This window comes from Oncorhynchus gorbuscha, linkage group LG14 (assembly GCF_021184085.1).
Source record: "Oncorhynchus gorbuscha isolate QuinsamMale2020 ecotype Even-year linkage group LG14, OgorEven_v1.0, whole genome shotgun sequence".
Taxonomy (NCBI): domain Eukaryota; kingdom Metazoa; phylum Chordata; class Actinopteri; order Salmoniformes; family Salmonidae; genus Oncorhynchus; species Oncorhynchus gorbuscha.
The window spans coordinates 59,031,292-59,175,470 of NC_060186.1; the positions used below are offsets into that span (position 1 = coordinate 59,031,292).

A 144,179-nucleotide genomic window follows, 5' to 3' on the forward strand; every position below is an offset into this window, starting at 1 on the left:
TTTAGTCTGCCTCTCCTAGCCTCTCTCTTCCCTGTCTGTCTTCCTTAAACTCTTTCTCTGTCTACCTGCCTCTCCTCAGCCTCTTTTAGTCTGCCTCTCCTAGCCTCTCTCTTCCCTGTCTGTCTTCCTTAAACTCTTTCTCCGTCTACCTGCCTCTCCTCAGCCTCTTTTAGTCTGCCTCTCCTAGCCATTCTCTTCCCTGTCGGTCTTCCTTAAACTCTTTCTCTGTCTACCTGCCTCTCCTCAGCCTCTTTTAGTCTGCCTCTCCTAGCCTCTCTCTTCCCTGTCTGTCTTCCTTAAACTCTTTCTCTGTCTACCTGCCTCTCCTCAGCCTCTTTTAGTCTGCCTCTCCTAGCCTCTCTCTTCCCTGTCTGTCTTCCTTAAACTCTTTGTCTGCCTCTCCTCTGCCTCAGCCTCTCTTCCCTGCCTCTCTCTACTGTGCCTCTCTTCCCTGCCTTTCTCCCTCTCTTCTAGCTCACGAGGTCACCTACCAGCTGCTTTGCTTTGCAAATTTGCATGTGGCAGCCTCCCCTGAGAATGCAAACACAAAAACAAAACCCAAGCCTTGTATAGTACAGTTGGTTCAGGTCAGTGAGGACAGTTGTGCTGAAATGTACTGGGTGTTTGATAAACAGGAACTCCTCCGTGGAAGGAGTAGTAGCAGTTGCATTACACCAGGCTGTGATGTACTGGATGTGGAGTTCCAGAGCAGACTGTCTGCTGGACCTGGAGGTACTGTGTGTCGAAAGCATCCTGGTGATAAGCGGTATAGGAACTGAGCTGGCTAGAGGATGATGTAGTGGAGGCAGCCAAGATGATGTGAAAAAAATTAAGCTACATATGTAGAAACACATTTAAGAGCATGCATACACACTTAGTCATGTACAACAAATAATACATATGGCTGTACTTTTCCTACTTTGAAAAACGTCCCTGATCTTAGTAAGTTTTAAACATTTTGTTTTTGGATGTGAGCTTTACTATACAGCAAAACAGTGAGATCTGGTACCATCTGTTTTAATACTCCCAAGACTGTAGTCAGTCCTATTCTATTCTGCCATTTGGGCCTTGGTAAAAGCATGGGGTCTGTCTATTAGACACACGGAGCACAGTCAGAGAAGAAAACAAACTCCAACAATCAAACAGGCATGAACTCATAGTTGAAAAACAAAATTCCCCACCCACCTCCTCTTATTAGTTTAGTTGTCCTTTCATCTAACTCAACTTGTACTGTAGTTGTGGAACAATCTGAACAACTCTTAAATTGGATGTTTTGGTGCCTAGGACAATTCAGACTCCTGATTGAGGACCTTATTGATGATGAATGTGTTTGTTATTTATGAACTTGCTCAGTTTCTGCTTGCATTTCGTGTTTTGTGTGTATAGTTTTGTTATTTTCTGTAATTCAAGGCTCTTCAGTAAAAGAGACCTTGGTCTCAGAATGACTCTCTGGTAAAAAATAATAATAATACATTCACATATCCCAAAAACCCTCACATAATCCCAAATACATGTATCATCATCATCCTCAGTCATACAGTGAGCTCCAAAAGTATTGGGACAGTGGCACATTTTTGTTGTTGTTTTGGTTCTGTACTCCAGCACTTTGGATTGGAAATTATACAAGGACTATGAGGTTAAAGTGCAGACTGTCAGCTTTAATTTGAGGGTATTTTCATCCATATCGGATGAACCGTATAGGAAGTACAGCCCTTTTTGTTCATAGTCCCCCCATTTTAGGGGACCAAAAGTAAGTGTATGAAAGTGACAAAAAGTATTTGGTCCCATATTCATAGCAAGCAATGACAACATCAAGTTTGTGACTACAAATTTGTTGGATCCATTTGCTTTTTGTTTTGGTTGTGTTTCAGATTATTTTGTGCCCAATTGAAATTAAATGTATATAATGTATAGTGTCATTTTGGAGTCACTTGTATTGTAAATAATAATATAATAGGTTTCTAAACACTTCTACATTAACGTGGATGCTACCATGATTACAGATAATCATGAATGGATCGTGAATAATGATGAGTGAGAAAGTTACAAATATCATAATCCCCCCCCCCCCCCAAAATGCTTACCTCTCACCATTACAATAAGGTTAGTCTTTTTTGGGGGGGTATGATATTTGCGCAATATGGATGAAAACACCCTCAAATTAAAGCTGTCAGTCTGCACTTTAACCTCATAGTCATTGTATCATTTCAAATCCAAGGTGCTGGAGTACAGACCCAAACAACAACAAATGTGTCACTGTCCCAATACTTTTGGAGCTCACTCTCTGTATTTCAGCTCTTCCGTCTCCCCTGCTGCACACTCTTTCAGAGGGGTTGGGTTAAAAGCCGAGATCAAATTTCAGTTGGAACTTGTAATTGACCAATAAAGTCATCTTTAATGATCTTCTCTTAGGGGTTTTGAGAAATGGCTGTGTTCTGTGGTAACGCTGTGAAGCAGTAAATCACAGGGCTTGCGTTTCTCTCGATGAACAGCCGTGTGTGTGTGCGTGTGTTAGCAAACCGCTAACAGCCACGGATAGACAGTCTACAGGTTCTCCTGACGTTATCCCAGCCCATGCAAGATATCATTATGTTATTACAGGGGGAACAGAGGAGACGGAAATACAGATGGACTGAGAGTGAGAGATATTGAAACTGATAGTACTCTGAGCATTACATTTCTGAATGATAGTTTATTTTACATCTTGAACTGTGTATTTTCTTCTTTGGGAAGAGAATAAGAGAATCGTTGAGGAAGGGAGGCTAGACAGTGAGGTAAATAGGAGAGATACATAGAGGAAAGTACAGTCGTGGGTCTTTATGCTTAAAGTCTATCAGAAAAGGAGTTATGATCTAGGATCTGTTTAGCCTTTTTGATCCTAATGAATAAGATTATATGAACAGGGGCAGTTCAACTCTGAGACACTATGAATACAGGCCCTGATGTGCCATATTGGTGTGTACTCCTGTAGATGGTGTGTAAACAGCAGTGTTGATTGTGTGAGAAGTGAAGGTTGGCTGTAGAGGATGACAAACCTGTCCTATACTTCAGCCCCAAAATGAGAGGGCACTAACCACGACCTTGGGATTCCACAACACTTTGTAAGATTATTTCTCTCCCTCTTTAGACTCTGTCCAATGTATGTGACTGAACAGAGATAAGTACACTATATACACAAGAGTGAGTGGATTTGGCTATTTTAGCCACACCCGTTGCTGACAGGTGTACAAAATTGAGCACACAGCCATGCAATCTCCATAGACAAACGTTGGCAGTAGAATGGCCTTACTGAAGAGCTCAGTGACTTTCAACGTGACACTTTCATTGGTTGCAACACACTACCGAGTTCCAAACTGCCCCTGGAAGCAGCGTCAAGAACTGTTCATCGGGAGCTTCATGAAGTGGGTTTCAATGGCTGAGGAGCCGAACACAAACCTAAGATTTCCCCCTTCTGATGACCAGGTGGCAAATCGCATCTCTGCATGTCTAGCAGACATATCAGTGTGGATGACGGATCACCATCTCAAGCTGAACTTCGGCAAGACGGAGCTGCTCTTCCTCCCGGGGAAGGACTGCCCGTTCCATGATCTCGCCATCACGGTTGACAACTCCATTGTGTCCTCCTCCCAGAGCGCTAAGAACCTTGGCGTGATCCTGGACAACACCCTGTCGTTCTCAACTAACATCAAGGCGGTGGCCCGTTCCTGTAGGTTCATGCTCTACAACATCCGCAGAGTACGACCTTGCCTCACACAGGAAGCGGCGCAGGTCCTAATCCAGGCACTTGTCATCTCCCGTCTGGATTACTGCAACTCGCTGTTGGCTGGGCTCCCTGCCTGTGCCATTAAACCCCTACAACTCATCCAGAACGCCGCAGCCCGTCTAGTGTTCAACCTTCCCAAGTTCTCTCACGTCACCCCGCTCCTCCGCTCTCTCCACTGGCTTCCAGTTGAAGCTCGCATCCGCTACAAGACCATGGTGCTTGCCTACGGAGCTGTGAGGGGAACGGCACCTCAGTACCTCCAGGCTCTGATCAGGCCCTACACCCAAATAAGGGCACTGCGTTCATCCACCTCTGGCCTGCTCGTCTCCCTACCACTGAGGAAGTACAGTTCCCGCTCAGCCCAGTCAAAACTGTTCGCTGCTCTGGCTCCCCAATGGTGGAACAAACTCCCTCACGACGCCAGGACAGCGGAGTCAATCACCACCTTCCGGAGACACCTGAAACCCCACCTCTTTAAGGAATACTTAGGATAGGATAAAGTAATCCTTCTCACCCCCTCCCCCCTTAAAATATTTAGATGCACTATTGTAAAGTGGCTGTTCCACTGGATGTCATAAGGTGAATGCACCAATTTGTAAGTCGCTCTGGATAAGAGCGTCTGCTAAATGACTTAAATGTAAATGTAAGATCACCATGCGCAATTCCAAGCTTTGGCTGGAGTGATGTAAAGCTTGCCACCATTGGACTCTGGAGCAGTGGACACGTGATCTCTGGAGTGATGAATTCACCATTTTCCAGTTTGATGGACAAATCTTGGTTTGGCAGATGCCAGGAGAACACCACCTGCCCCAATGCATAGTGCCAACTGTAAAGTTTGGTGTATGAGGAATAATGGTCTGGGGCTGTTTTCATGGTTAAGGCCCCTTAGTTCCAGTAAAAGGACATTTTAACACTATAGCATACAATGGCATTCTAGACGATTCTGTGCTTCCAACTTTGTGGTAAGTTTGGGGAAGGCCCTTTCCTGTTTCAGCATGATAATGCCTCTGTGTACAAAATGAGGTGTGAACTTGAATGGCCTGCACAGAGCCCTGACCTCAACCCCATCAAAAACCTTTGGGATGAATTGGAATGCGAGCCAGACCGTATCGCCCAACATCAGTGCCCCGACCTCAATAATGCTTTTGTGGCTGAATGGAATCAAGTCCCCGCAGCAATGTTCCAACATCTAGTGGAAAGTCTTACCAGAAGAGTGGAGACTTTTATAGCAGCAAAGGGGGGGACCAACTCCATATTAATGCCCATGACTTTGGAATCAAATCAAATGTATTTATATAGCCCTTCATACATCAGCTGATATCTCAAAGTGCTGTACAGAAACCCAGCCTAAAACCCCAAACAATACAGGTGTAGAAGCACGGTGGCCAGGAAAAACTCCCTAGAAAGGCCAAAACCTAGGAAGAAACCTAGAGAGGAACCAGGCTATGTGGGGTGGCCAGTCCTCTTCTGGCTGTGCCGGGTGGAGATTATAACAGAACATGGCCAAGATGTTCAAATGTTCATAAATGACCAGCATGGTCGAATAATAATCACAGGCAGAAAAGTTGAAACTGGAGCAGCAGCACGGCCAGGTGGACTGGGGAGAGCAAGGAGTCATCATGCCAGGTAGTCCTGAGGCATGGTCCTAGGGCTCAGGTCCTCCGAGAGAAAGAGAGAATTAGAGAGAGCATACTTAAATTCACACAGGACACCAGATAGGACAGGAGAAGTACTCCAGATATAACAAACTGACCCCTAGCCCCCCGACACAAACTACTGCAGCATAAATACTGGAGGCTGAGACAAGAGGGGTCAGGAGACACTGTGGCCCCGTCCGATGATACCCCCAGACAGGGCCAAACAGGAAGGATATAACCCCACCCACTTTGCCAAAGCACAGCCCCCACACCACTAGAGGGATATGTTCAACCACCAACTTACCATCCTGAGACAAGGCCGAGTATAGCCCACAAAGATCTCCGCCACGGCACAACCCAAGGGGGGCGGCGCCTTGTTCGATGAGCCGATGTCCACATACTTTTGGTCATGTAGTGTATGTCAACTTTCTGACCTGATGCTTTTCTTATTAACCATACAAGAGCTGATCTTCACACACACACACACACACACACACACACACACACACACACACACACACACACACACACACACACACACACACACACACACACACACACACACACACACACACACACACACACACACACACACACACACACACACACACACACACACACACACGAGCCAAATCTGACTGTGGAAGAAAGAAAATACATCAATTCAACAAGACAACATTCAGAATCCTTTCAGTGAGAAAATAAGTCCACATCTGGCTAACAGAAACTGTGCGGTTGCTCTCCAGAGAACACATCCTTGGAGAGAATACAGTATTTACACTGGACTGATGGTGAGGGTCTTGGTCCTGGGCCACAGGGTGGCTGTGTTGTTAAAGGACTGTCATTGGACGACGTTCACCATGCCCACAGGAGGAACTTATGATGTCATTGAAAATATGGGGAGGCTTGAGGAGGATGGGTGATGGTGGGGGAGGAGGGGGAATGTCATTCAAGTGTAAGTTTTTACCGAAGATGTCGAGGTCAAGGCTAATGAGACACCAACCAACTGCTGGCTGTTGCTCTAAGAAGGGCATCTCACACAAGCATGTACGCACACACTTACGTGCATACAGCCAAGACAACAAGCATCAATACCGGGCTCCTCTCCAAAGACATCTCGTCTATCATAATACAAAATAACTTACTTGGCAATGAACAATAGGCATGTGTGTTCAGCCTCACCCTGCTGACTAGCACTCAGCACCCTGCTACCCAGTCACAGGAGGGGGGTGAATGGGCCAGGACAGGGGAAGGTAGAGAGGGTGAGTGGGCATCAACAGGGGATGATAAAGGTGAATGGGATTGGACAGGGGGGAGAAAGGGGTGATATGGTTAGGACAAGGGAGAGCGAGGCACTGAGTGGACAGAAGCATGGGAGGAAAGAGGGGGTCAGTGAACTAAGACAGGGGGACGAGAGGTGGAAAGTGGGCTGGGAGAACAGAAGGGGGGTATGTTGGTAGACAGGGAAGATGGGGGTGAGTGTGTTTGGCCAGGGTAGGTAAAGGGGGTAGCTAGAATGTGTTGTGGGGAAGAATGTAGTGAGCTTCTAATGACAATTTAGAGTGAACTTTTGTTTTACACTGGTGGGTGTGAGAGTGGTGGTGACTCTAGCCTGTTTCTGACTGAGCCAGTTAGAGCTAGCTAAGGAACGTAGCCTGCTGTATGGGATGGGTACAGCAGGGATGCCACGTACACAACTTCATGGGGCAAAACACACCCTAATTGGCCCAGGTGATCCTGTCATTAGGCTGTAAGGGCAGTGGAAAACCAGGACAAACCTATGTAAAGCAAACATGGGTCAAATAGGCTACAGTTTGTCAGATAGTTAAGCTTCTTGATCCACACACACACCTGTAAGTAGTACTGATCCTTAAGGATACATTAAGAAATATGTAGGACCTGTCCTTGGTACTAAAATTAAACTGAAACTAAACACGGAATACTCAGTCATAGCGCAGTATCTACCTGTATGTAACTCGGGAGAAGTTGTTTTATTTGATCACATAAATGACAAGTTATCGCAATCAAATTGGACAGACTCAGGATTAACACTATGCATAAACAAACCCAATTTGACAAGACTCAGACTAACCAGTGCAATTTAATCCTATGACAGAGATGGATTATGATTTAAAGCTCTTGAATTTGTCATCACCCCAAAACAAAGAGGTTAAGTCCAGCATTACATGTACTTATGCACACACACACACACACACACACACACACAATTACAGCCCCCTCAGTATGAATGAGTGCATTATTTCCCCTCTGACAGTGGAACACACACACACACACTGTACTTCGAGAAACCCCAGAGAACAGAGGCAATAACAGACCTAGCAGGTGTGGCATGCCAGCTACGACAAAAGCACACATGTACACAGGAACCACGTAGCAACACAAACATCAGATCCTGACATTCTCGGGACCTGTGAGGGGGCCGGCTCTGAGGCCTGGATTTCAGGACCATCGAGGGCTAAACTCTAAATATGTGTGAGTAAATTTGTTGTTATGCATTCTGGTATTGTTGTGCTTGATTGTTTCCACATGTCTAGGTTCATGTGCATGTATTAGTGAGTATACTTGACTGTGCGCGTGATTGAGTGAGTGTATTCAGCTGTTCTGCATATGTACATTTTTAACCCAGACCAAAAATAGCCATTGTGCTTGCTTTGGAGGCTCTCCTGACAGAGCCCTGCGATAACAGGAAGAGGTCTGTGTCCAAACAGCAGATGGAATGTTCTCTGCTCACCTGATGGGTGTGAACAAGACAAGAATGCAAATAAGACAACAGAACTGTAGAGTAAATAAAATAGTTTATTTTAAAAAGGCACAGTTGTTATATGGTAGAAAACCATGGTTTTCCATAATCCATCTAATTAAACAGCATTAAGTAGAAGTAGAGCGTCAGCTAGTAACCAAACTGTGTAACAGCCACCCTGTGACATTTAGCAGGATGTGGTGGATTAAGAAATGTTAGACGAGGCTAGATAACCACATTTAAAACAACTTGTGCGTACAACATGAATTTAGTGCATAAATACATGAGCACTTGTACTGCATTACACTAAATAAAAGCATATTAAGCCACATTAAGAATGAAATGAAAACAATAAAACCAGCACCATGACATGAGATATTATAGTAGTTCATCTCAGTAAACAAATTTAAAAAGTAACAAAATCTTTTCCCTAATTTTTAAGGGGTTACAGTTAACAGAAATACAGCATGGTTAGGCCTTATTTGGTTTAATATCGTTGATGTGCAAAAGAGTGACCCCAGCCTTTGCAGTGGCGTTGTGGAACCCTGTAGAGGTAGGAAGTGCCATTAGAAGGGTTAAGCATCTTCCATGGAGGGTGTAGGGCTCTTCCTCCTCGCCATGCTCCCTACAGGGCAAGAGGGTCTTTCACAGAGCCTGAGGAGAGAAAATCAGAACGTTGGAGAAGAGAGTGACTGAGTGCATCTCTAAATCTAGGGTCATAGCCTTGGTGCTGAGTGAATAAGGAATAACACTGAGTGAAAATATCCAGAGGAGTACTGTGTATTGACGCTGAGGCAATATTTAACACACACACACACACCGTCTAGACCAAGTGAGCCACTCAGAGGAAGGACAATGAGTGTATGAGTGCTACACATGAATTACGTTAAATAATCATCAGGTTCCTACCCTACACGGCACCTTTCTCTACAACAACACATTGATTCAGTTTCATAGACATCATCAGGTTCCTACCCTACACGGCACCTTTCTCTACAACAACACATTGATTCAGTTTCATAGACATCATCAGGTTCCTACCCTACACGGCACCTTTCTCTACAACAACACATTGATTCAGTTTCATAGACATCATCAGGTTCCTACCCTACACGGCACCTTTCTCTACAACAACACATTGATTCAGTTTCATAGACATCATCAGGTTCCTACCCTACACGGCACCTTTCTCTACAACAACACATTGATTCAGTTTCATAGACATCATCAGGTTCCTACCCTACATGGTATGTGGCAGATAGACTACATAAGCATTTACAAACTGGTTCACTACTGACTGAATTTACAGGGAAAATGTAGCAGTGTTGTCTGACGGGATATAACGAGACTGTTGCTTACCGTGGCAGTGTTGTCTGACGGGATATAACGAGACTGTTGCTTACCGTGGCAGTGTTGTCTGACGGGATATAACGAGACTGTTGCTTACCGTGGCAGTGTTGTCTGACGGGATATAACGAGACTGTTGCTTACTGTGGCAGTATTGTCTGACGGGATATAACGAGACTGTTGCTTACCGTGGCAGTGTTGTCTGACGGGATATAACGAGACTGTTGCTTACCGTGGCAGTGTTGTCTGACGGGATATAACGAGACTGTTGCTTACTGTGGCAGTATTGTCTGACGGGATATAACGAGACTGTTGCTTATCGTGGCAGTGTTGTCTAACAGGATATGAGACTGTTGCTTACCGTGGCAGTGTTGTCTGACGGGATATAACGAGACTGTTGCTTACCGTGGCAGTGTTGTCTGACGGGATATAACGAGACTGTTGCTTACCGTGGCAGTGTTGTCTGACGGGATATAACGAGACTTGCTTACCGTGGCAGTGTTGTCTGACGGGATATAACGAGACTGTTGCTTACCGTGGCAGTGTTGTCTGACGGGATATAACGAGACTGTTGCTTACTGTGGCAGTGTTGTCTGACGGGATATAACGAGACTGTTGCTTACCGTGGCAGTGTTGTCTGACGGGATATAACGAGACTGTTGCTTACCGTGGCAGTGTTGTCTGACGGGATATAACGAGACTGTTGCTTACCGTGGCAGTGTTGTCTGACGGGATATAACGAGACTGTTGCTTACCGTGGCAGTGTTGTCTGACGGGATATAACGAGACTGTTGCTTACTGTGGCAGTATTGTCTGACGGGATATAACGAGACTGTTGCTTACCGTGGCAGTGTTGTCTGACGGGATATAACGAGACTGTTGCTTACTGTGGCATTGCAAACAACACAGATACACAGGCTGATTCATATGTAGCTAAGATAATAATTTCTCCATCTGGCTTACTAGAACTGTAAAGACATTGTTTGCGACAGCCACAGCCCTTAACCTTGGCAACAGCTACACCTCATTTCAGTAAAAGTGTTTTAAGCACCATTGGGTAAAATCTAAATGCCAACAATAACGTTGCTTAAACTCATCAGAATAAGATGAATGGCGTGCTATACAGCAACATCTATATCTGGGACTTGTCCAAAACGTGTGATCGATTTAGATCGACCAGCATTTTCAGCTACATATAATATGGAAATAAAAATGGGGTCATAATGGTTTGAATGGAATACTATTTTACCTGGGTGATTGTTCTGAAGCATGCTCAGAAGAGCCCAGTGATCTCCTCTGTAACTGGGTCGAGGTCGATGTCATAGAAACAGGGTCGCGTGGGCAGGCCTGGCATTGTACTCATCTGAGGGGGAGAGGGAGGGGGAAGAGAAAGAGCAAGTTAGTCATCTGTTCATTGCATTGAGCAATCACTTGTGAAAGCAGGTACAATTACTTGCTTTCCTTTTGAGTTGATTCAATTTGAATTCAGTTCCCAATTGAGTATTCGATTCATGAGTTTACATACATTTTATACATTAAATGATTGAAAATAACAGGAAATATTCAAAAGTTTAACAGCAATTTACAAACACTAAGCAGAGCAGCCTCTGGTCTTTACTGTAGTGTATTCTTCTAGCTCAGAGAGCTGCATTTCTAATAACTTAACCAGCAGTGACGCATGAGAGCCAATAACATTTTAATGTAATTTTGACAGGAGATTAAGAAAAATAACTAAACTAAATCAAATTTAATGGGAGACTAAGGTCAGACGGGGCGGGGCTCAGTGAGAGAAAAAAGGAGTTGATTGGACAACGACCATAGCCGTGGCCAACAGGGACAGCCAGCTGACTTGACCAATTCAAGCGACCAAAGCACTATTGATTGGGAGTAGGCTTGCAAAATTCTGGGACCATTCAATACATTCCCCAATATTCCCGAAATCCCAGTTGGATGATTCCTGTAATCAGGAGGGAAACAGCAGGAAATCCAGAATCCACCAAACAGGATTTCTGGAAAACCAAGGAATTTATTGAAAGTTCCCAGGGATTTTGCAACCCTATTTGGGAGTCATGCATGTGTCATTAGAACTCTGTTGAGATGCTATGGATCAGGTCATGTGTGTTGGGATGACAGTTATTGATGAGTAGAATGGAGAGGAAGACAAGGGAGAGGTTGTTGGCAAGGAGGATAAACTAGAATGATTAGTCCAGACTTGATCTTTACAGTCCAGATTAACTATGTGAACAGCCATTTTCCCGGAATTGCTTGTAGATTCTCAACAAATAACAGGACTACTGTTTTACTGTCTGTGATCCCCTACAGTCAAAGTACAGATAGTCCTATCTCAGGACGATCTGATTAACCTATTCCAGTAGCTATCGCAGCTTTCTCTTCATAGAAGACTCATACATTCATCTGTAGCGATGGACAAAACTCAGAAAATCTTTCATCTGCAGTTTCACACTGAAGTTACGTGGTGAAACAAACTAGACTTCAACAAATTCACTTAAACAGGTCAAGTCAAATTAACAAGAGCCTTAAACGACACTAAATATACAACTTAGCCCCAAATGACATTCCTACGTAACTATTACTGACTATCTAAGTTGGCCCTACAGTTGAGCCTAGAGTTAGGCTAGGACGTGACAACACCGGAAGTATTTTTCATTCAGCCAATCATCTTTCAGCTCCAAGAGATGACCCCAGTAAGACAAGCTGTCACCATTGGCGTCGGTTAACAAAGACATGGATGTTGATTAAGGTAGCCCTCCGCACCTCTCTGATTCAGAGGGGTTGGGTTAAATGCGGAAGACACATTTCAGCTAAATGCATTCAGTTGTACAACTGACTAGGTATCCCCCTTTCCCTAATGAGATCCTAATAAATCCAATCAAGAGGAAAAGTTACAGACCTATATGGTCATTGGTATTTAGCACACATAGAATTTTAAATAAAACCTCTCCCAGACCAACCATAACAACTCTAGCTGCTGTAAATGACAAGATTGTGTGTTAACTGCATAATGCTTCTGCATATTCATAACACCACAACACAGTTGCCCAATGGTAACTCATGAAGAGTGGGATATAAGGTTTGGAAAATATTTTCTATAATGAAATAACTGATCTGATGTTGAATTACTATAATCCAAACTCATTTAATTCAGTCTGCTGGAGATCAAATCACGATGAAGGTAGGGGCTTCCCTATTACTTCTACACTCCCATCTATGTGACTCAGAGAGTGATTGCCAAATGGGTTGACCACCCATCATAAGGACTGTGGTCTTTCCAGCGGTCAATGGTTCTGTTCTTTGTCCCGATGTGAGCGTCGAAAAAAATCACATTAAAATTCCAAGTAAACCAACCAAACTAGACCAGCCTGAAAAATAGAGGAGGGAAAGGTGGGAGATCATGGTCCCGGCACAAAATGTCTACAGTTACAAAGCTGACACAAGGTTTCCACCAAATCTGGTCAAAATCCTCTGGCAACGAAACACCCTTTCCCTAGGAAACTGTAGAACTGCACTGCAAATAGTTCATTCTAAGCCAGCCTAATAATCTTAATTGAGTGATAATTCCTAGTTTTTTTCCGTACCCCAAAAAAGGCAGATAATTTTTCCCTTCTTATTTTTAACCTAAAAAAGGCTTAATACAAGTAATTTAATCGTCGTAATAAGGTAAATTGTCTTGAAAAAATGTCTTGAAATAAGATAAATTACATGTACTAAGGCTTTTTTAGGTAAAAAATAAGAAAAATATCTGCCAATGACGTTAGATAATTCAGCTTGCTACAAAATATAATTCATTATCAACTGGGTGGTTCAAGCCCTGAATGCTGATTGGCTGACAGCCGTGGTATATCAGACCATATACCAAAAATATATATTTACTGCTCTAATTACATTGGTAACCAGTTTATAGTAGCAAATGAGGCACCTCGGGTGTTTGTGGTATATGGCCAATATACTACGGCTCAGGGCTGTATCCAGGCACTCCACGTTGTGTCCTGTATAAGAATATCCCTTAGCTGTGGTATATTGGCCATATACCACACCCCCTTGTGCCTTTTGCTTAAATAATGCACGGTATAATTCAACGGCAATGAAGTACATTTTTACATGTTCTATATCTGAGCTGCTTTTTAAAGCAAAAGTCGAATTGAAAACATTATTGGCATAGTTGAATTTGATTTTCATAACAGCACGCTACTGTGGGAGGACTGATGGTTTGGTTAGCTAAGCTAGCAAGTCTGTTTGGTTACCACGGCAACTATTGTAGCTACCTAGTAAACTTGATAGCTACTTCAGTGGATGTTGAACACATTTCTGACGTCAAATGAACACATTTCTTAGCCACAAATATAGCATTGGTATAGGCGGGATAATCAACTTGGGAACTTTATGCGTTTTCTGGAAGATTATGCAACGCCGTGGAAGGTTAATGCCACACCTTCCACATTATTTTCCATAGAACGCATTGCCCCTTGATTATTCCTTAACATTACAGTATCTAGGTTGTCTACATAGTGGAAGGACACAAAATCAGAGATCTACCCTGGGACCCTCAAGGAAAGAGTCAAAATGAGGGTATGACTGGGAGTATGAGACAGGCGAGGAGAAGACAACAAACTGCCCAGTAGAACAGAGCGTTCCTCTCACTAACGGAAGAGAATACACTCCTTCTGCAATAACATGTGCGGCTCCATTCCAAACAAAAACCTGTCTTCTCTCTACACTTTTTGACACGGAATTACAGAAACTAAGGGACTGAGCATCTAGTTCAATCGGACCTCAGAAGGTGAGTCATTAGGGCAAACGGGCACTGAAGCAGTTTTGGATTGGAGCAGCTAGTGTCACAGAGGACTAAGAACTTTAAACAGCTCAATTTGACTGGGGGTGGGGCTTAACAGAGAGAAGATTGAGAGCCTAGGAGGATATCCTGAGGTAGAGTAAATTAAAATCAACTGACTGCTTAAATGTTATTCTGGCGTGAGGCAGGGGAATTACGCATAATGAAATCATGGACATGAAGAGGAGGACATGTGAAAAGACAGTCACGAGTCTGCCTATGGTCAATAGGACTTGCTCTGAAAACACCCCGGAAAGAATGATCATCTCTCCAATATGGAGAATGGTTTATTTATCCAAAACAACCAATTTGTTACAATTTTGGACTTGGGAGACACTTGTCCTCTTATTTTGCATCTACATGTGTAATGCACCTGTGACTACCACTGTAATTTAGTAGTGCCTAGTGACTACCACTGTAATTTAGTAGTGCCTAGTGACTACCACTGTAATTTAGTAGTGCCTAGTGACTACCACTGTAATTTAGTAGTGCCTAGTGACTACCACTGTAATTTAGTAGTGCCTAGTGACTACCACTGTAATTTAGTAGTGCCTAGTGACTACCACTGTAATTTAGTAGTGCCTAGTGACTACCACTGTAATTTAGTAGTGCCTAGTGACTACCACTGTAATTTAGTAGTGCCTAGTGACTACTCGGTATTAAAAACCTCTTAAGGATCCGTAGGATCGGTGTCCCTATACCGGGATGGTTGTTGCTAACATATGCTAATGTGACTAGAATGACATTGTAAGTAACAGCAAGCTTTCCAAGACATAGACATGTCTTATATCATTAGAAAGCTTAAATTATTGTTAATCTAACTGCACTCCCCAATTTACTGTAGCTGTTACAGTGGAAAAATACCATGCTATTGTTAGAGGAGAGTGCAACAACAACAAACATTTTTTATCACAGCAACTGGTTTGATACATTAATCTCTGAAGGTAAATAATGTACTTACAGTCAGTAATCTTGCCTTGATTTGTCATCCTGAGGGTCCCAGAGATAAAATGTAGCATAGTTTTGTTTGATAAAATCAATTTTTATATTCAAATGTAGGAACTGGTTTCTACAGTTTGAACCTCTGTTTGTATTATATTTTATCAGATTTAATGTGTTATATCATCCCCAGTTAACAATTGGTTCATTCTTCCCCCCTCCTCTCCCCTGTAACTAGTTCCCAGGTTGTTACTGTAAATGAGAATGTGTTCAGTTAACTTACCTGGTAAAATAAGGGTAAAATAAAAATAAATTCTCCTACATTAATTTCACATTTCCACAAACTTCAAAGTGTTTGCTTTCAAATGGTATCAAGAATATGCATATCCTTGCTTCAGGGACTAAGCTACAGGCAGTTCGATTTGGGAATGTCATTTTAGGAGAAAATTGAAAAGGATCAGATCCTTAATTAACACTTCATAGTAAAAAAAAACTATGATAACACTTAATGTGAACCTGCATCATAGTGGCTACAGAACACTGCCATTACAAATGACAGAAGAGGTCATAAACAGTCCTGTCAGCAGAGTTAAAGCAGGACTAAAATAATGAACTCTCAGAGAGGAGGGAAGGTAGAAGAGGTTGATGGAGAAGATATGGTTCAGGTAGTGACAATAGGTGTGCTGTTCTCCTTTGGTCCCATACTCCTGAGGCAGCCGGGGAACTTGTCGGAACACGCAAAACACGGACGCTCTGTGGCTAAAGATGGAATCCTGGCTCTGCCAAGAAATTCCCTCCATTATTTCCAAACAATGCGCCATTGTCCGGGAAAACCTTGGGGCCGACAATGTAGCACTTATTCTATCACTGCGTAACACCCCTCCACTGCACTGGAGAGGAGTTGGGGGCTCTTAACTCAGAATACTACGAAATACCACAAAAACCCACAATTGATTTTACTCTTCCTACCACAGTGACTAATCTTGACACGGCTTCTCTCTCATCTCTAAATGAACCAAGTCCATGACTCTGGCTGGCCTCAGCCAGTCATATCTACTTTTCCTTGCAGAGACTGGTGATAATTCATCATGGTGGAGACAGTGTCCACCCATAATGGCTAATATGATTTGGAGGTGAAACAAATGTTACTCTGTCTGTCTGTGTGAGTGTGGATCGACATCTGAATGACTCAGAGATGCTATGTAAACAGATAGGCCAGCGGGTGTTAGTGCTCTTCTGACTGACGGGCCTAACTTCAAGTGAAGAATGGGAGTCCGCCTGATGAACCAAACTACTCAGTAATCTCCTCCACATTGCCTAACTCTCACACACTCACATTTAAACAAAACAAATATATATATTTTTGTGATTACTGATCAAATTAATTTATACTTAGCAGGTTTTTGTTATGTTTTAACAAACCTTTTTTATTTTTGTACTTATGTATTGTATATAGTTATTTTGTGGTGTGGTTTTCATATCAGCCCTTGAGCTTCCAACCTGCAACACTGTTATTTTGTGGTGTGGTTTTCATATCAGCCCTTGAGCTACCAACCTGCAACACTGTTATTTTGTTTGAATGAGTTTTTATGTGTATTGTTGTCTATCACTTGTTTTCTTTGGAGCAAATAAATAAAGAGATGAGGGGGGCAGCTTTGAACTCTGACCTGTGTGTGTCACACCCTGACCATAGTTTGCTTTGTATGTTTCTATGTTTTGGTTGGTCAGGGTGTGAGCTGAGTGGGCATTCTGTTACATGTCTAGTTTGTCTAGTTCTATGTTTGGCCTGATATGGTTCTCAATCAGAGGCAGGTGTTCGTCATTGTCTCTGATTGGGAACCATATTTAGGTAGCCTGTTTGGTGTTGGGTTTTGTGGGTGATTGTCCTTGTTACGGTCTCTGTGTTACTTTGCACCAGTATTAGGCTGTTTTGGTTTTCGTGTTACGTTTATTGTTTTTGATTCGTGTTTACTTTGTTTCATTAAACATGGATCGCAATAGCCACGCTGCATTTTGGTCTGACTCTACTTCACCTAAAGAGAACCGTTACAGTGTGAGTGTGTGCTTCCTTAACTGAGAAGTTCAGTGGTAAGTATGACCTGTCGCACCACATCCTGCTGCAAGTAGGGGTCTCTTTAAGGAGCTAAGGGGCGAATAGCACAACTTAACTGCAACATTTATTTAACTAGGCAAGTTAGTTAAGAACACATTTTATTTACAATGACGGCCTTCACTGGCCAAACCCGGAAGACACTGGGCCAATTGCGTGCCGCCCTATGGGACTCCCAATCACGGCTGGGTTGTGGTACAGCCTGGAATCGAACCAGGATGTCTGTAGTGACGCCTCAAGCACTGAGATGCTGCGCCACTCGGGAGACCAAAAAAGTCCATTCTGACCTCAGCCAGGGAAGTGCTACAGGAGTTTTGACAACTCACAGACGCACTGCCTTTCTCATGGGGGAATTGTAACATAAAGCTTCAATTATAAGATGTGAGGCTTTAGGCTGGTGTGTATATTAGTTTATGGTGTACTCAACAGTTTTACATTTGATTGGGATGTCACCGCGAGTGCATTGGGAGTTCACAGACAGAACCTGTAGATTAGAAACCTATATATTTCATGGATTACACTCCTTTGACATCTCTACAATATTGGAATTGTCAGGACTACACAAATCAAAACAGAGCTTGGAATTCCTGGTCAAAAGTTGTGTGTTGCGTATAGCTACTTTCAACTCTCTCTAAATATAACCTCTAGGTGACAGAGGCACAGCTGGACAAGTGATCAGGATCTATAAACTCCAGCTATTCTGTGCTTGATAAAGAGGAGACCTTCATGTCTTAAAGTAATGATGGACTGTAATTTATCTTTATTTAAGCTGTTCTTGCCATACATAACATGGACATGGTCTTTTACCAAATAGGGCCATCTTCTGTACACCACCCCTACCATGTCACAACACAACTGATTGGCTCAAACACATTAATGAAAGACATTCCACAAATGAACTTTTAAAAAGGCACACCTGTTAATTGAAATGCATTCCAGGTGACTACCTGGAAGCTGGTTGAGAGAATGCCAAGAGTGTGCAAAGCTGTCAAGGCAAAGGGTGGCTACTTTGAAGAATCAAATAGATTTGGATTTGTTTAACACTTTTTTTGCTTATTTAATAGTTTTGATGTCTTTACTATTATTTTAGAATGTAGAAAACAGTAACAAATTAAGAAAAACCTTTGAATGAGTAGGTGTGTCCAAACTTTTGACTGGTACTGTATGTATTAAAAGTCCCTGGTTGGACACCTCTGCTCTAATGGGATATGGATTCCACAGAGACCTATTGTTTTCCCTATGACCCCTCCCTCACATATCTGGGAAATGACATCAGCCCCTTCCTGGTTCCTCACCCAACTAAGGCCTTCACCTGCCCCTCCCCCTCCCCCTCTTTACTCCCGCGGGGCCTTCAGTTGGTCAAATCTCTCCACCTGCGAGAGAGAGCGAGATGACCCTGAGGTCAGGGTGACACAAAACTGACATGACAACCACAACAGTGCTAATTAAACTGGGTGCCATCCCTGCTTCACTGCTTACATTAGGTCTCGTGCTCACAAAGGCAGGTGCAGCGAAAGCAACCCGTCTCCCAGACAAAACATTCTCTCAAGTAACTAGCTAATACACAAGCATATTGTACAAACAAACATCAAAAACACTCACGTGTCAGATCAACACTCTGGCACGTGTTAAGAAAACCTACAGGATACACACCCAAATATATAGATGGCTGCCGTAACGCTCACTTGCCTTACACAGTAGTCTAAAGCTACTTATTGGGATCAAAGCACTTCAATTAATTCAGACATCAATTTAATAAAATGAATAAAAGGTCAAGTTCACCAAACTAAAAGACAGTACATTACAGGAACTAATCTGCTAGCCCTTTAGACATGGATCTAATCAGACGCCAGGAGGAGACTATGGGCCAGACGAAAAAGTTCAAGGAGCTGCTAGTAAATTCCCTCCGAGGTCAGGAGTCATAGTTCAAGGTTCGTGATGGCTACACAGGCCCTAGCAGATCAAAGCGGTGGAGGCGGGTGGCTGGATAGACGTCCTACCGACCGGCGGCCGCCCCTACCCAGCATGCCGGGGAAACAGTGGGGGACCAACTTCCTGTACGACCAACAACTGCCAACATCCAGCCAAGCCCATCATGCCCAACCCAGCACAGGGGCTATCTGTAAGGTCTGGGGTTAAGTCCAGTTCAGAAGAGGAACATCCAAAGGAGAGTAGAGGATAATAGATAGACACACACGGAAACCCAGTGTGTCTGCGTATGCGATAAGACTTTCAGTGGGCAGCTAAGGAAGTCTAGCAACTTCCTTAATGACAGAGAGTGTTCAGGGTCGAAAGGAATGAGGTTTAAAGCAGAGCTTCGGATGAAAGATTTAACTGACTAATGTATATATTTCTTTCTTCTTTTGACCCCCTTTTCTCCCCAATTTCGTGAAATCCAATTGGTAGTTACATCGCTGAAACTCCCGTACAGACTCGGGAGGTGTGAAGGTCGAGAGCCATGCGTCCTCCGAAAAAAAGACCCTGCCAAGTCGCACTGCTTCTCGACACATTGCTTGCTAGCCAGCCGCACCAATGTGTCGGAGGAAACACCATACAACTGAAGACCGAAGTCAGTGTGCATGCGACCGGCCCGCCACAAGGAGTCGCTAGAGCGCGATGAGACAAGGACATCCCGGCCAGCCAAACCCTCCCCTAAATCGGATGACGCTGGGCTAATTGTGCGCTGCCTCATTAGTCTCCCGGTTGCAACACAGCCTGGGATCGAACCCAGGTCTGTAGTGACGCCGCATCGCAGTGCTTTAGACTGCTGCACCACTCGGGAGGCCCCTAACTGACCAAAGTTTGAACTGAGAACTGTACAAGAGGGAATTACATATTTATTTATTTCTAAGCGTATGTTCTTGAATTCCTCAGAGCAGCAATGTAAGAGTAAGTCACACACACACATTGTTAAGAGAAATTCCTGGCATTTCTGGCGCCAGAACTCTGGTTAGAAGGACTACACCTCTGGAGGCACAGCTGGGCAGGGTCAAAAACACACAAGGGACACTAAAGAAAACCACACACAAACACAAAAGAATAGTCACAGACATATTCACTTCATACACAATGCGACTCTCTCCCGTCTCTACCACATGAGACACATTGAGAACCAAAAGTGGGTCACTGAGACCGTGTTCATGTGAAAAATGGCTTATCCCGACCTTAAATCCCTATGGGATTTGTGCTTCCAGAATCCAGACCACTCACCGTTCCCACCAATGGGTAGATGAATCCTGCCCCAATGCTGGCGCGGATGTCTCTGATTGGCAGGGTGAAGCCAGTGGGCGTGCCCTTCTTCTCAGGCAAGTGTGACAGGGACAGGTGGGTCTTGGCCATGCAGATTGGAAGCTTCCCGTAACCCTGCGGGCAGGAGCACATGAACATAATTAGACAACTGAATGAATTCAGTGTGTGTGCGTGTTGGTGCATGAGAAAGTGACTATGTAAAAGCTTCAATAGATCATGTGTAGTATGGTATGGTGACCTCACCTGCTGGTTGTAATAGTCTATCTTGGCCTGGGCCTCTGGAGACAGCTCGATGTCATCAGCCCCGTACACCTTCTGGGCTATCATCCTAATCTTCTCCACTATGGGGGTCTGGGAGGACAGAAGACATAGGACAGTATTCAGCCGGGACCTATGGGAAACAGACGTTTAGTCTCAAAAGGAACTAAAACCTTAAGGACTTTGCTCTCACACAGTGTCTACGCATGTGTACAGGTTCGCTTAACACTGTTACAGCGTGGTAGCCAGGGCACCAAACCAGCAGAGAAGAAGTTGAGCCTCACTCTTCAAAGCTCTTAGTTGTTGCGGAAATTGACCCACTATGCAGTTTACTTTCTGCATATACGTCATATCGCTGAATCTACCTTAAAAAAGGTATTTTTCTGTCACATTTAAAAATCAGTAGATAAATGCTAGGAGAGTAACAACTAAAAACAACCTAGGGAATACAGTATGTATTGTTCTTCCTGAGAAGGCCTTAGCAAGCCTAGGGTCGTAAACCCTTCTACTGCCAGTCATCTAAGGAAACAGAACTCCACTACATGATGCTAGCGCTAATCAGAGAGACAAGAAATGGCTCCATGGACCTACACACACACACCCGCAAATGCACGTGAGCCCACAAACACAGGCATAAAGACACACACGCAAACACAACCCTGCATGGTCTCTATAACAGGATCAGTTAAACAAAGTCACATTCCAAACTCACTAACTCAAACCAGCTGATGTTTTTTCCTCCGATTTTGGATGGGCTCCCAAAGACATGAACTCAAACATGGGACATTAAGGCATGGGGGCGTTTCACGCACGTAGCACAGATACACATACAGTGGGGCAAAAAAGTATTTAGTCAGACACCAATTGTGCAAGTTCTCCCACTTAAAAAGATGAGATGCCTGGAATTGTCATCATAGGTACACTTCAACTATGACAGACAAAATGGAGAAAAAAAATCCAGAAAATCACATTGTAGGATTTTTTATGAATTTATTTGTAAATTATGGTGGAAAAAAAGTATTTGGTCACCAACAAACAAGATTTCTGGCTCTCACAGACCTGTAACTTCTTCTTTAAGAGGCTCCTCTGTCCTCCACTCGTTACCTGTATTAATGGCACCTGTTTGAACTTATTATCAATATAAAAGACACCTGTCCACAACCTCAAACAGTCACACTCCAAACTCCACTATGGCCAAGACCAAAGAGCTGTCAAAGGACACCAGAAACAAAATTGTAGACCTGCACCAGGCTGGGAAGACTGAATCTGCAATAGGTAATCAGCTTGTTTTGAAGAAATCAACTGTGTGAGCAATTATTAGGAAATGGAAGACATACAAGACCACTGATAATCTCCCTCGATCTGGGGCTCCACGCAAGATCTCACCCCGAGGGGTCAAAATGACCACAAGAACGGTGAGCAAAAATCCCAGAACCACACGGGGGGGATCTAGTGAATGTCCTGCAGAGAGCTGGGACCAAAGTAACAAAGCCTACCATCAGTAACACACTACGCCGCCAGGGACTCAAATCCTGCAGTGCCAAACGTGTCCCCCTTCTTAAGCCAGTACATGTCCAGGCCCGTCTGAAGTTTGCTAGAGAGCATTTGGATGATCCAGAAGAAGATTGGGAGAATGTCATATGGTCATATGAAACCAAAATATAACTTTTTGGTAAAAACTCAACTCGTCCTGTTTGGAGGACAAAGAATGCCGAGTTGCATCCAAAGAACACCGTACCTACTGTGAAGCATGGGGGTGGAAACATCATGCTTTGGTGCTGTTTTTCTGCAAAGGGACCAGGACGACTGATCCGTGTAAAGGAAAGAATGAATGGGGCCATGCATCGTGAGATTTTGAGTGAAAACCTCCTTCCATCAGCAAGCGCATTGAAGATGAAACGTGGCTGGGTCTTTCAGCATGACAATGATCCCAAACACACCGCCCGGGCAATGAAGGAGTGGCTTCGTAAGAAGCATTTCAAGGTCCTGGAGTGGCCTAGTCAGTCTCCAGATCTCAACCCCATAGAACATTTTTGGAGGGAGTTGAAAGTCTGTGTTGCCCAGCAACAGCCCCAAAACATCACTGCTCTAGATGAGATCTGCATGGAGGAATGGGCCAATATACCAGCAACAGTGTGTGAAAACCTTGTGAAGACTTACAGAAACCTTTGACCTCTGTCATTGCCAACAAAGGGTTTATAAAAAAGTATTGAGATAAACTTTTGTTATTGACCAAATACTTATTTTCCACCATAATTTGCAAATAAATGAATTTAAAATCCTATAATGTGATTTTCTGAATTTTGTTTTTCTCATTTTGTCTGTCATAGTTGAAGTGTACCTATGATGAAAATTACAGGCCTCTCATCTTTTTAAGTGGGAAAACTTGCACAATTGGTGGCTGACCAAATACTTATTTTCCACCATTATTTGCAAATAAATTAATTTAAAATCCTATAATGTGATTTCCTGAATTTTGTTTTTCTCATTTTGTCTGTCATAGTTGAAGTGTACCTATGATGACAATTACAGGCCTCATCTTTTTTAAGTGGGAAAACTTGCACAATTGGTGGCTGACTAAATACTTTTTTTTGCCCCACTGTATGAAACAAACATACACATTGACCTTGCTCACTCCTACACATCCCTTCTTGAGGGTTATTTTGGAATTGTGAGACGTTTTGGGCATTACAGTCTAACATAAGGAGTGAGAACATCTAGATATACACACACTACTGTTCAAAAGTTTGGGGTCACTTAGAAATGTCCTTGTTTTTTTTAAAGAAAAGCTAATTTTTTGTCCATTAAAATATCAAATTGATCAGAAATACAGTGTCGACATTGTTAATGTTGTAAATGCCTATTGTAGCTGGAAACCATTTTTAAATATGGAATATCTACATAGGCCCATTATCAGCAACCATCACTCCTGTGTTCCAATGGTACATTGTGTTAGCTAATCCAAGTTTATTATTTTAAAAAGGTTAATTCATCATTAGAAAACCCTTTTGCAATTATGTTAGCAGAGCTGAAATCTGTTGACCTGATTAAAGAAGCAGTAAAACTGGCCTTAAGACTAGTTGAGTATCTGGAGCATTAGGATTTGTGGGTTCGATTACAGGCTCAAAATGGCTAAAAACAAAGGACTTTCTTCTGAAACTCGTCAGTCTATTCTTGTTGTGAGAAATTAAGGCTATTCCATGCGAGAAATTGCCAAGAAACTGAAGATCTCGTACATCTCTGTGTACTAGTCCCTTCACAGAACAGGGCAAACTGTCTCTAACCAAACTGTCTAACGTGATAAATTCAGAAACAACAAGAGAGTTTGTGGTCAAGTCAAAATGTACCACATGCAATTTAAGGAGGGACAGAAATAGTGCAGTGAAAGATACTCTGTTTTTTTATTTTGGAATTAGATTACCTGACTAACAGTCAACTCTTGCCCTCCAAAACAGATAAAGACAATTATGTGCCTATCTTCTCTCCACCTCCAGTTAGGTGGAGGAGGAATAATGGTCCAGGGCTGTTTTTCATGGTTCAGACTAGGCCCCTTAGTTCCAGTTAAGGGAAATCTGAACGCTACAGCCGACAATGAAATTATAGACGATTCTGTGCTTCCAACTTTGTGGCAACAGTTTGGGGAAGGCCCTTTCCTGTTTTAGCATGATAATGCCTCCTTGCACAAATCAAGGTCCATACAGAAATGGTTTGTTGAAATCGATGTGAAAGAACTTGACTGGCCTGCACAGAACTCTGACCGCAACCCCATCGAACACCTTTAGGAAGAATTGGAATGCAGACTGCAAGCCAGACCTAACTGCCCAACATCAGTGCTCTACCTGGCTAATGCTTTTGTGGCTGAATGGAAGCAAGTCCCAGCAGCAATGTTCCAACATCTAGTGGAAAGTTTTCCCAGAAGGGTGGAGGCTGTTATAGCAACAAAAGTGAGGACCAACTTCATATTAATGCCCAAGATTTTGGAATGAAATGTTTGACGAGCAAGTGTCCACATACTTTTGGTAATGCTGTGTACAAATCTGGGGGGCGTGTTCGACTGTACGCACCACATATCTGAGTGTCAGATCCAACACTGATCTATATTTGGTTTTAATGCAGACAAGCACTGGATCCAGCTTCACACAGATATGAGCTGGCGAAGGGCAGTCTACCATGACCTTTATGGTACTTTCAAGACAACTGGGAACTGGAAAATAGGTCGTCAAGTTATGACGTCAGTGATCTTTAGATTGGAAAGTCAGAAAGAGGCCAGAGTTCCCGATTTGGAATTCAGAGTTGGATAACAGTTAAACACTTATTTCAGATTTCCCAGTTGTCTGCAGTCGGAAGTCAGAAGTTTCCGAGTTCCCAGTTGTTTTAAAATCGGCATTAATGCTCAAAGGGATAGAGCAGAGTATTCCCTTCGAGTCAGGAACCAAAACTCCTCAGTGACCCGTGAATACATTGTCATTCGGGCACATGACAGCTCGATCAGCTGTTCGATTTCCCTTACCAGCATGTCAACTGAGCCAGGACCACAGTCCAACGGATTGGGAAGTAAGTCCCAAAGTGCCCTTCCAAGCATTGGAGGTGAGCGGTCATCACTCATGTGGGACACTTACTGATGCTGTTTTCTGTTATTTTCCTGACACAGAAAGTCAACCAAGTCAGTTGTTTTTTTAACCCATTGTGAATGACACAGTTCCGCTCTTAATGTGAAAAATCTTTCCAACACTCCCCCTCGATAACCACCAAGCCTCAGTGTGAAATAGAACATTTTCATGCTCTGATCCCATATCTCCACATAGTTTTGTGAACAGTGGCTGTGGTTTGATGTAGTTATCTGCTGGGGTATATCTCAGTTCTGTGCTCAGCTCTTTTGCCTCCAGTTGCTCTCAGTGTATCATATAAATGTGTCCATATGGCAGAGGGAGACACATTCATAACTAGAGTCCCGCCATAGAGTCCCATCTGGTCAAAAAGCATCTCGATCCTCACAGCTAACAGCCATTTGATGAGAATAAGCTGGGGAGTTTGAGTCGTTCAGTCAAGAGTTTCTTTTCCTCTTGATTGCTAGCAATAGCATAAACTCTTTGTTTAACAGTGTTATCCAACAACGATATTAATGTGAGTTTCTGTGCCTCGGCCTCCCCACACATTGTTTTCACCATATCAGCTGGGTTCGGTAATATCAAAGTCTTTGCAATAGTGTGTGGTTTCATAGCGTAGCAGGCCTTGCCATTAACTGTGGGAATGATTCAATTGCATACCTTTCCATGATCTAAGGGTGCTCCCTGGTTGAATTCTATCTTTTAGATTTGAATCGTTTTGATTTTTTAAGGTTAACCACATTACAATGATTCTGAGAAACAAAGACGATATTATAATATACACTGAGTGTACAAAACATTAGGAACACCTGCTCTTTCCATGACAAAACTGACTAGGTGAATCCAGGTGAAAGCTATGATCCCTTAATGATATCCCCTGTTAAATCCACTTCAATCAGTGTAGATGAAGGGGAGGAGACAGGTTAAAGAAGGATTTCTAAGCCTGGAGACAATTGAGACATGGATTGTGTATCTGTGCCATTCAGAGGGTGAATGGGCAAGAAAAAATATTAAAGTGCCTTTGAAATGGGGTATGGTAGTAGGTGACAGGCGCACTGGTTTGAGTGTGTCAAGAACTGATAGTCCAATACAACACTGGTGCCCAAAGACCCATAAAAGAACGCACAACTCGTCGTACCTTAGCACGAATGTGTTATGGCAGCCGAAGACCTTACATAATTCCACTTCTTTCAGCAAAAAACTGTGGTTGCAGGGGGCTAAGGAAGAAAAACCCTGGGAAATTGGAAAAACATTGCCTGTTCTGATGAATCCCGGTTGATGGGAGTACTAGGGTATGGAGAAAACCCATGAGTACATTTTTTTTTTTTTACCTTTATTTAACCAGGCAAGTCAGTTAAGAACATATTCTTATTTTCAATGACGACCTGGGAACAGTGGGTTAACTGCCTGTTCAGGGGCAGAACGACAGATTTGTACCTTGTCAGCTCGGGGGTTTGAACTCGCAACCTTCCGGTTATTAGTCCAACGCTCTAACCACTAGGCTACGCTTCCGCCCCATACATCCATCATGCCGTGGGTCAACATTGCAGTCTGGAGGTGGTGTGATGGTGTGGGGTGTGTTTTCATGACACACATTGGGCCCCTTGATAAAAGTGGAGCAACATTTGAATGCCACAGGATATCTGAATATCACTGCCAATCAGGTGCATCCCTTCATGGCAGCAGTATATCCATATGCAAATGTATTTTTCCAGCAGGATAATGCCCCATGCACAAAGCTAGGATTGTCCAGGAATTCAGCTGACTGCAGTGGCCTGTCCAGTCACCAGATCTCAATCCAATTGAGCATCTATGGGATGAGATTCCTCACAATCAAACTTTATTTGACTCTATGTAAACTGGAAACCACATATCCTGAGGCTGCATTCATTGTATCTGGGGATTTTAACAAGGCTAATCTGAAAACAAGACTCCATAAATTCTATCAGCATATCGATTGTGCTACCAGGGCTGGTAAAACCCTGGATCATTGTTATTCTAACTTCCGCGATGCATATAAGGCCCTCCCCTGCCCTCTTTTCAGAAAAGCTGACCATGACTCCATTTTGTTGCTTCCAGCCTACAGACAGAAACTAAAACAAGAAGCTCCCGTGCTCAGGTCTGTTCAACACTGGTCCGACCAATCTGATTCCACGCTTCATGACTGCTTCAATCACAAGGATTGGGATATGTTCCGCATTGCGTCCAACAACGAATACGCTGATTCGGTGGGCGAGTTCATTAGAAAGTGCATCGGCGATGTTATACCCACAGCAACGATTAAAACAGACCCAGACACCGTGTATTGATGGCAGCATTCGTGCGAAACTGAAAGCACGAACCAATGCTTTTAACCAGGGCAAGGTGACCGGAAATATAGCCGAATACAAACAGTGTAGCTATTCCTTCCGCAAGGCAATTGAACAAGCTAAGTGTCAGTATAGAGACAAAGTAGAGTCGCAATTCAACGGCTCAGACACAAGAGGTATGTGGCAGGGTCTACAGTCAATCACGGATTACAAAAAGAAAACCAGCCCCGTCTCGGACCAGGAAGTCTTGCTCCCAGTCAGACTAAATCACCTTTTTGCTCGCTTCTCTATCCACTGGATGTGTACCAAACTCACTAAAAGTGGCAGTAATAAAGCCTCTCTTGAAAAAGCCAAACCTTGACCCAGAAAATATAAAAAACTATCGGCCTATATCGAATCTTCCATTCCTCTCAAAGATTTTAGAGAAGGCTGTTGCGCAGCAACTCACTGCCTTCCTGAAGACAAACAATGTATACGAAATGCTTCAGTCTGGTTTTAGACCCCATCATAGCACTGAGACGGCACTTGTGAAGGTGGTAAATGACATTTTGATGGCATCGGACCGAGGCTCTGCATCTGTCCTCGTGCTCCTAGACCTTAGTGCTGCTTTTGATACCATCGATCACCACATTCTTTTGGAGAGATTGGAAACCCAAATTGGTCTACACGGACATGTTCTGGCCTGGTTTAGGTCTTATCTGTCGGAAAGATATCAGTTTGTCTCTGTGAATGGTTTGTCCTCTGACAAATCAACTGTACATTTCGGTGTTCCTCAAGGTTCTGTTTTAGGACCACTATTGTTTTCACTATATATTTTACCTCTTGGGGATGTTATTCGAAAACATAATGTAAACTTTCACTGCTATGCGGATGACACACAGCTGTACATTTCAATGAAACATGGTGAAGCACCAAAATTGCCCTCGCTAGAAGCATGTGTTTCAGACATAAGGAAGTGGATGGCTGCAAACTTTCTACTATTAAACTCGGACAAAACAGAGATGCTTGTTCTAGGTCCCAAGAAACAAAGAGATCTTCTGTTGAATCTGACAATTAATCTTAATGGTTGTACAGTCGTCTCAAATAAAACTGTGAAGGACCTCGGCGTTACTCTGGACCCTGATCTCTTTTGAAGAACATATCAAGACCATTTCAAGGACAGCTTTTTTCCATCTACGTAACATTGCAAAAATCAGAAACTTTCTGTCCAAAAATGATGCAGAAAAATTAATCCATGCTTTTGTCACTTCTAGGTTAGACTACTGCAATGCTCTATTTTCCGGCTACCCGGATAAAGCACTAAATAAACTTCAGTTAGTGCTAAATACGGCTGCTAGAATCCTGACTAGAACCAAAAAATTTGATCATATTACTCCAGTGCTAGCCTCTCTACACTGGCTTCCTGTCAAAGCAAGGGCTGATTTCAAGGTTTTACTGCTAACCTACAAAGCATTACATGGGCTTGCTCCTACCTACCTCTCTGATTTGGTCCTGCCGTACATACCTATACGTACGCTACGGTCACAAGACGCAGGCCTCCTAATTGTCCCTAGAATTTCTAAGCAAACAGCTGGAGGCAGGGCTTTCTCCTATAGAGCTCCATTTTTATGGAACGGTCTGCCTACCCATGTCAGAGACGCAAACTCGGTCTCAACCTTTAAGTCTTTACTGAAGACTCATCTCTTCAGTGGGTCATATGATTGAGTGTAGTCTGGCCCAGGAGTGGGAAGGTGAACGGAAAGGCTCTGGAGCAACGAACCGCCCTTGCTGTCTCTGCCTGGCCGGTTCCCCTTTTCCACTGGGATTCTCTGCCTCTAACCCTGTTACGGGGGCTGAGTCACTGGCTTGCTGGGGCTCTCTCGTGCTGTCCCTGGGGGGGGTGCGTCACCTGGGTGGGTTGATTCACTGTTGTGGTCGGCCTGTCTGGGTCCCGTCCCCCCCCCCCCCCCCTGGGTTGTACCGTGTCGGAGGTCTTTGTGGGCTATACTCGGCCTTGTCTCAGGATGGTAAGTTAGTGGTTGAAGATTTCCCTCTAGTGGTGTGGGGGCTGTGCTTTGGCAAAGTGGGTGGGGTTATATCCTTCCTGTTTGGCCCTGTCCGGGGTGTCCTCGGATGGGGCCACAGTGTCTCCTGACCCCTCCTGTCTCAGCCTCCAGTATTTATGCTGCAGTAGTTTATGTGTCGGGGGGCTAGGGTCAGTTTGTTTATCTGGAGTACTTCTCCTGTCCTATTCGGTGTCCTGTGTAAATCTAAGTGTGCGTTCTCTAATTCTCTCCTTCTCTCTTTCTTTCTCTCTCTCGGAGGACCTGAGCCCTAGAACCATGCCCCAGGACTACCTGACATGATGACTCCTTGCTGTCCCCAGTCCACCTGGCCATGCTGCTGCTCCAGTTTCAACTGGCCTGGGCCCTAGGACCATGTCCCAGGACTACCTGACATGAGGACTCCTTGCTGTCCCCAGTCCACCTGGCCATGCTCCTGCTCCAGTTTCAACTGTTCTGCCTTACTATTATTCAACCATGCTGGTCATTTATGAACATTTGAACATCTTGGCCACGTTCTGTTATAATCTCCACCCGGCACAGCCAGAAGAGGACTGGCCACCCCACATATGCTCTCTCTAATTCTCTCTTTCTTTCTCTCTCTCGGAGGACCTGAGCCCTAGGACCGTGCCCCAGGACTACCTGACATGATGGCTCCTTGCTGTCCCCAGTCCACCTGACTGTGCTGCTGCTCCAGTTTCAACTGTTCTGCCTTATTATTATTTGACCATGCTGGTCATTTATGAACATTTTGGTCATGTTCTGTTATAATCTCTACCCGGCACAGCCAGAAGAGGACTGGCCACCCCACATAGCCCGGTTCCTCTCTAGGTTTCTTCCTAGGTTTTGGCCTTTCTAGGGAGTTTTTCCTAGCCACCGTGCTTTTACACCTGCATTGTTTGCCGTTTGGGGTTTTAGGCTGGGTTTCTGTACAGCACTTTGAGATATCAGCTGATGTACGAAGGGCTATATAAATAAATTTGATTTGATTTGAGGACAATACAGTGCCACTGACACGGCCCACTACCAAAACCTGCGGACTCTCCTTCACTGCAGCCGACATGTGTAAAACATTTAAAAGTGTTAACCCTCGCAAGGATGCAGGCCCAGACGGCATCCCCAGCAGCGTCCTCAGAGCATGCGCAGACCAGCTGGCTGGTGTGTTTATGGACATATCTGCTATTTGAGCAGCTAACCGATCGCTGCAGCTGTACATAGTCTATCGGTAAATAGCCCACCCAATTTACCTACCTCATCCCCATACTGTTTATATTTACTTTTCTGCTCTTTTGCACACCAGTATCTCTTCCTGTACATGACCATCTGATCATTTATCACTCCAGTGTTAATCTGCAAAATTTTAATTATTTGCCTACCTCCTCATGCCTTTTGCACAGAATGTATATAGACTCTCTTTTTTTCTACTGTGTTATTGACTTGTTAATAGTTTACTCCATGTGTAACTCTGTGTTGTCTGTTCACACTGCTATGCTTTATCTTGGCCAGGTCGCAGTTGTAAATGAGAACTTGTTCTCAACTAGCCTACCTGGTTAAATAAAGGTGAAAAAAAAAAAAAAAAAATATTCAATCAACCCTTATCCCAGTCTGCTGTTCCCACATGCTTTAAGAGGGCCACCATTGTTCCTGTACCCAAGAAAGCCAAGGTAACTGAGCTAAACGGCTACCACGCCATAGCACTCACTTCTGTCATCATGAAGTGCTTTGAGAGACTAGCCAAGGACCATATCACCTCCACCCTACCTGACACCCTAGACCCTAGCCCCAATAGGTCCACAGGCGACGCAACCGCAACCACACTGCCCTAACCCATCTGGACAAGAGGATACCTATGTGAGAATGCTGTTCATCGACGACAGCTCAGCATTTAACACCATAGTACCCTCCAAACTCGTCATCAAGCTCGAGACCCTGGGTCTCAACCCCGCCCTGTGCAACTGGGTACTGGACTTCCTGACGTGCCGCCCCCAGGTGGTGAGGGTAGGTAACAACATCTCCACCCCGCTGATCCTCAACACTGGGGCCCCACAAGGGTGCATTCTGAGCCCTCTCCTGTACTCCCTGTTCACCCACGACTGCGTGGCCATGCACGCCTCCAACTCAATCATCAAGTTTGCGGACGACACTACAGTGGTAGGCTTGATTACCAACAACGACGAGATGGCCTACAGGGAGGAGGTGATGGCCCTCGGAGTGTGGTGTCAGGACAATAACCTCACACTCAACGTCAACAAAACAAAGGAGATGATTGTGGACTTCAGGAAACAGCAGAGGGAGCACCCCTCTATGCACATCGACGGGACAGCAGTGGAGAGGGTAGTAAGTTTTAAGTTCCTTGGCGTACACATCACAGACAAACTGAGTCATGATTAGGTGACTGACTAGGGGAGCTCAAGTATTCAGGTCTCAAGCAAGGTTACTCATCACGCAGGGGCACACTGGGACCAGAAGCCAGCCCTGGTATTTCTAAAACACCGGCCCATTTTTCCCCTTGAGGCCCCCATTAGCAGCCAGAATGATAATTTTGCGCATAAAACCCAAGTCAGACAGGCCCACTGGGCTATAAATGGACCAGCCCATCTGGCATTTGCCTGAAATGGCAGATGGCCAGTCCGCCTCTTTCATCATGTGAGTAACCACCTGGTATGGTTTGGCCAAAGCAGACCCGTTCTTGGCAAGTCTTCTCTTCACACCTCCTCTGTGAGGCATAGCAGGGATATTGCCCTGGGTCGGAGGAAAGGCCACTTGGACCTACTCCGCCACATGCAACAGGCTTTATGTATAAGGGTTGTTCATAGGGTCACAGGGAGGAACTGGATGGGATACAGTAGCACAGTACAGTAACACACGCCCCTATGCCCCTGGCCCTGACCACAGCATTCTCACAGGGCTCAGAGGAATGACAGTGTGTCAAGACCCTTTAACAAGCCCCAAACAATTAATATCACAGGTCAGTGCTGCACCACGCTAATACTAACCACCACCCAGTGCTTACACATATACAAGCTAGCAGTGTGTCTCTTTGCCATAGCTTCACAGTGAACTAGAGATGGGGTTTATTCCACTAATTCAATTCCAACTCTGTAAATTCCATTTAGTTCAATTCAAAGTCCATCCGTCAGTCCATCTCTGAATTCTGAGATAATTAAATTCCTCTCAAGTCCAACGTTCCAATAATTCCATTCCCAATTCAATATTATGCCCAACAATTCCACAAATTCTAAATCCACAGGGGTTCAGGCTGATCATGTCACTCAGTTCAGACAGCATAGCTATACTGGAAATATACAAATACATTTTTGTGCTGCATGGTTTGAACTCCATGTGCATGAATTCCAAGATTGATGAAATTAAAATTGAATTCAACGTAAATTATTCACTTCATGAGTTAATTCAATAATTGAATTGGAATTTCAAATCTAAATTGAGCCCAACCCTGCATAGCTCCCCATGTACTGTAAAGCTAACATTACTGGTGAAATAAATGTGACCCGACCTTGCAGGCTCAACAAAAGCTCAGTGTCAGTTAAGTGTTGTAGGTCTGCAGAAACATGACAAGTTTGTCTATTTAGCTTACTTACTTTCCAGTACTTCCAGATTAGTGCTTAGAAGTGTAAACTATAGGCTAGATGTCGTAGTGCAATGGGGCGTCTGTCTCTCACCTCTTGGCTGTAGAGGAACTGGAAGTGGCTGGGCTGACTGCCGGCCTGCTTCACTGCCTGGGCCAGCTCCACCGAGCCACGGCCACCCCGCGCCCAGTGATGACACGGCACGGCATCCGACGCCCCAGACTCCTTGGCCATCTGGCACACCAGGTCGATCTCAGCCTGCGTGTCGGTCCTGTGGAGTAGCCAAGGAGACGGTAACCATAGAGGAAACCAGGGAAACAACTGTAGGGATTGGAGCAATGAATGGTGTGACTGACAGTTGTTGGGACACATAACAAGGTGTTGAAATGAGATGGCAACTTCGAAGTGTTTAAGTTTGGCTTAACAAGACCGTTATCCTTATGTTTTTGCAGTGTGTGTGGCGTGGCCATGTGACAGCCCATTTAGTCTAAATGAGGCCTGAAGGCCAAAGCCACATACTAATAGCTTCCGACATGCCACAGTTGCTGTGTAAACACCTCAGTCACACTGACAGACTAACACTATGTAAAACACACCAAGTCATCTAACCACAGACCTCAACAACACCAGTCATGACATGGGCCACTTACTGTGTCTTCACAGTCCTCACAAGGATAGTCCTCACAAGGATAGTCCTCACAAGGATAGTCCTCACAAGGATAGTCCTCACAAGGATAGTCCTCACAAGGATAGTCCTCACAAGGATAGTCCTCACAAGGATAGTCCTCACAAGGATAGTCCTCACAAGGATAGTCCTCACAAGGATAGTCCTCACAAGGATAGTCCTCACAAGGATAGTCCTCACAAGGATAGTCCTCACAAGGATAGTAAAACAAGGAACATTCACATTTCCCCACAAATAAATACATCCATTTTAGGTTTAGGGGTTAGGGTTAGAATTAGGGGTTAAAGGGATATTTAGGGTTAAAGGGATAGCATGCTAGCAGATACCCGAGCTAATGCTAGTTAGCATTAGCTCGCAAAACTACTTTCCTTCATACTGGACACAGAGACATAATCCCTAAGCATCTCTTTAATGTTACGGTTAGGGACAATAGGATTTAGAATGGGAAGCAATTGTTTTGTCCCCATAAGGATAGTAAAACAAATGTGTGTGTCACTGGCAGGTTGACATTTATTGTCATGAGTCTTGTCCTGGAAGGAGAACGGAGGGATTTCCCCTAAGATGGGCCAGCTGCAAAATCTAAATAGTTTATATTTTTAAAAATGCATGGAAACAGTGTGGTTAAGGTTTAAAATCAGACGTTATGTCTTTATGGCCGTGCCGGCTAGTGACCACTCTGCAGAGCTGAGTGTCACTGACCCTCATATGTGTTTGCATATTTTTGTAACAAACTGATAAGGATTCTAAAGCTAAACATGTTTTTGTCTGCATTCGTCTGTGCATTCACATGCCTGTCCACGATATGGGGTCTGACAGAGAGAGAAGAGAGGCCCAGGCCAGCTAAGGACACAGCTGATCAGCTGCTCAGACTGTTACAGACTGGAAGTCTTACTTGAAGACGTTGAGAGCCACGACCACGGGGACTCCAAACAGGTGGGCTATCTGGATCTGTTTCCTCAGGTTACTGCTGCAGCCCTTCACCACCAGACTCAGGTTCTAAAATTACAGAGGGACAGAGAGAGTGAGATGGGAGGGAGGGAGAGATTCATTCCAATCTAATGGAAACATAGTCAACCTCAAAGTGAAACTCAGCCAGGTCAGAATTACAGTGGCGTTAGATGTGAGGCAGAGAGAGTGGCAGGTATTCATCTCTTTCATTTCCACAAGTGTGAATGTTAAATGCTAACTACCGAAACAGGATATCACCGTTTACGAGAAGCTTGGTCAATGACTCAGGAGTTCTCGCTCATATGACACAGTCTGTGAGAAAGACAGAATGCGCAAAAGACTGAGAAAGAGCGAAAGAGCAAGAGAGAGTGAGAGAAGAGATAAAAAGCAAGAGTGGGCGTAAATAGAGGATGTTATAATTGCATGGTAAGAGCCAGGTCTTTTACAGAGTCAGGAGAATTGGAAGGTCGAACCTATTGGCATCCCTCTACCCCACTCTGCTACAGTCCCCTCTGGTAGTTCAGTCGCCTAGAGCAACACTGGCTCGTCTTCAACAGTTTAGACTTGGGGGGGTGAGGCAATACTCACTAAGGAGCTCAAATCCTGTTTTACAGCAACATTAATACTCTCTGGGGAAGGAACAATCCCAACTGTATGACATCCCATATGAAAAACACACAGGTTGATTTGTCAGAGTGGGTGTGCGTGCACGTGGTGACTGCGCGTGACAGGCAATACTCCCAGAGATAATTAAACTCTGTCTGTTTAGCACCAAAGTTGTCATATTCCAGGATCCACCGACTGGCCTATCCAGAACCCAGTCCTTAGTCGTCTCCAGGCCCTAAAGTTACTCTGCTGTGCCTGGCTCTGTGCCTGGCTCTTCTCTCTCAAGCCCTTCTGCTTCTCGTTACAGCCCTCACAATTAACTTAGCTAACACCCCTTCATTATTTGCTCAGCTGAGGAGCCTTTGAGAGAGGAGTGATTTAAACCAGGCATGGGGTTTGAACATACAGACCCCCCACCTCCATCTCTATTAAGACCCGTCCCTGCCCGGAGACCCAAGCCAAGGGTCTATTTGCCCTGCTAATCAAATAATTACCTCAAATCATGTTGAAGAGAGAGCGAGAGAGAGAGCGATGCATGTCTGTATGTGAGGAATAGAAAGAGGAATGAGGACCAAAGGGGGTGGCTGGAGGCTAGGGCAGAACTTGGAAATGTCAGATACTCTTTTTAGTCCTTCCTTCGTTCTCCTCTTCCCTCCTACCCATGTGTATAGTGTGACATTGCATCATCCCCTAAAACCATAAACCTCATCTGAACTTATGAAATCTGCCTGGTTATAGGTGTGTTCTGTATTACCAGAGACATTCATATCCAGGTGCTAAGTCCCACTGTTCTGCTGGCTGATTGATTGATTAAATGATATTCCACTCACTTGTCACTTGCATCCCAGATCTAAATCAGTCCCTTATTAGAGGGGAAGTACTGTATGCGAACTGGCAGTTAGTGTTGGACTTGTAACTGAAAGGTTGCAAGATCAAATCCTCGAGCTGACAAGGTAAAAATCTGTCGTTCTGCCCCTAAACAAGGCAGTTAATCCAATGTTCCTAGGCCGTCATTGAAAATAAGAATTTGTTCTTAACTGACCTGCCTAGTTAAAAAAAAAAAAAAATGTATGCAGAACATCAAGGCCTGGATTTAAAAACTCTTGTACACGCCCTTCCTCAAGTCCACGCCTGTAATGTTAACAGGGCGCAATGTTGCCACCTATGGACAGGGATATGTATGGCCTTCCATTTTATCAAACCCACAAACAAACAAACAAAGGCTTGATTTGTTGATTGTGGTGGCAAATGTGAAAGGAAATGTTGTGTTGCACAACATGGTAATAGGTCTTACATGAGCAAATGACTTCCTAACTGTATCTAATAGTACCAAGGCTATCCTGACCTTAGACAAAATCAGGTTATGTTAATGATCATAACCCAGTGATTAGATCGAACCACAACCCCCCTACCCCTCCACCTCTCAATAAAGCCACTGACATGTTTATTTCATTTCCCTAATCAATTTCTATCCCTGCATCATCACCAAGTCAGGGAACCAACAGGAGGCATGCAAATCAAATGTTGGTCAGGAGGACATCATGTTCATGTCAGGTACAGTAGCTCAACTCCCAGCTCTTTCATGCACAAAGTGTCTGTCTGCTGACTTTGGTTAATACTTTTTTCACTGGTATTTTTTAAAACTTGGGGAACAAGGGAGTCAACTCTTAATAAGCTCACATTGCCACGGGCAACAAAAATAGTTGTACTACCCTGTTTCAAACCATGTAAAGTGCTCTCTCTCCAATATCTTACCTCATCTATGTACTCTCTTGGTAGAGGTGAGCCAGCTGAGACCTGCAGGAACAGTCATTTTAGCACATATTCAAACAAAAATATAGCACCATCAAATACTGTATTTCACAGTTAGTTTTGTGTATTATGGTCAACTCGGGTACAGTAAATTCCAGGAAACTGAAATGAACGGTCCAGGTGCTAGTGCAGATAAGCAACTCTTGGACTTGGGTTATCTAATACAGGCTAGAAACAAGCATTTCTTCCAGGGACGTATGCAACACACAAATCACTGAGTTTATGGATACGGCAATGAACACATAAGCCAGAGCACTATAATCACAGAATGTCTCGTCCTTAGACATGTACAACAGTGGGCCATTTACTGATGTACATGGTAACCGCTCTATCCTAGAATTGCAGAGATCCTATAACGTTAGCCAGTAGAGAACAATAAAGTTCTCTTGCTATATTAGTATTATAGAATGCAGTGGTGGAAAAAGTACTCGAAAGTCACCATAATAGAAAATCACTCAAGTAAAAGTCACCCAGTAAAATACTGTATAAATCTTTTCAAATTCTTTATATTTAGCAAACCAGACAGCAACTCTGAAGCGTTGGTGTTTAGTGAGCCCACCGGATCAGTCTGTAGGGATGTACTCTTTAAAAAAAACGACGCACAATTGACGCTAGGCCAATCGTGCGTTGCCCCACGGACCTCCCGGTCACGGCCGGTTACGACAGCGCCCTTAGCCACTGCGCCACCCGGGAGGCCCCCGGATGTACTCTTGATAAGTGTGTGAATTGGACCATTTTCCTGTCCTGCTAAGCATTAAAATGTAACGAGTACTTTTGGGTGTCAGGGAGAATGTATGCAGTAAAAAAGTACATTATTTTCTTTAGGAATCTAGTGAAGTAAAAGTTGTCAAAAATATATATGGTGAAGTACTGACACCACAAAAAACTACTTAAGTAGTACTTTAAAGTATTTTTACTTAAGTACTTTACACCACTGATAGAATGGATGGATGACTCACATTGGGACCGCCACCATGCATTTTCAATGCTCTGACCGTGGCGACCAGGACGACAACGTTTGGCCTCAGCCCCGAGGCCCTGCACTTGATGTTGAAGAACTTCTCCATCCCGATGTCTGCCCCGAAACCAGCCTCAGTCACTGTAGAGAGGAAAGAAGGGGGTAGGAGTCAACACCAGAGTTAGACAGAAAGTGAGATAAGTCCAAAGCATAGGCAGATCAGCCCTGTGTATGTTTTCACTTTCTGTAACTTAGTTCTACAATACATGGACATTACACGTGACCAAGTCCTCAGTTTAGTCGGATACATCTTCAGAGCACTGCAGCGAAGACAAGCCATGTTATGATCACTTTCTACCTCCCCCTCTACCCATCTCTCTATCCCTCCCATCTCTGTGGGAGTAAATCTGGAGTGAATGGCTGGTTCAGTTGGAGGTCTGCCAGGGCCTCTGATACTACAGCCCTGGGCCTCTTGAACACACTCCAACACAAGCAAATAGTCTACCTGCAATGACAGCTCTGTTAAGATACAGCTTCCTGGAGGGCCACCATTGTATGAGTCACAAGGAGAAAGCGGACAGATATTCATTACCAGATAGCACAGCTATGCTGAATGTGGCTCAAGATGGCACCGACAGAAATGGCAGCTCTGCTTCAAGCTCCTAAGCAACATTTCAGTATTTTGTTTTGTGTGCTATGTCTTACGTTATTAGCCCAGAAGCATTTTTGTGTTACTACATACTCCTGGAAATAACTTTCGGATATCAGAGTGGCGTTAACTCACCAGCATTACGACTTGAATTGGATCCTTGTTCGTACCCCCTAGGGCAATGAAATGGATCCTTTGTTTGTACCCCATAGGGCAATGAAATGGATCCTTGTTCGTACCCCATAGGGCAATGAAATGGATCCTTTGTTCGTACCCCCTAGGGCAATGAAATGGATCCTTTTCGTACCCCCTAGGGCAATGAAATGGATCCTTTGTTCGTACCCCCTAGGGCAATGAAATGGATCCTTTGTTTGTACCCCCTAGGGCAATGAAATGGATCCTTGTTCATACCCCATAGGGCAATGAAATGGATCCTTGTTCATACCCCATAGGGCAATGAAATGGATCCTTTGTTCGTACCCCCCAGGGCAATGAAATGGATCCTTGTTCGTACCCCATAGGGCAATGAAATGGATCCTTTGTTCGTGCCCCCTAGGGCAATGAAATGGATCCTTTGTTTGTACCCCCCAGGGCAATGAAATGGATCCTTTGTTTGTACCCCCAGGGCAATGAAATGGATCCTTGTTCACCCCCAGGGCAATGAAATGGATCCTTGTTCGATGAAATGGATCCTTGTTCGTACCCCCTAGGGCAATGAAATGGATCCTTGTTCGTACCCCATAGGGCAATGAAATGGATCCTTTGTTCGTGCCCCCTAGGGCAATGAAATGGATCCTTTGTTTGTACCCCCCAGGGCAATGAAATGGATCCTTGTTCGTACCCCCAGGGCAATGAAATGGATCCTTGTTCGTACCCCCTAGGGCAATGAAATGGATCCTTGTTCGTACCCCATAGGGCAATGAAATGGATCCTTTGTTTGTACCCCCCAGGGCAATGAAATGGATCCTTTGTTTCTACCCCCTATAGGGCAATGAAATGGATCCTTTGTTTGTACCCCCCAGGGCAATGAAATGGATCCTTGTTCATACCCCCCAGGGCAATGAAATGGATCCTTTGTTTCTACCCCCTATAGGGCAATGAAATGGATCCTTTGTTTGTACCCCCAGGGCAATGAAATGATCCTTGTTCGTATCCAATGAAATGGATCCTTTGTTCGTACCCCTAGAGCAATGAAATGGATCCTTTGTTTGTACCCGCAGGGCAATGAAATGGATCCTTGTTCATACCCCATAGGGCAATGAAATGGATCCTTGTTCATACCCCATAGGGCAATGAAATGGATCCTTTGTTTGTACCCCCCAGGGCAATGAAATGGATCCTTTGTTTGTACCCCCCAGGGCAATGAAATGGATCCTTGTTCGTACCCCCAGGGCAATGAAATGGATCCTTGTTCGTACCCCCTAGGGCAATGAAATGGATCCTTGTTCGTACCCCATAGGGCAATGAAATGGATCCTTTGTTCGTGCCCCCTAGGGCAATGAAATGGATCCTTTGTTTGTACCCCCAGGGCAATGAAATGGATCCTTGTTCGTATAGGGCAATGAAATGGATCCTTGTTCGTACCCCCTAGGGCAATGAAATGGATCCTTGTTCGTACCCCATAGGGCAATGAAATGGATCCTTTGTTTGTACCCCCCAGGGCAATGAAATGGATCCTTTGTTTCTACCCCCTATAGGGCAATGAAATGGATCCTTTGTTTCTACCCCCTATAGGGCAATGAAATGGATCCTTTGTTTGTACCCCCCAGGGCAATGAAATCGATCCTTGTTCGTACCCCATAGGGCAATGAAATGGATCCTTTGTTCGTACCCCCTAGAGCAATGAAATGGATCCTTTGTTTGTACCCCGCAGGGCAATGAAATGGATCCTTGTTCATACCCCATAGGGCAATGAAATGGATCCTTTGTTTGTACCCCCCAGGGCAATGAAATGGATCCTTTGTTTGTACCCCCAGGCCAATGAAATGGATCCTTTGTTTGTACCCCCAGGGCAATGAAATGGATCCTTGTTCGTACCCCCTAGGGCAATGAAATGGATCCTTTGTTTGTACACCCAGGCCAATGAAATGGATCCTTGTTCGTACCCCCTAGGGCAATGAAATGGATCCTTGTTCGTACCCCCTAGGGCAATGAAATGGATCCTTGTTCGTACCCCCTAGGGCAATGAAATGGATCCTTTGTTTGTACCCCCTAGGGCAATGAAATGGATCCTTTGTTTGTACCCCCAGGGCAATGAAATGGATCCTTGTTCGTACCCCCTAGGGCAATGAAATGGATCCTTGTTCGTACCCCCTAGGGCAATGAAATGGATCATTGTTCGTACCCCATAGGGCAATGAAATGGATCCTTTGTTCGTACCCCCTAGGGCAATGAAATGGATCCTTTGTTTGTACCCCCTAGGGCAATGAAATGGATCCTTGTTCATACCTCATAGGGCAATGAAATGGATCATTGTTCATACCCCATAGGGCAATGAAATGGATCCTTTGTTTGTACCCCCCAGGGCAATGAAATGGATCCTTTGTTTCTACCCCCTATAGGGCAATGAAATTGATCCTTTGTTTGTACCCCCCAGGGCAATGAAATCGATCCTTGTTCGTACTCCATAGGGCAATGAAATGGATCCTTTGTTCATACCCCCTAGAGCAATGAAATGGATCCTTTGTTTGTACCCCGCAGGACAATGAAATGGATCCATGTTCATACCCCATAGGGCAATGAAATGGATCCTTGTTCATTCCCCATAGGGCAATGAAATGGATCCTTGTTCATACCCCATAGGGCAATGAAATGGATCATTGTTCATACCCCATAGGGCAATGAAATGGATCCTTTGTTTGTACCCCCCAGGGCAATGAAATGGATCCTTTGTTTGTACCCCCAGGGCAATGAAATGGATACTCTGTTTGTACCCCCCAGGGCAATGAAATGGATCCTTTGTTTGTACCCCCAGGGCAATGAAATGGATCCTTGTTCGTACCCCCTAGGGCAATGAAATGGATCCTTGTTCGTACCCCATAGGGCAATGAAATGGATCCTTTGTTTGTACCCCCCAGGGCAATGAAATGGATCCTTTGTTTCTACCCCCTATAGGGCAATGAAATGGATCCTTTGTTTGTACCCCCCAGGGCAATGAAATGGATCCTTGTTCTTACCCCATAGGGCAATGAAATGGATCCTTTGTTCGTACCCCCTAGAGCAATGAAATGGATCCTTTGTTTGTACCCCGCAGGGCAATGAAATGGATCCTTGTTCATACCCCATAGGGCAATGAAATGGATCCTTGTTCATACCCCATAGGGCAATGAAATGGATCCTTGTTCATACCCCATAGGGCAATGAAATGGATCCTTGTTCATACCCCATAGGGCAATGAAATGGATCCTGTTTGTTTGTACCCCCCAGGGCAATGAAATGGATCCTTTGCTTGTACCCCCCAGGGAAATGAAATGGATCCTTTGCTTGTACCCCCAGGGCAATTGAACTTATCCCAGAGGCTGCTGTAAGATTCGGAGTGGATTTCTACTCTGATTCAGGAGACGTGCACTCCATCCACCGCTTCCGAGTATATAACTCGCTAATGTTCAGTCTCTGGACAATAAAATAGACAAACTCAGGGCAAGGATCTCCTTCCAGAGAGACATCAGGGACTGTAACATACTCTGCTTCACGAAATCATGGCTCTCTTCGGATATACTGTCCCCATCCATACAGCCAGCTGGGTTCTCGGTACATTGCGCAGACAGGAATAAAGAACTCTCAGGAAGAAGAAAGGTGGTGGTGTAAGTGTGATGCTTAACTACTCATGGTGTGATTGTGATAACGTACAGAAACTCAAGTCCTTCTGCTCACCAGACCTATAGTCACAGCCGTGTATATTCCCCCTCAAGCCGAAACTATGACGGCCCTCAAAGAACTACACTGGACTTTATGCAAGCTGCAAACCACACATCCCGAGGCCGCATTTATTGTAGCTGGGGATTTTAACAAAGCAAATTTAAGGAAAATGCTACCGAAGTTCTATCAACACATTGACTGTAGTACCTTCACTGGAAAAAGCGCAAACCACCGTATTTAACCCTGGCAAGGTGACTGGGAATATGGTAGAATACAAACATTGTAGTTATTCCCTCTGTAAGGCAATAAAACAGGCAAAATGTCAGCACAGAGACAAAGTGGAGTCGCAATTCAACAGCTCAGACACTAGACGTATGTGTCAGGGTCTACAGACAATCACAGATTACAATGGGAAAACCAGCCACATCGCGGAAACCGAAGTCTTGCTCCCAGACAAGCTAAACACCTTCTTCCCCCGCTTTGACAACAATACAGTGCCACCGACATGGCTCGCTCCCAAGGACTGTGGGCTCTTGTTCTCCGTGACCAATGTGAGTAAGACATTTTAGTGTGTTAACCCTCGCAAGGCTGCCGGCCCAGACTGCATCCCTAGCCGCATCCTCAGAGCATGTGCAGACCAGTTGGCTGGAGTGTTTATGAACATATTCAAGCTCTTCCTATCCCAGTCTGCTGGCCCCACTTGCTTCAAGATGTCCACCATTGTTCCTGTACCCATGAAAGCAAAGGTTACTGAACTAAATGACTATCGCCCCGTAGCACTCACTGCTGTCATCATGAAGTGCTTTGAGAGGCTAGTTAAGGATCATATCACCACTATCTTAACGGATACCCTAGACCCATTTCAATTTGCTTACCGCCCCAATAGATCCACAGACGATGCAATTGCCATCGCACAGCATACTGCCCTATCCCTTCTGGACAAGTGTCTGTCTGTGTAAGAATGCTGTTCATTGACCATAGCTCAGCCTTCAACACCATAGGAAACACCACCTCCTGATCCTCTGATCCTCAACATAGGGGCCCCACAAGGGTGCGTGCTCAGCCCCCTTCTGTACTCCCTGCTCACCCATGACTGCGTGGCCACGCACCCCTCCAAATCAATCAAGTTTGCAGATGTCACAACAGTAGGCCTGATTACAAACAATGACGAGACAGCCTACAGGGAGAAGGTGACGGTCCTGATGGAGTGGTGCCATGAAAATAACCTCTCCCTTAAAGTCAACAAAGCTGATCGTGGACTTCAGGAAAACGGCAGAGGGATAACACCCTTATCCACATCGACGGGACCGCAGTGGAGAAGGAGAAAAGCTTGAAGTTTCTCAGCATACACATCGCTGAAAATCTGAAATGGTCCACCCACACAGACAGTGTGGTGAGGAAGGCGTAACAGCACCTCTTCAACCTCAGGAGGCTGAAGAAATTCAGCTTGGCCCCTAAGACCCTCACAAACTTTAACAGATGCACAATTGAGAGCATCCTGTCGGGCTGCATCCCCGCCTGGTACGGCAACTGCAACACCTGCAATCACAGGGCTCTCTAGAGGGTGATGCGGTCTGCCCAACGCGTCACCGGGGGCACACTGTCTGCCCTCCAGGACACCTACAGCACCCAATGTCACAGGAAGGCCAAAAAATATCATCAAGGACATCAACCACCCGAGCCACAGCCTGTTCACCCCCTATCATCCAGAAGGCGAGGGCAGTACAGGTGCAAAGCTGGGACCGAGAGACTGAAAAACAGCTTCCATCTCAAGGCCATCAGACTGTTAAATAGCCATCACTAGCCGGCCTCCACCCATTATCCTGACCTGAACGTAGTCACTGTTAGTAGCCAGTTACCACACGGTTACTCAACCCTGCACCTTAGAGGCTGCTGCCCTATGTACATAGACATGGAATCACTGGTCCCTTTAATAATGTTTACATACTGTTTTACTCATTTCATATGTATATACTGTACTTGATTTTAGTCAATGCGACTCCGACATTGCTCGTCCTACAATGTATATATTTCTTAATTCAATTATTTTACTTTTAGATGTGTGTGTATTGTTTTGAATTGTTAGATATTACTGCACTGTTGGAGCTAGGAACACAAGCATTTTGCTACGCCCAGAATAACATCTGTAAATATGTGTATGTGACCAACAACATTTGATTCGATTAGATGACAGCTAACACCATTAACACTGTTAGGGCTACAGGTTTACATTTCATCACACTGAAACTGTCAGCAAAGAGATAACACAGGGCTAATGACAACATAGACAACCAGCCTTGTGACCGCTTCCTGTTGTTTACACAGGAATCTCAGTCCTGGATGTTTCCAGTAGGGACCCCTGGTCCACTGGCCCTGCCCCAGTAAGCTGTGCCCCCCCCCCACCAGGGCTCCTCCAGGCTCCAGGCCATGACAGCCAGCTCCTCCCAGACTACACCCCCTCTCAGTGGGCTTCCTGTGCCACTTCCCTGGGAGGTCAGGGGAAGTTACTGTTTCCACTGGTGAAAGGTGGCATTCCAAACAGAGGTGTGTGTGTGTGATTGTCATGTTAGTGCATGCATGTGTGTGTGTTGAACTGTAGAAAACCCTAGGCCAGTTAAATCCTGGATTATCCCAAATAAAGGGATGTAGATTAAAAGGATTTAATAAATATTTGGACCTACAGTAATTAAGGGAATCACCTGCAATTGTGTGTGTTTTAGAAGTCAAGTGTGTAGATTCTCCATTTAACATCTGACATGATGTCTAACTGACCACGGACACAGGCCACCATACTGTTCCTTCTAGCTATTCAGAGCACTCCAAAAAGTCAGGCCCAGAATTTCACAGTCCACAATATAAACGGAGGTTAACAAGTGATGAAAATGTGTTTATCCATAAAACTCTACTCATCTGGAAATGCATATGGGAAAATGAACAGAAACAGAGATTGAAACAGTGTATTTAAGCTATTTGACCACAGAGGAGATTAGTGTATTGAGAGTGTGGTTAGGAAGAGACGTCCTCGGACCCAAAATGTTACAGACTGACAAACGATAAAATACAATCCCTCGGTTGTGGTGACTATTTTCTGGAGGGGGTGAGTTTCCATGAGAAAATGAAAGGTGTGTATTATGGCTACACTGTTATACGGGCTAATCAACAGAGAGAGGGATAGAGAGAGAGGGATAGAGAGAGAGGGGGGGGGGGGGAGTCTGCTCTGCTTAACCTCAATTTCATTAAGCCATCCGTCAGAGATGCGGTAGTTTTTGGGGCCTAAAAAACACATTCTGCATTTCAACTGGTGGCCTTTCCATTTGTTAAAATCAACATCGCATGGCCAAATCTTAGCCAAAGGATTTAGCAAGATGTTTGGTGAACTACGGAGAGCAGACTGTTTTCTTGCATTTTTACAGGGGTAGGAATGGTTTTTGTGTTTATCCTGGCTGTGACAACATGGTATTACTGTCAAGTCCTGGCAATGAATTGATCACCAGAGAAAAAGCTTATTTTGGTCTCATTTTGAAACCTGGGTAATGGATTAATGATGATCCTTTCACAAGTTCAACCACACACACAGTCACCGCCGCCGCGTACGAGAGAGAGAAAGACAGAAACAACAACACGGTAACACAGAGGATGTCTAAAGGAAGCCCCTGTGAGTTTCCTGGTCTGTGTGGTGACCTCAAACTAGTGAGGATTGTTGTGAAAATCTGTGGGGCTACAGAGGACAGAGCAGGGGAGTAGTGAGGCTTGTTCAGGGTTACTACCAGTCACAGATCTGGAGCAGCAGCAGCCCAGCCTCAGCGTGCACACACACACACACACACACACACACACACACACACACACACACACACACACACACACACACACACACACACACACACACACACACACACACACACACACACACACACACACACACACACACACACACACACACACACACACACACACACACACACACACACAGGCCTGAAAAGTAAGCCAGGTCAGCGCTAGTTTCTCCACCCCCCCAAAAAATACTCACATTTTCCCCCAATATGAATGAAAATGCAGATTTGAGATACGATCACTGATAATACCTATTCCGAACAAGTTTTATTCCATTCTTTACATTATTCTCTCAGGTTCCAATCCTGACTAAATGTGTGTTATTCACCTGAATTAGCCTATGCATTAATGTCATTGGGAGGTCTCCACAAAAGTTGTCAAATTTGTGTTCAGCTCAACATTTCAACAAGTTTGGATGTGTCTAGTTATTCAAATGGATCCACATTTCTTCATCTGTGTGTTTTGTACAAAGGGGAAAACCCAGTGTCCCTGTTGTTAGAGGTTATTTGAGTGCCATCTCCTCCACACCAGACCAGACCACTAAGGATGCAGGAATAGCAGGAATCTGACATGTGGAATGCATTTCAAAATGGGAGTCTGTCTGGGACTAGCCTCCACCCAGGGTGCATTCGATCTCTCTCTTATCTAAACTACAATCAGTGCAAGACTGAAGGCTGAAACTGACTTGAAAACTACCACAACTAAAACATATGAGAAGGATAGTATTACATTGTCACCTTCAACTTACTGTAATAAGTAATAACCACACGATTCTGGTGTTTTGTTCTTGGCAAGAGGGAGGGGAGGCAGGTAGGGGAGGGGAAGCAGAGTGGAGGAAGAGGGGAGGAAAGGGGGAGAGGGCATCACAGCTGTCTGAGGAGACTCAGAGGGGAGGATAAGTTCCTAACATACCTGAGTGTCTGGTAACAAACAGAGACAGCAGAGAGGGAGAGTGAAGGGAGCAGGAGAGGGACTACGAACACAGGGAGCAGGAGAGGGACTACGAACACAGGGAGCAGGAGAGGGACTGCGAACACAGGGAGCAGGAGAGGGACTGCGAACACAGGGAGCAGGAGAGGGACTGCGAACACAGGGAGCAGGAGAGGGTCTGCGAACACAGGGAGCAGGAGAGGGTCTGCGAACACAGGGAGCAGGAGAGGGACTGCGAACACAGGGAGCAGGAGAGGGACTGCGAACACAGGGAGCAGGAGAGGGACTGCGAACACAGGGAGCAGGAGAGGGACTGCGAACACAGGGAGCAGGAGAGGGACTGCGAACACAGGGAGCAGGAGAGGGACTGCGAACACAGGGAGCAGGAGAGGGACTACGAACACAGGGAGCAGGAGAGGGACTGCGAACACAGGGAGCAGGAGAGGGACTACGAACACAGGGAGCAGGAGAGGGACTACGAACACAGGGAGCAGGAGAGGGACTACGAACACAGGGAGCAGGAGAGGGACTGCGAACACAGGGAGCAGGAGAGGGACTACGAACACAGGGAGCAGGAGAGGGACTACGAACACAGGGAGCAGGAGAGGGACTACGAACACAGGGAGCAGGAGAGGGACTACAAACACAGGGAGCAGGAGAGGGACTACGAACACAGGGAGCAGGAGAGGGACTACGAACACAGGGAGCAGGAGAGGGACTACGAACACAGGGAGCAGGAGAGGGACTACAAACACAGGGAGTAGGAGAGGGACTACAAACACAGGGAGTAGGAGAGGGACTACGAACACAGGGAGCAGGAGAGGGACTACGAACACAGGGAGCAGGAGAGGGACTACGAACACAGGGAGCAGGAGAGGGACTACGAACACAGGGAGCAGGAGAGGGACTACGAACACAGGAGAGATAGAGGTTAAGAGAGAGCGAGGAAGGAAAAAGAGGAAGGGATAAGATGGCCCCTTCCACACTTCTCTCCTCCTGACTGTGTTGTGAAACTCTACACTGGGAGCGTATTGCCTACGCATTCCTTCAGGTCAGTAGCGTGACAGTAACTACCTGAGCATGAAGGTGGCCACACACAAACACTGTAACTAGGTGGTAAGTAGTAGTACTGTGGGTTTAGCTAGGACTAAACACACCGGGCATGCCCTTAAAGACAGTTCACTACCACTCTGTGTCCACAGGCAAAAACACACACATTACCATTATTCTTTCACAGAGAGACTGAGAATGGAGTTTTTTTTAAAGAGTGCGAGGAGATGAGAGGAGTGTAAAACAGGGAGGGGAGGATGGATAGAGAAATATAGAAAGAGTCAGGTATGCTTTGACATTGATGGATTAGGCTGATTTACGCCAATGCATTCCACAGGGACTTACGATTACAAATCTGCTTCCTCCTCTAACAGAACTTTTCCACAGTTCCTAGAAAGCTTCGGAACCCTAGTCTGGAGCGTGGACTCCTCCAAGCAGCAACCCTAAGGTACCAGGGACAGAGACTAGAGGCAGGACCAAGGCCAGAGGCTTGAGCCAGGACCAGGGCAGGACTCCACCAGTGCCAGGACCAGGACTCAGGAGTAAGTGGGCTAAAGGGACTGGAAGCTAAGAACTAAGCTAAAGTTCAACCCTGGAGTTGTAACTTATATTTTGAGCCCACCCTTCCCAGGTAACCCGGGGTTTGAATTCCTCGCCAAAGTGTGCATGCGCGCTTCAGCCCAGAATGTACAGTTGAAAAAGAGCTGGCCGGCATTTTTTTTAGTTACTGTGTCTGAGTGTGTTACTCGCACATCACACTCTTAGAATTAAGGGGGACCCCGGAGTTCCTCAGGGAACCATTGGTAGTCAATGTCAGCTGTACATAGTCCATCGGTAAATAGCCCACCCAATTTACCTACCTCATCCCCATACTGTTTTTATTTATTTACTTTTCTGCTCTTTTGCACACCAGTATCTCTACCTGCACATGACCATCTGATCATTTATCACAGTGTTAATCTGCTAAATTGTCATTATTCGCCAAACTCCTCATGCCTTTTGCACACAATGTAAGTGACTGTTCCACTGGATGTCATAAGGTGAATGCACCAATTTGTAAGTCGCTCTGGATAAGAGCGTCTGCTAAATGACTTAAATGTAATGTAAATGTAATGTACAATGTATATAGACTCTTTTTTTTCTTTTTTTCCCCCTACTGTGTTATTGACTTGTTTATTGTTTACTCCATGTGTAACCATGTGTAGTTGTCTGTTCACACTGCTATGCTTGATCTTGGCCAGGTCGCAGTTGTAAATGAGAACTTGTTCTCAACTAGCCTACCTGGTTAAATAAAGGTTAAAAAAAATTGGTTCATATTTGCACCTTTTGTTAGTTGAGCGGTACTGGGAAGAATCTTTCATCCTTCAATGCAGCAAAGGCTTCCTGTAGAAAAGTGTATATATTGTAGCTATATCTCCTAGCGGTGGCAGCTGATCGGAAGATTTGTGGCTTATTTGGGGCTTGGCTTTCAAAAAGTTATTTTTGGCCACTCATGAGAGTAATTGTCATTGCTGTTCATGTGTTCAGTTGCAGAGTCAATAATAGAGCCTGACTGATAAAATCGGTTGACCAATATAAACAAATGTAATCAAATATTTGTATCAGTCTTTATTCCAAAGATAAAGCACAGATATTATAGACATCGAAGAAACAAATACATCTGCTCATTAGCAGTCTTTTTTATGCCCGAAGAGGGCGCTCTACGAGCTGATCATTGAACTTAATTCAGCCTTAGGTCACAACGTGAGAGATGGTAGGTATGGTGGTTTGACAGTGTGTAGCTTGCCACAGCCAGCGTATTTGAATAAGTAAATAATCAAAAGTACAATTCTCCAAGCAAGCAGCACTGTCATCACATTCTCACTTAGTTAAAGTTAGCTGGTTTGCTAGCCAGCAGGGTAGTTAGTACATAAGTAACAGAGATTGAGCTAACACTGGAATGGCGCCAAAGTGAACACTCATCCTTGATACAAAAATGACACCATTACGGTCTTGGCCTATTATGTTAGCGAGTGGGGGATTATTTAGTCAATGTTCCAAAATAAACAAACAATCTGCAAAATGCAAGTCAGTTGGATACATATCTACAGTGGCTTGCGAAATTATTCACCCCCGTGGCATTTTTCCTATTTTGTTGCCTTGATTTTTGGGGGGTTTGTATCATTTGATTTACACAACACGTCATCCACATTGAAGATACAAACAAGAAATAAGACAAAAAAACTGAAAACTTGAGCGTGCGTAACTAGCCGCCTTTTGCAGCAATTACAGCTGAAAGTCTCTTGGAGTATGTCTCTATAAGTTTGGCACATTTAGCCACTAGGGTTTTGACCATTCTTCAAAGCAAAACTGCTCCAGCTCCTTCAAGTTGGATGGGTTCCGCTTGTGTACAGCAATCTAAGACATACCACAGATTCTCAATTGGATTGAGGTCTGGGCTTTGAATAGGCCATTCCAAGACATTTAAATGTTTCCCCTTCAACCACTCGAGTGTTGCTTTAGCAGTATGCTTTGGGTCATTGTCCTGCTGGAAGGTGTGCCTCCTTCCCAGTCTCAAATCTCTGGAAGACTGAAACAGGTTTCCCTCAAGAATTTCCCTGTATTTAGCACCATCCATCATTCCTTCAATCCTGACCAGTTTCCCAGTCCCTGCCGATGAAAACATCCCCACCGCATGATGCTTCCACCACCATGCTTCAATGTGGGGATGGTGTTCTCAGGGTGATGGGAGGTGTTGGGTTTGCCCCAGACATAGCTTTTTTCCTTGATGGCCAAAAAGATCAATTTTAATCTAATCTGACCAGAGTACCTTCTTCCAAATGTTTGGGGAGTCTCCCACATGCATTTTGGCGAACACCAAAAGCGTTTGCATTTTTTTTTTCTTTAAGCAATGTCTTTTTTCTGACCACTCCTCCATGAAGCCCAGCTATGTGGAGTGCACGGCTTAAAGTGGTCCTATGGACAGATACTCCAATCTCAGCTGTGAAGCTTTGCAGTTCCTTCAGGGTTATCTTTGGTCTCTTTGTTGCCTCTCTGATTAATGCCCTCCTTGCCTGGTCTGCGAGTTTTGGTGGGCAGCCCTCTCTTGGCAGGTTTGTTGTGGTGCCATATTCTTTCCATTTTTTATAATGGATTTAACGGTGTTCCGTGGGATGTTCAAAGTTTCTGATATTTTTTTTATAACCCAACCCTGACCTGTACTTCTCCACAACTTTGTCCCTGACCTGTTTGGGGAGCTCCTTGGTCTTCTTGGTGCCGCTTGCTTGGTGGTGTCCCTTGCTTAGTGGTGTTGCAGACTCTGGGACCTTTCCCAGAGTGTATATAACAGGTGTATATAAACACTGAGATCTTGTGACACTTAAATAAAGTCCACCTGTGTGCAATCTAACTAATTATGTGACTTCTGAAGGTAATTGTGTGACTTCTGAAGGTAATTGGGCTGAATACATATGCACACACCATTTTATGAATACATATGCACTGAATACATATGCACGCACCATAATTTTTTTCATATCAGTTTCCATATTTGGACTATTTTATGCATGTCCATTACATGAAATCCAAATCTATTTAAATTACAGGTTTTAATGCACCAAAATAAGAAAAATGCCAAGGGGGATGAATACTTTAGCAAGGCACTGTATCACTCTGGCCATGTGATTGCATTCATGAGATAAGTAGCTAACGTTAGCTAGCTAGCTAAATTAGAACACGTGACTAAAACCAGTGAGGCAAGCATGTCTGCATAAACGTTTTCAGTCATCAGTGCATGCCATTTGCAGATGGAATGTATAGCGAATACAATTTTGTATTAAATAGCAGAGTAATGTACATACAGTACTTTCAGAAAGTAATCACACCCCTTAAATTTTTCACATTTTGTTATGTTGTAGAGTGGGATTAAAATGGAATTAATTGTATTTTTTGGTCAATGATCTACACAAAATATTGTGATGTCAAAGTGGAAGAAAAATTATAATATTTGCGAAACATTTATGAAGAATAAAGTATCTTGATTAGATAAGTATTCAACACCTGAGTCAATAGATGTTAGAATCATCTTTGGCAGTGATTACAGCAGTGAGTCTTTCTGGGTAAGTCTCTAAGAGCTTTCCACACCTGGATTGTGCAACATTTGGCCATTATTCTTTTAATAAATTCTTCAAGCTCTGTCGAATTGGTTATTGATCATGGCTAGACAAACATTTTCAGGTCTTGCCATAGATTATCAAGCAGATTTAAGTCAAAACTGTAACTAGGCCACTCAGGAACATTCACTGTCTTCTTGGTTAGCAACTCCAGTGTAGATTTGGCCTTGTGTTTTAGGTTATTGTCCTGCTGAAAGGTGAATTAATCTCCCAGTGTCTGGTGAACCAAGTTTTCCTCTAGAATTTAGCTTGTGCTTAGCTACATTCAGTAAAAAAAAATATCCTGAAAAACTCCTCAGTCCTTAATGCGAACAAGCATACCCATAACATGATGCAGCCACCACTATGCTTGAAAATGTGTAGCGTCATCCTCCATAATATGTTGTATTGGATTTACCCCAAACATAACACTTTGTATTCAGGACAAATAATTAATTGCTTTGCGACAATCTTTGCACTATTACTTTAGTTCCTTGTTGCAAACAAGATAAATGTTTTGGAATATTTTTATTCTGTACAGGCTTCCTTATTTTCACTCTGTCAAATAGGTTAGTATTGTGGATTAACTGCAATGTTGTTGATCCATCCTCAGTTTTCTCCTATCAGAGGCATTACACTCCAACTGTTTTAAAGTCACCATTGGCATCATGGTAAAATCCCTCAGTGGTTTCCTTCCTCTCCTCCAACTGAGTTAGGAAGGATCACCTGTATCTTTGTAGTGACTGGGTGTATTGATAAACCATCCAAAGTGTAATTAATAACTTCTCCATGCTCAAAGGGATATTCAAATGTCTGCTTTTTAAAATTTCTACCCATACAACTTGTGACTTGTTAAAGACTCCAATAAACTCCTAGACTTAAATTACACTGACCATAGTAAAGGGGTTGAAAACTTATTGACCCTAGACTTTTCAGCTTTTCATTTCATTTGTAAAAACTGACATTATGGGGTATATTGTGTGTAGGGAAAAAGTCAAGGGGTGTGTATACCTTCTGAAGATATGTATGTATGGTTACTAGAAGAAAACATTGTTGTAATGAACAGCTAACTTGTTCTTGTCATAGGTTGCCATAAAGTGTTTGTTTATATGACCTTTGACTATTGTTAACACTGCGTAAATCTACTCAGGACAAATGCTAACGCTGACACAGTGGTGGCATGACAAACGACATGTTACTGCATTTAAATGCTTATTTGTGAACAGTGCCGTTTCCGATTTACTTGAGACAAAGTTTAATTCATTCAGCGAGCCACCCCCTGTGTTGGTTTAGGACAAATACTTTTACATACTTCTTATCCACTTCCATTGATAGACCCCCTTAAGTCATACCTAAGAAAGTAAACTAAACAAGTTTTGTATTTACTGTCTTATTTAGAAGATATACACTGTGTACAAAACATTAGGAACACCTTCCTGATGTTGCACTGCACTTCCTTTTGTCCTCAGAACAGCCTCAATTCATTGGGCATGGCCTTTACAAGGTGTCTAAAGCATTCCACAGGCATGCTGGCCCATGTTGACTCCAATGCTTCCCACAGTTGTGTTAAATTAGCTGGATGTCCTTTGGGTGGTGGACCATTCTTAATGGGACACTATTGAGCGTGAAAAAGCCAGCAGCATTTGCAGTTCTTGACACAACCCGGTGCGCCTGGTGCCAACTACCAATCCCCGTTCAAAGGCACTTCCAATCTTTTGTCCTGCCCATTCACCCTCTGAATGGCGCAAGAGCACACACACAATCCATGTCTCAATTGTCACAAGGCTTGAAATCCTTATTTATCATGTCTCCTCTCCTTCATCTACACTGATTGAAGTCTACTTAAAAAGTGACATCAATAAGGGATCATTGACCAAGTGAAGGCTGTCTATGTCATGGAAAGAGCAAGTGTTCATAATGTTTTGTTCACTCATTGTAGTTGCTTTTTGGTAGATATCATGTAAACCACAAATAAAATGTTCTTAAATAATGCACATTTTATAATTTGTTAAGAAATCATCATTTAGAGTACCTGTTAATAATTTACAGCACAATGTGTGTACAAAAAGGTCAATTTTTCATTCCACCTCAAAAACACAACATCGGCAGATATATCGGTAATCTGTGACTTTTGCCTCCCTAATATCAATATCATATTGGACCCAAAAATAACATAGCGGTCAGGTTCTAGTCAATGGTTACGCCTGTACACTGCTAGTTCTGCCGCCTTTTTTAAAGGCGGACATAAGTGCATGTGACACTGAAGAGCCAAGTACAGTTGAAGTCGTAAGTTTACATGAACTTAGGTTGGTGTCAATAAAACTTGTTTCTCAACCACTCCACAAATGTCTTGTGAAACAAACTATAGTTTTAGCAAGTCGGTTAGGGCATCTACTTTGTGCATGACACAATACATTTTTCCAACAATTGTTAACAGACAGATTATTTCCCTTATCATTCACTGTATGACAATTCCAGTGGGTCAGAAGTTTACATACACCAAGATGACTGTGCCTTTAAACAGCTTGGAAAATTCCAGAAAATTATGTCATGGCTTTAGAAGCTTCTAATAGGCTAATTGACATAATTTGAGTCAATTGGTGGTGTACCTGTGGATGTATTTCAAGGCCTACCTTCAAACTCAGTGCCTCTTTGCTTGACATCATGGGGAAATCAAAAGAAATCAGCCAAGTCCTCAGATTTTTTTTTGTAGACCTCCACAAGTCTGGTTCATCCTTGGGAGCAATTTCCAAACGCCTGAAGGTACCATGTTCATCTGTACAAACAGTACGCAAGAATAAACACCATGGGACCACACAGCCGTTATACCACTCAGGAAGCAGACCTGTTCCGTCTCTTAGAGATGAACGTACTGTGGTGCAAAAAGTGAAAATTAATCCCACAACAACAGCAAAGGACCTTGTGAAGATGCTGGAGGAAACAGGTACAATGTACCTATATCCACAGTAAAACGAGTCCTATATCAACATAACCTGAAAGGCTGCTCATCAAGGAAGCCACTGCTCCAAAACCGTCATAAAAAAGCCAGACTACGGTTTGCAACTACACATGAGTACTTTTTGGAGAAATGTCCTCTGGTCTGATGAAACAAAAATACAACTGTTTGACCATAATGACCATCGTTATGTTTGGAGGACAAAGGGGGAGGCTTGCAAGATGGAGAACACCATCCCAACTGTGAAGCACGGGGGTGGCAGCATCATGTTGTGGGGGTGCTTTGCTGCAGGAGGGACTGGTGCACATCACAAAATAGATGGCATCATGAGGGAAGGAAAATTACGTGGATATATTGAAGCAACATCTCAAGACATCAGTCAGGAAGTTAAAGCTTGGTCGCAAATGAGTCTTCCAAATGGACAAGCATACTTCCAAAGTTGTGACAAAATGGCTTAAGGACAACAAAGTCACGGTATTGGAGTGGTCATCACAAAGCCCTGACCTCAGAAAATGTGTGGGCAGAGCTGAAAAAGCGTGTGCGAGCAAGGAGGTCTACAAACATGACTCTGTTACATCAGCTCCGTCAGGAGGAATGGGCCAAAATTCACCCAATTTATTGTGGGAACCTTGTGGAAGGCTACCCGAAACGTTTGACCCAAGTTAAACTATTTAAAGGCAATGCTACCAAATACTGTGTTTGTAAACTTCTGACCCACTGGGAATGTGATGAAAGAACTCAAAGCTGAAATAAAATCATTCTCTCTGTCACGCCTTGGTCATTGTATTTTGTGTTTTTGTTATATGTTTGGTTAGGCCAGGGTGTGACATGGGTTTATATGTTGTTTTTCGTATTGGGGTTTGTAGTATTTGGGATCGCGGCTGATTAGGGGTGTTGTATAGGCTTGGCTGCCTGAGGCGATTCTCAATCAGAGTCAGGTGATTCTCGTTGTCTCTGATTGGGAACCGTATTTAGGTAGCCTGAGTTTCGCTTTGTATTTCGTGGGTGATTGTTCCTGTCTCTGTGTAGTGTTCACCAGATAGGCTGTAATAGGTTTCATGTTTCGTTTGTTGTTTTTGTATTGAGTTATTTCATGTATCGTTCCGTTTTCATTCATTAAAGATCATGAGTAACAAACACGCTGCATTTCGGTCCGACTCCCTTCAACAGACGAACGCCGTTACACTCTCTACTATTATTCCGACATTTCACATTCTTAAAATAAAGTGGTGAATCTTACTGACCTAAAACAGAGAATTTTTACTTGGATTAAATGTCAGGAATTGTGAAAAACAAAGTTTAAATGTATTTGGCTAAGGTATATGTAAACTTCCGACTTCAACTGTAGCATTCCATTGTTACAATCGTCACCGTTTTGTTACAATATTGAAACACTAATATAATACATTTACTATAATCATTTTTTATTTATTTTTATTTCACCTTTATTTAACCAGGTAGGCTAGTTGAGAACAAGTTCTCATTTGCAACTGCGACCTGGCCAAGATAAAGCGTAGTAATTCGACACATACAACAACACAGAGTTACACATGGAATAAACAAAACATAGTCAATAATACAGTAGAACAAAAGAAAACAAAAAGTCTATATACAGTGAGTGCAAATGAGGTAAGTTAAGGAAATAAATAGGCCATGGTGGCGAAGTAATTACAATATAGCAATTAAACACTGGAATGGTAGATCGGCAGAAGATGAATGTGCAGGTAGAGATACTGGGGTGCAAAGGAGCAAAATAAATAAATAAATACCAGTATGGGGATGAGGTAGGTAGATAGATGGACTGTTTACAGATAGGCTAAGTACAGGTGCAGTGATCTGTAAAATGCTCTGACAGCTTGTGCTTAAAGCTAGTGAGGGAGATGTGAGTCTCCAGCTTCAGAGATTTTTGCAATTCGTTCCAGTCATGGGCAGCAGAGAACTGGAAGGAAAGACGACCAAAGGAGGAATTGGCTTTGGGGGTGACCAGTGAGATATATCTGCTGGAGCGCGTGCTACGAGGGGGTGCTGCTATGGTGACCAGTGAGCTGAGATAAGGTGGGGCTTTACCTACTATAATAATAATAAATCATGTCACTTACATTTCTATTATTAAAAAAGGTTCAACATGTAACCCCTGCCCTCACAAAAAGGTATCCGGTTGAACCTTTACAAATGAACTGAAAGGGTTCCCCCACACTGGCAATCAATTTGAGAAACAAAAAGGTTCCTCGAGGCTCCTTTAATTCGAAGAGTGTGCACTGAGGACACTTACCTACAAATCCGTTCTCTCCGACCAGCTTCAATGCAAGCTTGTCTGCCAGCACCGAGGAGTTGCCATGGGCGATGTTGGCAAATGGCCCTGCGTGGACAAACACTGGAGAGCCCTAGAACAACAGAAGGGCACACCATTTTTATTACCCAAATTGACTTACTAAGCAAACCCAGTACAAACATGGAAGAAGTACCTCTACATTCATTTGCATTCTACAACTACATCATTGAATTTCAGGACTGCATATGTGTCTAAACATTATTTGTCTACACAGCAGCTGCAGGTCAAGAGGTGGGAGGCACTAGTAGTGCAACGTGCCAGTGTTAATACACAGAACAACCCCATTCAGCCATTGGACTATGTCTATAACAATATACATGTTCAACTACAACTTTTGAGGAAGAAAATTGCTAACACCTCAGTCAAAATAGTGGGAGAGGGGAAAAGCTTGGAGGGAGAAAGCTGGGATAGGGGGAAACTGGAAGGTGAGTGAAAACGCTTTAGCCATTGTTTTGCCATGTGACAGGGCAGAGACAAATACCTCCAGTCCCACAGAGCTCTAAATCACTTGTTTAATGTGCCTCTTACACATGCTTTATAAAGCATCTACTTAAAATCGGAGAGAGAAAACAGAAAAGAGCACAGTGGGAGAGAATGAATGTGAGTGTGTGTGATTGTATTGAGAAAAAGCAACTCTAGAGATAAATCAGATGAAGCAGATGAAAAAAAGCCCATTTGAATAGGTATCCTGTTGCTGTTACCACCCTTTCCATTGTGCACTCTTTCTCTGACCCTGTAGGAAAGCTAGCATACGTCACATAAAAGGTGAATCTCTGTGTGTGATGACAACCCCTGAACTCTGATTGGATGTTGTGTCATTCCCTCCAGGAAAAACATTCAGGAAATATAACCACCAGCTCTCACAAATGAAATGGGAAATAAATACAATAAAAAAAGGCAATTGTGTCAGTTCTCCAGTCGGTGGAAAATAAAAGAGGAAGAGAGGATTAAACACACCCAGGGGAAAGGGATGGATATAAAAACAGGAAGGAGGAGATCGTTTCATCCTTTCTTCACCTCTCTCTCCAATACACCATCAGCATCACACACAAAAGGGCAAAAGGTTAGACTGGGGTCAATCAGGTGTCAAAACTAAGACTGATTGGTCCATTTAATCATGATCCACTCATGTAGACTGCAAACCCAGATGCCTGTACCAATCCTACATACAGTATTACATATTACTCCCACTGTCACTGTTTTGTACTCTGAGGAACAAGTGGAGGATGAGAGGAGACATATCTGAGAGAAAACCATAGCAGAGGAATACAAGGTCTGACTTCATCGGTATGTGTGTGTTGTGGATGGAGCATTACGCTTTCATCATTTGCGGTCACATCTGTGTAAACAACTCTGAACTGTCCTTAACAGGCCATAATTATCCGTGCCAAGCTGAAGACATCACTCCTAGAATGTGTCTGTATCTACAGGGCCTTCAGAAAGTATTCACATCTCTTTACTTTCTCCACATTTTGTTGTGTTACAGTCTAAATTTAAAATAGATTCAATTGAGATTTCTGGTCACTGGGGAATTTTTTTTAATTACATTTTTTTTTAAACACATTTATTAAAAACATTAAAAGCTTAAATGTTATGAGTCAATAACCCCTTTGTTATGGCAAGTCTAAATAAGTTCAGGACTAAAAATGGCTTAACAAGTCACCTAAGTTACATGGACTCACTGTGTACAATAAAAGTGCTTAATATGATTTTTAAATAACAACCTCATCTCTGTACCCCACACATACAGATAATTGTAAGGTCTCTCAGTCGAGCAGGGAATTTAAAACACAGATTTAACCAAAGACCAATGAAGTTTTCCAATACCTTGCAAAGAAGGGCACCTATTGGTAGATGGGTAAAACATTTTTAAAAAGCACACATTGAATATTCCTCTGAGCATGGTGAAGTTATTAATTACACGTTGGATGGTGTATCAATACAATCAGTCACTACAAAGATACAGGCGATCCTTCCTAACTCAGTTGGAGGAGAGGAAGGAAACCACTCAGGGATTTTACCATGATGCCAATGGTGACTTTAAAAAAGTTACAGAGCCTCTGATAGGAGAAAACTGAGGATGGATCAACAACATTGTTGTTACTCCACAATACCAACACAATTGACAGAGTGAAAAGGAGGAAGTCTATACATAATAAAAATATTCTAAAACATGCATCCTGCTTGCAACAGGGCACTAAGTAACGCTGCAAAAAATGCGGCAAAGCAATTCACTTTTTGTCCTGAATACAAAGTGTTGATTGGATTTGCCCTAAGCATTACTGAGTACCATTCTCCATATTTTCAAGCATAGTGGCGGCTGCATCATGTTATGCTATGCTTGTTCTTGGTAAGGACTGGGGACTTTTTCAGGATCAAAAAACAAACTGAATATAGCTAAGCACAAGCAAAATCCTAGAGGAAAACCTGGTTCACCAGACACTGGGAGATGAATTCACCTTCCAGCAGGACAATAACCTAAAACACAAGGCAAAATCTACACAGGAGTTGCTAACCAAAAAGACAGTGAATGTTCCTGAGTGGCTGAGTTACAGTTTTGACTTATATCTGTGGCAAGACCTCAAAATGGTTGTCTAAACATGATCAACAACCAATTTGACAAGACCTTGAAGAATTTTGGAAATAATAAAATGGTCTGATGTTGCACAATCCAGTTGTGGATAGCTCTTATCGATATTTACCCAGAAAGACAGACAGATGTAATCGTTGACAAATTGTAACATGTATTGACTCAGGGGGTTGAATACTTAACTAATCAAGTTTTTTCCCTCTCGTTTTCTTTCCCCTCCCCAAAAAGTTAGAATTTCTCTTCCACTTTGAGTATTTTGAATAGATTATTGAATAACTTTTTTAACAGTGAAATCCATTTTAATCCCACTTTGTAACAAAATGAGAAAAAGTAAAAAATGTGTCACGTCCTGACCATAGAGAGCCTTTATTTTCTATGGTGGAGTAGGTCAGGGTGTGACTGGGGGGTTAGTCTAGTTTATATTTTCTATGTGGGGTTCTAGGTTGTTTTTTCTATGTTGGGGTTTTGGTATGATTCCCAATTAGAGGCAGCTGGCTATCGTTGTCTCTAACTGGGGATCATACTTAAGGAGCATTTTTTTCCACCTGTGGGTTATGGGATATTGTTTATGTTTTGAGTTAGTGTTGTAGTCAAGGTTTGTTGTTTGTTAGCTTGTTTAGTCTTTGCTAAAGTTGAAATTCTTTAATAAATTATGTGGAACTCAACGTACGCTGCGCCTTGGTCCAACATTCATTCTAACGAACGCGACAAAATTATTGGGACAGTGATACATTTTCTGTTGTTTTGGCTCAGAACTCCAACCCTTTGGATTTTAAATTATACAATGACTCTACAAACTTGTTGGATGCTGTCACGCCCTGGCCTTAGTATTCTGTGTTTTCTTTATTATTTTGGTTAGGCCAGGGACATGGGTGATTATGTGTTTGTCTTGTCTAGGGGTTGTGTAGATTGATGGGGTTGTGTTTAGTATAGTATTCTAGGTAAGTCTATGGTTGCCTAGAGTGGTTCTCAATCAGAGGCAGGTGTTTATCGTTGTCTCTGATTGGGAACCATATTTAGGCAGCCATATTCTTTGAGTGAGTATTTCGTGGGTGATTGTGTCCTGTCTTTGTTGCACCAGATAGGGCTGTTTCGGTTTTTCACGTTTCTTGTTTTGTAAATTGTTCGTATTTTTCATCTTTCATTAAAGATGTATAAAGATAACCACGCTGCATTTTGGTCCTCCTCTCTCACCAGAAGAAAACCGTAACAGATGCATTTGCTGTTTGTTTTGCTTGTGTTTCAGATTATTGTGTGGCCAAAAGAAATGAGTGTGTCATTTTGGAGTCACTTATTCTAAATAAGAAAATAATAAACTCAGCAAAAAAAGAAATGTCCTCTCACTGTCAACTGCGTTTATTTTCAGCAAACATGTGTAGATACAGTGCCTTGCGAAAGTATTCGGCCCCCTTGAACTTTGCGACCTTTTGCCACATTTCAGGCTTCAAACAAAGATATAAAACTATTATTTTGTGAAGAATCAACAAGTGGGACACAATCATGAAGTGGAACGACATTTATTGGATATTTCAAACTTTTTTAACAAATCAAAAAACTGAAATTGGGCGTGCAAAATTATTCAGCCCCCTTAAGTTAATACTTTGTAGCGCCACCTTTTGCTGCGATTACAGCTGTAAGTCGCTTGGGAGATGTCTATCAGTTTTGCACATCGAGAGACTGAAATTTTTTCCCATTCCTCCTTGCAAAACAGCTCGAGCTCAGTGAGATTGGACGGAGAGCATTTGTGAACAGCAGTTTTCAGTTCTTTCCACAGATCCTCGATTGGATTCAGGTCTGGACTTTGACTTGGCCATTCTAACACCTGGATATGTTTATTTTTGAACCATTCCATTGTAGATTTTGCTTTATGTTTTGGATCATTGTCTTGTTGTAAGACAAATCTCCGTCCCAGTCTCAGGTCTTTTGCAGACTCCATCAGGTTTTCTTCCAGAATAGTCCTGTATTTGGCTCCATCTATCTTCCCATCAATTTGAACCATCTTCCCTGTCCCTGCTGAAGAAAAGCAGGCCCAAACCATGATGCTGCCACCACCATGTTTGACCATGTTTGAGCTGTGTTGCTTTTACGCCAAACATAACGTTTTGCATTGTTGCCAAAAAGTTACATTTTGGTTTCATCTGACCAGAGCACCTTCTACCACATGTTTGGTGTGTCTCCCAGGTGGCTTGTGGCAAATGTTAAACACCACTTTTTATGGATATCTTTAAGAAATGGCTTTCTTCTTGCCACTCTTCCATAAAGGCCAGATTTGTGCAATATACGACTGATTGTTGTCCTATGGACAGAGTCTCCCACCTCAGCTGTAGATCTCTGCAGTTCATCCAGAGTGATCATGGGCCTCTTGGCTGCGTCTCTGATCAGTCTTCTCCTTGTATGAGCTGAAAATTTAGCGGGACGGCCAGGTCTTGGTAGATTTGCAGTGGTCTGATACCTCTTCCATTTCAATATTATCGCTTGCACAGTGCTCCTTGGGATGTTTAAAGCTTGGGAAATCTTTTTGTATCCAAATCCGGCTTTAAACTTCTTCACAACAGTATATCGGACCTGCCTGGTGTGTTCCTTGTTCTTCATGATGCTCTCTGCGCTTTTAACGGACCTCTGAGACTATCATAGTGCAGGTGCATTTATACGGAGACTTGATTACACACAGGTGGATTGTATTTATCATCAGTCATTTAGGTCAACATTGGATCATTCAGAGATCCTCACTGAACTTATGGAGAGAGTTTGCTGCACTGAAAGTAAAGGGGCTGAATAATTTTGCACGCCCAATTTTTCAGTTTTTGATTTGTTAAAAAAGTTTGAAATATCCAATAAATGTCGTTCCACTTGTTGTTGATTCTTCACAAAAAAAACAGTTTTATATCTTTATGTTTGAAGCCTGAAATGTGGCAAAAGGTCGCAAAGTTCAAGGGGGCCGAATACTTTCGCAAGGCACTGTATGTGTATGAACATAACAAGATTCAACAACTGAGACATAAGCTGAATAAGTTCCAGAGACATGTGACTGACAGAATTGGAATAATGTGTCCCTGAACAAAGGAGGGGTCTCTTTTGGATTGAGATCCGGGCTCTTTGCTGGCAATGGCAGAACACTGACCTTCCTGTCTTGCAGGAAATCACACACAGAACGAGCAGTATGTTTGGTGACATTGTCATGCTGGAGAGTCATGTCAGGATGAGCCTGCAGGAAGGGTACCATATGAGGGAGGAGGATGTCTTCCCTGTAAAGCAAAGTGTTGAGATTGCCTGCAATGACAACAAGCTCAGTCTGATGATGCTGTGACACACCGCCCCAGACCATGACGGACCCCCCACCTCGATCCCACTCCAGAGGACCCTGGGCATCTTTCTTTTGGTGTTTTTCACAGTCAGTAGAAAGGCCTCTGACCTTAATTGTGACCTTAATTGCCTACCGTCTGTAAGCTGTTAAGTGTCTTAACGATTGTTCCACAGGTGCATGTTCATTAATTGTTTATGGTTCATTGAACAAGCATGGGAAACAGTGGTCAAACCCTTTACAATGAAGATCTGTGAAGTTATTTGGATTTTTACTAATTATCTTTGAAAGACGTTTCTTTTTTTGCTGAGTTTATGTTTCTAAACAATTATCATGATTACAGATAGATCTGAATGAATTGTGAATTAGATTCATTGCTGTCCAAAGGACTGTGTGTGTGTGTGTTTTATTTGCGAGGCAGAGAGCATAATTTACAAAGCCCCAGAGAGTAGGAACCCAGCACAGCAGGACCTGCACTGGGTCAGAGCAGACCACCTTTGGTTGACTTTGAACAGGCATGTTTGTGTGCATGGTGTTTGTACTGTATGTATACAGTAGATTAGAGGCAGTATGGGTGTGCGTGTTTCAGTCAGTCCCACTTAGAGTAAATTGGCCGTTTTAGAACACACGTACAGTAATCCTGGCCCTCTCGACTACAGATACAGGGCAGGCAACTATTACTTTCTTCCTATCTCTTTACAGACCCTGCTCCATCTGTGAAAACATACATATACACGCACGCACACACACAAGGGCACAGAGGGCCTAACTAAACTGAAAATTCCCACGGACCCTTTAGGCCTGGTCCATCCCGATATGCATCCCCCCTTCAGAAACACAGGAAACACAGACAGGAAAGGTTCCACAAAACAGGACTCCAACGTTTCCTCCCAAAACATAAAACCACTCTCTGCAACACCACTTTCCCCCCCTGCTCCCCAAAACAAAAAACTAATCCCTACTCAAACCCACACCCTAAAAACATAAAACCACCTCCCAAAACAAAAAAGTAGCCAGCCAACAACTAACATTTCCTAGTTTCTAACCCCTTCAATGTTTGCATACATATGCTGTCAATTATTGAACATTCTAATTGATGACATTACAACGGGCTGTTAAATCTTCATTGAACTAACATTTAAGCAATAATTTCTGAGGAGGGCATTGTTGCTGATATTGCCAACATATTTATAAAATACTGATAACATTTTTTAAAGTAAATCATATTTTAACGAGTAAAGTTGCTGCCCATGCGGTCTGGTTGTTAGTTATTTTCTCGTGTTTTGTCCCAGTCGTCAATTAATCATTTGACTTTGCTATGCTAAAAAAAAAATAATAGGAATTTAGCTAGCTAGCTAGCAGAGATTCAATGATGATGATGATGAGAGACAAGAACTTCAATAAATAATGATTTAATAAATATCCAATAGGCCTACATAGGTCGCACTGCGTACATTCATTCTTGGGCTAGCTAGGCTATTGGTGCTGAAGAGATCGCATTTGTAAAATGACACATTATTGCACAGGTCATAAGGCAGATATGTAGGTTTATACAACCACCAACTTTTGTAAACCAAATAGTAGCATTGAAAAATAATGTGTTGATGATTTTCTCCCCTGAGAGTTAATGCATTTCCTGCCTGGGCTGCAGGACAGTGAAATTACGACATTAACACGTCATGGTACATTGAAGGAGTCCCAAAACTCCCGCATATCAACCAATCAGTATCCAGGATCCAAATAACCAGTTTTATAATTCAGAATAACCCTTTGAGTGAGTTGGACTGATTTTATCCAGTATTTGAGTTTCCATTGTGTGGTCATTGTAAATAATAATTCATGTTTCAATCATTAAATTGCAATTAATCCTACAGTTCTCCTTGTAGTGTAATCAATTAGAATCATTCAATTAGAGTGTACAACAATGGAAGGCATAATGACATTGCTCTGGAGACTGTTCCAGAGGCTCTCCCTGAGGGCAGGTCCACTACAGACACACCAGCCCCAGCAGTCAGAGGGGGCCAGATCAAGATGTAATCCAGCTCTTTATCAGTTTAATCATTCAGTCCATCAGCCCAAATCTCCATCTCCCTCCATCTCTATTCCTCCATCGCCTCAAGAGAGAATCGGGTATGGGCGTTTCCACTAGCATGGGCCAGTCAGAGGTCACACGTGTGTGTGTGTGTGTGTGTGTGTGTGTGTGTGTGTGTGTGTGTGTGTGTGTGTGTGTGTGTGTGTGTGTGTGTGTGTGTGTGTGTGTGTGTGTGTGTGTGTGTGTGTGTGTGTGTGTGTGTGTGTGTGTGAACGTACACGGTCATGTCTCAGAGAACAATGAGATGCAGATGTACGGAGAGGCAGGGTAAACGTCTGGACCATCACACCCAACCTCAACTGATTGCTCTTCAGTTCAATACTAAACAACTGCTCTTAGCTCACAGTTACACTCATTTCCCAGTCTCTAGGAACTTGGAATGTATGAATCTAAGAGGATTGGATAGGTGTTAATAAAATGGCAAAAGTTCAGAAAAAATTGCTCTGATAGCCTATGTGGAATTTTCGGGATATTCCTGAACAACAGTGCAGTCATCACCCTGTCTATGACAACATCGTTGTCCTCTCTCTATAATGTTCTTCATCTCATGCTTGGATAGCAACGAGTATGTGTGGTTAGAGACTCACTTCTAGGGTCTGCATAAGGGTAGGCTTGATGGCATCCTTCATGAGCACCGCAAGTGCTCCACTCACACCCTGAGAGAGAGAGAGAAAGAGAAGTTGTTAGTGCTGAAATTCGTGAAGGGATTTTACAGTATCCTACCAATAAAATAACCAGTAAGCATGCAAACCACACAATAAAACGGCTGTTAAAGCAATTCAAAACCAAAACCCATATTTCCATACACATATCTATGACACACACACGGCCCATCCCTACTTATCATCATTTCCAAACTCCAGTCTGGCCTGGTTGTGTGTTTTCCAGTCAATGCGGCATTCCTGATTATCCATAACAGAATATGGGATCCTCCTCAGTGAGCCAGGCCTATATGGCGCAACAACACCACCACCACCACATCCAGTTGGGGGGGGGGGGGGGGGGGGGGGACCTGGGCCAACATGGCTCCACAGTGGAGCTAATAGTTATGGGTTTCAAGGGCAGCTGGAGGCCATTTTGGGTCAAACGAGATCCATGTTGCGTGCTCAAGCTCCTCTGTCTCCTGAGAGGCCCAGCAACCACCCTGCCTAGTCTCCATAATGGCAGGGACATGATAGTGGAGGGTCACTAGGGGTTAAATCCCTATAAAACCTGGTGGGGAAGCTACTTTTAGCCTATAATAACACCATAAACTTAACCTCTTCGAGCAAAGGTTCAACCATTTTGAATGTTATACTGACTCGATTCCCTGAGTCATTTCCTGTCTTCATTTGTATCCGAGTTAGTGGCGTTCAAGCAGGCAGAAATCCGGCCAGTATGACGTAACACTGTGATAACAAAAGACTGCTGGTCTCACGGTAATTGACCGTTTAGCATTTCCAGGCTTCCACACATACAGTGGGGCAAAAAAGTATTTATTCAGCTACCAATTGTGCAAGTTCTACCACTTAAAAAGTTGAGAGGCCTGTAATTTTCATCATAGGTACACTTCAACTATAACAGACAAAATTAGAAGAAAAAAAAATCCAGACAATCACATTGTAGGATTTTTAATGAATTTATTTGCAAATTATGGTGGAAAACAAGTATTTGGTCAATAACAAAAGTTTTAGTCAAGTCTAAAGAAACATGATATGAAGAAAATGTATTTCAGAAGAACAGAATATGAGTTGGCTTACTGTATGTCTGGCTATGCTCCATGCCATAGGCTTGTTCATTTAAGTGAAAATATATGGTTATAAGTACCATTATTTTATATGATTTTATATTAAGAAGAATATCATTTACCTTAGCTGGGGAAAAACATTTATTATGGAGCAAGAGTGCATATGAAGTGGATATTAATTAAGAGTAAAAGTGATCACGTGAAAAAGGTCCTAAATGCCAGATTTAGAGTTATTTGGCAAATTTAGTTGTGAATGAAACAAACCTTAGAAATCAGAGCATATATGGGCTGCATGGAGCGACTATCTGCTATTGATTTGAGAAAGAACCTTGCCTCAGGCTGCACAGCTGTCAAATCAATTTACATTTAGAATGGTCCATGATTAAATGGTTAGGAACAGGGGGAGGGGAAAAAAGACATCTGTCTGTACTCCAATAGAGAATGGAGGACTCTGGCTTTCCCACCGGTCTGTTTGGTAGGCTACTTCAGTTTTATAGCGGAGCATAATATGACCAGCTGAGAAATAAACACCACTTATTTCACTGCACTCAACCACTGTCTGAGGAGTATGCTCTCGCTGCCAGAAAGGTGATGTTCCGCCCAAACTCTATGCCATGGGCTCGCCAACCTTGTTCCTGCAGCTACCCAGTTCTTAATTTGGGAAAAGTGAAAATCTGTTTGGGAACATCGATATTAACATGTTTTTGCAACTAAACACATTTAACTTAACTGTTGACAGCCAGTCTGCGTGCTCTAGAAAGGAAGAGGAGGAAGACATGGAAACAAACGCATGGTGGTGAGATTCTGTATAGCTAAAGGTAATGTCAGCCAAACAAGAAAATACATGTTTAAATTTAAAACAACAATCCCTATTACTAGGCTGTTCAAAATCAAATACTAATTCACAAATTGTAGACTAACTGTAAGCCGCCCTGCACAATCAATGAATCAACAGCATGGTCTAAGGCTATACGTTCTGTCCAGACTCATGGATATACATGTTGGAGCGTAGTGTAAGGTAACCAGTCCATCTAATGTGCATAATAATACAGTCCACACTCAATTATGTATGAAAGAAATGGTAATATGCAGTAGACTATGTACTGTAGAACGGTACAAGCATCATTTTAATTCAGGTTATTTTTGGGCCTCTGGGCTCTAACTCTAATATACCTATGGGTGTTTTTAATTCATCATCACCTTAAGACAGCGCTGTTCATATGGTTTACACTGTTGCAATCTGCTGACTAACTTTATTCACAGTGAGGTGAGCTATAAAAATATGATAAGCTGTTTTGATGATAAGTGTTGGATTTGATTGCATTTGCACTGTTCTCCAAAGTGAAGATAAAGAATTACATGCATAATCACATTTATTATAAAATGTGCATTTTTATAGTTAAAATTATCTTCCCCAAACTTGAAACTCACTAGCAGCCAATGCATGCCAGTTAGGGTCTACACCTGTTGGAAAGCAGATTAACATGCTTCATTTTAAGAAGTTATGTTATTTCAAACATTAGCAAAACATATAGGCCAGACTACATAAGGTGTGCCACTATGATTTGCTTACTGCACAAGCTGGGCATCATTAACAAGTGATGGGCTAATATTGTCACCCATCAGACTAACCTTAATTTGATGTAGTCTTTACATATACTAAATAATATATACAGTACCAGTCGAAAGTTTGGACACCTACCTCATTCCAGGGGTTTTCAGTATTTTTTACTATTCTCTACATTGTAGAATAATAGTGAAAACATCAAAACTATGAAATAACAGCTTTGCACAATCTTGGCATTCTCTCAACCAGCTTCATGAGGTAGTCACCTGGACGCACTTCAATTAACATGTGTGCCTTGTTAAAAGTACATTTGTGGAATTTCTTTCCTTCTTAATGCATTTGAGCCAATCAGTTGTGTTGTGACAAGGTAGGGTTGGTAAGTCCATATTATGGCAAGAAAGGTTCAAATAAGCAGAGAGAAACGACAGTCCATCATTACTTAAAAGACACAAAGGTCAGTCAATTCAAAAAAATTCAAATAACTTTGAAAGTTTCTTCAAGTCACAAAAACCATCAAGCGCTATGATGAAACTGCCTGTCATGAGGACCGCCACATGAAAGGAAGACCCAGAATTACCTCTGCTGCAGAGGATACGTTCATTAGAGTTACTGTTGCCAGAGATATTATAGAAAGAAGATAGAAACCCAATGAATGAGTGAACACATAATGCCCCATCCAGCAGACTGTCGACCAATCGCGTTCACGTTGTCAAGCTGTGTCATGCGGTTGCTAAACTAATCATCAAGCAATCCCTTCTCAAAAAAACGTTCCTATTTTCCTCGAAAGTATGTAATGTCACGATTCCAAAGCTATACGATACTACAGATAAGTTAATCATCTCACATCTCGGAAAATATTTGTAATGTTGTACTTCTTGTTGATGAAATTCTAGCTAATGTTGGGTTTTAAGCTAGCGCCCAATAGACCCATTCACTCCTCGAAAGAGAGCGCGCTTTGTACAACAATCGTCCAGAATGCACCGCGCAGCCCATTGATGTAGCATGGGCAAAGTTTCCCCATCTCCTCAAAAGTATACCTGCTGTTGTGAATGTTAAGACTCCACTCTGAGGGACATCGATCTACATGTTGAACAATGTGAGATTGTAGACTCCTAAATTTATAGTGCAGTTTCTTTTGGCGATTTTACAGGTAACTAGTTATGTTACATGCTGATATTGTCTTTGGTGTTAGTGTGTAGCTACGTTTGCTAGCTACACCAGATGACCAAACGTATGTGGACACCTGCTCCAGAGTACAATGGCGACGAGCTTTACACCACACCAGCCGAGACTTGGCATTGCGCATGGTGATCTTACGCTTGTGTGCAGCTGCTCAGCCATGGAAACCCCTTTCATGAAGCTCCCAACGAACAGTTATTGTGCTGACGTTGCTTCCAGAGGCAGTTTGGACACTCGGTAGTGAGTGTTACAACAAAGGACAGATGATTTTTATGCGTTACAGCACTCGGCGGTCCCATTCTGTGAGCTTGTGTGGCTTACCACTTCACGACTGAGACGTTGTTGCAAGACCTTTCCACTTCACAATAATAATAATAATAATAATAATATATGCCATTTAGCAGACGCTTTTATCCAAAGCGACTTACCTTTCCACTTCACAATAACAGGACTTATAGTTGACCAATAACAGGACTTATAGTTGACCGGGGCAGCTCTAGTAGTACAGAAGTAGACGAACAGACTTGTTGGAAAGGTGGCATCCTATGATGGTGCCACGTTTAAAGTCACTGAGCTCTTCAGTAAGGCCATTCTACTGCCAATGTTTCTCTATGTAGATTGCATGGCTGTGTGCTCGATTTTATACACCCGTCAGCAACGGGTGTAGCTGAAATAGCCGAATCCACTCATTTGAACGGTTGTCCACATGCACTATCTATCTATCTATCTATAGATGTAGCTAGGTAGATACTCTTATTTATATATATATGTATATATAAATAAATAAGAGTATCTACCTAGCTAGTTGCTTGCCACCCCATAGAAAGCATTGCATTGTGGATTTTGTAGTCGATTGGAGCTGCAACGGATTTCCACAATGATTTTCCATGTTGCTACCAACCTTAATATAACACCAAAATGAAACATTTGTCTCATGACATCTGTGATAATGTTAATGTGTTGACTGAGTTTAAGTTACACATTTCGAGCCAAATCTCCACTTGACAAGATAATCAGGAAGGACAAGAAAGACAAAGCGAGCTTAGTGAAGAGGTCTTGACATATGACAGCCGTCGTAATGTTTTATAGGCTGATGTTAAAATACGCTATGGCCATTAAAGTAATTTCTGACTGATGTCTTTAAGTGGAACAATACTGCAACCGATTAGCCCTAACTGAAACCGTTTAGCTCTCATCACACACACACACACACACACTTGCAACAGCAGGATTGTGGGTTCGATTCCTGGGGCCAACCTTAGGTAAAATGTCAAATGTATGCACGCATGATTTTGGATAATGGTATTTATTATATGATTATATTACCAGGTCCTCTGCTGTGACGGGCTGTCCACTGCGGCTGCTGCCCACCACCATACGTCCCAGTCTGGTCTTCATGTCCCCCAGTCCATCAGCCAGGGCCAGGATAGCCATGATCTCACTGGCCACCGCTATGTCAAACTGGGTCTACACAGGGGGAGAGAAACATTGTGTGTATTTACAGACGATATCAAAATCTCAATGGCCACTGCTATGTCAAACTGGGTCTACACAGGAGGGAAATATGTACACACACACACACTAAACACAAACACAGCATCAATGGCCACTGCTATGTCAAACTGGGACTGCACAAGAGAGAGACGAGGGTCATTCCACTTCAAAAAGCACAAGAAAGATGGTTGACACCCACCCTTTCAGATTATTTTTCTGAGAAATTAAGCTAATTGATTGGACCCAAATAGGTCATTTTAATTTATGAGATTCTGATAATATTCAATAAATATAGTACCCAACATCCAATTCTGACCAAACTTCTTCCTACCAATGAGTAAGACATGATGAATAAATGTTTAAATAAAAAGCCATCCATGGATCCCCCGTGCCAATCCCATCCCAACAACCAGTATACAGCATCAGTTACCTATTTTTGACCAGTAGTATGAAGCTGTGGCTTGGAGTATTGCTTCTCCATACTATGTCATGTATTCCCTGTTAATCTGGTGAAGTGTTTTTCCCCTGTTCAGAGAAATTAGTAATTGAAGTCACTTGCATTATTTACCATAAAGTAGTGTGAAAGTACCAGGTTTTTTGTTCTGGCTATACACACTCTTATCCATTCTGCTGTTCTCTTGTGTTTATTAAATAGGTAACAACATTTCCTTTGCAACTTTGGATAGAAAACCAATAGATTTGGCTCATTCCGAAAATAAATTGTGTGGTCATCCTCACACACCCTCAAGCCAGTCCTCCATGAAAGCAATTCCTTTCTTAGCAACCTACTGATTATTCAACCCAAATCTCCTTGAATAGTCCAACAACTGGCCACTTTCTGAGAGCGCTATCCCAACGCAATTCTCATATGAAGACTTTTCCTACACGTCCAAAGCTTTGGAGAAATGGGCTAGGGACTAAAATATTGTGACATCGCTATTAAGATAATTAATTGCATGGCAGTCTTCTATTTTTTTCAATAATATTATCAGGAAACTTCTTTGGGACTGGGGGGGGCAGTATTGAGTAGCATGGATAATAAGGTGCCCAGAGTAAACTGCCTGCTACTCAGGCCCAAAAGCTAGAATATGCATATACCGTCATTTCTGGACTATTAAGTGCACCTGAATATAAACCGCACCCACTGAATTATTTTAAAAAAAAGATGTATTTTGTACATAAATAAGCCGCACATGTCTATAAGCTGCATGTGCCTACCAGTAAATTTAAACAAATTAACTTTACACAGCCTTTAAACTAAACACGGCTTGTAACAAAAATTAAACAGTAGCCTACCAAGAAAGTCATTGGTCACTATCTTCCTCCTCCTGTGCACTGAAACCACTGAAGTCATCTCCTTCGGTGTCGGAGTTGAATAGCCCCAGAATTGCTTCATCAGATGTTGGATCGTTTTCATTGTCGCTCTCGTCACTTTCATCCGGAGGCAAATTCCCCGCTGAGCTCAAGCTGCCCTTTCAACACGCAGCAGTCCAGCCTTTCGAAACCAGTTGATGATAGTGGATTTTTTTGACAATGCTCCACGCTGTCAGGACCCACTGGCAGACTTGACCAGAAGTTGCTCTTCGCATGCGGCCCGTTTTAGTGAAGGATTTCTCCCCACTTGTCATCCAAGCCTCCCACTGAACACGGAGCACCACCTTAAATGCACGATTTACACTGATGTCAAGTGGCTGCAAATACTTTGGGCCATCTGCTTTTCTTCCCTCTGAAAGCTTTTGTCTTTTGTCAGTTCCTCACGCTGCTGTTTCCAACGTCTTATCATCGACTCATTAAGGCCAAGCTCCCGTGCAGCAGCTCTATTTCCTTTTCCAACAGCCAGAACGATCGCCTTCAACTTGAAAGCTACATCATATGCATTTCTCTGTGTCTTTGCCATGATGAGGGTCACAAAATTACTACGGTAATCAGAATGATGGGAAGTTTGAGCGCGCTCGATTTACTCACATTATGTGACGGTGGTCAGTTTTTTTGGCGGCATGAATCTTGTGAAAGCGGGAAAAATCCATAAATTAGCCGCGTCATTGTATAACCCGCGAGGTTCAAAGCTTGGGAATAAAGTAGCGTCTTATAGTCCGGAAATGATGGTAATTAGTAGATCTGGATAGAAAACACTGAAGTTCCTAAAACTGTTTGAATGATGTCTGTGAGTACAACAGAACTCATATGGCAGGCAAAAACCAGAGAAAAAACCCAACTAGGAAGTGGGAAATATAAAGTTTGTAGTTTTTCAAGTCATTGCCTATCGGATATACAGCGTCTATGGGGTCATATTGCACTTCCTAAGGCTTCCACTAGATGCCAACAGTCTTTAGAACCTTGCTTGAGGCTTCTACTGTGAAGGGGGAGAGAATGAGAGCTGTTTCAACCAGATGTCTGGCAGAGTGCCATGAGTTCAGTCTTGCGTGTGCTCGTGAGAGCGACTTGTGTTCCAATGCATTACTAAAGACAAAGGAACTCTCCAGTTGAAACATTATTGAAGATTTATGATAAAAACATCCTAAAGATTGATTCTATACCTCGTTTGACATGTTTCTAGGAACTGTAATTTGACTTTTCGTCTGAACTTTCGCGTGGACTTGCCCGCGCCTCCTGTGTTTGGATTTGTAAACTAAACGAGCAAACAAAAAGGAGGTATTTGGACATAAATGATGGACTTTATTGAACAAAACGAACACTTGAGGAATTGGGATTCCTGGGAGTGCATTCTGACGAAGATCAAAGGTAAGTGAATATTTATAATGCTTTTTCTAAATTTTGTGACACCTCTCCTTTGGAAAATGGCTGTATGTTTTTCTGTGACTTGGCGCTGACCAAACATAATCGCAAGGTGTGCTTTTGCCATAAAGCGTTTTGAAATCTGACACAGCGGTTGCCAACATAGACAGGGCTCTAACTCCTCTAGCTCCACAATGAAATAGGGTGCAGGCCAGGCAGCAGGCTATTAGCCAGCCTGCCAGCATAGTGGAGTCTGCCACTAGCATAGTTAGTGTAGTCAGCTCAGCTATCACCATTGAGACCGTGTCTGTGCCTCGACCTGGGTTGGGCAAAACTAAACATGGCGGTGTTCGCCTTAGCAATCTCACTAGGATAAAGACCACCTCCATTCCTGTCATTACTGAAAGAGATCATGATACCTCACATCTCAAAATAGGGCTACTTAATGTTAGATCCCTTACTTCAAAGGCAATTATAGTCAATGAACTAATCACTGATCATAATCTTGATGTGATTGGCCTGACTGAAACATGGCTTAAGCCTGATGAATTTACTGTGTTAAATGAGGCCTCACCTCCTGGCTACACTAGTGACCATATCCCCGTGCATCCCGCAAAGGCGGAGGTGTTGCTAACATTTACATAGCAAATTTCAATTTACAAAAAAAAAATGAGTTTTCGTTTTTGAGCTTCTAGTCATGAAATCTATGCAGCCTACTCAATCACTTTTATAGCTACTGTTTACAGGCCTCCTGGGCCATAAAGCGTTTCTCACTGAGTTCCCTGAATTCCTATCAGACCTTGTAGTCATTGCAGATAATATTCTAATCTTTGGTGACTTTAATATTCACATGGAAAAGTCCACAGACCCACTCCAAAAGGCTTTTGGAGCCATCATCGACTCAGTTTTTGTCCAACATGTCTCTGGACCCACTCACTCTCACAGTCATACGCTGGACCTAGTTTTGTCCCATGGAATAAATGTTGTGGATCTTAATGTTTTTCCTCATAATCCTGGACTATCAGACCACCATTTTATTACGTTTGCAATTGCAACAAATAATCTGCTCAGACCCCAACCAAGGAACATCAAAAGTCGTGCTATAAATTCACAGACAACACAAAGATTCCTTGATGCCCTTCCAGACTCCCTCTGCCTACCCAAGGACGCCAGAGGACAAAAATCCGTTAACCACCTAACTGAGGATCTCAATTTAACCTTGCGCAATACCCTAGATGCAGTTGCACCCCTAAAAACTAAAAAAATGTCTCATAAGAAACTAGCTCCATGGTACACAGAAAATACCCGAGCTCTGAAGCAAGCTTCCAGAAAATTGGAACGGAAATGGCGCCACACCAAACTGGAAGTCTTCCGACTAGCTTGGAAGGATGGTACCGTGCAGTACCGAAGAGCCCTTACTGCTGCTCGATCGTCCTATTTTTCTAACTTAATTGAGGAAAATAAGAACAATCCGAAATTCCTTTTTGATACTGTGGCAAAGCTAACTAAAAAGCAGCATTCCCCAAGAGGGATGACTTGCACTTTAGCAGTGATAAATTCATGAACTTCTTTGAGGAAAAGATTATGATTATTAGAAAGCAAATTACGGACTCCTCTTTAAACCTGCGTATTCCTCCAAACCTCAGTTGTCCTGAGTCTGCACAACTCTGCCAGGACCTAGGATCAAGAGAGACGCTCAAGTGTTTTAGTACTATATCTCTTGACACAATGATGAAAATAATCATGGCCTCTAAACCTTCAAGCTGTATACTGGACCCTATTCCAACTAAACTACTGAAAGAGCTGCTTCCTGTGCTTGGCCCTCCTATGTTGAACATAATAAACGGCTCTCTATCCACTGGATGTGTACCAAACTCACTAAAAGTGGCAGTAATAAAGCCTCTCTTGAAAAAGCCAAACCTTGACCCAGAAAATATAAAAAACTATCGGCCTATATCGAATCTTCCATTCCTCTCAAAGATTTTAGAGAAGGCTGTTGCGCAGCAACTCACTGCCTTCCTGAAGACAAACAATGTATACGAAATGCTTCAGTCTGGTTTTAGACCCCATCATAGCACTGAGACGGCACTTGTGAAGGTGGTAAATGACATTTTGATGGCATCGGACCGAGGCTCTGCATCTGTCCTCGTGCTCCTAGACCTTAGTGCTGCTTTTGATACCATCGATCACCACATTCTTTTGGAGAGATTGGAAACTGGTTTAGGTCTTATCTGTCGGAAAGATATCAGTTTGTCTCTGTGAATGGTTTGTCCTCTGACAAATCAACTGTACATTTCGGTGTTCCTCAAGGTTCTGTTTTAGGACCACTATTGTTTTCACTATATATTTTACCTCTTGGGGATGTTATTCGAAAACATAATGTAAACTTTCACTGCTATGCGGATGACACACAGCTGTACATTTCAATGAAACATGGTGAAGCACCAAAATTGCCCTCGCTAGAAGCATGTGTTTCAGACATAAGGAAGTGGATGGCTGCAAACTTTCTACTATTAAACTCGGACAAAACAGAGATGCTTGTTCTAGGTCCCAAGAAACAAAGAGATCTTCTGTTGAATCTGACAATTAATCTTAATGGTTGTACAGTCGTCTCAAATAAAACTGTGAAGGACCTCGGCGTTACTCTGGACCCTGATCTCTTTTGAAGAACATATCAAGACCATTTGAGGACAGCTTTTTTCCATCTACGTAACATTGCAAAAATCAGAAACTTTCTGTCCAAAAATGATGCAGAAAAATTAATCCATGCTTTTGTCACTTCTAGGTTAGACTACTGCAATGCTCTATTTTCCGGGATAAAGCACTAAATAAACTTCAGTTAGTGCTAAATACGGCTGCTAGAATCCTGACTAGAACCAAAAAATTTGATCATATTACTCCAGTGCTAGCCTCTCTACACTGGCTTCCTGTCAAAGCAAGGGCTGATTTCAAGGTTTTACTGCTAACCTACAAAGCATTACATGGGCTTGCTCCTACCTACCTCTCTGATTTGGTCCTGCCGGGACACGTACGCTACGGTCACAAGACGCAGGCCTCCTAATTGTCCCTAGAATTTCTAAGCAAACAGCTGGAGGCAGGGCTTTCTCCTATAGAGCTCCATTTTTATGGAACGGTCTGCCTACCCATGTCAGAGACGCAAACTCGGTCTCAACCTTTAAGTCTTTACTGAAGACTCATCTCTTCAGTGGGTCATATGATTGAGTGTAGTCTGGCCCAGGAGTGGGAAGGTGAACGGAAAGGCTCTGGAGCAACGAACCGCCCTTGCTGTCTCTGCCTGGCCGGTTCCCCTTTTTCCACTGGGATTCTCTGCCTCTAACCCTGTTACGGGGCTGAGTCACTGGCTTGCTGGGGCTCTCTCGTGCCGTCCCTGGGGGGGGATTCACCTGGGGGGGTTGAACTGTTGTGGTCGGCCTGTCTGGGTCCCCCCCTTGGGTTGTACATCGGAGATCTTTGATACTCGGCCTTGTCTCAGGATGGTAAGTTGGTGGTTGAAGATTTCCCAGTGGTGTGGGGGCTGTGCTTTGGCAAAGTGGGTGGGGTTATATCCTTCCTGTTTGGCCCTGTCCGGGGTGTCCTCGGATGGGGCCACAGTGTCTCCTGACCCCTCCTGTCTCAGCCTCCAGTATTTATGCTGCAGTAGTTTATGTGTCGGGGAGGGTCAGTTTGTTTATCTGGAGTACTTCTCCTGTCCTATTCGGTGTCCTGTGTAAATCTAAGTGTGCGTTCTCTAATTCTCTCCTTCTCTCTTTCTTTCTCTCTCTCGGAGGACCTGAGCCCTAGAACCATGCCCCAGGACTACCTGACATGATGACTCCTTGCTGTCCCCAGTCCACCTGGCCATGCTGCTGCTCCAGTTTGAACTGGCCTGGGCCCTAGGACCATGTCCCAGGACTACCTGACATGAGGACTCCTTGCTGTCCCCAGTCCACCTGGCCATGCTCCTGCTCCAGTTTCAACTGTTCTGCCTTACTATTATTCAACCATGCTGGTCATTTATGAACATTTGAACATCTTGGCCACGTTCTGTTATAATCTCCACCCGGCACAGCCAGAAGAGGACTGGCCACCCCACATATGCTCTCTTGAGCCCTAGAACCATGCCCCAGGACTACCTGACATGATGACTCCTTGCTGTCCCCAGTCCACCTGACTGTGCTGCTGCTCCAGTTTCAACTGTTCTGCCTTATTATTATTTGACCATGCTGGTCATTTATGAACATTTGAACATCTTGGTCATGTTCTGTTATAATCTCTACCCGGCACAGCCAGAAGAGGACTGGCCACCCCACATAGCCCGGTTCCTCTCTAGGTTTCTTCCTAGGTTTTGGCCTTTCTAGGGAGTTTTTCCTAGCCACCGTGCTTTTACACCTGCATTGTTTGCTGTTTGGGGTTTTAGGCTGGGTTTCTGTACAGCACTTTGAGATATCAGCTGATGTACGAAGGGCTATATAAATAAATTTGATTTGATTTGATTTGATTACGGAGAAGTTTATCTATATTTCCATGCTTAACACTTGTATCTTTTATCAATGAATGTTATGAGTATTTCTGTCATTTGATGTGGCTCTCTGCACTTTCACCGCATGTTCGTTTGAGACAATGCATTTCTGACCATAAAACACCAATTTCAAATGAGGTTTTTGGACATAAAGATTAACTTTATCGAACAAAACACACATTAATTGTGTAACATGAAGTCCTGTGAGTGCCATTTGATGAAGATCAAAGGTTAGTGATGAATTTAATCGCTATTTCTGATTTTTTTGAGGGCTCTCCTTGGCTAGAAAATGGCTTTATGGTTTTCTGTGACTAGGTGCTGATCTAACATAATCGTTTGGTGTGTTTTCGCCGTAAAGCCTATTTGAAATCGGACACTGTGGCTGGATTTACAAGAAGTTGTGTAATGGTGTAAAATACTTGTATGTTTGAGGAATTTTAATTATGAAATTTCTGTTGTTTTAAATTTAGCGCCCTGCAATTTCACTGGCTGTGGTCGAGGTGGGACGCTTGCGACCAAATTGGATGTTGGGTACTATATTTATTGAATATTATCTGAATCCTATAAATTAAAATGGCCAATTTGAGTGCAATCAATTAGCTTAATTTCTCAGAGATAAGATTCAAATTTCAACAAAATAATGGTTTCAGGAATGGCAATCTTTCTAACTACAGAAAATGTCAGCACAATCTGAGATGGTGGGTGTCATGGCTTGCTGAAATGATATGGAAAGACTCAAGCAACACAAAAATCTTGAGGTGAAATAAGTCAAACTGAATCAGAGGGGAATGACGCAGATAGAGTACACACGTACACACACAACAGAGAACACTTGAGAGAGAACAGCAGGGGAGCTGAGGGAGGGAGTGGAGGGATAACACACACATACACACTGACATGTTAACTACTAACATACGAGTCTGATTCCATCCCAGTGGATAGGATTCCAAGCCAGATTGCTTTTCTACAGGGCATTAGGCAATATAAATTTTTGTAAACACACATGCAGAGTGAGCAATGTTTCATAGATGTGGCCTAGTTTTCCAAAAGCCTTATCGCGTCAGAGTGATGGGGAAACAATGGAAGGAAGGACTGTTGTTTATCTTGTGTGTGTGTGTGTGTGTGTGTGTGTGTGTGTGTGTGTGTGTGTGTGTGTGTGTGTGTGTGTGTGTGTGTGTGTGTCAAGGTTATTGTAGTAAACATATAACTTTTTATTTGCAAATTGAAATAAAATGATTAACCCGTTTGAAAAACTGAAAATATTATCTAAATAAAATAAATACAATCATGAATCCTCTTCCTTTTTTTAATGGTATTTATTCTTTGGTAAAAAAAAAAATCAAATGTGGTTTTCAAGCATTTTTTCAAATGGGTTTTTCAAGCCTCTGAATTTGGGGGGGGGGCACATTGAGATTGACTTCATGATTTAAAGACTCAGTGAGACGACGTTGCGACGAGCAGCACCGCAGATTGAGATGAGTGAGATGCAAGTTTTTGCTCTCACAGTCATACAGAGTATCTGTGAACGTGCATAGATGCGTTTAACGCTGCTACAAAGTGGTGGCTACGGGACCAAAATTTCTACTATTGTTTACTTCGTGCATCTACGACATCTCGCCGAGTCTACATCAGCCTGTCGGCATCTCGCCGAGTCTACCTCAGCCTGCCGGCATCTCGCCGAGTCTAACTCAGCCTGTCGTATTCAAACTTTCAGCGGGGATCCCATTTATTTAGCCAGAATTTCTGGCGACCCCACCCCAACTACACAATTTTGTTGACTCTGCTGCAATTCCCAACTATGGGTCACGACCCCGATGTTGAATACCACTGCCTTATGCATTACTGCCCCACAGTGGCAAGATGTTATCCCCAAAAACACAAATTATACAACACATAAATGGCTCCGAGCCTCCCATGCATAGGCTACTTTCTGTCCCTTACACTAAAACTGAAAAAATATACATAAAAACGAAATAGTAAATCAGATCTGAAACTAACCTGATTTTCAAATCTTAACACTAATAAAAACACAAAACTATAATAACCTTGGTATTGAGTGTGTGTGCGCCTGCGCAAGAAAGAGAAATTGTAAAAGATAAATTACATTAACCACACCGACACAACCGCATCGTTAACCACACCGACACAACCGCATCGTTAACCACACCGACACAACCGCATCGTTAACCACACCGACAACGCATCGCCAGAGTAAAGGCATTAGGACATTTTCTAATACCCCTCCCGATGCTAAGGCCCTGGGGGGCTATAGACTGCACCACTGGATGAGTGATGAGAGGATGAAAGAGGGAGGGAACGGTGGAGGGACAAACATATTCTTGCTAACGATCCAGGAGAGGACAGTATTTTCTGCTTTCAACATTTGCTTTCACTTAAGGTGCTTGCCTCCCATTGAGGGAAGTGTGTTTATTAGCAGGATTTCATTTAGCCCTCATTAATACTGACAGTTACTGACACACCAACACACTTAATTGTGGAAGGCGGGGGGGCGAAGGTCTGTCTCTCTGTGTGTGTATTTAGTGTGTACACGCCAGTCTTTGACGCCACAACGATGTTGTGCACATACTGTATGCACACCTGTTGATAATATGTGGAGTAACCAAAAATGTAATTTACCCCCAATTACAGTGTGAATGCGTGAGCACTGACCATTGAGCCAAACTGGAAGTAATCAGTAAATGAAGGTGTGTAAATGAGTGGTTGGTGGTACATTAGCCAAGACAATGGCCATTAAGATGCCTACATTTTTTATTTATGTATTTACTTTAAGCGACTGAGATTCTACTTGTAATGAAAAGCACCATATAAAATTAAATACATTATTAAATCAGTGAGTTATCACTCAGGTCATACACATAATCACGTGGTTATAACGGACATAACATTTTAAAGATATACTGTACATAGATATAACATACCTCTCGCACATGTCCTTTCTCAGTGCTGGCCTGTCCTACAGTTATCTTCCTCAGGAAACGATCGTTGGTATCAACCACTACAAGACGGAAAAAAACAATCCCAAAAACATAAATATAGAATACTAATTCATACATTACTACATCACACTTAAGATTGCAAAAATCCAGGAACATTCCCAAAAAGACTCCTGGAATCAGGATGGAATAAGCACGAAATCCATGAATCTTCCAACCGGGATTCCTGGAAAACCTGGGATTTTTGCATCCCTAATCGCATAAATAAAAAAATTAAAAATTACATCTAAATTAGTGAGACCCTTCAAAACGTCATAATGTTTCAGTGACATGTGGAAAACATCTGATAGAGGCCAGTTTAACGGTCATTCATAAACATGGACCAGGGAGAGCTTTTAAAACCTGTGTGACCCGCTGGTACACAGTATTGAGTCACGTCCTTTACAACCCAACCCTGGTCTGTAAAACCCATTTGGACAGTAAACAGTATTAAAACACATGTATGAAGGGCCTGTAACTGACACACACGACCTAAAAGAGACCTCTGGATGACCAGCACCAGCCAAGAAAAACCACGCATTTCTCAGACTGGAAATAAACACGTTCTCACAGACATAATTAAGACACATGCTCCCAAGTGGCGCAGCGGTCTTAGGCACTGCATCTCAGTGCTAGAGGTGTCACTACAGACCCTGGTTTGATTCCAGGCTGTATCACAACCGGCCGTGATTGGGAGTCCCATAGGGCGGCGCACAATTGGCACAGCATCGTCCGGGTTAGGGTTTGGCTGGGGTAGGCAGGCTAAATAAAAATGTAAAGGCTAAATAAAAATGTAATTGAAAAAGGTATAAATTGATAAAGGTAGGCCTATTCAATTCACTAAATGTTTTTATTTAACCAGGTAGGCCAGTTGAGAACAAGTTGCAAATTTCAACTGCGACCTGGCCAAGTTAAAGTAAAGCAGTGCGAAAAAATAACAAGAGTTACAAACAAACGTACAGTCAATAACACAAAAGAAAAATAGAAAAATCTATGCACAGTGTGTGCAAATGTAGAAGAGAAGGGGGCAATAAGGCAATACATAGGCCATAGAGGCAAAATAATAAAAATTTAGCATTAATACTGGAGTGATAGACGTGCAAGTAGAGATACTGGGGTGAGAAAGAGCAAGAGGGTAAGTAATAATATGGTGATGAGGTAGTCGGGTGTGCTATTTACAGATTTACTGTACCCGTACACAGGCAAGCTGCTCTGACAACTGATGCTTAAAGTTAGAGCGGGAGATATAAAACTCCAGCTTCAGAGATTTTTGCAATTTGTTCCAGTCATTGGCAGCAGAGAACTGGAAGGAAAGGCGGCCAAAGTAAGTGTTGGCTTTGGGGTTGACCAGTGAAATATACCTGCTGGAGTGCGTGCTACAGGTGGGTGTTGCTATGGTGACCAGTGAGCTGAGGTAAGGCTTGGCTTTACCTAGCAAAGACTTATAGATGACCTGGAGCCAGTGGGTTTGGATATGTAGTGAGCCAGCCAACAAGAGCATACAGGTCGCAGTGGTGGGTAGTATATGGGGCATTGGTGATAAAACAGATGGCACAGTGATAGCAAATTGGATGTAGTCTGAGAAGAGTGTTGGGGCTATTTTGTAAATGACATTGCCGAAGTCAAGGATCGGTAGGATAGTCAGTTTAACGAGGGTATGTTTGGCGGCATGAGTGAAGGAGGCTTTGTTGCGAAAGCAGATTCTAGATTCAATTTTGGATTGGAGATGCTTGGAAGGAGAGTTTAGTCTAACCAGACACCTAGGTATTTGTTGTCCACATATTCAAGGTCAGAACCATCCAGAGCAGTGACGCTAATCTGGCGGGAGGGTGCGGGCATCAATCTGTTGAAGAGCATGCACTGAGTTTTACTAGCATTTAAAAGCAGTTGGAGGCCAAGGAAGGAGTGTTGTATGGTGTTGAAGCTCGTTTGGAGGTTTGTTAGCACAGTGTCTAAAGAAGGCCAGATGTATACAGAATGGTGTCGTCTGTGTAGAAGTGGATCAGAGAATCACCCGCAGCAAGAGCGATATCATTGATATATACAGAGAAAAGAATCAGCCCGAGAACTGAGCCCTGTGGCACCCCCATAGAGACTGCCAGAGGTCCGGACAACAGGCCCTCCGATTTGACACACTGAACTCGATTTGAGAAGTAGTTGGTGAACCAGGTGAGGCAGTCATTTGAGAAGCCAAGGCTATTGACTCTGCCGATAAGAGTGCGGTGATTAACAGAGTCTAAAGCCTTGGCCAGGTTGATGAAGACAGTACTGTGCAGCCGTCTCTTATCGATGGTGGTTATGATATTGTTTAGGACCTTGAGCGTGGCTGAGGTGCACCCATGACCATCTCGGAAACCAGATTGCATAGTGGAAAAGGTACGGTGGGATTCGAAATGGTCGGTGATCTCTTTATTAACTTGGCTTTCGAAGATTTTAGAAAGGCAGGATGGATATAGGTCTATAACAATTTGGGTTTAGAGTGTCTTCCCCTTTGAAGAGGGGGATGACCACGGCAGCTTTCAAATCTTTGGGGATCTCAGACAATACGAAAAACAGGTTGAATAGCCTAGTAATAGGGGATGCAACAATTTTGGCAGATCATTTTAGAAAGAGGGTACAGATTGTCTAGCCCAGATGATTTGTAGGGATCCAGATTTTGCAGTTCTTTCAGAACATCTGCTGTCTGGATTTGGGTGAAGGAGAAGCGGGTGGGTTTGGGCAAGTTGCTGTAGGGGGTGCTGAGATGTTGGCCAGGGTAGGGGTAGCCAGGTGGAAAGCATGGCCAGCCGTGGAAAAATACTTTTTGAAATTATTGATTATCGTAGATTTATTGCTAGGAAGAGGGGCTCTTATTCTCCATGGACTTTAGTGTCCCAAAACTGTTTGGAATTAGTGCTACAGGAAGCACGCCTTAGCTTTCCTAACTGAATGAATATATTGGTTCCGGACTTCCCTGAAAAGTTGCATATCACGGGGGCTATTCAATGCTACTACAGAACGCCACAGAATATTCTTGTGCTGGTCAAGGGCAGTCAAGTCTGGGGTGAACCAAGGGCTATATCTGTTCTTAGTTTTACATTTTTTGAATGGGCCATGCTTATTTAAAATGGAGAGGAAAGCACTTTTGAAGAGCAACCAGGCATCCTCTACTCACGGGATGAGGTCAATATCCTTCCAGGATACCCGGGCTACGTCAATTAGAAAGGCCTGCTCGTTGAAGTGTTTTAGGGAGCGTTTGACAGTGATGATGGGTGGTCGTTTGACCGCGGACACAGTATGTACGCAGACAATGAGGCAGTGATCGCTGAGATCCTGGTGGAAGACAGCAGAGGTGTATTTAGAGGGCAGGTGGGTAGGGATGATATCTAAGAGGGTGCCCATGGTTACGGATTTAGGGTTGTACCTGGTACCTTGATGATTTGTGTGAGATTGAGGGCATCTATCTTAGATTGTAAGACTGCTGGGGTGTTAAGCATGTCCCAGTTTAGGTCACCTAACAGTACGAACTCTGAAGATAGATGGGGTGGCGATCAATTCACATATGGTGTCCAGGGCACAACTGGGGGCCGAGGGGTGTCTATAACAAGTGGCAACGGTGACTCGTTTCTGGAAAGGTGGATTTTTAAAAGTAGAAGCTCAAATTGTTTGGGCACAGACCTGGATAGTATGACAGAATTCTGCAGGCTAACTCCGCCCCTTTGGCAGTTCTATCTTGTCGGAAAATGTTATAGTTAGGGATGGAAATTTCAGGATTTTGTGGCCTTCCTAAGCCAGGATTGAGACACGGCTAGGAAATCTGGGTTGGCGGAGGCTTCTAATGAGGCTTTTGCGGTTACAGAAGTCAACAAATGAGAGGGCCTGGGGAATGGGAGTGATGCTGGGGGCTGCAGGGATTAACATCATCACCAGAGGAACAAAGGAGGTAGGATAAGAGTACGGCTAAAGGCTAAAAGAACTGGTCGTCTAGTGCGTTCAGAACAGAGAAAAACGAGCAGGTTTCTGGGCGCGGAAGAATAGATTCAAGGCATAATGTACAATGGTATGGTAGGATGTGAGTACAGTGGAGGTAAGCCTAGGCATTGAGTGACGATGTGAGAAGTTTTGTCTCTAGAGGCACCATTTAAGCCAGGTGCGGTCACCGCATGTGTGGGGGGTGACTTATTTGAAGTTATGAACTTGGAAACATGCATGACTGATTACATTTTAATGAAATAATGGAACATTAGAACATGGAAGAGACTAAGTGCCAATAGAGAAGGTTAAGGTGAGTTCTTTAGGTCTCACTCAACAGTTTGTCTAAACGCCTAATAATGAAGGTTTAGTATGGGTTATTCTGTGGTTTATCCACCAAGACCACAGGAAATCACAGGAGTCCAACATTGTCCTGTGCTTTAATTAAATTAAAACAGACGTGCACAAGCCATAGGCTGGCAGAAATTCAGATGTGTGCACAGACACACGCATATGTCGTAACACTGTTTTTAATCTTCTGGAAGCACACTCTTCAATGTGCCCTTTTGAGCTTGCGAAGTAAATACCCCATCAGGCATAACACTGTTCAGGCTCCTGACAACCTAAAAACAACATTATCCCCTGAGGGGTGAAAAACTGTGCCCCCCACTCACCACACCCAGCTATCTGGGTCTCTGACTACTGCACCCCTTTGGGGACTTGGAGGCATGAGTTAGGGGTGGGACAGACACAGGGAGAATACCCATTGAGAGTAGACCTAGAAATCACTCACTACCTATGAATCCCAAGACAAGCCAACCCAGGGGTTCGTTTGGAAAATCTGGCGGCAGACAAGTGACTGGGTTGATTTAAATTTGTCGGACATTTGACACATTTACTGGTCATCCATATGCATTAGGTGCGTAACTCATCCACCCAAACAGCTAGCGCCATCAAAACAAGGGATAAACAGCCTATAACTAATTACAAAAACACTATTCCTTGTGTTTTGATCTGTACATATATATTTTTGAACCTTTATTTAACTAGGCAAGTCAGTTAAGAACAATTTCTAATTTTCAATGACGGCCTCGGAACAGTGGGTTAACTGCCTTGTTCAGGGGCAGAACGACAGATTTTTACCTTGTCAGCTCAGGGTTTCGATCTTGCAACCTTTCGGTTACTAGTCCAACGCTCTAACCACTAAGCTACCTGCCGCCAAACTGAACAGAGGAACTCTGCCTAGAAGGCCAGCATCCCCGAGTCGCCTCTATAATTGATGTTGGTGTTTTGTGGGTACTATTTAATGAAGCTGCCAGTTGAGGACTTGTGAGGCGTCTGTTTCTCAACTAGACACTTATGTACTTGTCCTAGTGCTCAGTTGTGCACTGGGGCCTCCCACTCCTCTTTCTATTCTGGTTAGAGACAGTTTGCGCTGTTCTGTGAAGGTAGTAGACAGTGTTGTACGAGATCTTCAGTTTCTTGGCAATTTCAACGCATGGAATAGCCTCCATTTCTCAAAACAAGAATAAACTGTGTTTCAGAGGAAAGTCCTTTGTTTATGGCCATTTTGCCACTGTAATTGAACCCACAAATGGTGATGCTCCAGATACTCAACTAGTCTAAAGAAGGACAGTTGTATTGCTTCTTTAACAGAACAGTTTTCAGCTGCGCTAACATAATTACAAAAGGGTTTTCTAATGATCAATTAGCCTTTAAAAAGTATAAACTTGGATTAGCTAGCACAACGTGTCATTGGAACACAGGAGTGATGGTTGCTGATAATAGGCCCCTGTACATCTATGTAGATATTCCATAAAAACATTTTATTTGATTTAAAATCAGCTGTTTCCAACTACAATAGTCAGTTACAACATTAACAATGTCTACACTGTATTTCTGATCAATTTGATGTTATTTTAATGCACACAACAACAACAAAATATTTTTCTTTCAAAGATTAGATTATAGGAGTAACTCTGGTAGGCCTAAAACATCCTTCCTCACCTCAAGTTCAACTGTCAGAGTCAGGTTGAGTGCCGGTGCGAACTGCGTTCATATCGTAGGCCTGCAGTATAATAGGCCAATACCCACACCTTTTCCCACAAACGTTTCTAAACTGTAATATCAAAAATCAAGCCAAGCCATTGTTTATTGGGAAAATACGAAAAGCATATTATATTTCAGCAAACACAACATCACAGTTTAAACTTAATTTGGCCAAAGTAAATGGATAAAAAGAATGAAACAAAACACTTGTGAACTGGTTTAAACCTCCACAAAAGTTTTGAACAGGCTATAACGCAGCAATTACCAAGAAAGGCTAGTGCCTACCATACCCAACAAATGACAGCAATAGGCTAATGATATTTATTTTACAACAGGCCTACTGATAACCTCTTAAACTAAATAAGGAGCACACAATTAAAAAGACAGATCAAACTTTATTCAGCCAACGAAAATATAAACAGAATGAAACAAAATAAGTTTAACATATTTAACCCTTGTGTTGTCTTAATGGCGGGTCATTTTTGACCCTTATGTTTAACAGCAGAGAAAACCCTCTGATATTTTTCAACTTGAAATTTGATTACTTTTCCTAGAGTGACCATAACATTAGAAAAAGTGAAACATGTTCATATTTCCATGAAATCTAGCAACAGTGTGTGAAAACGCGCTTGTAACGCCAGGGTAGTGGGTTCGATTCCCGGGACCACCCATACGTAGAATGTATGCACACATGACTGTAAGTCGCTTTGGATAAAAGCGTCTGCTAAATGGCATATATAAAACCTTGTGAAGACTTACAGAAAACGTTTGACCTCTGTCATTGCCAACAAAGGGTATAACAAAGTATTGAGATAAACTTTTGTTATTGACCAAATACTTATACTTCTTATACTTATTTTCCACCATAATTTGCAAATAAATTCATAAAAAATCCTACAATGTGATTTTCTGGATTTTATTTTTCTAATTTTGTCTGTCATAGTTGAAGTGTACCTATGATAAATTACAGCCCTCTCATCTTTTTAAGTGGGAGAACTGGCACAATTGGTGGCTGACTAAATACTTTTTTGCCCCACTGTATTCCTGTTACATTGCACAACCTTCAATGTTATGTCGTAATTACGTAAAATTCTGGCAAATTAGGCTGCTCAAACTGTTGCATATACCGTGACTCTGCGTGCAATGAACGCAAGAGAAGTGACACAATTTCACCTGGTTAATATTGCCTGCTAACCTGGATTTCTTTTAGCTAAATATGCAGGTTTAAAAATACATACTTCTGTGTATTGATTTTAAGGAAGCCATTGATGTTTATGGTTAGGTACACATTGGAGCAACGATACGCACCGCATCGATTATATGCAATGCAGGACACGCTAGATAAACTAGTAATATCATCAACCATGTGTAGTTAACTAGTGGTTATGATTGATTGATTGTTTTTTTATAAGGTAAGTTTAATGCTAGCTAGCAACTTACCATGGCTTACTGCATTCGCGTAACAGAAAGTCTCCTCGTGGAGTGCAATGTAATCAGGTGGTTAGAGCGTTGGACCAGTTAAAACTTTTTATGGCTGGTGGGCAGTATTGAGTAGCTTGGATGAAAAGGTGCCCATTGTAAATGGCAAGCTCCTCAGGCTCAGTTGCTAATATATGCACATTATTATTAGTATTGGATAGAAAACACTAAAGTTTCCAAAACTGTTGAAATATTGTCTGTGAGAATAACAGAACTGAGGAAAATCAAAGCAGGAAGTGGCTTCTATTTTGAAAATTCCATGTTCCATAGTATCCCCTTGCTCCATTTAAAGGGATATTTTTTTAAAGTTTTTTTTTAAAACCTTTATTTAACCAGTTAAGAACATATTCGTATTTTCAATGACGGCCTGGGAACAGTGGGTTAACTGCCTGTTCAGGGGCAGAACGACAGATTTGTACCTTGTCAGCTCGGGGGTTTGAACTCGCAACCTTCCGGTTACTAGTCCAATGCTCTAACCACTAGGCTACGCTGCCGAACCAGATTAATTTTCGCTTCAAGGTGTCAAAAGTATTCAGAAAGTTTCAGGCTTTTATTTTGAAAATGAGCCAGAACATTAACATCGCGTCAAGTGGTCACATGAGTTTCCCTCGCACAACAGAGTTTGGATAGGTATTGCTTTTCCCTATCCTACGGTGAAAGACATTTGCAGCTGATATATTATCGATCATATATTTTTAAAACAACCTGAGGATTGATTATAAAAAACTTGACATGTTTCTGTGGACATTATGGAAACTATTTGGAATTTGTCTGCGTTGTTGTGACCGCTCTTTCCTGTGGATTTCTGAACATAACGCGACAAACAAACGGAGGTATTTTGGATCTAAAAATAATCTTTATGGAACAAAAGGAACATTTGTTGTGTAACTGGGAGTCTTGTGAGTGAAAACATCCGAAGATCATCAAAGGTAAACCATTAATTTGATTGCTTTTCTGATTTTTCTGACCGAGCTACCTGATGCTAAGTGTACTTAATGTTTTATCGTTCGATCGATAAACGATCGTTCGATCCACAAACGCTTGGATTGCTTTCGCTGTAAAGCATCATTTCAAAATCTGACACGACAGGTGGATTAACAAAAGGCTAAACTGTGTTTTCCTATATTGCACTTGTGATTTCATGAATATAAATATTTATAGTCATATTTATTGTATGTAGTGCTATGCTATTCAGCGGTTGTTGATGACACTTATCCTGATATCGGGATTGCAGCCATAACAAGTTAACTGTAAGGTTGCAAGATTGAATCCCCCGAGCTGACAAGGTAAAAATCTGTCGTTCTGCCCCTGAACGAGGCAGTTAACCCACCGTTCCTAGTCAGTCATTGAAAATAAGAATGTGTTCTTAACTGACTTGCCTAGTTAAATAAAAGGTGTAAAAATATATATTATTATTATTATAATAATAATAATAATAATAATAATAATAATTATTATATATATATTATATATTTAATGAGTGGACTAGAGGTCGACCGATTAATCGGAATGGCCGATTTCAAGTTTTCATAACAATCGGAAATCGGTATTTTTCGACACCGATTTGGCCTATTTAAAAAATATATATATACCGATTTCCGATTGTTATGAAAACTTGAAATCGGCCATTCCGATTAGTCGGTCGACCTCTAGTCCACTCATTAAATGCAGTCTGTCTGCATTGTGAAGAGGGAAAACCCAGATATTCACAAAGTTTGTGATTAATGACAGGTTGTTTCCTCATGCAAAATAGATTTGAGGTTTAAAATTAAATTAATAAGCTGCTTAATTTTAGGGGTTTAGTGAAGGCGGGTAATTTTTGACCCTTAGGACAAGGGGAGTATTCGGAATTTTAATACTACACAGGGGTTAAAGAACTTGGTTTGGATTAATACAGTGGCCTACAATAACAACAATGAAATACAATAATAATGATAAAACAACGTATTATAAATACTCCAGAATTGTATCCTAACTGAATAGCGAGTTGTACAGTAGCCCCGATTTAGCCACATCAACATTCTTGTCATCTTTGTCCACAACCACCTTTCCATATTTACGACATTCCCCTGGTAGCAGGGGCTCCAGACTTAACATTTTCCCCTGGTAGCAGGGGCTCCAGACTAACATTTTCCCCTGGTAGCAGGGGCTCCAGACTAACATTTTCCCCTGGTAGCAGGGGCTCCAGACTAACATTTTCCCCTGGTAGCAGGGGCTCCAGCAGGGGGGCTCCAGACTAACATTTTCCCCTGGTAGCAGGGGCTCCAGACTAACATTTTCCCCTGGTAGCAGGGGCTCCAGACTAACATTTTCCCCTGGTAGCAGGGGCTCCAGACTAACATTTTCCCCTGGTAGCAGGGGCTCCAGACTAACATTTTCCCCTTGTGGAACTGTTTTTCAGTCCGTGGCACCAGCCCATGATTTGGTCAAACTATTTTGTTTATTTTTTCATGACGCAACAAGATCAGAAAACAGATTTTTTTTCTCCCAGGAAAGGAGTGTCTCGCTTGACACAGCAGCAGGCCCCAGCTAAAAAAAAGTACAGGCAGGCAGACACCTTCATTACAGGAAATATGAGGATAATGTACTTACCTTTTGTCCAAATCATGGTTTCAGCCTCCAACCTTTATGTTTTAGTGAGGTTAATGAATGTGCAGCCAGCAACGACGCGACCAATCATTTTATTTTACTCGCACAGCCAAGTGCGGCATGTATGCTAGTGGTTAGAGCGTTGGACTAGTAACTGAAAGGTTGCAAGATCGAATCCACAAGCTGACAAGGTAACAATCTGTCGTTTTGCCCCTGAACAAGGCAGGTAACCCACTGTTCCTAGGCAGTCATTGAAAATAAGAATTGGTTCTTAACTGACTTGTCTAGTTAAATAAAGGTTCAAATATATATATTTTTCAAGTAAAGGGTTGGTGACTAAATGGTTACAGTCTGGAGTCCTGCCTTGTAAGCTTTTCACTATAGACATACTCTCCAACTTTCATTTTAGGCCAAGGCTCCTTTCTTGCTTTCTCTATCCCACCAGCACAATTGGCCTGCTACAATTACAATTACCGGCTAACGGAAACCCTGCTCCACCCCTCAAATCAACACATTAACCAATCATGTGGGGGGCCTGTAATATGGGAGGGGGAATAACTGATTGGACAGGGTCCTACCTCTCTGCCAGGTGACCTTGGCGGGGTCGAGGTCGAGACGGACAAAGGAGCTGACCTCCTGGGGCGTGAGAGCACTGGGGTCAATCTCACTGATGCCCAAACGCTAGAGCAGGAGAGAGAGAGAGAGAGAGAGAGAAATGATAATGTCAACAACAGCTTATGAATCATGCAGTGGTAAAGCCAGCAGCATAGCACCTGCATCCTACTGCTGGCAGACCTCTGAAGCTAAGAAGGGTTAGTCCCTGGATGGGAGGCCAGATGCTACTGGAAGTGGAGTTTGAGGGCCAGTAGGAGGCACTCTTTCCTCTGGTCCAAAATAAAGTATATCCCAGGTTAGTGATTGGGGTCATTGCCCTGTGTAGGGCACCGTGTTTTAAACGGGTGCCCTGACTCTCTGTCACTAAAGAAAATGAGGGATACAAAGTGTATTGAAAGCAGGTGCTTCAACACAGGTGATGTTCCTGAGTTAATTAAGCAATTAACATCCCATCATGCTTAGGGTCATGTAGAAACATTCCCAGTAGCCCATTATTCTGGCTACCATGGCTAGAAGAGATCGCAGTGACTTTTCCCAGAGGGGTCTCAAAGGAGCATGGCGGTTAAAGGGTATGTGTGTCTCAGTCACCAGATCTCAACTCAATAGAACCCTTATGGGAGACTCTGGAGCAGTGCCTAAGAGTGTTTTCCATTAACAAAATACTCAATTATGACATTTCTGGCAGAAGACAGACAGATGTTTCATTTATGTCTAGTCCTAGATTACCTTCATTAGACAATTCTTAAGAGACTCCTCCAGTACTTCTCCCTCAAAGCTCTTCCACTCTCTCGGTTTCCCTCTCTCTTCCACATATCTTCAAACGGATAAATATTTCACATCCTCCTGAACTTCACCACTCAAGTCTTCCTCAAGTTGTGTGTTTGTGTCTCTGAGGCTGTGTGCTGGTTCGGAGGACCTCACGCCTCCATCTCCTATGTGTTTGTTATGGTTTAACAGTAAGCCGGACTGCTATCAACACTCCTATAAAAGACCTATGGTAAACCATAGAGTCCTATGTTACTCTAACTGTAATCCAAACAGATGAGTGGTGATGTTGAGGGGATAGTGCTGCAGAGTGGGAGGTACTATGAAGGGACTTTGGACGACCACTAAATCAGCTCACTGAGGCCACCTAGTGGAGGTCTTAGGGACATAACTGGGCGAGGTAACTGAACAATAGCCAGTACACATAGGACTTTAGGCAGTGAATTTGGGTGGACTTACACGTAGCCTGGAAATCTGTATGGGAGAGAAGTGCCTGACTCCGTTCACTGAGGGGACCAGTCTGCTGTACAGAGCCTGGAGAGATGGAACCGTAAAAGAGAATATATCAAGTGGTGATTTCATAATTCATACACAATATGGAAGTTAAATGGGTCCTGTGACAACATTGTGATCTCACTAGTGTCACATTTAGGCATCTAACAATGCTTTGAAGGGATTTGCATGGAAGAACTTATTTATACACTGACATATCCCACCGATACGATGTTCACCTAAAAAGGAATTCCCCTCGATCACAAATTGGGGAAAACGAACATGCTTTCCCATTAAACCCCAGTGTGAAAGAGACAACTTAGTTATATGGAAATAACAAAACACGCCGAAAAGCTGGAGTGTTGTTCAATGTACATGTAACCAGGGCAAAAGTCTCGACGTACGAGTCGCAATGCTCCGACAGAGTAATAGAGCCTGCGAGAAGAGCCCTGTGGTTTCAGGCTACTCCGCATGGGAGATTGTGGGGAACTGGTGTCCAGGTAGGCTACAGGTAGTTGTGCGTGGAAAACCGTTATACCATAGGAAAGACATTTAACTCGTTTAGTATAGTTTGTTTAACTCCTCACTACTTGCATATGTATATAGTACGTTTGTTTGTGCTGTTGGTCATGGCTAGCATAACGGCTAGCATAATGTTCCGGTCGGTAGCTAGCTAGCTAGCACTCACATGGCTGCTAGCACCGTCAAGAAAGGGGCATGAGTCCCTACAATATTATGTTTTTTAAGTAGTGAAAACGCTCGGGAACAGGCGATGTTGAAAAGCAATCTTCAGACATGTACTTTTCTTAAATGTAGTTTTATAATTGTCTTAAACAAGCAGACAAGAAAATAGAGTTTGAATGTTGCGGCTATCTAATACTACTGGGAATACACTGAAACTATTTACATTGTGATGTCAATATTATTTTTAGGACAACTCTGCATTCTGATGGCATAACTCTCCATTGTGATGTCAGAATCACTCTGAATTATGACATCACTGTCACCTTGTCTTTTTGGGTGGCCTCGTGCAGCATCCGGGCATCAATGGCAGCAGCCACCAGGTTATTGGCTGCAGTGATTGCATGGATATCACCTGTCAAATGGAGGTTGAACTGAGAGAGAGAAGGTGGGACAAAGAGAGAGAGAGAACGATGGTGGGACAGAGAGACAAAGAGAGAGAGAGATAAAGGTGGGACAGAGAGACAAAGATATAAAGAAGATGGGACAGAGATAAAGGGACAGAGAGACAAAGAGAGAGAGAGAGATAAAGGTGGGACAGAGAGACAAAGATATAAAGAAGATGGGACAGAGATAAAGGGACAGAGAGACAAAGAGAGAGAGAGAGATAAAGGTGGGACAGAGAGACAAAGATATAAAGAAGATGGGACAGAGATAAAGGGACAGAGAGACAAAGAGAGAGAGAGAGAGAGAGATAAAGGTGGGACAGAGAGACAAAGATATAAAGAAGATGGGACAGAGATAAAGGGACAGAGAGACAAAGAGAGAGAGAGAGATAAAGGTGGGACAGAGAGACAAAGATATAAAGAAGATGGGACAGAGATAAAGGGACAGAGAGACAAAGAGAGAGAGAGAGATAAAGGTGGGACAGAGAGACAAAGATATAAAGAAGATGGGACAGCGATAAAGGGACAGAGAGAAGAGTGAGCAAAAAGAGAGCAAGTCATCAGATTGAAATAAAAAGTGAAATAACTACAGAAGTGAAAACTCAATTTAATGAACTCAAATGAAATTCATTGAACAGAGTAGAGTTCCATAGAAAACCAAAAGGGAGGGTTATATGCAATTTCAATCAGGCTATATGCCATGTCTCATACTGTGACTATGAAGTCATGTTGCCCTATACTTGACTGGACCCCCACCTCTGTGACTACACTACAACACACAAAGATCACAATAGTCAGTGCCCTTACAGTCCAACAGACTCCATCATGTAGTTTAAAGATCCATTTAACAGCCACTGGAGTATTGAGGAGAGAAAGAGAGCGAAGAGGGGGGACTTCAACGGTGCTGGTGTTTGTGTTGAAGGCAGGGAGGCTAGGAGACTGAAGAGCCTTCTCTGAAGTGTCTGTCTCTCTGACTTTGAAGTCTGACGCCTCCCTCCCCATATCCCTCCCTCCAGCTCTCACCCTCCACCTTGTTTCTTCACGTACACTTTAGTCACAGAGAATGTTATGCACGCCTTGGGGGGTGTGTGTGTGTATAGTTTAAACATTGGTGTGTTTGTGTAGCCCCTTTGAAGCCGTGGGTCCAGCTGAGAGCTGCCTGTGTGTGTCTCTTACCTCCTCCATAGGGATGACCTGGGCATATCCCCCTCCCGCGGCGCCCCCTAGGGGAACACACAGACAAAACACACAGTGAGAGCGAGACAACAGGCACAAGGGAGACAGGAGTACTGCTGAGCTGTGGACTAAGTCAACTACTCCACCTCCATCCCCATACAATCTGAACAAAGATGTTAACAATTAGCATCACACAGACAACATTCCCATACCATTCTCCTCATAAGAAGCAGATGGATATGTGAACAGATTCATTTATTAGCATAGATATCTTTAACATAGATATACGAGTAGAGATCTGCCCTCTCTGACCTTTGACCCCAAAGGTGGGCCCCTGAGAGGGCTGTCTGAGGCAGGCGAAGGAGTTGAGCTTGAGGTGGGCAGAGAGTGCCTGGACCAGGCCAATGACCACCGTGCTCTTACCCTCCCCAAGGGGGGTCGGAGTGATACTGGTGTTGGAGAGAAAAGAGATAACATTAAGAGAAACGTACACACACTAATAGAGTATAGTTCTAGAATGAGGGACTCAAAAGCAGGGGGAGTGCATTGGTCTCACATCATCTAATGTGTAGGTTACTGGTCCACTCGTGCTATAGTCTAATCAGCACCACATTTAGCCTGTATCCAAGGCAACCAGATTCATTAGTCCAATTGGACTAATTCATGTGACCAATTGGTATCTCGCTGGACATTATAGAGATGAATAAATCAAATATAAAAGTGAGAACCCTGTGAGACCTATTAAAAATGGACTTAAAATGTAATCCTTCTTTTAACCCAATGTTGCCCAGTTTGTGGTAAAAGGTGGGAAAAGAGGGAAGAAAAAGGTAGAGGCACTTTCTCTCTCCCTATCCGGTGAACATGCTCTCTTCTTCTGACAACAATTGAGTGAGGCCCCTCAGGGAACAAAGACGGCTCCTTAAGAAGAGCGAGAGTGTGTGTGTGAGACCGAGGGAAGTAAGAGCCGGATAGTGAATCAGTGTGTATAGAGCCTTCAGAAAGTATTCATACCCCTTGAATTATTCCACATTTGTTGTGTTACAGCCTGAATTAAATTGACTTTTTTCCTCACCCATCTACACAACTCCATTTTGACAAAGTGAAAACGTGTTTTCAGAAATGTTTGCAAATTCATTGAAAGCGAAATACAGAAATATCTTACATAAGTATTCACACCCTAGTCAATACATGTTAGAATCACCTTTGGCAGCGATTACAGCTGTAAGTCTTTCTGGGTAGGTCTCGAAGAGTTTTGCACACCTGGATTGTACAATATTTGGACATGTATTTGTTTAATTCTTCAAGTTCTGTAAAATTGATAATTTACTAGACAGTCGTTTACAAGTCTTGCAATAGATTTAAACCGATTTAAGTCAAAACTCAAACTAGGCCACTCAGGAAAATTCAAATGTCATCTTCGTAAGCAACTCATGTATATTTGGCCTTGTGTTTAAGGTTATTGTCCTGCTGAAAGGTGAATTTCTATCCCAGTGTCTGGTCTAGACTGAACCAGGTTTTCCTCTAAGATTTTACCTATATTTAGCTCTATTCTGTTTATTTTTATCTAAAAAAATATATTTTTAAAGATATATGTATGTAGTTCTTGCCGATGACAAGCATATCCATTACATAATGCAGCCACCACCATGCTTGAAAACATGAGTGGTACTCAGTGATGTGTTGTATTTGCCCCCCAAAAAAACAACACTTTGTATTCAGGTCATAAAGGTCATTTTTTGCAGTTTTACTTTAGTGCCTTATTGCAAACGGGATGCACGTTTTGGCACATTTTTTATTCTGTACCGGCTTCCTTTTCACTCTGTCATTTAGGTTAGTATTGTGGAGTAACTACAATGTTCTATCACAGCAATTAAACTATGTAACTGTTTAATAGTCACCATTGGCCTCATGGTGAAATCCCTGAGCAACGGAGTTAGGAAGGACGCCTGTATCTGTCTAGTGACTGGTTGTATTGATACACCATCCAAAGTGTCATTAATAACTTCACCATGCTCAAAGGGATATTGAATGTCTGCTTGAAAAAAAAATCCCATCAACCAATAGGTGCCCTTCTTTGCGAGGCATTGGATAACCTCCCTGGAATTGAGTTAAATCCACATTTGAAATTCACTGCTCACCTTATAGATAATTGTATGTGTGTGGTACAGAGATGAGATAGTCATGAGGTAGGTAAAGCTCTGCCTTATCTCAGCTCACTGGTCACAATAACACCCACCCGTAGCACACGCTCCAGCAGGTATATCTCACTGCTCATCCCCAAAGCCAACACCTGCTTTGGCCGCCTTCCCTTCCAGTTCTCTGCTGCCAATGACTGGAACAAATTGCCAAAAATAGCTGAAGCTGGAGACTTATATTTTCCTCACTAACTTTAAACATCAGCTATCCGAGCAGCTAACTGATCGCTGCAGCTGTACATATCCCATCTGTAAATATCCCACCCAATCTACCTAGCTCATCCCCATATTGTTTTTGTATACTTTTATGCTCTTCTGCACACCAGTATTTCTACTTGCACATCATCATCTGCTCATCTATCACTCCAGTGTTCATTTGCTAAACTGTAATTACTCCGTTATAATGGCCTGTTTATTGCCTCACCTCCTCACGCTATTTGCACAGTGTATCTAGACTTTATTTTTTTTTCCTATTGTGTTATTGACTGTATGCTTGTTTATCCGATGTGTAACTCTGTGTTGTTGTTTGTGTCACACTGCTTTGCTTTATCTTGGCCAGGTCGCAGTTGTAAATGAGAATGTGTTCTCAACTGGCCTACCTGGTTAAATAAAGTTTAAATAAAAAATGTAATAAATAAAAAGTCATTCAAAAATCATGTTAAACACCATTATTGCACACAGAGTGAGTCCATGCAACTTACTATGTGACTTGTTAAGCACACTTGTACACAAACTTATTTAGGCTTGCCATATCAAACGAGTTTAACATTTATTGACTCAAGACATTTCAGCTTTTCATTTTTTATACATTTGTAAATATGTCTCCAAACGTATCTCCACTGACATTAAAAGGGGTAATGTGTGTAGGCCAGTGACACAAAATTCCGGCTGTAACAAAAAAATGTGGAAAAAGTCAAGGGGTGTGAATATTTCTGAATACACTATGTGTTTATGTGACAGTGTGTGGGAGTTTGTGTGTGTGTGTGTGTGTATGCTTGTGGCATTGGGTTGGAGAAATAAAGAGTTCAGCGCATTAGAACCTGTGTGTGTGTGTTTTGCTGCCGGTCTGCCAGGGGTTGCATTCCTCAGCCAGACACATGAAAGGAGGCAGTGGGGCCTGATCTGTCAGAGCAGCAACGTTCACACACCCTTCAAAGAGGGGCCGGCCCTGACCGCCAGGGGCCCTGACAGGTATGAGGCAAGGCTCCACGGTCTCCTGACCCCTATCCATCTCCAAGAAGAAGAAAAATATATATATCTTCCTCTCTGTTTAGCAATCTAAAAGAAAAAAACCTACTGGCAGCTCACTCTCTCTCGTAGAATTTGACAAGAGGAAACCCAAACAACCTAGTCCCCAGGCATTTGTAGTAAAACTGAACAGTGAGCACATTTCTGTGAGCAGTGTAGTGAGAATAGAGATGGAATCGGGGGGGGTAGAAACACAAATGTGCAAAGGGGTGAAGTTCAAACTAGAATAAATTCCTTGCCCAGACGGACGGTAAGACTCACCCAGCCACCAACACATATTTCCCATCAGGCTGTTCTCTGAGGCGATCCAGGAGTGAGAGGCGGACCTTAGCTTTGGTTCTGCCATAGGCCTCAGTCTCTTCCTGCAGCAGGCCTATCTCTTGGGCCAGCTGGTCCACAGGCTTAGGGGTCTGGGCACGGGAGATCTCTATGTCACTGTGGAGGAATGGGTGGACAAGTTACCCCAGACCTTATAATACAATATTATCTAAGCATCGCTTAGAATACTGAGAGAAGTCCTTTTGCGAGATCTCCTACACTTCAAGGCAAGAAGAGATGTTGCCTCTCTTAGCATCATTCAAAGGTTGTGCAAATGGGAGCTTTGTGTTTTGTATAGAGGGATGTGGTTAGTTCCTGGGTTGCCCCAGGTAGCCCAGTGACACGGGTACATCCTGGTTCTTACCTAGGTACAGGTGACAGTGGCTGCAGCTTGAGGCTGCGGAGTGTCCAGGGTCTGTACTGTTGTCCCTGGGCCCAACGACTGCTGCTTTGCACCACGTTCTGCATCCGGAGGGCTGCTGTTAGGGGTCCCACTCCAGACATATCCATTCCATGATCTTCTGAGACATACAATGTTATAACAACTCAATAATAAGGTTAAAACAGTTGCATACTGAATTTCTATCTACAGTACATTCGGGAAGTATTCAGACCCCTTCCCTTTTTGGTACGTTACAGCCATATTCTAAAATTGATTAAATGTATTTTCCCTCAAGCTACACACAAGAAGACCCCATAATGACAAAGCGAAACAGGTTTTTAGAAATGTCTGAAGTTGTTATACAAATAAAAATGAGGTCTTCATGGTAGAGTGGCCAGACGGAAGCCACTCCTCAGTATAAGGCACGACAGCCCGCTTTGAGTAAGCCAAAAGGCACCTTAAAGGACTCAGATCACGAGAAACAAGATTCTCTGGTCTGATTAAAACACAAATTAACTATTTTGTCTGAATGCCAAACATCACGCCTGGAGGAAACCTGGCACCATCCCTATGGTGAAGCATGGTGGTGGCAGAATCATGCTGTGGGGATCGTTTTTAGCAGCAGGGACTGGGAGAAGTCAGGATCGAGGAAAAGACAAACGGAGCAAAGTACAGAGATCCTTGATGAAAACCTGCTTCGGAGATCTCAGGGCCTCCGACTGGGGCGAAGGTTCACCTTCCAACAGAACAACGACCCTAAGCACACAGCCAAGACAAAGCAGGGGGGGGGCTTCAGGACAAGTCTCTGAATATCCTTGAGTGGCCCAGCCTGAGCCCCAACTTGAATCTGATATAACATTTCTGAAGAGACCTGAAAATAGCTGTGCAGGGTCCTCAAGGTTAGGCGCAGTGGTTAAGGATGCTGTACTGCAGCGCCAGCTGCACCACCAGAGACACTGGGTTCGCACCCAGGCTCTGTCGTAACCGGCCACAACTGGGAGGTCCGTGGGGCAACGCACAATTGGCCTAGCATCGTCCGGGTTAGGGAGGGTTTGGCCGGTAGGGATATCCTTGTCTCATCGCGCGACTCCTGTGGCGGGCCGGGCACAGTGCGCGCTAACAAAGGTTGCCAGGTACACGGTGTTTCGTCCGACACATTGGTGCGGCTGGCTTCCGGGTTGTATGGCTCTGTGTTAAGAAGCAGTGCGGCTTGGTTGGGTTGTGTTTCGGAGGACGCATGACTTTCAACCTTCGTCTCTCCCGAGCCCGTACGGGAGTTGTAGTGATAAGACAAGACAGTAGCCACTAAAACAATTGAATACCACGAAATTGAGGAGAAAAAGGGGTAAAAGAAAAAAAGAATTAAACAACCTGACAGAGCTTGAGAGGATCTGCAGAGAAGAATGGGAGAAACTCCTCAAATACAGGTGTGCCAAGCTTGTAGGGTCATACCCAAGAAGACTTGAGGCTGTAATCACTGCCAAAGGTGCTTCAACAAAATACTGACTAAATACATAAATGTGATATTCGTTTTTTTTTATATACATTTTTTTGGGGGGGGGGCTCTAATAACCTGTTTTTGTTATGTCATTATGAGGTATTGTATTCAGATTGATAAGATATTCAAAAAGAGATTTTAAGTTAGGCTGAAACGTAACAAATGTGGAAAAAGTAAAGGGGTCTGAATACTTTCCGAATGCACTGTATATTACAGAATCTATCCAGCAGTGAATTAACTCATTAAAAGCATATTGTGACCAAGCAATTATGTAATGTCCCTATGATGACTATATTCCCCCCTGATTGACACAGGTCAGTCCTACCTGTCATAAGAGCGGAGCCACAGTGGATGACTGCAGTCCCAGGTCTCAGCCATGTGGGAGGGACATACATATGCCCCGCAGCCAACAGGACTACAGCGTTCGCCTGCATCACCCAGGCAAGAGAAAATAAGAGAGAAAAGAAGATGGAGAAAGAGGGGACAGAGTGAGACAAAATTTAGGGAAGTGAGCAAACTAATTCAAATTACATCCTTCAGTAGTTCAAGTACAGGGTAATAGATACAGATAGGTTTGACTTTAATCTCGGCAGGTCTTCAAAGCTCTGTCAGTCTAATCATGGCATGACACACCTCACATGTTTCAGGGTCAATTAGAGCTACACTGCCACCGAGTGGTCAAAACACAAAGTGTCTATTGAAACACATGTTGTACGTGTACCATGTGAAGGTGACTGTGTGTGTGTGCGCGCATGCATCTGTGTGTGCATACCTGTTTCTGAAGAACCTCAGAACTCCTCTGGCTGTGGAGGACCACCATACCTCTTCTCTGCATCAGGCATTGCAGGGCCACCCCAAGGGGTCCTTCACCCCCCACCACCAACACAATCCTCCCCTCCATAGAGGTGTCTACGGAAACAGGAAAATAGTATAAGATAAATACAGTATATTTTTACTCAACAGTACAATATACATTTATCTCATATTCCTAGAATAGTCTCTCCCGGGGTTCCATAAAAGTGAGAGTCTTCAGTAGTCTAGTGTTTTTCTTATGGTGTAATAGTTTGGTGTCATCGTTTCATTGGACTGTATCCATATGTGGATCATCTTCCCTAAACTAATAGCAAAGCTATTTCAACTGGATAGTAATCCAATCCATACACTACAATTTCAACACAAAAATGATTTGACATATGCATTACATATGGTACGTACTCGCTAGGCTTATCAGTGATTAAGAACTCTAGCTGCTTGACTTAAGTTACACATAGTGGTCTCCATTGCTGGTATGCTCTGAATTACTCCAGTCTAGTTTAAGTAGCAGTGTGACACTTTCTCTGCTCACCATGTCTGGCCAGCAGCTCCATGACAGCGTTGGCCAGGGGGGGTATGAAGCCCTGGTTCATATCTCCTCGCACCAGCCTCCCCACATTCAGGTCTGACACACTACAGTATAGACAGGACACACACACAAAGTAGGGCACAAGTAGTAGACATTGCTAGTGTAGCGTTGGCAGTAGGCTGGCCAGGTGGTTTTAGAATAGTCCTCATATTGTGCATTATGAATGAGCAATAACTGGGTAGGGTTACAGTATAGATCAAATGTGATTTATGTACAATTACAATCCATGGCACAGCATGGGTGATGGTGGTAGTAGTAACTGTATAATCCAGCCAAGGCTATGAACCTAACAATGCTCTATGGCCCAACAGTGGTTTAACCTTAAAAATTCTGTCTGTCGTTGTAAGGCAACTCTTGTCATCCTATAATAGGGAATGTTTCTCTGTCATTGGGTCATGTTTTAGTTGCTCTACAATAACCCACAGTACTGTCTCTCTGACGGGCTGTTAATGTCCTGCAGCACATTCTGATTTGGACCAAATTCAAGGCAGCATGGCAGAAAATGCATTGAAACTCCACAGGGCAAGAGGCACACAAAGCCAGGACAGAAAGGGACAGGCGTCAACAGATGAATTAATGGTAAAGCTCTGATACCTGTGTGGTAATATTGTAATTACACTAATTAAAACATTGTACAAACATGTTGTTATAGAAAGTACGCTGAGCTGTGTTTGTAATGAATGAGTTACCCGTCCACGTCCTTCTCTGGTCTGAGTGTGTTGAGGACCCGGCTGGTGAGGGAGGCAGGGGGGAGGTGGAGGTACACACCATGCACCCTGGGATCCTCATTCAGCTTCAACACCTCCTCTATAATCTACACAAATAAAGAAAGAGGGTGTCGGGGAGAGGGATAAGGACGGGGTGGAATTTGGAGGGAGAAATTACTTCAGTTAAATCATAAAGGTAAACTAGCAAGAATGTGGCCCTTGATGTCTAGAAGTGTGCACTCTGAAGGTGAGAAGTCAACCACTCTGGCAACTGATAGTGACCTCAGCTGCCCCTGGAAAGAAAGTGGGTTAGTGGAAGTAAAGAAACATGGAGGGAGAGAGGAGAAGAAAGAAAACACATGCACCGAGGACATAATGAAAGTAGAGCAGCAGACACCTCAGACACGCTCACGGAAATCCAGACATCCACTAGACCCACTCCAAAGATATCCATATTCACCTAATACACACAGGACCATGATCATCACCCTACTATGGAAAAGGTCATTCCCAGGTCCACAGCTGAGAAGGAAGGAACCTCATAAACGTACGGTGTTGAAAGAGATTCAACAATTTCCTACAACAACTATCTAGTACTCGGGGGAGATCCATGACATGGTGTCCAATACTTATTGATCATTGAGAGAGACTTTGACTTGACTCATTAGACAGGCAATGGAAGAACAAGATATGCAGATGCATTCACCTGACACACACACACAGATACACACACAGTAACGTGAATGTCAGGCAGAATTTGACTTGCAGGGAAGGGTGGGAAGAAGGCAACAGCCAATGATGTGATGTCCTATCACAGTGAGTGTTGTTGGATTGTGGTGGGAATTTGTGTAGTAGGTATTAGCTGGTTTGACTCACCTCATCTTCAGTGCATTCTCTGGGCAAGCAGATCTGAGTAACGTTCAGGCCAATCTATGAAATGAGGGATTTGGGGAAATGAACAGTGGAAAAACACCAACAGGTAACTTGACTCCTACTGAAAGGGTAGCGTAATAGTAAAATTACTTTTTTTAAACTAAAGAGAAACAGAATCACTTAATGTACCTTTCCAGCCATCTTCTTGTTGAGCTCCAGTAAACGGTCATCCTCATCTGCCTTTGAGACGAGAATACAAAGCCTTGAGCAACATAGACACACACCAAAAGGTTCAATAAAACAATCACGGGGGAGCCTAGAATAACCCATCAATACCCAGCCCAACTGACCACGGCCAAGCACAGCAGAAATATCTAAGGCCACCATGACCTACAGACGGCCTGTTTACCTGTATGATAGCCAGCGTAGGTTTGAGTGCAGGGTGGCCCCGCTGCAAAGCCACCATCTCCTCTTTGGTCCTTTGAACATTCTCCCTGCAAGAGAAACCAGATTCAGAAAAACCCACATATATTCATTCACATGTAGTCCTAGGGGCAAGCTATGGAGGAAGCAGACGAAAACAAAAGAGAGTCCTTGGCATGACAATGTCGATCACACACTTTTCAAGCAACTGGTAGTCAAGCTTTATCATTATGATTGGATTGTATAGTCAGATATCATGTTTGGAAGTGTAAATCTAGATTGTATTGGTGGCTACAGTGACAGTTTGATCATTAAAATAAAAGGGATTGAACCACAAAAGAAAAACAACATATGCAAATATTTTGTGAAATGATACTTGTGACCATGTTATTAGTAATAATTACATAAACTTTCCCTTAGAGTGTGTGGGGACTTTGTGATCGGTGCCACGTTGCTGTGCCAAGTAGCCTACTACTGGAGGTTGAGTCAAAGCCAGCCATGGGGAATGGGGATTGTACACTACATACGGCGACCATCATGTACATGTTTTATTGTGGAACATTTGTTTGTAGTCTTTACAGGAAACGTTTTCATGTATCAGTTAAAATTTGTTGCAATTACACGTGTGTGAAACATACATGCCAGCATGGGAGTAAGAACAATTGACAATTGCATCAGCTGGGTGGTCAGCGGCTCCTTAAAATATGCCGATCACACGCGGGAAGCTCAAGTTATTAAGACGAAGTACTGCAGCAACTTTAATGAAACTGGCTACATCCCACGTGAAATACAACATTGCAAGTAGCGTGGATGTTCGCTGTATTCATCGAATAAGATGCTAACGTTCGCTGGCTCAACTACCAAGTTGGCTACATTCAGGAAATACGTGAGATGGCCATTCGTTCATGTTATGAATGGTAAAAAATACATTGACTGAAATCTATTAAAAGGCTTTGTTTACCTGATAATGTTTTCGTAGCCCGGTCCATCCGTTTGCTTTCCTAACTTGGGCGCTTTTTCCGCGGAGGTAGTGCCGCTTACGGAACTAGCAGCCCGGAGAAGCAACTGGCTGTTGCTGGATGCACCTAGCCGTAGGGAGCTCTTCGCCAAGCCGAACACCCGGACTCCCGTACGAGGTTGGTGTACGGATGGGGTCGGTAAATTGCGGCAGGCATGGCGAAGTGTAGAAAGCCTCATGATGATTCTGATGAAATAACGGGTTGTTGATGTTAACTACCGACTGGTGAGACTCGGAACCCGTGATATTAAAGAAACCGGTAGTGGTTGAGACACTATGCAAGCAGCGTGTTGGTAAAGCGAGGAGCAGCCCACGGGCCACCCCCTTATTTTTTATTGCGGTTTGTATGTGGGTGTTATACTAAACATTGAGGGAGTAAAATGTAGGCAAGCAATACAGAACAACTACTAGTCGAATAAGATATGGGAGAGATGACGAATTTTTGCAAAGAGATTTATTTATGGACTAATTCACTTGAAACAAATGAGCCAAACCGAAGACATTACTCCAGTGCCTCCCCTGCGATCAAACCGCCATAAAACAAATGAAACGCAGTTTAAGGTGATAATCGACCGCTGCCTTTTCACCCAAAATGTAGGCTAGACTTTGCTGCCCTACAAGTCCTATGACTTACTGTGAAAATTGGGATGGGATGTAGTAAGATTGGCTCAGGAAGTAGGAGGCTTAAAAGCAATGGAACAGATCAGCAGCGGGAGAGTCAACTGTGTTTATTTTACAAAAGGATGTATAGTTCCATACAGTGCCAAACGATACATAAACTCGATGGGGAAAAAACATTAATCTAAGATTCTAATTATTTTTAGGCTAAACCCATGGCTTGGGCCCTTAAATGTGACATGCATGCTACAAGCATCAGTATCCCATGGTCTGCGGTTATGAGGTAGTCTATCCTGACATTATGTAGCTCTAAAAAAAAATCGAATTAAATTGTTTTTGTCACAACTGATGTATACTCTACTGTGAAATGCTTGCTTATGAGCCCTTCCCAACTATGCAAAAAAATAGTAGACCTAACACAACATTAATTAAATACACAAGAATGGAGCTATATTCAGGGAAATACCAGTACCAGATATACAGTATATGTACATATGTCCAGGGTAAAGTAACAACCCGGCTCGCACATTTGAATCCTTGGAAGTTGTGGGAGTGTATGTTTTTGGTTTCACATTGGTTGTGGAAATGAAGCCATACGTTTCCTGACTGGTAAAACTGAACGTTTTTTAAAATGTTCCTAGAACAGAATTGAAAATCTCACCTGTTCTGGAAAATTCGTTTTTAGGTTGCATGGAGGTTTTGAGAACATTTTACTCTGGTTCCTTGAAAGCTTTCCTGGGAGTCTTTATTTACGCTCTGAGAATGAAAATTATAAGTTATTTGCAGGATTTTTTTATAACTTAAAAAGAACTGTCATTGAATTTATTATTTACATTTTATTTCACCTTTATTTAACCAGGTAGGCCAGTTGAGAACAAGTTATCATTTACAACTGCGACCTGGCCAAGATAAAGCAAATCAGTGCGACAAAAACAACAACACAGAGTTACACATCGGATAAACAAACATACAGTCAGTAACACAATAGAAAAATCTGTATACAGTGTATATAGATACACACACTGTATACAGACTGTATACAGTGTGTGCAAATGAAGTAAGGAGGTATGGCTATAAACAGGCCAATAGTGGCAAAGTAATTATAATTGAGCAATTTACACTGTAGTGATATATGTGCAGATGAGGATATGCAAGTAGAAATACTGGTGGGCAGAAGAGCAGAAAAACTCAAACAAATATGGGGATGAGGTAGGTAGTTGGTTGGTTGGATGGGCTGTTTGCAGATGGGCTGTGTACAGCTGCAGCGATCGGTAAGCTGCTCTGACAGCTGAAGCTGAAAGTTAGTGAGGGAGATATAAGTCTCCAACTTCAGTGATTGTTGCAATTCATCCCAGTCATTGGCAGCAGAGAACTGTAAGGAAAGGCGGCCAAAGCAGGTGTTGGCTTTGGGGATGACCAGTGAAATATAGCTGCAGGAGCGCATGCTACGGGTGGGTGTTGCTATGGTGACCAGTGAGCTGAGATAAGGCAGAGCCTTGTACCTAGTAAAGACTTATAGATGACCTGGAGCCAGCGGGTTTGGTGACAAATATGTAGCGAGGACCAGCCAACGAGAGCATACAGGTTGCAGGGGTGGGTAGTATAAGGGGCTTTGGTGACAAAACGGATGGTACTGTGATAGACTGCATCTAATTTGCTGAGTAGAGTGTTGGAGGCAAATTTGTAAATGACATCGCTGAAGTCAAGGATCGGTAGGATAGTCAGTTTTACGAGGGTCATTTGGCAGCATGACTAAAAGAGGCGTTGTTGCAAAATAGGAAGACGATTCTTGATTTAACTTTGGATTGGATATGCTCAATGTTAGTCTGGGAGGAAAGTTTACAGTCTAGCCACACCTAGGTATTTATAGTTGTCCACATATTCTAAGTCAGAACCGTCCAGAGTAATGATGCTAGTCGGGTGGGCGGGTGTGGGCAGCGAACGGTTGAAAGAGCATACATTTAGTTTTACTAGCATTTTAAGAGCAGTTGGAGGCCACAGAAGGAGTGTTGTATGGCGTTGAAACGCGTTTGGAGGTTTGTTAACAGAGTGTCCAAAGAAGGGCCGGATGTATACAGAATGGTGTCATCTGCGTAGAGGTGGATTAAAGAATCACCCGCAGCAAGAGTGACATCATTGATATATACAGAGAAAAGAATCAGCCTGAGAATTGAGCCCTGTGGCACCCCCATAGAGACTGCCAGAGGTCCGGACAACAGGCCCTCCGATTTGACCCACTGAACTCTATCTGAGAAGTAGTTAGTGAACCAGGTGAGGCAGTCATTAGAGAAACCAAGGCTATTGAGTCTGCCGATGAGAATACTGTGATTGACAGAGTTGAAAGCCTTGGCCAGGTCGATGAAGACGGCTGCACAGTACTGTCTTTTATCGATGGAGGTTATGATATTGTTTAGGACCTTGAGCGTGGCTGAGGTGCACCCGTGACCAGCTCGGGAACCAGATTGCATTGCAGAGAATTGGGATTCGAAATGGTCAGTGATCTGTTTGTTCACTTGGCTTTCGAAGACTGTATAATGTTTCAATAACGCTTTTAATATCACTGCTAGCTTATTTTGGGTAAACTATTTTGAACTTCAAGCACAGGTAAGACACATGGAAATTTGTTTCCTTAGGCATTAACACATTTTTTTGTGACAGCATCAGTGAGATTCAAACCTATGCTCTTCTGTACTCCTTGGAAATAGTCCACTGCCCCCACCAGGATAGAGCTAGCATGCCATGTTTTTTTATGCATACAAAGCTGTTCCTTTCAGTCTATTCAAACAGACCCCATTTCAAAGGAAACAAGCACTCATTAAGATCAGGTGTGGCCAATTAATGGGCACGGCCAACACACCTGCACACACTTAACGAGATAGGGTATATATGATTTCTTATAAAAATGCTTAGAATGTGTATTTTTATGGGAAGTTTTCTTCATGTTCTGAGAACGGTATTAAAAGCTTATTAATATTAATGTGTCCAATTCAACAACAAAAAAGTACTTTCCCAGAATATTGCCAATAACTGACATTAAAAAGAACCATCTGAACGTTCTGAGAGCATCGCATAAGTCACACCATTTTTTAGAACTTTCACAGAATGTAGTACAAATATGACATTACAGTAAATACAACCACATGGGAACTTGTGTGGAATGTTCTGTGGAAGTACAGAAATTCCCACAGAAGAATGTTGTTTCTTAACCCTATCAGTCTCGAGAACCAAGCAAAAATTGTCTTTTCATCTATCTGACTTTTATCTGCATGTCAAACCCCTTTATTTTCCTCACAATTAAGTATTTTACCATTTTCTTTTTAGGGCAACCAGGGCTACAAGTAGAACAAAAAACTATTTGACATTAACAGTTGCATTCATGAGATATATTGACAGATGCAATACAAAAACAAGGTCCACCAAAGCAAAAACCTGATAAAATGCATTTATATGAATGCTGTAAGTTCAGACAACTATGTGGAGTTTGTGACAGTAACTATGTGAGCTTATTACAGTATTATAGACACTATTTCCTTGGATTTCCTATGATATTATATGTAGAAGAACCCCTTACTTTCCAATGACTCTTGTGTAGCTTGTGAGCATCATAGATCACGCATGTTCATGACTCAGCTTTTCATAGATAGGCCTCCCCAGTGGCGCAGAGGTCTTAGGCTGTGCCACTAGAGATTCTGGGTTCGAGTCCAGGCTCTGTCACGACCGGGAGACCATGGAGCGGGGCATAATTTGCCCAGCGTCGTCGGATTAGGGAGGGTTTGGCCGGCAGGGATGTCCTTGTCCCATTGCTCACTAGTGAGTCCTGTGGCGGGCCAGGCACAGTGCACGCTAACACGGTCACCAGGTGCACAGTGTTTCCTCCAACACATTGGTGTGGCTGGCTTCCGGTTTAAGTGGGCATTGTGTCAAGAAACAGTGCGGCTTGGATGGGTTGTGTTTCGGAGGACATGAGTCCGTACGGAAGTTGCAGCGATGAGACAAGACTGTAACTACCAATTGGATACCACAAAATTGGGGAGAAAAAGGGGTAAACGTTTTTTTTTTATAAACTAAAAATAGGAGCTTTTCATAGATAACTTTGAATAGGTTGTAGTTAATCACATCACACAAACTAAGAAGAAATAGATTAATCCATTGGACTAATTAGACAACAGAAAATTCTAGGTTTGAATCTCACTGATACTTTGTTACAATAAAATATTAATTTGTTTGAATGATTAATGCCTAAATAAATTAATTTCCATGTGTCCTATCTGAGCTTGGAGTTCAAAAAAGTTAACCCAAAATAAGATAGCAGTGTTATTAAAAGTATTATTGAAACATTTAGTGAAAGTTCTAAGGAAGTTATTCAAAAACCTCCAAATAACCAATAATTTATGTTAATAAAATCTCCCAGGAAAATGTTCAAGAAACCAGAGTAAAACTATCTCAGAACCTCCCTGTAAGCTAAAAATAACTGTTCCCAGAACAGAAGTGAAAATTTCACCTGTTCTGGGAATTTTTATTTTATTTTAAGTTCACCGATGTGAAACCAAAAATATTCCTGCAATTTCCAAGGAACCATATGTGCTAGCTAGGTAGTGGAGTGAAGGTACAGTTGAAGTCGGAAGCTTACATACATTTAGGTTGGAGTCATTAAAACTCGTTTTTCAACCACTCCACAAATTTCTGGTTAAGAAACTATAGTTTTGGCAAGTCGGTTAGGACATCTACTTTGTGCATGAATCGAGTAATTTTTCACTTATAATTAAATGTATCACAATTCCAGTGGGACAGAAGTTTACATACACTAAGTTGACGGTGCCTTTAAATAGCTTGGAAAATTCCAGAAAATTACGTCATGGCTTTAGAAGCTTCTGATAGGTTAATTGACATCATTTGAGTCAATCTGAGGTGTACCTGTGGATGTATTTCAAGGCCTGGTTCATCATTGGGAGCAATTTCCAAATGCCTGAAGGTACCACATTCATCTGTACAAACAATAGTACTCAAGTTTAAACACCATGGGACCACGCAGCCGTCGTACCGCTCAGGAAGGAGACGAGTTCTGTCTCCTAGAGATGAACGTACTTTGGTGTGTGAAAAGTGAAAATCAATCAATCCCAGAACAACAGCAAAGGACCTTGTGAAGATGCTGGAGGAAACAGGTACAAAAGTATCTATATCCACAGTAAAACAAGTCTTATATCAACAAAACCTGAAAGGCCGCTCAGCAAGGAAGAAGCCACTGCTCCAAAACCGCCATTAAAAAAGCCAGACTACGGTTTGCAACTGCACATGGAGACGAAGATCGTACTTCTTGGAGAAATGTCCTCTGGTCTGGTGAAACAAAAATACAACTGTTTGGCCATAATGACCATCATTATGTTTGGAGGAAAAAGGGGGAGGCTTGCAAGCCGAAGAACACCATCCCATCCGTGAAGCACTTGGGTGGCAGCAGCATGTTGTGGGGGTGCTTTGCTGCAAGAGGGACTGGTGCACTTCACAAAATAGATGGCATCATGAGGGAGGAAATTGATGTGGATATATTGAAGCAACAAGTTTAAGCTTGGTCGCAAATGGGTCTTTCAAATGGACAATGACACCAAGCATATTTCAAAAGTTGTGGTGGCAAAATGGCTTAAGGACAACAAAGTCAAGGTATTGGAGTGGCCATCACAAAGTCCTGACCTCAATCCTACAGAAAATGTGTGGGCACAACTGAAAAAGGATGTGTGAGCAAGAAGGCTTAAAAACCAGTTACACCAGCTCTGTCAGGAGGAATGGGCCAAAATTCACCCAAATTTTTGTGGAAGGCCACCCAAAACGTTTGACCCAAGTTAAACCATTTGAAGGCAATGCTACCAAATACTAATTGAGTGTATGTAAACTTCTGACCCATTGAGAATGTGATGAAATAAATAAAAGCTCAAATAAATGTTTCTCTCTACTATTATTTTGACATTTCGCATTCTTCAAATAAAGTGGTGATTCTAACTGACCTAAAACAGCATTTTTACTAGGATTAAATGTCAGGAATTGTTAAAAACTGAGTTTAAATGTATTTGGCGGTCTATGTAAACTTCCCGACTTCAACTGTATATGCAGTATCAATTATTTTGTACAATAGAGAAATTATGCACAAAGTAGCCAACACAAGCACAAAGTATGTGAAATATATTCACATGCATGCTGCACACAGCCTAGTTTCAGCAGAATATAATCTGTTGGCAAGAGCTCGTAGCTCTCCAATGGTTTTTGCATTGAGCAACTCCCAGAAGAACAACATCGGTAGAAGGTAGGGTAGAAAGGAAAGATGTTTCAATTTATGATATCTATCAGTAAATACTAAAGATAGAAAGTGACCCATAGGATGTGAGAGTTCTAACAGAGAGGAAGAGGAAGAGGAAGAGAGAGGCCCAACTCGGCCGAAAAATGTCTCCCTCCAGCCAGGTGGATTTTCTTTAGTTATTTAGCCAAGCAAGGAGTTTTTGTATGGAAGTTAATGAGAGTGTTGAATTTGGTCAACCAAAAAATGAATGGCTTATTCGTTATGTGAGTTTTATTTGATCAAATAGAAGTTTTGTAATCGTTAAATTGTTATGAGTGTACTGATATATGTAGTACACATGCCACCCAGACAACTTAAAAAAACAACACTTTATATTGGATGGCTATGCATATTCATGGCATGACAAGGCTAGTATATATATGGTATATATATATATATATATGTATATGTATATATATATGCCATTTTGCAGACGCTTTTATCCAAAGCGACTTACAGTCATGTGTGCATACATTCTATGTATGGGTGGTCCCGGGAATCGAACCCACTACCCTGGCGTTACAAGCGCCATGCTCTACCAACTGAGCTACAGAAGGACAGCATACCATCTCTCTCCATTGAATACAGGCGTTTGAAGTCAACAACCCTCATCGAATATTCAAAAATGTTTTTTTTTAAAGATACGCGGGAGCTAAACAGCCCGCCTTGCCGCTTTGTGGACAACGACTCCATTGTTAGGTCGAAGAGACATGTATCTTGTCCATAATCTTTGGTTGTAATCTAAATCACTGGACTGCACTGTGGTCACATGTGAATCCGGTGGTCCTGACAGTATCCCAGTGTTCCTCTGAGGGAAAAACTCTCCCATTCCCTCACGTTTTACATTAGGACCGTCCACACTGGTCACCTAATTAGGTTTAACTGAGTTAACCAACCTCCAAATAGATATGTGAGGTTAGACCAGGACAAGAACAATCAATAGCTCAAGGATTTCCTTGAATTTAATTTTGTTTCAATCAGTAGCCTATAGGCTTAAGCCTATGTATGTAGTCTATTTTAACTTACTTGCCATTCTCTATATTTTTATATATATTTTTCTACCTAATATCAATTGTCTGCTTTCCAAGTCAATGTTTTTTCTCTCACTTTATTCAGGAAAAAACTCTGTGGTATTTCTCCTAGAGAAGTAAGTGATTCACTGATTGTCAATCATTTAGTCAGCCAGCAGATAATGCTGTGTGCTGTGGCCATGCAATTACATGAGAGTGTAGAGGGAGATAAGGAAGAGAGGGAAAGGTGTGATGGCCAGGGCTTACGTAGCATTTCCATTCTCTATAGCTATTCAAATCAAATTTATTTATATAGCCCTTCGTACATCAGCTGATATCTCAAAGTGCTGTATAGAAACCCAGCCTAAAATCCCAAACAGCCAGCAATGCAGGTGTTGAAGCACGTTGGCTAGGAAAAACTCCCTAGAAAGGCCAAAACCTCAGAAGAAACCTAGAGAGGAACCAGGCTATGAGGGGTGGCCAGTCCTCTTCTGGCTGTGCCGGGTGGAGATTATAACAGAACATGGCCAAGATGTTCAAATGTTCATAAATAATCACAGTAGTTGTCGAGGGTGCAGCAAGTCAGCACCTCAGGAGTAAATGTCAGTTGGCTTTTCATAGCCGATCATTAAAAGTATCTCTACCAGTCCTGCTGTCTCTAAAGAGTTTAAAATAGCAGGTCTGGGACAGGTAGCACGTCCGGTGAACAGGTCAGGGTTCCATAGCCGCAGGCAGAACAGTTGAAACTGGAGCAGCAGCACAGCCAGGTGGACTGGGAACAGCAAGGAGTCATCATGCCAGGTAGTCCTGAGGCATGGTCCTAGGGCTCAGGTCCTCCGAGAGAGAGAAAGAAAGAGAGAATTAGAGAGAGCATACCTAAATTCACATAGGATAAGACAGAAGTACTCCAGATATAACAAACTGACCCTAGCCCCCCGACACATAAACTACTGCAGCATAAATACTGGAGGCTGAGACAGGAGGGGTCAGGAGACACTGTGGCCCCATCCGATGATACCCCCGGACAGGGCCAAACAGTCTCTTTTCACTTGAGAGAGATGCAAAGTTGAACCTTTGGTGTGGTGAAGTCTACAAAAGTGCCCAAACTAGGCCTACATTAAAGGGCAATCTGCAGTTCAAACAATAACAAAGCGATAACCCAGACACTGTTTTGATCAATAACTTAGGGATGGTGCTGGAGAAATGTAACCACTCTCAATGTTACCCAGTTGGTGGGAATTGTAACGTGGCTCATATAGCGAGGATGCAATAATATAATTACTTAAAGACATGTTCTGGAATTTTGGCGATTTCAAAGTATTTTTTAAACCTCCACTTTGAGCTGGATGTGTCAATTTGTAGTTCATACATGCATAATCTATGAGTAGAATTACTGTTTTACCCTAATTAGACAACATTCTCTAGTTTGAAAGCAACTGTTTTTCTGGACAATGTGCTTTGCCATTTTCCTTCATGTGGGCTAGCCCCCAAGCAATTCGAGATCTCGTCAATGCCCTTCACCCCCTCGCCATTTGAGTGACAGCTTGCAAGAGGCACATAGCAGTGCGAGAGAGAGAGAGAGAGAGAGAGAGAGAGAGAGAGAGAGAGAGAGAGAGAGAGAGAGAGAGAGAGAGAGAGAGAGAGAGCGCAATTATCTGGTGCACATATCTGTATATATGTGACGTAGTACGCAATTTTCTGGGACCACTTTCAGAACTACTGGTTAAAAAGTATATAAAAGTACCGTAGAACCTCTTTAAAAAGTCCCAAAATGTATGTAGCAACTGCAGATATCCACTTTGAAGATGATTCATGCACAACGAACACCAAAATAACATAAAAAACGTAAATCTGATATGCAGCTCATTATGAAACCATTAGGTCTACATGTTTTGAACAAAGACATATTTTTTATGTTCTGAGAACAGAAGTGAACATTTAGCCTGTTCTGGGAATGTTTATTTTTTATGTTGCAGGGAGGTTATGAGAACGTTTTACTCTGGTTCTTTGAAAGTTTCCCAGGGAAGTTTTATTAACACTGAGAATGGAAATTCTAGGTTATTTGGAGATTTTTTAATAAATTCCTTAAAACCTTCAATAACACTGCTAGGTTATTTTGGGTTAACTTTTTTAAACTCCAAGCACAGACATTTATTTTCTTAGACAGTAATCATGAGAACACATTTCCTTTTTATTGTGACATGACATCAGTGAGATTCAAACGCATGATCTTCTGTACTCCGCCAGGATGGAGTAGCATGCCATGTTTTTAAGCATACCAAGCTGTTCATTTTAGTCAGAGATCTGTATATAATGACGATATGCTCATGTATCCGGCCTAGCAATGGGAGTTGTTGTCCCAATGGCGGGAAGGCAGGCGACAAGCGTAGGTCCAAAATAAGGCCAGAGAAACGCATTGGGCTTATTTTGGACAGATTTCGGCGAGAGTTAAACCTTTAGCTTCCTCTTCTCTGTTTTAGTCTATTCAAACAGACACCAGACACAATTTCATAGGAAACAAGCACTCATTAAGATCAGCTGTGGGCAATTAATGGGCACAGCCAACACACCTAAACACACTTATCATGATAGAGCGGGGGTATTCAACATTTCCTTGCCCAGGCAAACCTGGGACCGGCATTCAGGTGAATGATAATGAGAAGTAATCAACATTTTAAAATGAATAGATTTGGTAGATAGTTTTTAATTTCTTCGATCTCTCCACATTATAATTTAAAGAGGAAGTGTAAACTCTAACATAGCCTATTAACTAGAACAGGGGTCGAATTTCCCAGCGGCCCCCTTGTGTGGCCGTAATGCCCCGTAAAATAATCCATTCCTTGCGGCCAAAGTGGCTGTTGTACCCTTGGGCTGAATATAATAAGTATGGCTGCCAATCACCACGATCAGAAGCACCTCTCACTCACATGGCTCACTCAGATATCTCAATTCTTATTAGCCAATGCCTGTCAAGTGATCTTGTCCTTCTCACACAGACTGGTCTCATAGACTAGACGTAACATAGTAAATGTAAATCCAAGGACATTCAAATTCGTTTGATATGATACGTTTGATATGGTTGCATAAGAAAAAGATGGCAAAAACGAACACCTAGCAACCCAAAGGTTGCGAGTTCAAATCACATCACGGACAACTTCAGCAATTTAGCAACTTTTCAACTACTTACTACTTTTAGCTACTTTGCAACTACTGTATTTAGCATGTTAACTAACCCTTCCCCTAACCGTAACCCTTTTAGCTAACCCTTCCCCTAACTCTTATTTTAGCCCTTTTAGCTAACCCCCTAACCCATAACCCCTAACCTAGGGGTGGCAGGTAGCCTGGTGGGTAGGAGCATCGATCGAATCCCAGAGCTGACAAGGTAAAAATCTGTCATTCTTCCCCTGGGCATTTCAGTTGAATACATTCAGTTGAACAACTGACCTTTCCTTAGCTAACATTATCCACCTAGCTAGAATTCGTAACATATCATACATTTTTCAAATTCGTACCATATTGTATGTTTTGAAAGTTCGTAACATATAATATGAATTGTAATTCGTAAAATATAATATGGAACGGGTGATAGACATCCACAAATTAATACATACCATACGAAACATAACAAATGTAAATGGAGTTTCACAGAAATACGTACAAAATAATACGAAATGCTCTGAGACCTAGTTGGTTGGTTGCAGCCTGGTCTCATAGACAAGACGTAACATAATACAATGTATATCCAGGACACTCAAATTAGTATCATATATGTTACGTTTGTTATGGTTACATAAGATAGAAGGTTACCTAAGGCATTTTATAGCCTTGCTACTGTATATAGCCTGTCTTTTTCCTGTTGTTTCATTTCTTTACTTACCTTTTGTTCACCTAACACCTTTTTTGCACTATTGGTTAGAGCCTGTAAGTAAGCTTTTCACTGTAAGGTCTACACCTGTTGTATTCGGCGCACGTGACAAATAAACTTTGATTTGATTTACTTAGTATGTTAGCTAACCCTTCCCCTAACCTTAACCCTTTAATCTAGCCCCTAACCTTAACCCCTAGCTTAGCTCACGTTAGCCACATAGCTCAAGCTAATGTTAGCTACAACAAATCGGAATTCATAACACATCATACATTTTGCAAATGTGTAACATATGTAAATTGTAATTCCTAACATATCATACAAAATGGATGATGGACATCCAGAAATGAATACATGCCTAACTCAACGTAACATATCATACTAATTGAAGTGTCCCGGATCTACATTTACTATGTTACGTCTACCGCTCAACTTGTCTTGAAACTAATGCATGAAACTGACATGGAGCCTTGCAGTGCCTCACTCTGTTTAAAAAGTGCAGAAGAGAATGATGACGATGATGGTGTGTATTTGTGTGCATATACTCTATATCAGGGATCACCATCTAAATTCAGCAGTTTATTTATTGAGCGGATGGTCAGGGGGGGGGCTACTGATCACATACAGAAAGTATTCATACTCCTTGACTTATTCCACATTTTGTTGTGTTACACCCTGAATTCAAAATGGATTACATTTACTTTGTCTTTTTCACTCATCTTCCTACACACAATAACTCATAATAATGAAGTGAAAACATGTTTTTCAAAATTTTTGTAAATTGATTGAAAATACAGTATATAATTTATGTAAGTATTCACACCCCTGAGTCAATACTTTGTAGAAGCACCTTTGGCAGAGATTACAGCTGTGAATCTTTCTGGGTAAATCTCTAAGAGCTCTTCACATCTGGATTGTGCAACATTTACCCATTATTCTTTTCAAAATTCTTAAATGAAATTACATTCATTAAATTCAGTCAAATTGGTTGTTGATCATTGCTGGACAACAATTTTCAGGTCTTGCCATAGATTATCAAGCAGATTTAAGTCAAAACTGTAACTCGGCCACTCAGGAATATTCACTGTCTTCTTGGATAGCAACTCCGGTGTAGATTTGGCCTTATGTTTTAGGTTATTGTCTTGCTGAAGGGTGAATTCTTCTCCCATTGTCTTGTGGAAAGCCGACTGAACCAGGTTTTCCTCAAGGACTTTGCCTGTGGTTATATCCATTCCAGCAGTTAGCCCACTCTCCACGTCAACCGTGAAGAGGCGACTCCGGGATGCTGGCCTTCTAGGCAGAGTTCCTCTGTCCAGTATCTGTGTTCTTTTGCCCATCTTAATCTTTTCTTTTTATTAGCCAGTCTGAGATATGGCTTTTTCTTTGCAACTCTGCCTAGAAGGTCAGCATCCCGGAGTCGCCTCTTCACTGTTGACATTGAGACTGGTGTTTTGCGGCTACTATATTAATGAAGCTGAAAGTTGAGGAGTCGCTAGAGTGCGATGAGACAAGTTTTAAGTATTACACTCTCAGGCCATCTTCTCACAAAATCTCTATAAAATCTGACAAACATCCTAGCCATATTTAGACAAACATCAGTAATTAAACACAAGAACACACCCACAATAAATGCCTATGTGTGTGATCCAGGCCTGTTTGACTGCAGTGAGATCAAAGTTAGAATCCATAGTTTAAAATGACTGCCCAGCTGAAGTCTTCAGCATGCAGTGATGTGAAGTGTTTCTGTTGATAAGAGAAATAGTGTGTTTGTGTGTGCGTGCGCGTGTGTGCGGCCCTGGACACTGCTGTCCTCTCTCTTAACACCAGCTCAGCTCAGTGTTAGTCTATTCCCTGTTAATGATTATTTATCCTAACCAACACACTGCTGTTGGAGGGAAAATCACCTCAGACGTTTTACCTACTGGACCTTACTGCTACATATACACATGCATATATATATATTATGCTTGAAAATATGGAGAGTGATACTCAGTCATTATTTTGTATTTATTTCAATAGGCAAGTCAGTTAAGAACAAATTCTTATTTACAATGACGGCCTACACCGGCCAAACCTGGGACTCCTGATCACGGCCGGTTGTGATACAGCCCGGGATTGAACCCAGGTCTGTAGTGGCGCAGCAGTCTATGTAATACATTTTTATTAAATATATCATTCCGTCATTATTCCTATTAGATATGACTTGTTCTAAAGGCAAATGTCCAATAGGTCAATTGCACAGACAGGCCGTGATATTCAAAGCAGTTGCATCTTGGTTCTGTGCTATTGACACCCTCTTCTTAGGTGGGTTATGCGCTCATTTTTTGAGTAATTCATGCATCCTTCTCGTCTATCTCTAGCGTCTTGGACATAGGGGACATCATGGTGATTGTATTGAACTGTAAAGATAAGGCGCTCTGTTTAGCTGGTCAATTCAGATCTTTGTGGCAACGCGTAATGGTCATGCATTATTTGGGCAAATAGGATTTTAGAGAGAGACCGAGAGAGTGACAGAGAGAAAGACAGAGAGAGACAGAGAAACGTACAGGGGTTTTCCAATACAGCTCTAGTGCTGTTTTTGGGAACTGTGTTTACATAGTTAGGGCTGACAATGAAGACTTGTGAAGAGCAGAATCAACAACCTCTGCATAGTTGCTTTGTATACTTTTGGGGAAAGGTCTGATGTGATAGAGTTTGCAGCACATTATTTGGGTTTAGTATTAAAGCAAGTAGTTACTATTCTTATTGTTGTTTTTGTGTATCACTGAGCAACATTGACCTGCCATTCATGCCATTAACCCTACAGTATCTGTCCCGAGACCCCAGCAAAAATGGGCTTTTCATTGATTTTACTTTCATTATCCTTATATTTATCTTCACAATTAAGTGTTTTACCATTTTCAGGACAACCAGGGCTGGAAGTATAGCACAAAACAATTTCACAAAAACAGTTGCATTCAAACACAAATGTCAATCAAAAAAATTAAGTCTGCCAAAGAAAAAACCTGTTCATAATGAACTTATGTGAATGCTGTAAGTGCAGAAATGGTTTGCTCAGAGGGAAATGTATATCCAGCTAGTCAGTGACAACTGTGTGGAGTTTGTGAGCTTATTACAGTGTTATAGATACTATGTCCTGGGATTTCCTATGATCTATGTAGAAGAACCCCTTAGCTTCTAACGCCTCTTGTGTAGCTTGTGAGGTCATAGAGAAAATAAACATGTTTAAAAGGGGTTAGAAGTCCAGAATGCACCAGCGCTACGGTGAGACTCATTGTGTTAAAGTATATTGCATTTGAGAGACAGAGAGAGACCATACTCTGTGTCAACTATATTGTGACTGGTAGTCAAAGTAAATGTGACATTGTGCTTGTGTACAAAATACTCTTGACAAAAAGTATTCTTAATTTGATTCTCGTTTAAAGTTGTGGATTTAATGTTCAGACAGAGAACAACAATAAAGTACACTTTAATTTAATCATTATTATCTCACAGTTCATATACTGTTAAGGGTAGAAGGAATTAACTAGGAGGGCAGAAAACAAACATTTCTAAAGCAGAAAATAACCGTGTTTTTTCTTATTCTAGAAAGGCATTGATATATGTTTATTTAGATGTACTTCAGTGCCTGAAAAGCATATTTAAAAAAGGCAATAATATAATTATTTCACAGACTCTTCCAAAGTATATATTGCCATTGGTATCCAAGGGTGGGTGATAGGAGGGTTCTGATTTAGTAGGGTTGATAGGAGGGTTCAGCGAGATTTTGACTGTTTTCTAACAGATGATTGATAACTAAGGCTACAAAAAATCTATGAATAAGCTGAATGGAAGCGGACAATTATGAGTTTTTTACTCAGCTGGTGTCGGCTGGTCTCAGGAAGAAATTATGAGTCCTCAATGTCCGCGACCAAGTCAAGACTGGACACCGAGACAAGACCATCTTGAGACCGGACTGAGTACTACAACACTGCCCAGTCTTCTTCCTCAGTCTCTGCCTCATTTGACGCAGGGGAAGCAGCAGCAGAACATCTTCTTGAAAGGGTTGTTCTTGTTGTGGCGCTTGGCCTTGCTGATTTTGACCAGTGCCTCCTGGATGGCCACATCTGTTTTCTGAACATTGGTCTGGATGGTGTTCATCATAGGGCCCTGCTCCTCCACCAGCAGAGCCACATCCAGGAAGATCTCATGGATGCTCTGGATCCTGCTCTCCAGCTCCAGCAGCTCTCGGTGGCGGCTCTCGATCTGGTTGAGCGCCGAGCGCGCTGTCTTGCCCTCTGACAGGATGTTCTCATTGAAGACATTCCACTGGCCTGTCTCGATCATCTCCTCCACCTCCTCACCAGTCACCTCCCGCCCCACGATCTCCATCTGCCTCTGAATGTGGGCTTTGCAACTCTCCCTGTGGCTCATCTCTGTCTCATTGTAGTCGAACATGGCATCACGGAAGCTGTTGCTCAGGCAGGCATACTGGGTCCTGGCGATGCGAGTCACGGCGGCATTGGAGCCATGCGCTGCCTCCAGCTCCCGCACTGCGGAGTCCATGTCCTTGAGGCACGTCAGCACACCCTCAGCACGGGCCTTAATGTCAGCTGCGATGGCATTGGAGTCTCTCTTAACGACTGACATCCTAGTGGTGCCCTGGAGCACGCGTGAGTTCTGCTCACGTAGGCGTTTGACCTCGAGGCGGATAAGCTGGACCTCACGGTGGACCTGCTGGGACTGGGAGAAGACCTCCTCCAGTTCAGGGGTATTGTCCCACACCACAGCCTGGTGAGGGAGCTCCTCCTCCAGGTCCACATTGATGGAGTCCCCGGAGACGGACTCCCCGGACTCGGCATAGTCCATCTGCTCCACATGGCCGTTGGACTGGGACAGCTCCTGCATGTGGCTCAGACGGTCCCTCATGGCTGGGTCTGGGGCGAGAGAAGGAGAGGGGGAGGAGGTGATAGAGGTGTAGACATGATCACTCACACACAAAAAACTATTGCTGGTGGTCCTGGCTGTTCACCATGACTGGGTGATAGGTTTATCTCTAACAGCTTTGCTATCAACATCATCACATTTACACTGAGTGTACAAAACATTAAGAACACCTGCCCTTTCCATGACATAGACTGACCAGGTGAATCCAGGCGAAAGCTATGATCCCTTATTGATGTCACTTATTAAATCCAGTTCAATCAGTGTAGATGAAGTGGAGGATGCTGGTTAAAGAAGGATTTTTAAGCCTTAAGACAATTGAGACATGGATTGTGTATGTGTGCCATTCAGAGGGTGAATGGGAAAGTCAAAAGACATTAAGAAACTGGGTATGGGGTATGGTAGTAGGTACCAGACACACTGGTTTCTGTCAAGAACTGCAACGCTGCTGGGTTTTTCACCCTCAACAGTTTCCTGTGTGTATCAAGAATGGTCCACCACAAAATGTACATCCAGCCAACTTGACTCCAATGCTTCTCACAGTTGTGTCAACATGGGCAGCATCCCTATGGAATGCTTTTCACACCCATGCTCTGATGAATTGAGGCTGTTTTGAGAGCAAAAGGGAGGGTCCAACTCATTATTAGGAAAGTGTTCTTAATGTTTTCAAAACAGACAGACAGCAGCCTAAATACATACACTACATTGACAACCCTTGAAATTAGCGAATTCGGTTATTTCAGCCACACCCGTTTGAGCACACCGACATGCGATCTCCAGAGACAAACATTGGCAGTAGAATGACCTTACAGAAGAGATCAGTGACTTTCAATGTGCCATTGTCATAGGATGCCATCTTTCCAACAAGTCAGTTCCTCAAATTTATTCCCTGCTAGTGTTGTTATTGTGAAGTGAAAATGTCTAGGAGCAACAACGGCTCAGTTGCGAAGTGGTAGGTCACACAAGCTCACAGAACAGGACCGCCGAGTGCTGAAGTGCGTAGCGCGAAAAATTGTGTCCTCAGTTGCAACACTCACTACCGAGTTTTAAACAGCCTCTGGAAGGGACATCAGCACAATAACTGTTTGTCGGGAGCTTCGTCGGGTTCCCAAGGCCGAGCAGCCACACACAAGCCTAAGATCACCATGCACAATGCCATGTGTTGGCTGGAGTGGTGTAAAGCTTGCAGCCATTGGACTCTGGAGCAGTGGAAACGGTTCTCTGGAGTGATGAATCCTAAACCAATCCAAATTAAGCATGAATCGGTCAGAAAACAGATTCAAACATTACAGGTGTTTTTCCTCATATTGTTTATTTCGAAAAATACCTCTTATCTGTTATGACTGAATTGAAGCTCCTCTCCTTCAGTTCAAACTGTTATGCATGTAGCTGCATATTACTATCAGATAACAACTGGGCGCATACACAGAGTTTCTCGTGCCAACGAGAGGTAGGCACATCCCTGTTCTAATTGTTCTAATAGGCTATTCCTACATCAGAATTCAGATGCTTGTAAAATGGCTTTCACAATGTCAAATCATAGACTTTATTAGTTGAGCGACTACCAATGTAATTTGCTGTGTTATTGTCACAAAATGCGCAGTAGAAGGCGTTTTACCGGAGGGAGTTGTGTAGCCTCCTGGAGTGGACGCAACTCACATCCAACTTCTGATTGGGGTTTGCAATCATTCAGATTTTATTTAGATTGTTCAGGTTCACCATAAGAAATAGTTTTGTTAGTTTTGCTTTAAACGGTCAGTCTATTTGGTCATTTTTACATGAACATTGTCATTTCATAAAGGACAGCAATTATGTTTGCCAGCTGCGCATGATCGCATTCATTCATTGGTCGGAGCGAGAGAAGCTCTCCATAAAATTCCAAACGGTCTAAATCATTGGTACAGCTACATCTGTCATCCCTTATGGCCAGGAGAGATTAAATAAATGAATATTAAAATAAAGATGTATCCTAAACTCTGATCAATTAAGAAACGTTTTAATAAAAAAAATAAACACGCAGAGACCGTGAAGTTGCCATACCTGTTTAAGAAAAGAGTCCTTGATACTGAAACTCCTTCTGGTCTGACATACCCAGCAGCATTCACACGTCTTAACCAGAGAATAGTTGTGGGTGGCGTTTCTCACCAAACAAGTTCTTTACAGAGTTGGTTATTATCGGATTTATGGGCTAATCTAAAAATGTGTTTTACCTCATCAGATTGACAAAAGAGGCAGTAGTGTCTTCTCAGGTCTCGAGCATTGAGAGATATTATTGTCATCAAGATATTGATAAAATAAAATGTTGAATGTTTATTTGCTATTAGAAATCCCAAAAGGAATTCACTCTTGATTCCAACAAATAAGATTGTGATATATTGTCTGATTCTGATATTTTTCTGAGGGTGTTATAGTTTTATCCTTCAATGTTACAGCATTTTCTCCATCACAGCAATGACGTCTGAATGTCATCTAAACCAGTTTGATCATTTTTCACCTGACAAACAAAAGCTTTGAAGGGCAGAGCACCATACCTGTTCTGTTATGATGTAGGCTACCAATATAACACGTTTTCATTCCAACTCAGGCCCCCCGTAATGCCGCAACATCCTATCCGACTTCAGTGCGACTTCAGGATGATTTGTGTTGACTGACGGCGGCGTAGAACAATGCTCCCACCTAGGCGTAGCATGGCTAACTTTAGCACTAAACCACCATGTGACTCTGGAATGAAGATGAGTTAGTTTGAAACATCAGGTGAAAGGGGACAGTGGAGCCTATTTACCTGCAGCCATGCCCAATCCAGATCCCCGAATCCAGATCCCAGAATCCCTGGTGGTCTAGCAGGTTTCCAGCTCAGTTTGAATAATAAAAGATATCGGAATTGGGAGGAGTGGTTTAGTTTGGGTTAGATTGGCATCAGTGAGGCAGACTATGTACGCTTTGGGGGCGAGTGAAAGTAGAAGTGATTGTCGGAAACAGCACAGCTGTCCAGAGCATTGCGTCACAACCTGACTAAAAATATGATGTTCTTGCCACAACATCCGAAAACCGGGTTTTCAGGCTTCAGCAGGAGTGTTCGACCTGTACTGTAGGGGGTCCACAAAATAAGTTGATTTCCCTCCCCCCAATGTTTTAATGAATATCGCTAGCAACAACATAATAAATCAATTTTAAATGACATAGGCTACCTACAGTATAAAAAAGGAGAATGTCTTCTTTATAATGATGTCAACATTATTTCTCAACACCTAATATTACACTTGGCGGCAGGTAGCCTACAGGTAGCCTAGTGGTTAGAGCGTTGGGCCAATCACCGAAAGGTTGCAAGACCGGATCCCCGAGCTGAGATGGTGAAAAAGGTCGTCATTGTAAATAGGAATGTGTTCTTAACTGACTTGCCTGGTTAAATACAAAAAGCACCAGTGAATAAATATAATACCAGTGTGGCTGGTAAGCTTTCTTGACTAGGACATACATTTTTGCTAACCTTTGTTTAACCAGCAAAACAGCTGCTCTTTTTCATTTTTGTTGTTGTTGCTTAAATGTGTTTGGACTTTGGAATTACCTTTATAGATAATAGGCTATATTAGAGTTTACACTTCCTCTTCCAATTGTAATGTGGGGAGGTCAAAATAATGAAAAACGACCTACCAAATCTATTCATTTTAAATGTTGATTATTTCTCCTTGCCATTATCATTCACCTGGTGATAAGTCAGGACATGTGGAAACATAAAAAAAAAATGTATGATTGGGGTCCCTGGGCCACTGCTGGAATTTCGTGATTTTAGGGGCAAGGTCATTTGGCACTCAAGAGTTGCCCAAACCGCCAGGGAACCAGGGCCGTCTGCCAGGGCACCAAGGCCATTAACCAAAATAGCCAATTAAATTGATTTGAAAAGCAGTAGCTGTTCTGTTAAGTAGCTATTCTGTTGTCTGATTCTGATATTTTTCTGAGGGTGATGTAGTTTTGTCGTTAATTGTTACAGCATTTTCTTCATCACAGCAATTACATTTCTTAAAACTGCATTGTTGATTAAGGGCTTATAAGTAAGGATATGATCTCCTGAGTGCCACAGCGGTCTAAGGCACTGCATCTCAGTTCTAGATGTGTCACTACAGACCCTGGTTCAATTCCAGGCTGTATCACAACCGGCTGGGATTGGGAGTCTCATAGGGCAGAGCACAATTGGCCCAGCATCGTCCGGGTTAGAGTTTGGCCAGAGTAGGCCGTCATTGTAAATAAGAGCACCATCTGTTATTTAAAAAGTAAGTGTATGTAAATGTACATAAATAATTAGCCTACATGTCAAAGAGTAGGTTATAGCCTATGCGTATTGGCTACAGCCTGTCATATCCAGACCAAGCTAACATGAGGGAGGTGCCTGAAAATGTAGACAAACATTAATGAGACTTTTAATTACATGTATATAGGCTAAACGCCAGTCATGTTTGACAAATATAATGATTCTGTCAACATACTTGAGGCACTGTTCATTCAGATACTCTTAGAAAATAAGGTGCTACCTAAAAAGGTTCTCTAACTGTCCCCAAAGGAGAACCCTTTGAAGATCCCTTTTTGGTTCCATGAAGAACTCTTTCTCCAGAGGGTTCCACTCTACATAGAACCAAAAAGGGTTCTACCTAGAATCAAAAAGGGTTCTACCTGGAACCAAAAAGGGTTATCCTATGGGGACAGCCTCAGAACCTGTTTGTGTAGGAGAGAAAGGACAGTGTCTGTTGTACACTGCAACATCACACACCTTGCAATCTGAGCAGAGGGATTTAACATTTTGCAACTATTTAACCATAAACTGAATTTAAAACCTGGACATTTTATGAGGTGATAGTAATGTTAAGGCGATTGTTTTATTAACACTTCCTCATATGCCATTGAAACACAGCAACTTTGCTTTCACACAAAAGTCATGTTGAGATCTGGCTGACCATTTCTAGAGGTGGTCAGGCCTGCATTGTGTGCTTATTTCCCCTCACACTTCGAACACACCGACAGCTTATTTGCAGTTTGGTACACCAGAATGACGTTCATTTCCAATGAAATGCTGCTTTTGCCTTGAGGCATTGTGCTGCAGAGGCAATTGCAGTGTGTTCGGTAGGGTGCAAATGCTTCAAACTGTATGCCAAACTGTATGCGTAGATGGTTTGACAGAAATGGTAGCAGAAGGTGAATGTTGAACTTTTGTTGCATTCATATCCAGATGGTGTTGCTCGTACTATTTTACGCAAATGTAAATGTAAATACACTATCGGTGTGATCGAAGGAAGCGTTGGTCTAGACACAATCAGGCTACCGAAAGCGCATACTGTGGGTGACTTCACCAGCACTCCTCCCACAAGTCTCCAGAAAACTTGTGTTTTGGGACCGAGAGACACCTAATTATAAGATGTTGCTGGCCTCATTAATGCTAGCCAGCTAACTAATATTTAGAAAAATGCTTTTTTGTTTGGCTAGCTAGAGTTATGCTAACCTGTTTGCAATCCATTTAGCATTGCTTGCTAGCTAGCTACAGATGTTAGCTACAGTAGTTAGCCACTGCCATCAGTTGTTGTTGTGTTATCATATTTTGTCTATTCCACCATTTGTAGAATGCATACTGACGTTTCGATATATCGCGGGAAAGGGGAATCCGGACACACTGAGGACAGGGTATTTAAAAAATTAATAATTATATATATATATAAATCATAATACAAAAATCAACCTACATTGCTACATCAAACATGTCTAACAAACCAAACACAGGTATTAACAATACTCAAACATACAAAAAATATCAATAAAATAATACAAAAAAATAAACAATTTAAGTGCAATTATATTCACTCTGAAAAGATTTTATTATAATGATTCATGAAGATGTTATTCACTAGGGTTAATGTTTTAATCAGAAAAATATAATTTTGGAATTTTTGTTTGTGTATAAAGTATTTGGCAACAAGAATAAAAAAAGTTAACAATCATTTCAGTGGTTTTGTTATCATTGCAATAGTAACATATTATATCTTTCATGGCAAAAATATAGGCAGTGTTCATAATGGTAAATAAGTACTTTGCAAGGATTTCTCAAAATTCTGACACAAATTTACCTTCAAAAGACAAGTGAGACAGATTCTCACCTTGTTTTTCACAGAAAACGCAGATATCATCAATAGCCACAAATGTGGAAATCATAGAATTACATGGATATATCTTATGTAAAAATTTGAAGTGCACTTCCTTAACTTTGTTTGGTATACAGTATTTGTAAAGGCCTTAACCATGCATTTTTCCAGACAATGTCAGGAATAAGCATGTTCCAGAAAAACTTTCCTCTCTGTGTAAGTTGGTTTTATGAATGAAGGATTTGTCTAATAAATTTATTACAACAAGATCTCTCAAGTAAGCCCACGCCTTCCAATCTGAGTTCTGGATAAACTTTGATCATTCCCAAAATTAAGATGAGTTTTCATTAGTGTAGTTAGACCACTGGGAACGACTTTGATCACAGAAATAAACTATCTGAAAGGTATTGAAAACTCTTTTAATGTTATAAATTGTTCATATGTGAGAATATTACCCTTGTTGTCAAAAATATCAAGAACAAAGTCAATATTCATCTCATGCCAGCTGGTGTAGGGTTAAGGTTAGGGTTAGGGGGGTTAACCCTGCCTCACACAGGAAGCGGCGCAGGTCCTAATCCAGGCATTTGTCATCTCCCGTCTGGATTACTGCAACTCGCTGTTGGCTGGGCTCCCTGCCTGTGCCATTAAACCCCTACAACTCATCCAGAACGCCGCAGCCCGTCTGGTGTTCAACCGTCCCAAGTTCTCTCACGTCACCCCGCTCCTCCACTCTCTCCACTGGCTTCCAGTTGAAGCTCGCATCCGCTACAAGACCATGGTGCTTGCCTACGGAGCTGTGAGGGGAACGGCACCTCAGTACCTCCAGGCTCTGATCAGGCCCTATACCCAAACAAGGGCACTGCGTTCATCCACCTCTGGCCTGCTCGCCTCCTTACCACTGAGGAAGTACAGTTCCCGCTCAGCCCAGTCAAAACTGTTTGCTGCTCTGGCCCCCCAATGGTGGAACAAACTCCCTCACGACGCCAGGACAGCGGAGTCAATCACCACCTTCCGGAGACACCTGAAACCCCACCTCTTTAAGGAATACCTAGGATAGGATAAGTAATCCTTCTCACCCCCCCCTTTAAGATTTAGATGCACTATTGTAAAGTGACTGTTCCACTGGATGTCATAAGGTGAATGCACCAATTTGTAAGTCGCTCTGGATAAGAGCGTCTGCTAAATGACTTAAATGTAAATGTTAATGGGTAGAACAATGACTTATTCCTTACAGTTATGTCTGAATTATTCAACAAAAGAGCTTTATGTGGGGGAAAAATTGTGCAGGAAACATATTTTCCAGGCCATTAAAGCTTGTTGGTGAAACCAAGCCAATTTAGCAGGTAATCTTTCAGGAATATAGTTACATTTCAGTAAAAACCATATTGAATCAGTATTGAACATTTTTTCAACCAGTTTATCTTGAAAGTGTTATTTATGTCAACAAAATCCAACCCTTCTAGACCGCCTTCGGCTCTTTTGTTAGAAAGGACAGATTTTTTTAGTTTGTGAGACTTATTTTTCCAGATGAAGTCAAGAAAGATCTATTTACAAGTAGCTGGATTTACACATAATGATAATGAGGGGTACACAAAACGAGACAGTCCCTCTGCCTTGGACAGAAGTACTCTCACAATTATAGAAATATCTCTTTGTAGACAATTATTAAATATATTTTTAGTTCACTTAATTTTAGGAGAGAACTTCAAATGTTGTCTGACTAAGTGTTTATTTGACAAATTTATTCCTAAATATTTAACACAGTCCTTTACAGGAATATTTTCTATTTCTTTATCATCAGAGTCAAATAAACATAAGATTTCACATTTAGAAACATTCAGCATTAATCCTTATGCAATAGAAAATGCAGTTATAGCATTAAGGGCGACCTGGTCTTTGTCTGGATGTCATAAGGTGAATGCACCAATTTGTAAGTCGCTCTGGATAAGAGCGTCTGCTAAATGACTTAAATGTTATGTTAAATGTCTCTTAAGAAAAGAGTAGTATCATCAGCCAGTTGGGAGATTTTGATTTCTTTGTTAAAAATGGTTAAGCCATACACATTTACATTATTCAGAATATCTAGAGATAGAAGTTCCACAACCAAAATGAATAAAAATGGCGAAATTGGGCATCCTGTCGTACACTTCTGTTGTTCCTTAATTATTTTGGTAGTTTTAAGGTTAGTAGCACAGAAATATGTATATCTTTGTAAAACATGCAAAATACTTTAATCAAATTTTCACCAAATCCAAAATGTTTAAGAGACCTAAAAATAAATTAATGTTCAATTGTTTCAAAGGCTTTACAGAAGTCCAAAAATAGGACAACCGCATCTAAGTCAATTGTAAGGCCTTAACCCTGCATTTTTCCAGACAATGTCAGGAATATCTGAATAATCTATAAGGTCCAAGACTAAACTAATGTTAAAGTTTATGTGACGGCCCTTCATAAATCCTGTTTGAGTCTAATTTATAATGGTATCTATTCCTTTCTTTATTCTTTAGGCATAAACCAGAGCAATCAATTTGTAATCAACATTTAATAAAGTAATTGATCTCCAATTGTCAATGAGAGAAGGGTCTTTATCGGGCTTCTGAATCAATGAAATAAGGCCCTGTTTCATAGTGGAGACCATTTCACAATTTGTAATGCAATCTTGAAACATATTGAAAATCGGGTCTTCTAGTAACTCCCAAAAATGTCTATAAAATTCAACTGACAGGCCATCAGGGCCAGGTGATTTCCCTTTTTTCATTGAATTCAGAGCCTATAATTTCTTCAATTGACACAGGTGAATCGCAAACTGAGTGGAAATCATGTTCAATTACAGGGACACAATTCTGAATGTGGCAAATGTAGCTTTCACAACCATCTTCCTGAAATTGAGAGCTGTAAAGGTTTTCATAAAAGGAATTGACAAATTATGATATTGTAATGGGATCTTTGCATAAAACATCGTTCATTTTGAGTGCAGTTAGATTTTCTTTTGTAGTTTCTCTTTTCAAGTGCAAAAAAGTGACTAGTGTTTCTTTCCCCCTCTTCAATCCATTTGGCTCTTGACCTTACAAAGGCGCCCTTTGCCAGATCCGTGTAAGTCTGTTCTAATTCTAGTTGTAAAGACCTGAAGAGACTCCTCTTCTTGAGATAGATTATCTTTCTTTAGAAAACTGTCAAGCTTGCTCATCATCTCTTTTTCTCTAAGGTTCTTTAATTGCATCTGGCGCATTTGGCGCGTTTAAAGACTACCACTCTGACTTTATATTTGAAAAATGCCCGTCTACTTCCATGACCTAAGTATTTTCTAGCAAAAATATATTTAGCTAATGACTTGATGTTTTCAACGAGAGCAGTATCTTTAAGAAGTGTGTTTAATTTCCAATATCCTCGAGTACCTTTTGATTTTTTAGTAGCTTGTAAATTCAGGGAAATCAAGTGATGATCAGAAAATGGAGCCAACTGATGATATATATCTATAACAAATTGTAACAAAAAAGGGGAAATTAGGAATAAATATTTTCTAGATTTACGCGACATAGTTTTGTTGGTCCACGTATAACCCTTAGCATCCGGATTGAAATAACGCCAGGCATCCTCAACACAGAGATCCTTGCAGAATGTAATGATAATGTTACTATTTTGAGAGTTTTGACTCGTTCTAGGAGGAAAACGATCAGCAGATGCATCAGGTGTTTGATTAAAATCCCCTGAAATAATTAGAAAAGCCTTAGAGTATTTGTTGTTTAAATCCTGTACTTTCCTGGAAAATTGGGTAAAAAGGGTCTTATTAGGAGCATGTGAGTTATGTCTGTATACATTACAGATTATGAAAATAGCATTGTCAAGTTTAACAGTTACTATGACCCATCTCCCATCTTGTGAAGATGTGGATTCTAGAACGTAACCTTTAAACTGTGAATAAGTGTCAAAACACCAGCAGAATGATTTGATCCATGACTGAAATAGGCCATATCTCCCCTTTGTGCTTTCCAAAATTAATATAGTGACAAATAAAACATTTCATATTCCAATAACTATTTAACCATTACTCCTAAAACTTTCTAAACTGGTTATAGCTAACCCGATGGCATAGGCACACATTGCACACACTCTTTTTTGTTGATTTACTGTCATGTTTGTCATTTATTATCTTGTCTTGTCCCTGTGCTTCCCATGCTATTCGTTTCCCTCTGCTGGTCTTATTTGGTTCTTTCCCTCCTTCTAGCCCTCTCTCTCCCCCTCCCTCTCTCACTCTCTCGCTCTCTCTTCTCTCTATCGTTCCGTTCCTGCTCCCAGCTGTTCCTATTTCCCTAATCATCATTTAGTCTTCCCACACCTGTTCCCGATTGATTAAATTTATTCCTTTGTGTTCCGTTCCTGTCCCGTCGGTTCCTTGTATTGTATTCACCATGCTGTGATTGCGTTTCGCCCTGTCTGTCGTGTTTTTGCCGTGATTGTGTATCACCCTGTCCTGTCGTGTTTTGTGCCTTCATCAGATGCTGCGTGTGAGCAGGTGTCTCATCGACTACGGCCTCCTACCCGAAGGACCTGCAGTCTGTGGCAGTTGTTTCCCCTCTACAAGTCTAGAGGATTTCTGTTATTCCGTTTTGGACTTTAATAAACTCTGTTTCTGTTAAGTCGCTTTTGGGTCCTCTTTCACCTGCATGACAGAAGGAACCGACCAAGGAATGGACCCAGCGACTTCAGACGCTCGTTACACTGCCGTCGAGATCCAAGGAGCCATGCTCGGCAGACACTTGTCTGCTGCTCGCCATGCCGTGGAGAACCTGGCTGCTCAGGTTTCCGACCTCTCTGGACAGTTCCAGAGTCTCGTCTCGTGCCACCTGTTACTTCCTGGCCTGCCGAGCCTCCAGAACCTAGGGTTAATAACCCACCTTGCTACTCCGGGCAGCCCACTGAGTGCCGCTCCTTTCTCACGCAGTGTGAGATTGTGTTCTCTCTCAACCCAACACTTACTCTAGAGAGAGAGCTCGGGTTGCTTACGTCATTTCACTCCTTACTGGCCGGGCTCGAGAATGGGGCACAGCTATCTGGGAGGCAAGGGCTGATTGCTCTAACGTATTCCAGAACTTTAAAGAGGAGATGATTCGGGTTTTTGACCGTTCAGTTTTTGGTGGGGAGGCTTCTAGGGCCCTGGCTTCCTTATGCCAAGGTGAACGGTCCATAACGGATTATTCCATTGAGTTTCGCACTCTTGCTGCCTCTAGTGAAAACGAGGGCGCTTCACTCCACGCAGTGGTTAATGAGATTCTCTCCCGGGAGGTTCCTTCAGATGTGGACTCTTTGATTGCTCTCGCCATCCGCATAGAACTGACGGGTAGATCTTCATCACCGGGCTCGTGGAAGAGAGCTCGCATCAACGGTGTTTCCCTGCTCCGCATCGCAACCATCTCCCTCCTCTGGCTTTGAGACTGAGCCCATGCAGCTTTGCATCTCAATTTCACCAACCGCCTGTGCCTCTATTGCGGAGTTGCTGGACATTTTGTTAATTCATGTCCAGTAAGAGGCCAGAGCCCATCAGTTACTGGTGAGCGCTACTACTCAGTCCTCTTCATCTAGATCTTGTACTACTTATCTACGCTGGACCGGTTCATGCAGTGCCTTGATTGACTCTGGGGCTGAGGGTTGTTTCATGGACGAAGCATGGGTTCCATAACATTCCTTTCAGACCGTTAGACAAGCCTAATGTTTGCCTTAGATGGTAGTCATCTTCCCAGTATCAAATTTGAGACACTACCTTTAACTCTCACAGTATCTGGTAACCACAGTGAGACTATTTCTTTTTTGATTTTCCGTTCACCGTTTACACCTGTTGTTTTGGGTCATCCCTGGCTAGTATGTCATAATCCTTCTATTAATTGGTCTAGTAATTCTATCCTATCCTGGAACGTTTCTTGTCATGTGAAGTGTTTAATGTCTGCCATCCCTCCCGTTTCTTCTCTCCCTACTTCTCAGGAGGAACCTGGCGATTTGACAGGAGTGCCGGAGGAATATCATGATCTGCGCACGGTCTTCAGTCGGTCCCGAGCCAACTCCCTTCCTCCTCACCGGTCGTATGATTGTAGTATTGATCTCCTTCCAGGGACCACGCCTCCTCGAGGTAGACTATACTCTCTGTCGGCTCCCGAACGTAAGGCTCTCGAGGATTATTTGTCTGTGTCTCTTGACGCCGGTACCATAGTGCCTTCTTCTTCTCCGGCCGGGGCGGGGTTCTTTTTGTTAAGAAGAAGGACGGTACTCTGCGCCCCTGCGTGGATATCGAGGGCTGAATGACATAACGGTTAAGAATCGTTATCCGCTTCCCCTTATGTCATCAGCCTTCGAGATTCTGCAGGGAGCCAGGTGCTTTACTAAGTTGGACCTTCGTAACGCTTACCATCTCGTGCGCATCAGAGAGGGGGACGTGGAAAATCGGCGTTTAACACTCCGTTAGGGCATTTTGAGTGAGGTTCTGCCGTTCGGTCTTGCCAATGCGCCAGCTGTTTTTCAGGCATTAGTTAATGATGTTCTGAGAGACATGCTGAACATTTTTGTTTTTGTCTATCTTGACGATATCCTGATTTTTTTCTCCGTCAAGATTCATGTTCAGCACGTTCGACGTGTTCTACAGCGCCTTTTAGAGAATTGTCTCTACGTAAAGGCTGAGAAGTGCTCTTTTCATGTCTCCTCCGTTACTTTTCTCGGTTCCGTTATTTCCGCTGAAGGCATTCAGATGGATTCCGCTAAGGTCAAGCGGTCAGTGATTGGCCCGTTCAAGGTCACGTGTCGAGTTGCAGCGCTTTTTAGGTTTCGCTAATTTCTATCGGCGTTTCATTCGTAATTTCGGTCAAGTTGCTGCCCCTCTCACAGCTCTTACTTCTGTCAAAAAGTGGTCCGGTTCCGCCCAGGGAGCTTTTGATCTTCTAAAAGAACGTTTTACGTCCGCTCCTATCCTCGTTACTCCTGACGTCACTAGACAATTTATTGTCGATTGACTTCAGAGGTAATTCTATCCCAGCGCTTCCAGTCTGACTGGTTCATCCTTGCGCTTATTTTCTCATCGCCTGTCGCCATCTGAGCGCAACTATGATGTGGGTAACCGTGAACTGCTCGCCATCCGCTTAGCCCTAGGCGAATGGCGACAGTGGTTGGAGGGCGACCGTTCCTTTTGTCGTTTGGACAGACCATAAGAACCTTGAGTACATCCGTTCTGCCAAACGACTTAATGCTCGTCAAGCTCGTTGGGCGTTGTTTTTCGCTCGTTTCGAGTTTGTGATTTCTTACCGTCCGGGTAGCAAGAACATCAAGCCTGATGCCTTATCCCGTCTGTTTAGTTCTTCTGTGGCTTCTACTGATCTCGAGGGATTCTTCCTTATGGGCGTGTTGTCGGGTTGACAGTCTGGGGAATTGAAAGACAGGTTAAGCAAGCACTCACGCACACTGCGTCGCCGCTTGTCCTAGTAACCTCCTTTTCGTTCCTGTTTCCACTCGTCTGGCTGTTCTTCAGTGGGCTCACTCTGCCAAGTTAGCTGGTCATCCCGGTGTTCGAGGCACTCTTGCGTCTATTCGCCAGCGCTTTTGGTGGCCGACTCAGGAGCGTGACACGCGCCGTTTCGTGGCTGCGTGTTCAGACTGCGCGCAGAAGAAGTCTGGTAATTTTTTTCTGCTTCTGCTCCTGGTCTTGCTGGGTCTCAGTCTGTTCCCTGCCATCGCATCTCTCCTGTTCTTGTCCCTGCCCTTGCTGTGTCTCAGTCTGTCCCTAGTTCTCATTTTTTTTAGAGTAGTACCCTAGTTTCCCTTTTTATCGTTTTTCGTTACGGTCCTGAGGAGAGGAGTTGGGTTCTTTCTCGGGACGTGCTGGACCGTTTGATCTATGATTTCCTCCGTTGCCGCCAGTGTTCCTCCTCGAGAGCGCCAGGAGGCGCTCGGTGAGTGGGGGGTACTGTCATGTTTGTCATTTATTATCTTGTCTTGTCCCTGTGCTTCCCATGCTATTGTTTCCCTCTGCTGGTCTTATTTGGTTCTTTCCCTCCTTCTAGCCCTCTCTCTCCCCCTCCCTCTCTCACTCTCTCGCTCTCTCTTCTCTCTATCGTTCCGTTCCTGCTCCCAGCTGTTCCTATTTCCTAATCATCATTTAGTCTTCCCACACCTGTTCCCGATCCTTTCCCCTGATTAGAGTCCCTATTTATTCCTTTGTGTTCCGTTCCTGTCCCGTCGGTTCCTTGTATTGTATTCACCATGCTGTGATTGCGTTTCGCCCTGTCCTGTCGTGTTTTTGCCGTGATTGTGTATCACCCTGTCCTGTCGTGTTTTGTGCCTTCATCAGATGCTGCGTGTGAGCAGGTGTCTCAGTCGACTACGGCCTGCGCCTACCCGAAGCGACCTGCAGTCTGTGGCCGCTTCTCCAGTTGTTTCCCCTCTACAAGTCTAGAGGATTTCTGTTATTCCGTTTTGGACTTTAATAAACTCTGTTTCTGTTAAGTCGCTTTTGGGTCCTCTTTCACCTGCATGACATTTACATCTTGCACTATTTTAAAAATGATTTCTTTCAATTTTTGAATTTCAATAGCTCCTTGGTCATGTGATCTACTGACTCCAAACAAGGTTCAGAATGTACACTCAGTAGCCCTACAGATTGCACGCACTTTAGTTTGTCCATTTTCATCTCACACAATTTTACATGAGTTTTGTAAACATTCTAATTTCAATAGCTATTTGGTCATGTGACCTACTGACCTTAAAGGTTCAGAATGTCCACAGACTACCCTTGTATATTGCACACGCTTTAGTTTGTCCATTTTCATCTCACACAATTTTATTTACATTTTTCAAACTTTACAATTTCAATAGGTCCTTGGTAATAATAATTTCAATAGCTCCTACTGACCTCAAACTACTTTCAGAATGTCCATGGACTGGCAGAGATGGGCGCCGCGAGGCATCCAGTGCGGTAACGCAACCAATCCCAGAGAAGCTGGCGGGAGCCCCGGGGAGAGTTCTCTTTTCTTTGTGAAGGGCAGGGCGCCCTGGAATGGGTTTGCCCCGAGAGGAGGGCCCAAGCCCTGTAAAGTGTTGGGGTTTCGGAGGCGTCCAGTGAGCTCTCTCTGGCCCTTGAAAATTGAGGGTGTAAATCTCACGCCAGCCTGTACCCATATCCGCAGCAGGTCTCCAAGGTGAACAGCCTCTGGCATGCTATAACAATGTAGGTAAGGGAAGTTGGTAAAAAAATATCTGTAACTTCGGGATAAGGATTGACTCTAAGGGCTGGGTCGGTCGGGATGGGGTGTGAAGCTGGGCTCGAGCCATTGGAAGTTTGTTGTGTGGCCCATCTCGCTGTCTCTCACAAGGGGCTGCGTGCGGTGATTCATCGGGGTGGTGTGCGGGAGGCTGGGTCTGGCAGTTGCGGCAGCACTCGCCGGCCCCACACATTGTAGGTTGGGAGGTCTCCTCTATGCTCACTAGACGAGGCAGAGACTAAACCCATTGCATGGATCTGGCTTATGCCCTAGGAAGTGGGGGGAGGTATCTCCAGCTTGTTTGGGGAGGGAGGCCTACATCTGATGTGGGTAGTACCATCCACACCCATTGATTTGCTGTGGAACCAGAAAATGAACGGAAGAATCCTAGGTTCCCACTGGGCACGGATCACTGAATGTCAACTTGATGAAATTCAAAAGAGCGCACCCACCTGTCCCGGTCACACTCAAATCACCCGTGGGGTGACTGTGACCCCCTCATGTCAAAGTGAGGAATATCGATGAAGCGCTGGTAAAGGTGGTTCCTATGGCTCTGTCCCAGGTGGTTGAACCTGGCAAACAAATGATTGAAAGGGGATGATTATTTTCTGTTGCTTCTTCCGACACCCGGTTGATGGTGCTGCTAGATACTGCGATGGGTATTTGGTTCTCAACTCCGCTGAAGGTTAGTAGCGGCAAACAGATGTCCAGTTTGTAAGACAGAAAAGCCTCTGAGGATACCACCGGGCGTGACTCGAATGGATGCCAATTTGATGATATCGGTACACCTGTCAAAAGGTAACACAGGTGTCCTAAGGCGAGCTGAGGGAGGACAGAAACTTCCTGTGGAGCAGAAGGTTAAAAGCTTGCTTGATCTTGATTTTCAGTATGAATACAGAATGTGAAAGCGGGGCCACACAATCCTTCTGAAATTTTGGCTTTTAAGCAGGTGGTGTCAGAAAAGTTACCACAGAGATAACTGGTTTGTGGCGACCAAGCATTCATAGGAACGTCGCTTTTTGGTCCTTCGATGTCAGCTCTTCCTATCATTGTGAAGCAGAATTCACCAAGTGTTGGATTGTTCACTCACTAATAGCGAACGTGAGCTGGGTTTAGACCGTCTTGAGAAAGGTTAATTTTACCCTACTGTGTTGTTGCAAAAGTAATCCTGCTCAGTAGGAGAGGAACCACAGGTTCAGACATTTGGTGTACTTGATTGGCTGAGGAGCCAGTGGTGCGAAGCTACCATCTGTGGGATTATGACTGAACGCCTCTAAATCAGAATCCTCCCTAAATGTAACGATACCGTAGCGCCGTGGATATTTGGTTGGCCCGGGATAGCCTGCCTCTTTTGGAAGGTGAGTAGAGCCGTTCGTGATGGGGTTGGGGTGCGGGCGGATGAGTTTCCGCCCCTCTCCTGATGTGCACCGCATGTTTGTGGGGAACCTGGTGCTAAATCACTCGTAGACGACCTGATTCTGGGTCAGGGTTTCGTACGTAGCAGAGCAGCTCACTCGCTGCGATCTATTGAAAGTCAAGGCGTCTTCCTCCACCATCCTCCTTCTTTACTTATGGGTTACCAGGTGCATGTAGAAGTGCCAGGGGCCAGACACAGAGTGTGAGAGAGTTCAGGCAGGCGGGTACAAGGCATAAGACATTGGGCTCTGGATAGGTAGGGGGCTAGGTGGTGGTTGCCCATCCGCCCGGGCCCGTCCTCTGTTGGGACTGTGAGTCAGGTTGGGACTCGCTGTGGAAGTCAAAAGGTCACCAGGTGCACGAGGAGGCCTCCCCCAAGGCGGGGGGCACTCAGGCTGTGGAGGTTGGGGACTTAGTCTCTGAGCGGATAAAAGCGGGTGGGTCACCAGGTGCACAGAGCTTGTTTCAGGTTACCAGGTGCACAAGGAGGCATCTATCAAGGCAGGGGTCACTCCGAGTCCAAGCAGGGGCGGCCGGACTCGGGGGCTGGGGGCAGCACTCAGGCTGTGAAGGTTGGAGTGGGGACTGGAGGTCCCGGGCAGGTCATTAGGAGCACAGAGCCTGTTTCGGGGGCAGGGGGCAGCACTCAGACTGTGGAGTGGGGACTGGAGGTTGGAGTGGAGTCTGTGAGCAGAAAAAAGCGGAGGCACAGAGTCGCCAGGTGCACAGTGCCTGTTTCGGGTCACTAGGTGCACGTGGTTCCTGACAGCGGGACTATAGACATTTTAGTAATTCCAGGGAGTAAGCTATACACTCTCAGGCCCAGGGAGAGGGCAGGGAGTGTAGGCCAGGAGTCAGAGGTCACCAGGTCAAAGCGGGCCTGCCTGGAGGTCAGGAAGGCCCCAGGGAGAAGGCCCAAGTGAAAAGGTGTGTGAGTGACTGTCCTTCATGCGGGCAGGGCAGACAAATTAATGTAAAATCGTGTGTGAGATTAAAATGGACAAATGTGTAAACCCACTGAGTGTATATTCTGAACCTTGTTTGAAGTCAGTAAGTCACATGACCAAGGAGCTATTGAAATGAGAAAGTTTGAAAAATGTATGTAAAAATGTGCGTGATGAAAATGGACAAACTAAAGGGTGTGCAATATAGAAGGGTAGTCACTGGACATTCTGAACCTTGTTTGAGGTCAGTAGGTCATATGACCATGGAGCTATTGAAATTTGAATGTAAAAATAGTTTGTGCATTGTTTATGCTCCCCAACTCATTCAACTAGGAATACAAAAGTCTTCTCACATTTACACGTTTATTAGCTTTGCAAAGTTAATTAATGTCCAAATTGTTAAAAATAAGACCTGTGCAATGCGGTGCGCAATTTTTCCAACACTTATTTGGAGTCTGTGGTTTGAAAGCTATTGAGGTTTGAATGCGTGAATATCCATCAATATCCAGCCTGAAACTGTTTTTACCTCGGTGCCTCAGAGTATGTTTGGAGTATTTATTTCTCACACATAAGGACAAGCTCATTAAGGGACAATGTTTGTATTATGGGGATAGTGGATTGACATAGGCAGGTGCTTTTGCTGTTTTTTACTCAACTTGTTCGCTGAGGAAAAGTAATGTGGACAGTTCTTCTGTATGGAAGGCCAAGAGTTTCAAATAGTCATACCCGGAACACACCGTAACACTTGTAATTATAATTTTTCGCTTGCTTTTTTCAAGCGTCCAATGTAATTTTTTGTACTCGTGATTTTTTCACCTGTCCAATGTGTGTTTACAGGCGATTTGAACACCTGTTACGGGCATTTTTACACTCGTTCATTACACCTGTTCAGTGTGCATTTACAGGTGATTAGAACGCTTTTTATGGGTATTTTACATGCGTTCATTACACAAGTTCAGCCTATTGGGTAAGGAATGGTGTTTTTGTAGTTGTTTTTGGATAATTGCCAAAAAAAACGTATTTAGTAGCTAACGTCACATTTTGTGATAAAAAAACATTTGTGCATTTAAAAAAAAGTACATAAAGGCTTCATAATTTGACATTTTAATAAGCTATACAGAATTTTTCCTTGTCTGAAGTGTGTGTGTGTATACATATATACATACACACACGTATATATATATATATATAAAGGAAAAATAAATTGGTGGATGGAAAGAGTCATAATTTATATATATATATATCCACCAGATGGGATGGTTTTGCAAAAAGTACCTACTTTTCCAAAACCCAATTTGTTTGGAAAATTAAAGCAATAATAGTCACTATACTATTCAAACCACAAAGGCTGAATTAAAATGTTTTCTAAAAAATAATTTATAAACTGTTATGGAGGCAGCGGAGGAAGGACCAGGGTGCACAACATTTGAGATAAATAAGCCTCTTGTGCCTATGGAAAATGTCTGGAATCTTTTATTTCAGTGCATGAGACCAACACTTTACATGTTGCATTTTGTATATACATCCATGTGAAAATGTGTTCACTGCTCTGGCTAGTCGTCTGTCCAGTAATAACATGCACAGATCTAATTTTTTCTTTTAAGGCTACCTCTGCAGTTTATTTTGTCATTGATAGGATGTCCATTTATCCTACTTATTCCCTGACATTGTCCAAGTTCTCATTAAGGGAAATAAACATTTACAGTAGACATTTTCCCGATCATAGCCTAGCTCAAAACTAATGAGACTGTTTCAGCATGTAAAAAGTAACAGTACACAAAACATACATTATTTTAGAAAACATAAAATAAATGAGTTGACTGAATAGATATTAAATAAACGTTTCAAAACAATACATATTATAGACCTGCTAAATTACTCACATCCAGCATTAGGAACAGAATAAACTAAAATGATTCTGTATTTATTTGAGATGTAAGAATTGTTCATGAAGCAAACATTGTATGACATGGTGAAGATGTGGTAGAAAGAAGCTGTCTGTTTTCCTCCGCCTCCTTCATCCATGGTGCTCATTCAACATAGCATTCGGAGATTCCTGTGAACATTAACAGTCATAAACATGTCATTCTGAACAGCAACATCTTCCTAACAAGAATTTAGACCAGTTGACAATTCAACAGAATTCAGTCTTGTTCATGTTGATGATTGGTACATGAGACAGATAACAAGATAGCAAGCCATGGTATATCAGACCGTATACCACGGGTATGAGTCAATATTACTTGTTTACTGTTGCAATTATGTTGTAACTTTGGGGTTGGTAGTGCCTGGATACAGCCCTCAGCCCTTGTATATTGTCCATATACCACAAACCCCTGAGGTGCCTTATCGCTTAAATATAACACAGATACATGTGCATGTGAGGTTTCAAATAATAATGTTACTACTACTAGCTTGCTCTCTCCTTGCTTCTCCTGAACATGTTGATCTGATATAGCTAGTTATTGTTCTTCCTTGCTCATGTCACGCTCTGACCTTAAGAGCGTCTGCTAAATGACTTAAATGTAATGTAATATCTCTGTTTTCCTTATATTTTGGTTAGGTCAGGGTGTGATGAGGGTGGGTATGCTAGTTTTTGTATTGTCTAGGGTTTTTGTAGGTTTAGGTATTTATATGTCTATGGTGGCCTGATATGGTTCCCAATCATAGACAGTTGTTTATAGTTGTCTCTGTTTGGGGATTATATTTAGGTGGCCATTTTCCCTTTTGTGTTTGTGGGTTCTTATTCTATGTTTAGTTGCCTGTCTGCACCATTTCATATAGCTTCATGTTTTGTTACCACGCTGCACCTTGGTCCGATTCATATAACGAACGTGACAGCTGATCCAAAGCAGGCTTTTCTCCTCCTCGCTAGACTTCAGATGTTTGACTACATGATCATCATGTTGTGGCTGTAACATGGACATTGCATTGGAACAACATCTAGATACTCTTAGAAAAAGGGGTTCCAAAAGTGTTCTTCAGCTGTCCCCTTAGTATAACCCTTTTT

The 144,179-nt window shown here is 42.8% G+C and overlaps 2 protein-coding genes and 1 long non-coding RNA gene across 7 annotated transcripts in view; all 3 read right to left on the minus strand.

Annotated features, from left to right (window-relative positions):
• Window positions 1–8,197: 8,197 nt before the first annotated feature.
• Window positions 8,198–107,037, minus strand: mthfd1l (methylenetetrahydrofolate dehydrogenase (NADP+ dependent) 1 like). 3 transcript variants are annotated; one of them, XM_046298682.1, is made up of 27 exons: window positions 106,654–107,037; window positions 105,679–105,763; window positions 105,459–105,509; window positions 105,273–105,326; window positions 104,379–104,503; window positions 103,633–103,733; window positions 103,060–103,196; window positions 102,613–102,715; window positions 100,772–100,925; window positions 100,351–100,524; window positions 96,959–97,095; window positions 96,647–96,693; window positions 95,351–95,458; window positions 94,311–94,385; window positions 93,050–93,152; window positions 82,350–82,426; window positions 71,988–72,128; window positions 66,777–66,845; window positions 58,147–58,258; window positions 38,469–38,608; window positions 37,453–37,494; window positions 35,036–35,139; window positions 33,552–33,729; window positions 20,899–21,006; window positions 20,617–20,769; window positions 10,758–10,871; window positions 8,198–8,815 (listed from the first exon to the last, which is right to left on the minus strand). In XM_046298682.1, exons 1-26 carry the CDS (start codon window positions 106,887–106,889, stop codon window positions 10,782–10,784), a joined length of 2,904 nt encoding a protein of 967 aa, XP_046154638.1. In that variant the 5' UTR covers window positions 106,890–107,037; the 3' UTR covers window positions 8,198–8,815; window positions 10,758–10,781. The 3 variants fall into 3 exon arrangements, with proteins under 3 accessions (XP_046154638.1, XP_046154637.1, XP_046154639.1); XM_046298681.1 differs by having other exon boundaries at window positions 100,772–100,928; XM_046298683.1 differs by lacking the exons at window positions 94,311–94,385; window positions 95,351–95,458; window positions 96,647–96,693; ... (9 more) ...; window positions 105,679–105,763; window positions 106,654–107,037 and adding an exon at window positions 93,813–94,047.
• A 14,736-nt stretch (window positions 107,038–121,773) lies between these two features.
• LOC123995770 (syntaxin-11-like) lies at window positions 121,774–126,416 on the minus strand. Of its 3 annotated transcripts, XM_046299440.1 has the most exons (3): window positions 126,234–126,415; window positions 125,983–126,127; window positions 121,776–123,444 (listed from the first exon to the last, which is right to left on the minus strand). In XM_046299440.1, the coding sequence occupies exons 2-3, from the start codon at window positions 126,023–126,025 to the stop codon at window positions 122,528–122,530; spliced, it is 960 nt and encodes a 319-aa protein (XP_046155396.1). In that variant the 5' UTR covers window positions 126,026–126,127; window positions 126,234–126,415; the 3' UTR covers window positions 121,776–122,527. The 3 variants fall into 3 exon arrangements, with proteins under 3 accessions (XP_046155397.1, XP_046155399.1, XP_046155396.1); XM_046299441.1 differs by lacking the exon at window positions 125,983–126,127 and having other exon boundaries at window positions 121,774–123,444; window positions 126,234–126,416; XM_046299443.1 differs by lacking the exons at window positions 125,983–126,127; window positions 126,234–126,415 and adding an exon at window positions 125,492–125,950 and having other exon boundaries at window positions 121,774–123,444.
• A 15,992-nt stretch (window positions 126,417–142,408) lies between these two features.
• LOC123995936 overlaps window positions 142,409–144,179 on the minus strand; it is a 3,252-nt gene continuing 1,481 nt past the window's right edge. The window contains exons 2-3 of the long non-coding RNA XR_006831910.1: window positions 143,980–144,081; window positions 142,409–143,225 (exon numbers count right to left, since the gene is read on the minus strand). This is a non-coding gene — a long non-coding RNA (uncharacterized LOC123995936). The remainder of the gene's footprint in view (window positions 143,226–143,979; window positions 144,082–144,179) is intronic.

Bases quoted from the DNA above. Each gene is read 5' to 3' on its own strand.
- mthfd1l (XM_046298681.1), bottom strand. From the start codon at position 106,889: ATGAGGCTTTCTACACTTCGCCATGCCTGCCGCAATTTACCGACCCCA. The intron at 102,716-103,059 runs GTATGCACACAC...TGGGTGATGCAG, and splicing joins CTGAGGTTCTTCAGAAACAG to GCGAACGCTGTAGTCCTGTT. The intron at 21,007-33,551 runs GTGAGAGACAGA...CTGTCCTCCCAG, and splicing joins AGTTCCTCTACAGCCAAGAG to ACCCCCATAGTGGAGAAGAT.
- LOC123995770 (XM_046299440.1), bottom strand. From the start codon at position 126,025: ATGAAAACGTGTTATATTGGTAGCCTACATCATAACAGAACAG. The intron at 123,445-125,982 runs GTATGGTGCTCT...CTCTCGCCCCAG, and splicing joins CCTACATCATAACAGAACAG to ACCCAGCCATGAGGGACCGT.